The 136,423-nt window shown below is 45.7% G+C and overlaps 13 protein-coding genes and 1 non-coding gene across 20 annotated transcripts; 8 read left to right on the plus strand and 6 right to left on the minus strand.

The window, feature by feature from the left end:
• Positions 1-21,114: 21,114 nt before the first annotated feature.
• Positions 21,115-23,937, minus strand: LOC136751595 (GTPase IMAP family member 7). Its single transcript, XM_066707321.1, has 2 exons — positions 23,842-23,937; positions 21,115-23,347 (listed from the first exon to the last, which is right to left on the minus strand). The coding sequence occupies exons 1-2, from the start codon at positions 23,867-23,869 to the stop codon at positions 22,326-22,328; spliced, it is 1,050 nt and encodes a 349-aa protein (XP_066563418.1). The 5' UTR covers positions 23,870-23,937; the 3' UTR covers positions 21,115-22,325.
• A 16,258-nt stretch (positions 23,938-40,195) lies between these two features.
• On the plus strand, positions 40,196-46,095 carry LOC136751600 (GTPase IMAP family member 4). Of its 2 annotated transcripts, none has more exons than XR_010817038.1 (2): positions 40,196-40,287; positions 45,971-46,095. XR_010817038.1 is itself a non-coding variant. In XM_066707327.1 (2 exons), the coding sequence occupies exons 1-2, from the start codon at positions 40,263-40,265 to the stop codon at positions 44,767-44,769; spliced, it is 573 nt and encodes a 190-aa protein (XP_066563424.1). In that variant the 5' UTR covers positions 40,201-40,262; the 3' UTR covers positions 44,770-46,095. The 2 variants fall into 2 exon arrangements, 1 of the variants encoding a protein (XP_066563424.1); XM_066707327.1 differs by having other exon boundaries at positions 40,201-40,287; positions 44,222-46,095.
• A 5,411-nt stretch (positions 46,096-51,506) lies between these two features.
• On the plus strand, positions 51,507-53,885 carry LOC136751603 (NADH dehydrogenase [ubiquinone] 1 alpha subcomplex subunit 6). The gene is made up of 3 exons (XM_066707330.1): positions 51,507-51,680; positions 53,399-53,514; positions 53,641-53,885. The coding sequence occupies exons 1-3, from the start codon at positions 51,542-51,544 to the stop codon at positions 53,770-53,772; spliced, it is 387 nt and encodes a 128-aa protein (XP_066563427.1). The 5' UTR covers positions 51,507-51,541; the 3' UTR covers positions 53,773-53,885.
• A 247-nt stretch (positions 53,886-54,132) lies between these two features.
• smdt1a (single-pass membrane protein with aspartate-rich tail 1a) lies at positions 54,133-55,983 on the minus strand. The gene is made up of 3 exons (XM_066707331.1): positions 55,793-55,983; positions 54,938-55,078; positions 54,133-54,497 (listed from the first exon to the last, which is right to left on the minus strand). The coding sequence occupies exons 1-2, from the start codon at positions 55,955-55,957 to the stop codon at positions 54,941-54,943; spliced, it is 303 nt and encodes a 100-aa protein (XP_066563428.1). The 5' UTR covers positions 55,958-55,983; the 3' UTR covers positions 54,133-54,497; positions 54,938-54,940.
• Positions 55,984-58,745: 2,762 nt separating this feature from the next.
• naga (N-acetylgalactosaminidase, alpha) lies at positions 58,746-64,515 on the plus strand. 2 transcript variants are annotated; one of them, XM_066707328.1, is made up of 8 exons: positions 58,746-58,889; positions 60,550-60,707; positions 62,519-62,871; positions 62,960-63,054; positions 63,231-63,392; positions 63,466-63,663; positions 63,740-63,880; positions 63,977-64,515. In XM_066707328.1, the coding sequence occupies exons 2-8, from the start codon at positions 60,553-60,555 to the stop codon at positions 64,190-64,192; spliced, it is 1,320 nt and encodes a 439-aa protein (XP_066563425.1). In that variant the 5' UTR covers positions 58,746-58,889; positions 60,550-60,552; the 3' UTR covers positions 64,193-64,515. The 2 variants fall into 2 exon arrangements, with proteins under 2 accessions (XP_066563425.1, XP_066563426.1); XM_066707329.1 differs by having other exon boundaries at positions 58,746-58,876.
• A 197-nt stretch (positions 64,516-64,712) lies between these two features.
• Positions 64,713-77,149, minus strand: fam234b (family with sequence similarity 234 member B). Its single transcript, XM_066707332.1, has 13 exons — positions 76,945-77,149; positions 74,919-75,431; positions 71,666-71,782; positions 70,292-70,471; positions 70,040-70,155; positions 69,663-69,813; positions 69,361-69,502; positions 69,066-69,215; positions 68,879-68,960; positions 68,603-68,767; positions 68,295-68,403; positions 66,316-66,524; positions 64,713-66,141 (listed from the first exon to the last, which is right to left on the minus strand). Exons 1-13 carry the CDS (start codon positions 76,979-76,981, stop codon positions 66,139-66,141), a joined length of 1,974 nt encoding a protein of 657 aa, XP_066563429.1. The 5' UTR covers positions 76,982-77,149; the 3' UTR covers positions 64,713-66,138.
• A 2,315-nt stretch (positions 77,150-79,464) lies between these two features.
• On the plus strand, positions 79,465-86,497 carry LOC136751607 (putative RNA-binding protein Luc7-like 2). The gene is made up of 10 exons (XM_066707336.1): positions 79,465-80,015; positions 80,944-81,038; positions 82,596-82,694; positions 82,830-82,940; positions 83,046-83,189; positions 84,388-84,564; positions 84,682-84,866; positions 85,143-85,172; positions 85,298-85,456; positions 85,540-86,497. The coding sequence occupies exons 1-10, from the start codon at positions 79,955-79,957 to the stop codon at positions 85,781-85,783; spliced, it is 1,305 nt and encodes a 434-aa protein (XP_066563433.1). The 5' UTR covers positions 79,465-79,954; the 3' UTR covers positions 85,784-86,497.
• Positions 86,498-86,789: 292 nt separating this feature from the next.
• LOC136752025 (U12 minor spliceosomal RNA) lies at positions 86,790-86,943 on the minus strand. The gene has a single exon (XR_010817206.1). It is a non-coding gene; the product is annotated as a U12 minor spliceosomal RNA (small nuclear RNA).
• A 438-nt stretch (positions 86,944-87,381) lies between these two features.
• Positions 87,382-94,695, plus strand: poldip3 (polymerase (DNA-directed), delta interacting protein 3). 2 transcript variants are annotated; one of them, XM_066707335.1, is made up of 10 exons: positions 87,382-87,575; positions 89,553-89,725; positions 89,958-90,436; positions 90,698-90,763; positions 90,846-90,926; positions 91,149-91,376; positions 91,486-91,563; positions 91,653-91,782; positions 93,339-93,405; positions 93,710-94,695. In XM_066707335.1, the coding sequence occupies exons 1-10, from the start codon at positions 87,511-87,513 to the stop codon at positions 93,903-93,905; spliced, it is 1,563 nt and encodes a 520-aa protein (XP_066563432.1). In that variant the 5' UTR covers positions 87,382-87,510; the 3' UTR covers positions 93,906-94,695. The 2 variants fall into 2 exon arrangements, with proteins under 2 accessions (XP_066563432.1, XP_066563431.1); XM_066707334.1 differs by having other exon boundaries at positions 87,386-87,575; positions 90,695-90,763.
• Positions 94,696-95,103: 408 nt separating this feature from the next.
• rrp7a (ribosomal RNA processing 7 homolog A) lies at positions 95,104-102,186 on the plus strand. Its single transcript, XM_066707343.1, has 7 exons — positions 95,104-95,225; positions 99,726-99,868; positions 100,019-100,144; positions 100,236-100,359; positions 100,899-100,996; positions 101,187-101,382; positions 101,975-102,186. The coding sequence occupies exons 1-7, from the start codon at positions 95,162-95,164 to the stop codon at positions 102,058-102,060; spliced, it is 837 nt and encodes a 278-aa protein (XP_066563440.1). The 5' UTR covers positions 95,104-95,161; the 3' UTR covers positions 102,061-102,186.
• A 1,140-nt stretch (positions 102,187-103,326) lies between these two features.
• On the minus strand, positions 103,327-112,998 carry serhl (serine hydrolase like). Of its 4 annotated transcripts, XM_066707339.1 has the most exons (14): positions 112,679-112,701; positions 112,075-112,179; positions 111,680-111,781; positions 110,213-110,362; positions 109,994-110,107; positions 109,585-109,626; positions 109,101-109,120; positions 107,464-107,538; positions 106,902-107,014; positions 105,174-105,253; positions 104,966-105,000; positions 104,680-104,756; positions 103,858-103,954; positions 103,327-103,746 (listed from the first exon to the last, which is right to left on the minus strand). In XM_066707339.1, the coding sequence occupies exons 3-14, from the start codon at positions 111,729-111,731 to the stop codon at positions 103,621-103,623; spliced, it is 981 nt and encodes a 326-aa protein (XP_066563436.1). In that variant the 5' UTR covers positions 111,732-111,781; positions 112,075-112,179; positions 112,679-112,701; the 3' UTR covers positions 103,327-103,620. The 4 variants fall into 4 exon arrangements, with proteins under 4 accessions (XP_066563436.1, XP_066563437.1, XP_066563438.1 ...); XM_066707340.1 differs by lacking the exon at positions 112,075-112,179 and having other exon boundaries at positions 112,679-112,998; XM_066707341.1 differs by lacking the exons at positions 109,994-110,107; positions 110,213-110,362 and having other exon boundaries at positions 112,679-112,696.
• LOC136751895 (zona pellucida sperm-binding protein 4) lies at positions 112,983-116,004 on the plus strand. Its single transcript, XM_066707647.1, has 12 exons — positions 112,983-113,178; positions 113,561-113,685; positions 113,789-113,888; positions 113,959-114,096; positions 114,173-114,351; positions 114,422-114,519; positions 114,596-114,723; positions 114,801-114,981; positions 115,081-115,231; positions 115,371-115,446; positions 115,522-115,665; positions 115,773-116,004. The coding sequence occupies exons 1-12, from the start codon at positions 112,983-112,985 to the stop codon at positions 115,949-115,951; spliced, it is 1,695 nt and encodes a 564-aa protein (XP_066563744.1). The 3' UTR covers positions 115,952-116,004.
• Positions 116,005-118,783: 2,779 nt separating this feature from the next.
• Positions 118,784-120,757, plus strand: mb (myoglobin). The gene is made up of 4 exons (XM_066707337.1): positions 118,784-118,895; positions 119,015-119,124; positions 120,043-120,262; positions 120,479-120,757. The coding sequence occupies exons 2-4, from the start codon at positions 119,030-119,032 to the stop codon at positions 120,620-120,622; spliced, it is 459 nt and encodes a 152-aa protein (XP_066563434.1). The 5' UTR covers positions 118,784-118,895; positions 119,015-119,029; the 3' UTR covers positions 120,623-120,757.
• A 3,816-nt stretch (positions 120,758-124,573) lies between these two features.
• Positions 124,574-129,503, minus strand: pane1 (proliferation associated nuclear element). Its single transcript, XM_066707344.1, has 6 exons — positions 129,337-129,503; positions 127,124-127,203; positions 126,366-126,464; positions 126,172-126,251; positions 125,993-126,084; positions 124,574-124,986 (listed from the first exon to the last, which is right to left on the minus strand). The coding sequence occupies exons 1-6, from the start codon at positions 129,391-129,393 to the stop codon at positions 124,846-124,848; spliced, it is 549 nt and encodes a 182-aa protein (XP_066563441.1). The 5' UTR covers positions 129,394-129,503; the 3' UTR covers positions 124,574-124,845.
• Positions 129,504-136,423: the final 6,920 nt, after the last annotated feature.

Below are 136,423 nucleotides of genomic sequence, written 5' to 3' on the forward strand. Positions count from 1 at the left end.
GAGAGAGAGAGAGAGAGAGAGAGAGAGAGAGAGAGAGAGAGAGAGACCGTGTGCTGTTCTTTATAGTCTGTCAGATCAATAGGTGATTGGTTCTTGAGTTTTTGAGATTGGATTTCGGTTTCAGCCCCCATTGTCCTATTGGAAGGGGGCTTGATTTATGATTTATGTCAATCCATGCCATGTTTTGGAAATGCCGGTTGGCCCGGGTTCATAGCTCTGTGTCGGGATTTCGTCTCTCGTCCATTTCAAAGAGTTTTTATTACCTACAGGCCCCCTTCCCCAGACATCGCACAGCAGGGATTCCAAACTATTTGGCCTATTCTCGGTGCCATCCTCCCAAGACTGTCACTTTGATGTAAACCAGTTCCCAGCTGATGAGTTAAGGAAATCTGATAACTTTGGGGGAGAGGTCTTCTTTAGATCAGTGCTTCAGCTCAGAGCTAAAATGCTCTTATCAAAATACACGCATCATAATGCTACAATTGTCTCGACATTAACAAATACAGAAGTTTCATAACAGAACATAAATTATGGGGTGAGTCAGAGTCCAGTTCTCATCAGCTCGGCAACAGTCAACAGTCACAGTCCATTCAAGAGTCAAACAGTTCAAATGTGGTTCGTCAAGCAGTCAGTAGTATCACAGTCCATGAGTTCATTTCTCAAGTCCAACAGTCCATTTTATGAACAGTCCATGATTTATGACATAGGGGTAAACAGTCAATGTAGAAAACAGTCCTACATGGCATAAGATTGAGATGTAAGACTCTGGATCACCCTTTACCTTGTTCTGGCTTCATATATAGTTAAGTTCTAGCATTATGTAGTACAGGAGTTCAGGAATCTCCTGGACTTGCCTTAAGTAGGTCATAAAGGGTGTTGGCTATACGGGAAAAGACAAGAATATATTGCTTGTAGTAGCTCAATAGGCCTAGAATTTTCCTAAGCTCACCTACAGTACAGTATCTACTTACTTGTCTTTAGTTTAATGCAATGCTCTCTGAGGCATTTCAGCACTATTCTTACATCATTTACATAAGATTTGAAGGTCCTCCTGAAAACCAAGGTGTTGTCGAGGTATGGTATGCAGATTTAATCCCTGAGACCTTCCAAGAACTCTTCCATACAACCCTGAAAGGCTGCAGCGGCGTTCATCTATCCAAATGGGACCCCCACCCATTCATGTAGCCCCCAGAGGATCACAAAGGCAGTCATAATCTTGCTTCCCTGGTGATATGCTTTTCCCTCATCCAGTAGGGTGAACCAAGGCTGTCCATGGTGTCCTGAACTCTGGGGATGGGTTAACAATCTGGATGTGTCTTCCGTTTTAAGTCTCTGTAATCAATGCAAAGTCTGAGACTGCCGTCTTTTTTCCTGACGCACACTACGTGGGAAGAAAGTAGACTTCTCAACCCAGCTTTGTGTTATGAGATCCTGCAAATACTCCTCATCTCACAAAATAAGGGCTTGGGGACAGACATATATGTGTGTGAGACTGGCTCAGTATCTTTCAGTGCGATGCTCAATTGTAGGTTTTTAATGCAACCAATGTCATTATCTGACCTTGAAAATGAATGGCATGCTTCTCTGAGCATCTGCTGTACAATCCATCTGTCTTGTTTGCTCAGGTGACTAAGGTCAACAGGCGGATACTACACCTTCAGTGGTTCCAGCATTGAGCGCTATGTCAGTTTGTACGCTGTGAACGGCAACAGGAGATGCTGAGGAGGTGGGACTGCCTAAGATACTCCTGTAAATATAAATGGGTACAAATGTAAGTCACCCTGGATAAGAGCATCAGCTAAATGACAAAAAAAAAAAATACATATGCTAAAAAAATATGCTAGTGAAGCTCCAAAAGAGTTGTATTTAAGTCCCCCCGATTTATTTAGTAGAATAGCTATTTTTCCCTACGCGAGTGAAGCTCCAAAAGAGCTCTATTAAAGCCCTCCCGATTCTTTAGTAACATAGATACTTCTACTTAAGCGAGATCCGCGAGGCTGTCTCTTCAACAGGGCCAAAGCTGTTACCTCTTTCAAATGGACAAGGGTTATGTCAGTCTGGAGCTTTTTGAGCAAGTGGGGGTGGCGAGGAGCTGTCTACGTCTTTAGTAACCTTGGATCGATGAAGAATTAGTATATTTGGGGGCGGAGTTGACAGGGCACTGAAGGAATAGCCTATCACGTTAGAGTATGGTTAGAAGAATTTCAATATTTGGGGGAGGAGCTAACAGGGCACTGGTGACAGGTGGGGTCTGTTTTCAATTTAAGAAGCGGCTCTGTTGACATTGGAGGCGATGGGCCCCCCGAGCCCCGGATAAGGGAATGTGTTGAGAGACAGCGATCTGTAGAAGCACTGGGGCTGTGGACAGCTGGAGAGACACAAGATGGACTGAACTTTATAAAATCCTGAATATGAGCAAAATGAAAAGAAATGTAATACAGAAAATGTAAATTAAAACTTTCAGTAATCAGCATAATCTCAGTAAATACTACACCAACCCAAGACCAATATTTTCTTGCATTTCAGAATATATATCAAACGTATTATTTAAAGAACAGATACAATGTAAAGATTGAATAAATACAATTATGAAGTTTTAAAGGTGTGTGTGTGTGTGTGTGTGTGTGTGTGTGTGTGTGTGTGTGTGTATTCACAACACCCGGTGATGTAAACTAAATGTAACGTTACTAAGTAACTTAAGAAATTCTTAGAAGAACCATAGAATATATATATATATATATATATATATATATATATATATATATATATATATATATATATGTTATATAAGAAGCATAGAATATATATGTAGAAACTGTGAAATTTCAATAAAACTCAATAAAAGCAGCATTTGTAATAATACTAGTAACAAAACATCAAATTATTTAAAATAAATTTCTAATATAATCCATTCATGCAGTAAAGTAAATACACATTATGATTTAAGCAAAAACCTATGTGTGTATGTATATTTATATAATTTGCACATTACAATAGCTTGGGGGTGCAGTCTGAAGACCTTAATGGTCTTGGTTGTATTGACAGTAAGACATTTGAACAGTCTTCAGTACAACTAACTAGTAGCATTCATACAGAGATAAAGAATGAAAACACAATTTTCATAACGACAGTAAGTAAATGAAACTAAACCACACTTATTTAACTTAAGAAATACAGTATATAACCAACATTTAACTGAGCACAGCTCTCTTTGCTAGTTAGATAACTCTCCACGGTCAAACAGAAGCCTTACAGTAGTAACTTTCTTACAGAAATAAAGAATGCACTTTAGACATATTAAATATGTATCATTCATTAAGTATGTGTCCATTAAAACAGTACATTTATACTTTTTCTAGAAAAATAGTCTCCAGTCTCAGCATCTCAGGGAGTGAGACCGACCCAGCAGCACATAAACACAATACAGACAGAGGCCAGAGGGAGCAGCAACCTGAGAGATGACAGCGAGAGACAAGCGCAGGGAGACACAGTCACACTAGAGTCACACCGGATCATGCGTGAATTCAGCAGGTCTGTAGTGAGATAGGGTTAACACAAAACAATCAGGCACAGAAAAAGAGAGATGGGCTAGAAATAGAGAAAAACAATAAATAACAATAAATAAATAAATAAATAAATAAATAAATAAATAACCAACCATATGGTGAGTTATAAAGACTCAACCGACACAGTCGAATATTTGAACGTTTTATTAAGAATTTGCTTCACCAAAACAGTTTACACAGTCACTCCACTGATGCCCTGACAGGATCACAAGACAGTGGAGGGGCTTCACAAGCAGCAGAGGACACAGATCCTCCAGAGCAGACCAGACAGCACAATGTCACATTACAGCAGTACCAATGCAGTCCGTCTAGTTAGTTAGATAGTTGTATGAATTCTCAGCATTGACGCTGTTAAGGCTGTACAGAAACACATGAGAACTGTAAGGTCTTGATGTTTTTATTTTTCCTTACTAAGGTATTATCATTTCCAGACAGGATCAGTAAACTAAAGGAAAATAAAATTAAATGTTTGTGCTTTAAAAGATTAATTTCACTTTACATTTGTATTGATTTGTATTACAAATAACTTCAATAATAACTAAACTGACCACCCACCACCACCTGTTCGGGAAGAAAGGTTTCTGTGAGCGCTAAATACAAATTAAACTTTCCAAATAGTGACATTAAATATAAACCAAGTTGAAAGTGTAAAGATTGCATCTAAGAGGGTTTTTAAATTAAATGATTGAGATTTAACAGATTAGTAACTGTAAGAATAAGTAGCATCTTAATGTTTACCTTGAATTCAGGGCAACACAGTTAATGAACGGGCAGGGCTATTAAGCCTGGTTGAACATTATTCAAAATACAACACTAGTGATCCTCTGGAGCTTTACACAAATTGGGGGACAGGATTTCTCAGGCTTTAGGGAGATTGAACCACCGTCACACGTCCCACAGCACAGGACACTGACTTTCGTACCCCGTCATCTGTCTGCATTACCCTTGAAATGAAAAGTACAGCTTCAACCACATCAGTTTTTCTGGTCTCACGAGAAGAATGGTGCCATGTGTATCGCCTTTTAACAGTATTTTTATTGATTGTTGTTTTATTCAGCTCATGTATTTTAAATCACATGAACACAGTTTTTATACTGGTGGGCATATTTGGCTTTTGGGCCCGATGTAAAAGCTATTCATTCAAAAGGTTCACTTTAACAAAGATCAAGATTTTTTTTAATTGTTTTGGATTTATTCAACCAGAATCAAATGCATTATTATAAATCACAATGCTGAATACAAACAGGGAGCCTATGACAAATACTCAGGGGAATCTGCTTTAGATTAGTATGTAATTTCAAATAACTAGACCAAATTCCTCAAACACATCAGAAATAACTGTTTACAAAGACTTTCTGTCTTTATGACATTAGTCAACATTTTACTCATTTGTGAAAATAAAGAAAACTAAGTTGAGGCCCTAAAACAGAGACTAATAAATGCTTAGAAACAACAACACATTTGTGTCGTTCAAATAAGAAAACTGAATAGCAGGTGACCACAGCCCAGGTGGAAGGGATCTAACTGTGTCTGTGTTTCGTGTAATAGTCACGAAACATGATTGTGAAAACTCTGACTCATTACATAAGTTTGAATTACTATTTATTTATGTCCTTCAATGTCCTCTATGATCGACTCCTCGGGGCAGGAGGTGGAGGGCAGAGAGGCTGTTGAGACAGTGGTGCGGGACTTCTACAGGGAGTTGTACGATCAGAAGGTGGTGGATCAAAATCTGATCCATTACTTTCTGTCCCTGTTGGAGTCCCGCAACGAGGGGGACGAGGAGGTGGAGGAGGATCCAGAGATCACCACCACTGTACTCTCCTAGGTGATAAAGAGTCTTAACTCTGGAAGGACACCGGGTCCCGACGGGATCCCTGCTGAATACTATAAGATATTTTGGGAGGTGCTTAAAGAAGATCTGGCCCAGGTCTTGGGGTCGATGTACGGAGAGGGTAGACTGGCCCCTTTTATGAAGAGGAGTATCCTCTCTCTTTTTCATAAGAAGGGAGATCTGAAGGATCTGAGAAACTGGCGGCCGGTCAGCCTCCTGTGCACCGACTACAAGATACTGGCCAAAGCACTGACGCTCCGGCTGCAGCGGCCACTCCCTCATGTCGTGGGTCCCGACCAGGTTTGTGGTGCCCGGGGGAGATCGGCGGCTGATAACGCCATGCTGCTCAGGGATGTTGTGGCCTACTCAGACGAGAGAGGGCTTCCCCTGGCTAATCAGTTTGGACCAGGAGAAAGCCTTCGTGGGCCACAAATACCTGCAGCTCGTCATGGAGAGGATGGGTCTTGTTCTTGGCCTGAGGAAGTGCAGCCTAAGCAGCAGGGTCCTTGTGAACCGCCACCTGACCGAACCATTTTCTGTCAGGTTGGGTGTCCGACAGGGTTGTCCCCTGTCAGCCCTGCTGTACGTCCTTTGTTTGGAGCCGTTCATGCAGGTGATCTGCCGCGACGTCTGGGTGACAGGTTTCCATCTCCCGGGTTCCGGGGGAGAGCAACTGAAAGCCCTGGCGTATATGGACGACGTGGCGGTGGTCTGCACGAATGCACCGTCCGTGGCCAGGGTTGAGGAACTGCAGGGAGACCAGGGCCGCTGTCAATAAGGCCAAGAGCGAGGTCTACCTTTCCAGGACATGGCCTGTCGGCCAGGGCCCGCCGACCGTGTTCCCTGTGAAGCTGTTCATCAAGGTTCTGGGGATCATGATCGACGGGACCAACACGGGCGCCCAGAGCTGCGAGGAAGCCTTATCTAAGGTCCAAAGGAAGATCCACGGCTGGAGCACAAGGACCTTGACGATGGCTGGTAAGGTGCTGGTCGTAAAGGCCATCCTCTTCCCGATACTCCTCTACGTAGGAATGATCTTCCCCCCAGACAAGGTCATCGCAATACTAGTGACCAGAATTATATTTCGGTTTGTCTGGGGGAGCAAAATGGAGAGTCTGAAAAGAGTGCAGATGGTGAAGGGTAACCTGGACAGAGGCAGGGGGGGTTCCGGAAGTTGTGCGGCTTATAAAGGCGCAGGGGCTGGCATATGTGGTCAAGAACATCCAGGCTGCTGGCAAGAAAGTGAGTTTTATGAACCGCTTTTATTCCATTCGGCCTCTGCGCCATGGATAACACCAGGCCGCACTCATGGGATCCCCTGCCGTTCTACAGGGCGCTCCGAGCCTTTGCACTCGAAGCAGGCCTCCATAAAGTCTTGCTGGCCTCCTGGGATTATAAAACCATCTGTAGCCAGATGAGATCTACCCAGGAGACCAGCTGGATATAAGATTTCCCTCCCGAAACCTGCCGGTTTATCTGGGCTAACACTACGCATGTTTGGCTCACAAACATGCAGAAAGGTGTCTCCTGGATGGCTGTGAGTCGGTGTCTCCCCACCCGAGTGTTCCTTTCGACATCTGCCCCTACAAGGGTTGTCTGGGGAAGGAGATGGAGGCTCATATCTTTAGGGATTGCCCCTCCGCCTGCAGGGTCTGGCTCCTGTTTTCTCCGTTCCTCCGCAGGTTTGCCGTTCCTGTGCGGGTGATCACTGAGCAGATCCTCTATGGACCAGCCAGGGGAATTACATCATCAACCCTGAGGTGCTGGTGGTGTGTCGTCTGCACAGTGAAACAGGCCCTGTGGGAGGGACGGAACATCCGTCCCAATTGTTATCGCGCAGAGGGGCATAGTACTAGTGAGGGGTTATGTCAATCTGGAGGTCCATCAGAAGGGCAAGGAGGAAGCCTTTAAGAACTGGCACTTACAAGATCTGGGGGAGCTCAGGATCCCGTGATGGGACCCACCTCTGGGAACGGCCATCTCCCCCTGCTGGAGCTTGAGTTCAAGATCCTTTTAATGAATGATTGTTTTTAAAAATGATTTGAAAAAAACTAATTTTAATTGTTTTTAAAGAATTAGTTGATTTTAAATGCAGTTGTTTTGTTTGGGTTTTTTGGTTGTATTTTGTCAAATACATTGGCCTTTTGGTTTTTAATTTTAAATGCATCAGACCGTTTTGGTTTTGGTTTTGGTTTTTATTTTATCATTTTATTTGTTTTTTGTTTTGTCTGATGCATTTTCAGTTACTTTCAATGTATTTGATCTTTTTGTTGGTTTGCAGTTTGCTTTTATCACAAGTTTGTTTTATTGATTTATGCACATGTTTAGTTGAGATTATGTATTAATCACTTTAAGATTTTAAAAATTGTAAGTGATTTTAGAAATTGATTTAAAAAATTGTAATCATAAGTATTAAAATTTTGAATGTTTTTATTCTTTTGAAATGTAAAATACTAAATCAAATAAAACAGTACTATTTATTAATTTGTTATCTTTACAGTTTTCTTTCTGGATGAGCATCCTGAAAAGAACTGCACATTCATATCAGATCAGGGGTTTGATATGAGAGAGCTGTGAACACAGTGATAATAAGTAATCGATATAAGCAATATAAGCATAATAAGCATCAGTCACAGGCTAGGAGCCCCAGCCCAGGGTGGAGCCGCTTATCAAAACCCCTGCAGGGGCAGAGCAGGCGCCTCTAAGAGCTCCTCTGGTTGGTTGCACAGACCAAGGACCTAGGTAGTAGGGGTGCTTTTTTGTTTATTGTAATCATGACTATACACGTAATTTTATTTTATGGATGTTGAGTGTAACGATATTTTAAAAGACAAATTAAAACTATAAACAAGTTCTGAAAACGAATAACCCTGTACAATGCATTCCGATGCTTTCTGGATTTTAACCCAGCGCAACGTCCACGCAAAAACATTATTAAATACACCCTATTTCACAGGATAAAACCATTAACATGTTTATTAACTAAACAAAACGTGTCATTTGTATTTTATAACAGGGGATGAGGCTTCGGGGTTCCGCAGGTGCAATAAAGCCCGGAGCGTAGGCCCGGGGCGAGCCGGGGAGGGAAGAGGTTCGCGGGCCCTGGCGGCCTCCTCGGTTTTTGGAGAAGACATTTTGTTTGTCTTCTGTCCGTACACGTCCACACGCCGCCAACCGCCTTCACATCTCCGCCGGCCTTCACGACGGAAGCACAGTCTCTTTTTAACAGATTCCAGCTCCACGCATTTCTTCAAGGCCTCAAAACCCTTATTAATTTCACTTATGATCTCTTTCAACACCGGCCAATCTGTTCCATCAAAATCAATGATGGTAACCTGTGTTACTTCCTCCTCCATCTCTTGAAACACAGGCTCCCCTCCTCTATAACAGGTGATAGGTTGTGTAATCCGGGCCCTCTTGAACACAATTAGGTTGTCATCGGACATAGTTAGACTCATCACAGCTCTTCCAAACCTCTGGAGTAGCGTGCTGTCCCAGTCATGACTTTCAAATTTCATAGCCTTAGGCGGGATATCAGGGTCTCTTTTCCTGTATTTCAGCGCTTCTAGAGTCTTATCCATATAGCTGCTGTCTCTCCACTCAACCACATGCTGCCAATCCTCGTAAGGGTATTCAATTCTGGGTAAAAAAGGTGTAGACATATCATCATCATCTCCTAGTCCATAAAGCTCCACACCGATATATCCCTTGTCCCTTTTAAAGCGATAACCCCGTCTTGCACCACCAGTCAACTCCCAGATCCGTTCAAGCTTCAAATCGCAGAGCGAAGGACCCCTAGCCCGGGTTTTCTTCTCACAGGTTCTCTCGTAGACACCTTTGAACATGGTGAACAATCAGGATGGTTTGACTCGTTGAGAGAAAACCTGGCTAGGGGTCCTTCACTCTAAGCATTTATTAGGTCTCTGTTTTAGGGCCTCAACTTAGTTTTCTTTATTGTCACAAATTAGTGAAATGTTGTTTTTGTTTCTTTTATCTTACTTTGAAAATCTTTTTTAGCCGACTAATGTCAATAAAGACAGAAAGTCTTTGTAAACAGTTATTTCTGATGTGTTTGAGGTATTTGGTCTAGTTATTTGAAATTACATACTAATCTAAAGCAGATTCCCCTGAGTATTTGTTATCTTGATCTTTGTTAAAATGAACCTTTTGAAGATTAATGAGATTAATCTTTTAAAGCACAAACATTTCATTTTATTTTCCTTTAGTTTACTGATCCTGTCTGGAAATGATAATACCTTAGTAAGGAAAAATAAAAACATCAAGACCTTACAGTTCTCACGTGTTTCTGTACAGCCTTAACAGCGTCAATGCTGAGAATTCATACAACTATCTAACTAACTAGACGGACTGCATTGGCACGGCTGTAATGTGACATTGTGCTGTCCGGTCTGCTCTGGAGGATCTGTGTCAGGGGGTTCAGATCAGAGAGGGGCTGTGAATGTACGGGCCGCTTTCCTGAAGATAGCTGAAGATAGCACTTCAGCTTATTATGCTCCTCGCGTTCTTGATTGTTTTCCTCTTTGCTCCCTTTCCCGTAGCCCTCGTCTGTAACCCTACATCTTGACAGCACTTAGCTTTCACCATCCAGGATGTAGGAAGTCTCTTACTGTACTTGTGTAAATTGTAATTGGAATTTGTAAAATGTATTTTGAATTGCTGTATTTTAGCTAAGTTGAATTTGTAATGATTGATGCCTTGTACTTAACTGTATTTTTGCGCTTTGTTTGCATTCATGTTGTAAGTCGCCCTGGAAGTCGCCAAGAAATAATAATAATAATAATAATAATAATAATAATAATAATAATAATAATAATAATAATAATAATAATAAAGCATTTCCCAAATTTCAACATTTGTACCGAAATAGTCAAATCTATCACGTGTATTTCAGTACACTGTGCATGTTTCAACACAGTTGTACATTACTTAGATACAGACAATGAGTCTTATAAAGCAGTTTGCAAAACTAAACATTTGAAGTGAAATACATCTGGTGTCTTACATATCTGTACAATATCAACCCTGTTTCTGTTTACTGCACATGATTAACATGGACATTTTGAACTCTTTATTTGAAGGTTCAAAAAGGGTCTTTTGAAGAAATGGACAATCAGAAGTGTTTTTCATACTTGCATTTCCAGAGTCACTTATTTGCAAAAATGGTGTAAAACTATAAAAAGGAAGACTTAAAGTCAGACACCCAGATAAGAACTACATAGAATTTATACAGAATATCATTGAGAGATGTTACTGAATCACGTTACTCAGACAGGGTAGAAGTGCCTGACCGCTGGCTTTGTACAGGATTTCTGGTGATAAATTCTCAGTCATTAGGGGTCTGTTTTGTGTTGTTGATGGATCCGTGCCGCTCCTGCAAACCCCCACCGCGGTGCTGAGAGCAGGACGTGCTGCTTCGGTCTCACTCCCTGAGATGCTGAGCCTGGAGATTATTTAACTAAAAAGTATAGATCTACTGATTTAATAGACATATACTTAATTATGTATACATATGTAACATGTCTAAAGTTACTTTAGTATTTTTTAATTTTATTATCATAGGGTTCATTATTTATTTCTGTAAGAAAGTTACTACTATAAGGCTTTTGTTTGACCTTGGAGAGATATCTAATTAACAAAGACAGTTGTGCTCATTTAAATGTCAATTATATACTGTATTTCTTAAGTTAAATAGGTATGGTTTAATTTCATTTACTTACTGTCAGGGGGAAATTTATTAAAATTGTGTTTTCATTCTTTATCTCTGTAAGAATGTTACTAGTTAGTTGTACTGAAGGCTGTTCAAACTTCTTATTTTCACTACAACCAAGACCATTAAGGTCTTCAGACTGCACCCCCAAGCTAATATACATACACACATAGGTTTGTGCTTTGATCGTATTGAGTGTATTTACTTAATCTGGATTATATTAGATATTTATTTAAAGTAATTTGATGTTTTGTTACTAATATTATTACAAATGCTGCTTTTATTGAGTTTCATAGAAATTTCCCAGTTTCTACATATATATTCTATGCTTCTTATATAACATATATATATTCTATGGTTCTTCTATATTTAAATATTTCTTAAGTTATCTTAGTAACTTTACATTTCATTTACATCACATGGTGGTGTGAATATACACATATACATACACATATACATTTAAAACTTAATATTTGTATCTTTAACATTTTATACTTGGCCGGTTGAGATCTGGGTCTTTGGAAGTTCCTAATACAATCTGTTTGGGGAAAATGACTTGTTCCACTTAAATTACCCACAGCCCCACCTCTTCTACAGATCGGTATCTCTTGCCACATTCCGCTCTAAAGGGGCCCGGTCACATCACCTCAATTGTCATCTCAAGACCCAAGGTTACAAAAGGCGTAGACATCCCAAACTCTACCCTAGTATGTTATTTCTTCAGTCATTTCTCCGAGATCTGACAGAGAAATTAAATAAGAAATAGGTTGCTTCGGCTCCCGAAGTCGGTACAGAGGAAGATCCCCGCCTCCACATAACCGCACTGTTAGGGGGCAGACGGTGTTTTGCCCCCCTGTAGATCCGCCCCTGCAGAGGGGACAATATTAGACATAGATATCCTTAGAGAACATTTCACAAGGACAAAAATCTATGACACATAATAGGCGAGAAGCCATTCTAAATATGCCAAAACCACATAATGTTAGGGCTGTGCGGAAAGTTATGGAGCTCCTTAATTATTGTCGCATTTTCATCACTAATGTCACACAAGCCACAGGTCCGATACAGGCTCCCTTGGACCCCATAGACTGGGGACATGAACAGGAAATGGCCTATCGTGTAATAAAACAGGCTCTCAGCAATGCCCCCGCCCTCGGGTTACCAGATCATTGTAAACCATTTCACCTCTACTGTTCCCAGGCTGGAATCTATTATACAGCAGTTCTGACACAGGAACATGGGGATAGGCAACATCCCGTCGCCTATTACTCCACAAAACAACCTACAGTAGCAGCAGGCATGCATCGCTGTATGGCAGCAGTAGACTGCGCCTCTTGGGCAGTGCAGGCATGTGAGCCGATTGTAATGAACACACAGTTGATTCTGCACACAGGACACACGTTAGTTGAATTATTACACACCGGCAAATTGCGCTCAGTCTCAGATGGCGACAGCCAACTTGCCTGATGTGGAATTTTAGTTCAAATTCATTCAAATGTGTAACACAATGTAAATTCAGTACAAATTACTGTAAGAAAGATAGTAAAGAGTTAAAGTCAGAATAAAATGGAAACCGAACAGAGTCAACAGTAAACAGAGTCAGCTTTCCTTTCTTATTTATGTTTGCCAGGTTATCTGCTGTGTATGTGTGAGACCGGTAACTATTACATATAGGATATGGCCTAAAGGGAGAGATGCCCCAGAGCATACAATACACCATCGTAATTTACATGTTGCCATGTCCCATTGCCTCAGGCTGCATCAGCAATTGAGGAAGAGCATCACGCTCCAGGTGGACAGATGGGGTGGAATTACCTCCACATGCGGGTGGTCCCCAGGTCAAGACATGAGCCGGCTGTGGTCTCAGGGGATGGAGTAATACCAAATCCCTTATTGGTCAGTGAGCCATTACAGCGGTCACAAAGGCAGACCATGGGGTTGAAACCACAACGATACAGAGAATGAGTGGGAGAACAAAAACTTTGCCTGGTATTTGGGACTACCACCGATGTAGTTGGGGGGGTTGTCACGGGAGGTGCTTGTTGAGCTCATTTTTATTTTTTATTTTGTGGTTTTCACTAAATTGGTTTCATTATTATTGTGTAGTTGTTTACACTTATTTGCTTGTTTCAATCATTCATTGGTTATTATCCAGTTTACTTTTTCACTTATTGTTTAATTCTTCACATGTGTTTCTATTATATTTTGCATACCTGCCTGAACTAAACCAGTGTCCTTCCCTTCACCCAACCAGAGGCCCTTTCCAATCTGCTCTCACTCAGATACTAGGACTCCCAGGGTAAAAGTGTCACAGATGGTGTCAGGGGTTCTGTGTCTCTTTATATTTCACTTCTATTATTTTTTTATGTGTTTTCTTATTGATTGTTTTTTCTTTAATTATTCATATTTATTACTTGATTCTCACTGATTGGTTGATTGATTTCACTTCACGTTCACCTATATGTTGTTGATTGCACGGGACACTGAGTGCCAATGCAGCACACCTGTTTCACTGAACGGCACCCCACCCTTCAATTACAGCCACCTCACCTGTTTGCACTCGGCACAGACTTCCCACATATAAGCTGCCCTGGTGAGATAGAAAAGGGTCAGAGAGAAAGCAACCGAGCGGTAGAGCAGTAGCATCCACAGGTCCACAGGTCCACAGGTCCACAGGTCCACAGGTCCACAGGTCCACAGGTCCACAGGTCCACAGGTCCACAGGTCCACAGGTCCACAGGTCCACAGGTCCACAGGTCCACATTATGGATACGCCGGCTGTGAGGGTGCCAGCTGGGTGGAAGTTAAAAGTTTCTGTGTGTTCAAGAGGGCTCCAGCATTGAACTGCTGAGTGGCAAACTTTTGCTGCTGGCTCGACTTTACCTGGTGCTGCTATCAACCACTAACAATTCTGCAATGAGAACAGAAACCAATTACACTGAGGCTTGATCTGATTTAAGTCCATTCGGTAACTTACCTTGCAGGGCTGAAGAAGAGTGCATCTGCGCCTCTCAGCCCGGGATGGGAGCCTCTATAGGCCAGCACGGGATCTTCACTTTTCTATCCCTGGATTGTGAATCGAGACTATTTATTTTCTCTTTTTATCATTGTTGGCTAAACAGATCTGCTATTTTGTGCATGGATTTTAGGGCTTAATTTTTGGATTTTAGCATAGGATTTTAGTTTATTTTTATAGCTTTTAGTCTTTGGTATTAGTATTTTATTGCCCAGATTATTATTATTATTATTATTTATTTATTTTTTTTCTTGGCAGACGCCCTTATCCAGGGCGACTTACAACATAAGTGCGAAAATACAGAGAAGTACAACTGTGTTGAAACATGCACAGTGTACTGAAATACACGTGATAGATTTGACTATTTCGGTACAAATGTTGAAATTTGGGAAATGCATTATTATTATTATTATTATTAATATTATTATTATTATTATTATTTCTTGGCAGACGCCCTTATCCGAGGCGACTTACAACATGAATGCAAACAAAGCGCAAAAATACAGTTAAGTACAAGGCATCAATCATTACAAATTCAACTTAGCTAAAATACAGCAATTCAAAATACATTTTACAAATTCCAATTACAATTTACACAAGTACAGTAAGAGACTTCCTACATCCTGGACGGTAAAGCTAAGTGCTGTGAAGATGTAGGGTTACAGACGAGGGCTACGGGAAAGGGAGCAAGGAGGAATTAAAAATAGGAGGCAGAAATGGCAGACAAGCAGGAAGAGATGCGTGAGGGGATGAGAGGGTCAGAAGAGGGAAAAGACAGGAAGATCTGAGCATCATCAGCGTAGAAGTGGTAGCAGAAGCTGTGGGAAGCGATGAGGGGGCCCAGGGAGCGAGTGTAGAGAGAGAACAGGAGCGGGCCCAGGACGGAGCCTTGGGGAACATCTGTGAGGAGAGGTTGTGGGGTGGATGAGGAGCCTCGCCAGATAATTAAAGGCAATTTTAACTGTCTAATAGATTAGGGTTGAGCCCTTGGGAATAGCAGACTTTGTGACCTGCTAGACTCCCTTCCCCTTTGACTCTTCCTCCTGAATAATGAAGTAGCCTGTGTTGGGATGAGATGCTTGTGATGTCTGTGCTTATGTGTATTGTGTGCGTATGTACATAGGCCATGATAAATGTAGAAACTGACTAAAATACTGTTTTTAAACCTGTGTCTGTGTTGAGCGTCCCAAGATCTGAACCTCCTGTGGGGATGTGGTGGAGATAGGTTCCCAGGCCTCCATAGTATAACAGGGTTGGTATAGTCACAGTCTTCGGTCCTTGAGACCAGTCCTAGGCCTTGAGGCCAGCTTTAACCCCTTCACATAAATTCTTCAATTTTTCTTTCAGAATGACACTGACCGTATGTCAAGTAATATTGCAAGGCTACCCACAAGCTATGTTCTTTTTTTCACTTCCTCTGTGCTTTCAGAGTTATTTTCTATACTGTTTTGCACTCCACTGAGAGCACGTACACACACTGAAACCACAAATGGAGAGGTAACTGACTGCAGTATTGGCACAAAGTCAATTCAGTATCAGGGGAGATGCATGGGAAATGTAATATATAATGCATCACTTTAGGACTTTTTGAGTTAATTTTATGCAGAGTTGGTGTAAATAGTTACAGTTTAAGTGAGTGTGTTTGCTGCTGTGAGGGATATTAGTAAGATCAGTGGGATCAGGGTGAGTGGGTTAGAGCGCTCTGGGTGTTGGTCACAGCAACACCGCAAAATTGTCTGAAATTGTCAGTTCTCTTCCTTGAGTGTTGTGCTGATTCACAGGGGACACAGTTGGCTGATGGCAGGGGGTCTCTGGTAACAATAGCATACCAAATGTTTGGTGAGGAGAGCTTGCCTACCAGCCTTGTATTAATACCAGATCAAAAGCTATTGATAAAGATGAGTGAGGAGACGGCTTGTCTATCATGCTGTTTGGAGGGGTGAGTTAATCACCACCGAGAGAGATGCGGATGAGGAGAATCAGTTGCTACCCTGGAGTGTGTGAGAGGAGGTGAGGCTCCATTGTCACTTTGTATACTAAGTAATAGGCAGCTGTCATTGGATCTGGTGAGTGGGGGGTGGTCACTATGGAAGGTGGTGTTGGCCAGGGGTTCATCTCATAAGAGCTGACATGTTTATCACGTCTTTGTATCAGTTCTGTCTTGCTGTACCCAGTATACCTGTACACTGTGATCTATATTTCACATATTTACAGGAACTTCAGTTTTCTTATGTCTCCCTTTCACCTCACCACACTGTTTCTCTGAGTCACTGTGTACCATGAGAGCTCAGATGTTTTGCAATTACCACAATGTGTGTCTGTGGTGGGTTTTGTGAAGAAATTTGCTGATGTATAGGTCCAAGTTAGGGTTACAATATCCGAACTTTAAAGAGGACACTCTGAGGGGGGATGGGGGGATGGGTGGAGGTTTAAACAAAGTTTATGACCTTTTTAAAATGCACTTTATTCAAGTCTGAACAAAATGTTATGAGTGTAAAATGTGAACCCTGAAACCCTATGAAACATTATATACAGGGAAAATAAATAAAATTCGTAAAATAATAAAATTGCACTTTTTTTATGACAAAAAAATTGCAAAAATAAAAATACACTGTGCTAACAATCAATAACATGAAAACAAGCAATAAACAATTGTATTATTTCAAAACAATATTTGTATGTTTGTGCATAAATTAATGTATATAAAAAAGTATTAACTTTGCAGAAACAAAACACAATTATATGAAAATACATTTTAACACTATAACAAGATACAATAGTAGAAATATAAAACTATGATGAAACAGTCATAACACCTAAAGACTAGTGATTTGAGCAGGTTTGAGAATATGTCCACACTCTGGATTTCACTCGAGCTCTGCTGTCACCGCACTGCAGCTCCCCTCTACTCTCGAAGTCAAACTCAAAGTAAAACATCCAGTGCATCTTCTTTTACTTCACCTAAACCACCAGTTTCTTCAAAGAAGATTTCAAAAACATTGTCACAGGTGGACAAAGGAAAATAGGTCGGGACTTAGTAAGCCGTGGGCTTCTTCATTGGTGGCGTCAAGAACAGAACAAAACTTATCCACCTCCAGGAGGAGCTTTCAAACCCTGTGAATGGTTCTAACATAACAAAGTAAAATTACTAACTAAAACAAGAAAGACAAATGAAAATAAAACAAGCACAGGTCAGCTCATTACAGCTGTTGTGGGTCAGGAAGGACGTTCCATTCTACTGGACTCCAGGACTACTGTAATATGTTGTAGAGGTCGGAAATCACATTTCTTATTGCTTGACCCTCACTTATATTAAGGGCTGGCCTGATGTACAGGCGAACTAGGTGTCCGACTAGGGCCACAGAATATCAAAGGGCCCAAAAAATATGACATAATTCATATTTAAAAAAACGTGCACTAGTGTGGGAGGGGCAGGTGAGGAGCGGGTTACAGCAGTGCTGCTGATGCGAGAGTCGGAGGTGGAGAGAGAGAGAGAGATGGCATATTTTAAAAGAGTGCAGAAAAATGAACGTGGACAAGAAGGCATAAGGTAGAGGCATGTATCAGGCGTTATTCATAATTTCACCTCACTTGTGTCGAGTGATGCTTGTGTGTGACCTCAATGCATGCAACAAGCTAGCTATTATTGAACTCATTTTCAATCGGAATCAGTAGCTTTGAAATCAACATAACATACCATGTAAGCAAATAACAAGCCAAGCAAATGTTGAGCTGCTGCAATGTGACAATTGATGCATTACGTTTTTGCACAAGTTAAAAGAAAATATGTGACGCTGAAGCACAAAATAGTCAGAAACATGCCCATTTCCACAGCAAGCAGTTGTGCAATGGTCACATTTTAAAATTGCAAGATAACTGGTCCATTTATTGTGGGTTTCAAGTTAAAGTAAGTCGCTGATGGTCGTTTCATGGTTAATTGCAATGCATAACGCTTTTTTCCTATTATCATTATGCTCTGTATATTGTTGTGGGTCTGTTGTGAACTGTTCAGTGCTGTACATCGTGTTGTAATCCTAACTACATATATATATATATATATATATATATATATATACACACTCACCTAAAGGATTATTAGGAACACCTGTTCAATTTCTCATTAATGCAATTATCTAACCAACCAATCACATGGCAGTTGCTTCAATGCATTTAGGGGTGTGGTCCTGGTCAAGACAATCTCCTGAACTCCAAACTGAATGTCTGAATGGGAAAGAAAGGTGATTTAAGCAATTTTGAGCGTGGCATGGTTGTTGGTGCCAGACGGGCCGGTCTGAGTATTTCACAATCTGCTCAGTTACTGGGATTTTCACGCACAACCATTTCTAGGGTTTACAAAGAATGGTGTGAAAAGGGAAAAACATCCAGTATGCGGCAGTCCTGTGGGCGAAAATGCCTTGTTGATGCTAGAGGTCAGAGGAGAATGGGCCGACTGATTCAAGCTGATAGAAGAGCAACTTTGACTGAAATAACCACTCGTTACAACCGAGGTATGCAGCAAAGCATTTGTGAAGCCACAACACGTACAACCTTGAGGCGGATGGGCTACAAAAGCAGAAGACCCCACCGGGTACCACTCATCTCCACTACAAATAGGAAAAAGAGGCTACAATTTGCACAAGCTCACCAAAATTGGACAGTTGGACAGGAAAAATGTTGCCTGGTCTGATGAGTCTCGAGTCTCGAGTCAGAATTTGGCGTAAACAGAATGAGAACATGGATCCATCATGCCTTGTTACCACTGTGCAGGCTGGTGGTGGTGGTGTAATGGTGTGGGGGATGTTTTCTTGGCACACTTTAGGCCCCTTAGTGCCAATTGGGCATCGTTTAAATGCCACGGCCTACCTGAGCATTGTTTCGGACCATGTCCATCCCTTTATGACCACCATGTACCCATCCTCTGATGGCTACTTCCAGCAGGATAATGCACCATGTCACAAAGGTCGAATCATTTCAAATTGGTTTCTTGAACATGACAATGAGTTCACTGTACTAAACTGGCCCCCACAGTCACCAGATCTCAACCCAATAGAGCATCTTTGGGATGTGGTGGAACGGGAGCTTCGTGCCCTGGATGTGCATCCCACAAATCTCCATCAACTGCAAGATGCTATCCTATCAATATGGGCCAACATTTCTAAAGAATGCTTTCAGCACCTTGTTGAATCAATGCCACGTAGAATTAAGGCAGTTCTGAAGGCGAAAGGGGGTCAAACACAGTATTAGTATGGTGTTCCTAATAATCCTTTAGGTGAGTGTATATATATATATACATATTCTATTGTCATTCCAGGCCTGTCATTCCATATAAATCAGCTGCCATTCCATGTTATTCCACTTTTATGTTTTATATGAGGTTGTTTTAAAGAAAATGTATTCAGGATTTTAGGATTCCTGTGTGGGATTTGGAGATATAGACTGTCCTTCTGTCCCCTGTATTTTACAGTTTTTATATAAATCAGGAAAGTCAAATGTCACAATTTTTTAACATTGGGATTCCAAGACATAAAACTCGTTTCAGATGAAACTGTGTATACTATGTGAAAAGGTGCCCTCTAGGAGTATCCATAGCAATAGTTGAATTATGTGTAGAATTGGCTTCATTGTCAAGTTTTGCTACGAAGCTCTTCAGGTGTTTGCTCATAATAGGGGTGTAACGATTCCACACATTTTCGATTTGGTTCAAATTTCGATTTTATTTATTTGTTTATTTACTTGTCTCCAAATTAATAAACTTTCTTGACAAAAAATATTATTTGCACACTGCAAAGGAAATTAACAATAACAGTATTAACAGTAAATGAACAGTAAGGGCTTATGAAGCGCACTTTATTGAACTTCAACAGTTTTTCTGGAGTTTCATGACTGAATTCCAAGGAGCGTTAGAAACTCACTGAGCCGATCAGAGGACAGGCAGACACGATTCTTCAACTGTGTATCAAAAGGTGCACATAAACAAGAAAAAATAAAATTAAACAAGCTTTACACAATACATTGTATAACTCGGGATGCACAGATCTGAGCACACATATACAATTAGAAAACAATGAACCATGACACTGAAATATGACAGCCTACAGTATTATGCAACGTGGAAGCGCTTAGAAATGGCTCCGTGTCTAGTACAGCTGTACATCAATGCAGTGAACGCGCTTTTCAACGCTACAGCGCCTATAATAGAAAATAATAAGCATTCATGATCAAACAGGGCTGATCAAACACTGACCACAGAGCCGGCTTTGCACCGAGATCGAGACTCAATTCCACAGGACTGAGCCGGTCACAGGGCAGGCAGACGAGCTAATACAATAAATAATGACAATAATAGATCATGTTTCAGGACTCAACACTAACCCTTTCACAATGACAATTGTTGGATTACACAGCCCAGACTGTCGGCTATATTGTATTCAGTGTATCTATACCGCATGAACTGCAGGCTCCGCGGCTGGAGAGGAAAGCGTTTATAACGGATTGCATTTGAGGAGATCACAGCTGAAACGCCTTATCGGTATTTCATTCAATTTTTAGTGACACAGAGGAGCGGATTAGCGGAAGAAATGCACACACGCAGAACTATTTACTGTCTGCTCTCATTTTGTTTTTCTGATACTTGAATTAATGTTGGTTTGGCGAAGCCAAATAAATCAATCGCGACCGTCTTTCAATTCACCCTGCTGGCTGATACTGGCGCTTAGAGCGCTAGCTGTTACATTGGGTCGCTGCTGCTGGATTGGAGGACTGTGATGAAGGGGTTGACCAACCGTAACCATCACACACACATTGTGAATGTCTTGTTTCTTCATTTATTGGTCTGTTTGTCTGTCAGACACATTTTATTTTTTCGTGACAGCCTACAAAATGTTTACTCTGTAACGCACGTGTTTTTAAAAGTAGCGAAGTATAATAATTCACTCAAAACATACTTAAGCAAAAGTAATATTACCACATTTAAAAATACTCAAAAAAGTACAAGTACACAAAAAAGCTGCTCAATTAGCAACTCGTGTATTACTAAATCTATTGCAGTGTATGTTAAAGTGCAATACGTGTTCTGTGATTGACTATTCAAATGTTTGTGTCTCTCTTAGTTTTACCTACAAAAATTCTCTCCACCATAAAGATGGGCACCACTAAAATGTTTTGCAGTGAGGTGGGGGCACAACAATCAAATCTGGCCTATGGCCCCCAAAAGGGTCGCCCCTGCTTATATTGATACAGTACTGTTCAATGTTTGATGGTTGACTTGAATGTTGCCTTTTGGTTTCCTATTGTTTATGTAAAGACGTTATAATCAGGACTTTCACAGGACTTTAGGGATTGCCCCCCACCATGAACTGCAAATGGCACCTCTTCCCCCCCCCAGCAACAAATGTCTGGTGCCACCACAGTGCCCAGTTTCTGCTCTCGGTGGCAACTGAAATATTACCTATGGAATTTCAGTAATAAAAACGGCACCAAAAATGAACGACATACCTTGTTAAATGGTCATTAGTTGTTTTCAGAACAGGTCATGCAACAAGGATGGGGTTTTCAATAATTAAATACTATTTAAACGTCATTATCAATGAAACACAGATGAATGCCATGGTATGCAAAAGTAAAAATAAAGTTTAATTTAATTCACATTCATTATCAGTTTGGTGGATTCTGTAGAAATGTGCGAGAGAATCAAATAATATGAGTGTACCTTTGATAGAAATAACAGACAAACAATATAGCTGCAGATAAGTTACAAAATCAACTAAATGTAAAAATACCATTTAGCAAAACAGTAAAAGTCAAGAGACAATAACTGATTTGCTTTTAATGGAAGCTACTCAACATCCCCTCTAGTGATTGATAGAAAGTAATTCAAAATAAATGGAAGAACAAGGTTTCCTGCAAAGCATACAGATCAGAAAAAAATCAGCAGAAAAACACATCACTCATTTCCAAAATGAGTAGCATTGTGAGGACGGTGCTTCCTTATTCACAAATGCCTCTTCTTTGAGCTTGAGCTCTCAACAACAGACAATCTCTTCTAACCTGCATGGTTGTTACTGTAAGACTACTGTACTGAAAAACACAGCTAGCTATGTGAATGCTGCTTTCAAATCTAAATAAATAATAAAATCAGTAAGTTTTCATAGAGATCTGTGATTGTGCTTCCCTGTCTGCCTCTCACTGTACTTTGCATTTTTCTGCTGCTTCTTTAATTTTTTTACGATTGGCTACAGCAATTCCTACTGCTAACCCTCCCACAGCTCCTGCCACTGCTCCTACCACTATTCCTGCTGGTCCACCCAGCAATCCCACTGCTGTTCCTAATTCCACTCCTGCTGCTACTGATGCTCCTACACCTGCTACTCCTGCTCCTGTACCTAAGATGATAAAGAATTTACTTAAAAAACTATTATTTTTTTCTGCCTTTTCTCTGGCATTTTTCTCCTCTTTCTTGTGCAGCTCTTTCCTGTTTTTCTCCAGTTCTTCACCTTCATAAAGCAACTCCAGCGCTCTCTCCTGTTCCTCTATCTCCTTCTCTCTCTCCTTCAGGATCTTTTGCTGCTCTTCTCTGATCGCTGCCTCCATTGTTGGGTATAAGTCATTGGTGAACGGGCCTCCTCCATTTTTCTCTACCATCTCATCTATCTTCTCCAACAGATCTTTGACCTGAGAGCGATTTTCATTCTTCTTATTATTAAAAATGACACATCCACCTTTGCAATGACTGACAAAGTGAAAAAGGTCTTCACATTCCCTGAGAATACTCTTAAAATCTCTATTTCCTAGTTCGTCTCCATGTGTGAACAGCACTATTGTGTATTGGGAGGCTCTATCCCCAAAAGCTTTCTGGATCAGTTTTACTGCATCTCTCTCCTCCTGAGTGAATCTTCCTATCTGGATCACCACCAGGAACACATGGGGCCCCGGAGCGGTCAGGGAGATACAAGACAGGATCTCATGCATGATCTTCTTGTTAAGGAGAGATGGATTAAACAGGCCTGGAGTGTCGATCACAGCAACACATCGCCCATCTACCTCACCAGTGTGTTTCTCACACTTCTTAGTCACTGGGCAGAAGGTGCTCTCAGATCTGAAGGTCTCTCTCCCCAGTATGGTGTTTCCTGTTGCACTCTTCCCCACGCCAGTCTTCCCCACCAGCAGAATTCTGATCTCATCATTTTCTGCTGACGTGTCCTGTGCTGTTAAAGAACATGTAAACTGGTGTTACTGAGTTGCAGGTGTCAGAATTTAAACCAGCGTACTGACTGAGTACTATGTTGTAAAATAATATCTCAGTCCTGATCTCCACTGTTAGAGGAGCATGGTCACCACACACCTCAGTCTCCCCTCATTAAGAAAAAAAGACTTGTATACTGATAAAGTGCACACGCACATATATGTATGTTAGTGTGGCAATACTTTTGATTGTATGTAGGTGCAGTTTATTAAAACCACAGTATCCTCACTATATACACTTATTCATTAATTTTCCCAATATAATATGTTTAGAGTTTTTATAAAGAGGAGGAGAGCATATTATCCGGGCTTTACATTTTAATACTGGGATAATTATATTTTAATAAACTATACGTTTCCCTTTGGTCAGAGGTCCCGTTACTGATATGATTCCAAAATCAGGCATGAAATGTATATAAACTCCACTACTCTGGTTTAGACAAGAAAACACGCTTACCTGACAATAGTGAGATAGTGTCAGCCATCTCTGCAGTGTTGATCAGCTCAGTGTGCCTCTATGATCTGTTTGTGTCTCTTCCCACAGTGTGGGTGTCTTTTCCTGCTTTGTGTCTCTGTCTCTGTCTAACTCTGTGGCAGCTGCAGACACGCCCACTGACACACTCAGCCAATCAAGGCCTAGACCACATCAAAACTGCCCTAGATGCAAAACACAAATTACACACCTGTACCCTATCATTGTTTAATGTATTGTCTGAAGCTACTTTCTACTACTTATCAATGTTAATTCAGTCATCAGTTTTGAATTTAGTCGTAGTCTATGAGATAATTTTAGTCATGCACTTTTCATTAGTTTTAGTCTACTAGCAAATGACTAAAACCTTTTTTTTGCAAATGATAAAAAATAAATGTTTGTCATAGTCGTAGTCATGGATGATTGTAGTCAGCTTTTTGTCTTCATGAACTAAAATAAAAAAGTTAATGAACATTTTTGTTATCAATATCGTCAACAAAATGAACAATGCCACTTATAAATCAAAACTGAAATAGGATACAGGTTTGTACTTTATTATTAATATTTACTTCTTAGTAGTGTGACTTTCACAGGTAGGTTCAAACTTTGATTTAGGTGGAGGTCAACTAACTGTTAAACAAGTGCTTCCATACCTAATGCTAGGGTCACACTACATGATTTCAAATAATCAAATAATCTTGTCATCTTCCTGTTTCTTTTTTTTTTTTTTAAATCAACTCAGATCTCATTGGCTGCTGCCGGTGAGGTAGCATTATATGTCAGAAATGACATTGAGGCAGAAGAACTCAAATTAGATCCTAGTAATGAAACAGACTCTTTGTGGGTTAAACTTTTGAATAAAAGATCTGGAGGATTAGTGGTAGGAGTGTGTTACAGACCACCCAACTCAGGTTTTCAGAAAGATGCTGCATTGTACAGTGTAATCAGGACTGCATGTAGCAAGTACCAAGGACCAAGTCCATTGGCGGCGGCAGAGTATTTTTTTTGTCTAAACTACGGCGGGGCTAATCCATACAGTAGTGGGGCTCAAATCAACATCTGAATTTCAATGTGAATACATCCACAATAGAATAGCACCCTTCCCAGTAGCTAGAAATACCACGCATTAGGCTGCTATGGGTTAGATTGCATTGACTCCTTTTTTCACACGCAAAATTACATAGAGAGCAACAGACGTGGACGGTCATTACTACTGAGTTAGGCAATACAATTCATGCTATTTCAACTCGTTCACCTTTTCTGGCAAACCTGTCCGCTACAAACCCAATGCATTGTACATCACGTATCACACTCCTCTCATACACAGAGAGAAAGTAAGAGAGAGAGAGACACAGAGACACACAGAGAGAGACAGAGCTACAGTAGTTAACGGAGCACAACAGGTGGCCGCCCAGTCCACACAAAACGCGACAAAGTCAGCACAGTTTCCAAATCGATCCTATAACTTCAAAGGAGCACAATCCGCCAGTTGTTGTGGTTGGATCGATCCGTAATAATGTTAGTAATGTTACAATTTTCCAAATTACTTAGCTAGCTAGCGTTAGCTAGCATTAACTAATTTGGCTCAGACTACACTGTGTGCTGACGCCCGCAGTTTCATGCATCAGTGACGCAGTGACGCAGACGGAACTGGCTGCGCTCATTCTGCTCGGTGATATTCTTGGTTGTTCCATGGTGGGGATAAGGTTGGGCAACACGATTTTTGATGGGGCTGTAGCCCAGCAAGCCAGACCCTGCCGTGGCCCCTGACCAAGTCAAAAACAATGGTCTACAATTAGAAAAGCAAACCTTGAAGGTTAACTGGCTGCTGCTGGACGCGCCGTGACGTCCGTCCACTGAGGACACGAGTCCCTATCAGAGCGGAGTGTGTTTGACTGGAGACACAGGAGGACATCAAAGTGCCGGTGCGATCACGAAGAAATTACAGTTTTATTAGCATGGAGTGAAATCCACCTACAGAAACAATGAAATGTTTTACTGCTTACAGTTAATATCAGTGCATTAAACACTGTGATTTTACAGGACCGGTGCAGCGCTGACTAGTTAAAATAAACTGAAGGATAATAATGTATTAATTTTGTATGACAGCTGGCCGGGGTTCAGGCTGTGTGTCAATGTGTGCAGGACAATCCAGACAGTCAGTGTGAAGGGACACGATTCAGTCAACGTGTCCATTTACAATTAAATGAATGAATAAATTAATACAGCAGATCTGGGTTTCCTCTAAAACATTAAGGACTGGTTTAATAAATGCGTCAATAAAGGCCATGACTGAGACGCGCACTTTAGTTCAATTAAACCGGCTATATTGTATCTGGATGATTAATCGTGAAACGTGTGTATTGTGTTTCAGCTGTAACTTGCCTGGTTAAGGATCTGATAAGTACATTATAAATAATACGTAAAAAGTGTTGTTTGCAGTTACAAATCTGCAGAAAGAGGAATAAATTAAGGGAGTCACTGTGCGTTTAAAATACATATATACTGGCACCAATGATGACGATAATAATATCAATACATATTCGCTATTTAGTATTATTGTGGCGCATGGAAACGTATTCTTATGGGGACATGCTTGTGTGAATATAATGTTGTCTCTACACGTTCAGCTCTTCCTAATATCTCTAACAGAAACGTGCATTTATTACGCTGTTATAATGATGTAAAGCACAAATAATAAAACAGACACAAGTCCTCTCTCGTCAGGCTGTGTGGCTCTAGTGTTTCCTGTCTCTGTTTTTAACAGGAACACAAACTCATCAGAGGGACGGATCACAGCGGCTGGTTTTGCACAAACAGCTCGCTTAAGCCAGTGGAACCGAGGCATTAGACTGGAGCACATTGGATACATTTTGTAAGAGAATTTGGAATGCTTGTTTTTTCAGTCAATCTAAATAAATAGTTGAACTGAAAACTCATACAAGATTCAGTTGAAAATGGATGGTTATATTTTAAGAATATACTACTTGAGGGTCAGAGAAATTTGTACCAACGCTTAGCAAATTGAGGACCAAAAAACACTAGCCAAAATGGTTTAATAGAGGTATGCAAAAAAATATCAAGAGAAAGAACATGTTGTATAGCACATACAAAAGTGATAGAGACAAAACAAAATACAAATAATATGTTGATCAGGAAAGCCAAGAGGGAAATAAAAAGAAACATAGCTCTTGGAGCTAAAACTAATGCAAAGAGCTTGTTCAATATTACAACAGCAAGAGCTCAATAAAGACTGATCCTCATATTGGAAGCTGTAGGCATTCAGGGTAATGTAAGTAGATGGATTATGAACTGGTTGATGTACAGGAAACAGAGGGTGTCGATTAAAGGAGTCGCTTCTAACTTGAGTGAGGTTGTTAGTGGAGTTCCACAGGGATCAGTACTAGGGCCTGTGCTTTTTCTAATCTATATTAATGATCTGGACTCTGGGATAGTTAGCAAGCTTGTCAAATTTGCAGAATACTAAAATAGGTGGCTCAGCAGATACAATCTCAGCAGCACAGGCTATTCAAAGGGACTTGGATAATATTTAGTTGTGGGCGACACCTGGCAGATGAAATTCAATGAGGACAAGTGCAAGGTAATACATGCAGGTAACAAAAATGTCCACTATAATTACACTATGGGAGGAATAGAACTAGATGAAGTAACGCATGAGAAAGACCTAGGAGTCTATGTGGACTCCTCACTTTCTCCATCCAAACAATATGGGGAAGCAATAAAAAAGGCAAACAGGATGTAAGTACTCATGCGATGTGGTTGAAGCTGAAAATTTGGGAACATTTAAAAATAGAATTGGATAGTTCCTTGGATCACTTAGTTATTAATGGACACCAAACGAACACGATGGGTCATGGCCTCCTCTTGTTTGAAAACTTTCTTATGTTCTTAAGTCCTCCAAGCCCACCTCAGCCGCACCCTGGGTCTTGGCGTAAGCTTTCCCTGTCCTGGCTAGGGTGGGAGCAGTTGCCGGACGGTCCCAGGTCTCTCTCAGCTCTTCGGGGAGGTATTGGAGCAGCTGGAAACTGCGGTCTGATTGCGCCCACTGTCGGTGCCCAAAAAGATAGGGCAGGGGACCTCACCACTCCAGGCGGGCAAGGTGCGGTGACTGCAAGTTGCACAGTGGCGGGGGTGAGAGCAGCTCATCGATGAGTGCACACACGCGTGAACCAGTAAGTGTGCAATGGGGGTGCCGGTCAGTGTTTGCACACAACAACTGGGATGCTGCCATGACAAATGGAGTGCCTAGCAGGACTGGCCTCTGTAAGCACGTCTCGACTCGGCAATGCTAGTGGACACGGGGGCACTGCAACACCAAACCGAATGCAACCTTGCAACCTTACACCTGACTATTTCACTTTTCACCACTAGATGTCTTCATATTACCATCTGTCTCTCCCCTTTGCCTGGTTTTCTGTCCAGCACCTCATTATTGAATAATTGCCTTGCATTTCATGCTCAATTAACACACATCTGCCCCCAGTTACCTATCTCATTCTCTTTCTCTATATATTCTCCTTTGTTAGCTAACCTCTATGCCATGTCTTTCCAGTATTTCCTCACTGTATTTCCAAGGCTTGTGTTATTTAGAATACTAGTTATTGACCTTAGCTTTCCCTTCCTTGACCTTGCCTTCCGGATTACCCCTATTGTCTTGTATGCCCGATCGCCTGACCTCTTGCCTGTTTACCGACCCTGATTTACAGATCTCCTTGGAAACAGTTATTTCCAGCCCCAGACCTTTTGCCTGTTTTGTCATATAGTCTATCCTAGCTCTGCATCTCTGTCTGTCCCGACGTTACACCGAGGCAGGAGGTCATCATGGAAGCAGATGTCTTGTCCTGTTACAGCATACAAACTGTACGATCTTGTGGTTTTCTTAACAATGAGGTAACATCTTTAGCTTTGAGAGGAGAAACAGGAAATCCACAAATGGACAAACCTATGGGCGATACATTCGTGGGCCGTTTCCTTTATCATAGAAAAGTAGAAGCAGTGAGAGGAGTTAAGACAGGGTGTATCCTTAACAACTGTCTCGTTGGCCTTTTACTAATAAATCCAATTTGCTAAGTCTGCACACATTATATTTCAATTTCAACATTAATACAACACATTATATAATTATTACAAAACACTTTCTTCAACTTTATAATACAGGGTCTTCACCCCTTTATAAGGTTTCACTTTAACCAATCGCATTTTGGCAGCACAACACCATGAGAAGGGTCCGTGATACGAATGTAACTTAGAAGTAAGGGTCTTCCGAATTTGGCTAGGAGCCAATCAGAGGACAGGTACCCTGGACTTTGTACTTGTGATAGATAAAAAGGAAGAAGTTAGTTTTCTGTACCAAACCAGATACCATAGAATTTCCCATAGAAAAATACATTCCAACAAATAATATCTTACAGTCCCCACCTTGGGAGGGAAAAACATTCAATAGATGTTTGACCTTTCAGTAGATAATACAATATAATTAAAATACAAAAAAAAATTTAAAAAAATTACAAAATACGAATAAACATTTTTGCATGCGTTATATGTAATTGCGAGGTAATATATACGTTTGTGAGGTAGATTGAATAACCATGCTTATTATAAAACCGAAGTTACCAAAAGCTTATTACGTGAGACTAATGTCTCACAACGAATGGTGATAACATCACTATAATAAGTAAGTATCAGATGACATAATAAAACATACGTATAGTAACAATTAACACAGATACAGACAAGAAACTAGCACCTTCAAAAGCAAACTCCCCCCAAGAATTTTTTTGAGTTAGCTCCATATTTTCATCAGAAATCAAATGTTGTACCCTTTGTTGAACTTTTGTTGAACTAACTTCTCTAAAACCTCGTCATCAACAAGTTTCAGGATCTCTGCATACAGAGATCTCTGCTGGCAACGTGGGTATGAAATTTAAATCTTGCGGAACATAAGGCAAGGTCAGATCATCAATCTTAATTGCACTTCTGATTTGAACACAGAAAGTGGAGTTCGTTATGGGACATTCCAAATTGTTGTACAAATAATAAGAATGGTCTGTTGTAAAGCACTACGTGTGACTGCCTACTGGTCATGCTTGCAAATATACTCTTGTATCCACAGGTACAGCATGTAAGGTTGATAACTTGGTAATGTTATTAATTCTAAACTGTAATGATTCTCCAATTATGGTACATTTACAGTAGAGCAGTAGAGTAGAGCAATAGGTAATACAACATTCAGTATGATCAACAACATGCCATGAGGTTCTCATTTGACCTGCAAATGGAGGTTATTGTGGTTGAGTTACCACTTTTCCATGTGCATTAACACCTAAATCATACACATTATGCAGGGACCTCATCATATTTTCAGCTGTATATAGTGGCAGAATCAAAACAAAACCTAGAGTATTAGTGTCTATATGTGGTTTCAATTGGTAACACTAACAGTTTTCAACAGTTCTGGAAATTCAAGTGGCAGGGATCGACAAGTTTGTACATAATATATATCACAAACCAAATGTCTTCTAACCACAGATCCAGTAACACATATTACAGAGGTTAAATGAGGATAACATAAATGGCTACTACTATAATATGTAGGAGTGAGCATCTGTATAGCAGTTTCATAACAAATTTTAGGCTAGTAATTCCCATAATGTTTGTAAACTATTGCAGCATCAAAGCCCCCAGGAAACCAAAGAGGAACAACATCATGCTCTCCATTTTCTATCAGGAACACATGAAAGATCAAGGGTAGCAATGATTACTTAACAGTCTTTATGTGATTGACATGAAACCATTTAAGAGTATCTTTGCCTTTTTCCTGAATTTTGACTTTGTACACTGCTGGACTTAATTTGTCCACAATGAGGAATGGTCCATACCAATCGGCTTCTAAGGTATGTTGTGTTTATAATTTCGAACCATACATCTGTCACCAATCTGCAGTTTGAATTTTTTTGTTTTTTTCGAGTGGGCTGGTCTGACAGTCAGCACCCTGAAACACATCTTTGACTTCACTACTGACTGGACCCATAGACTGAGTGGGTGCAACTACATGGCTTCAGAATTTATTATTATTATTATTTTTGTCATTTAGCTGACGCTCTTTTCCAGGGTGACTTACATTTGTACCCATTTATACAGCTGGGCATTTTACTGGAGCATCTAAGTGAAGTATCTTGCTCAAGGGTACAACAGCACTGCACCACCCAGGATTTGAACCCATAACCTTCCAGTCATGAATCCAGAGCCCTAACCAATAGTATTGATCAGTCTATAATTGTAATGGTAGGTGTAATTTAACAGTGAGAGACAGAATAACAACAAAAAAATCCAGAAAAACGCATTTCAAAAAAGTTATAAATTGATTTGCATGTTAATGAGGGAAATAAGTATTTCTTTGGGTTGATTTTCAAACCTGCTTGTGAAAGGAGACTTAAGAGTTCATCAAAGAGCTGAAGATGTTCTTCCTATGTAGTTGTAGCGACCAGTAGATCATCGATGACAAGGCACTCAGGTCTGGAAAAACCTTTTATAGCCTCAGCCATCCGCTTGTGAAAAATGGATGGAGAATTATGCAAACCTTGCGGTAAGCGAGTCCATGTGTATTGTTGATTTTCAAAAGTGAAAGCAAATTTGTATTGGCAATTTTGAGCAAGTGGAACGCTCCAGAAACCATTGGAAATGTCCAGCACTGTGAAGACCTTACTGTCAGTTGGGACACGGGACAGTAGAGTGGCAGTGTCTCTTCCAATCGGTGCACAGATAGGTGTCACAGCGTTGAGTCGCCTGTAGTCCACAGTCAGTCTCCAGGATCCGTCCGGCTTCCGCACAGGCCAAATAGGAGAGTTCGTTGTAGAAGTACAATGTCTTATGACTCCTTGCTGTAACAGAGAACTAATAACAGTTGCAACAGATTCGTGACTTTCAATGGGGATCCCATATTGTTTTTGAAATTTGTGAGGAGGACCATTGATGTCTTCCTCCTGAGCCACATTACCACAATCATGCTTATGCCTGGCAAACACATCCGAGTATTTTGCTATTATTTGCCTCACTGCATAATTTGTATTGAATGGAAGCGGTAATTCACCTGGTGACTTAATAGTACATACTGCATGTGAATCACTAACAGTGTACACAACATTTCTGCCTCTGTTAAACCAAATCTGATTAATAGCGTAATCAAGTATTACACCTTCTCTTCTCAAGACATCCGAACCAATAATTGACTGACCCTCAGGTAAAGGCATTAATATAGGAGACCAAGTTGTTTGATAATCACCTATTTTCAAATTACATTTAGTACCCTTCATAGCAGTAGTCATGTCTCCCTTAAACCCAGATACATTAGGTGTAATACCTGTAGATAGAGGATGTGTGTGTAGATATTGAGCATGTAGGACAGATACAGAAGCACCAGTATCCAAGAGCTCCGTCAACAGCTGCTCTTAAGATGGCCTGTTCCATCTGTCCCGGTAGAGCTTTGTTTCTACCTTCAGGGAGGCCACGCACCCCCATGCTTGTTGATATCAGTGCACAGTTGTTGGACTTCCTGTCACAGTAGCAGTAGCTCATCCTGCGGATACAGGGGAGGAGTTGAGTACTGAGGAGGAGTCAGGGTTGCCTTCAACTCATCATAGATGGTCTGTTTGACTTGGGGTCAGTGTGAGTCTGATCACCAGCACGTTCGCATCTGCCCTTGTTGCGCCTGTAACCAGAGTTGTGTTTCTTTTCCAAATTTGGATTATGAGGGGGACAACACCCATAGTCAGGCTCTGTGTTTAAGAAAACATGACTTGGAATAATTTTTCATGGGATTCTTTTTCAGTTGTTCATTCTAGCAGTTTCACTGAGAAAGTTCCATTTGACCAGCAGGGAGACATGAAGGAAGAAAGTTTTCCTAATTTGATTTCACAAATATTGTTGTGGTAATTAATATAACTTGTTGTGAGTTTAACATGTGAGACATAAATAATATACAATGTGTGCAAAGTAAGACACATTTTCCTAAACTGTAAAGGAAGTGGGGGCTGAGTTATTTTCTCGTTTGCCAAGTCAATGTGAATGAAACTGCATGACCAACACCATAAACTAAATGAGCAGAGCAGAACACATTTCTGCAAAACAGCAGCCATTTATGGTTGCTTTCACACAAAATGCAAATGCCAAGTACATGTATGCAAATCAATGAACACAACTTTCTACACAAGACACAAAAAACTATTTAGTAGTTTCACAACACTGATGCGTTGGGGCAGGGGAATGTGATTTGATTTGATTTGGCTTATTCTCTTGACGGTCTTGAGCCGGGTCTGGACCGTCAAACTCCCAAAAGTGTGAGACAGCTCCCTGTGCCGCCTGCACATATTTTTAAGAGCAAAGTCTAGCTTCAGGTAGTTGAATCTCCCGGATGTCGGATGGGATGGGAATTTTGTAAGATTCAGATGACCAACGTCCGAGAGACTTAATCAGGTGATCTGGTATTCCTTTGTGTGCCACGGACAAACATGGATATTTGATTAAATGATTAACTGGTGTTGAGTTATTATGCGTCCGAATATGTGTCCATAGGTGTGACTCATGGAAGTAACGCAGTTGTGTGACAGAGTGAGAGTTCATGGGAATGAGGCGAGTTGGTTTAAAATAATTTCCTGATGGGTCCTGTTGTATTTGTTTAAAGGAAAAATTAATCTGTAGGGTGAGGAAGGAAGCCTGGAATATGGAGGTGGATGATGGGTTTTATATGCAACCGACCGCTGAAAGGGGAGAATCTCGGGAACAGAGAGGCTTGGAGGAACTGACTGGTATGATGGAGTAAAGCGCAATTGCTGTGGAGTGGATTGGTGATGAATCTCGTTTGTGAGATGTAGCAGGCGGGTTGAAGTATCTGTTTATGGAAAAAGTGTGAGGTGACCGGAGCGATCATTAATTGTGCTGATTGTGCTGATTGTGCTGGTTAAGGTTTTCGAGGTGGAACCCCAAAAGGCGAGATGGTCGAAGAAGACCACAGAACGCATTGGTGTAAGAAGGAGCATGAGGGGCTGCAGGGAGCAGTACGGAGAGTAAGTTAGAGAAGGTCGAGGGAGTGGCTCGGGGGAACCTGGGTCAGGCCGGCGAGCGTGGACCCAGCCAGCATGAGGTGGAAGCGATGGAGGGTAGAAGGTGGTGCGAGAGACTTTATCCGAAAATGCATCCAGGTGGCGAGGCCAAGCGACAAGGATTGTACCTGCGTGGAGGAAAAGACTTGAGGCAGGGGAAGACGGCGAGAATGCGGGAACCACAAAAACCTGAGCAGGCGAGCGATGGTCCAGTCCCTCGGAGCCAAGGAAGTAGACAGCGGCAATCCGAGGGCGAGAGAAAGAAGTCGGGACCGGAGTGGGATGGCCGGGAAGAACCAGGAAATAGGGCTCGTGGCACCGAAGGATCCAGAGGCAAAGACATATGGAGGAGAGAGGCAGAGGATTGGGGGCATGGCATGGCGAGAAGGCGAAGGAGGGATGCAGGTTCCAGGCGGAGAAAGGCAGTGAATCCATGGTGAAGAATCCACTGATGTAAGCAATCGTCCGGATGAAAGGCAGGAGAGCAGAGGATGCAACACAGTTAGTGTAGTGTCCCTTTACCTTTACCCATTTATCAAGTGCCAATTAACACAAATAAGTGCCCTGCCAAAGTAGGATTTACCAGGCAATGATGTAATCACGTTCTTAACTAAGAACTGGAAACATACACAAATACTATAGCCGCTGCATGCAGTCCCTCACAGCCCCTACCTACCTTGGACTCGTTTAACGCAGTAAATCAACAGGAATTAGTCTCCTTAATTACTAAAATGAAAACCTGCACACTAGACCCTATACCCACAAAACAATCTCTGCCATTAATTATTCACCTAATACACAATATTAAGTATTAAATGACTTGTTTCAGTCCTCCAACTTAAGGCACACCACTGTCGTTATTTTATCAGACTTAAGTGTGGCTTTTGACACCAAATCTTGATACAGCGCTTAGAAAACCGATGTTCTATCCTGGTTTAAATCATATCTCTCAAACAGACTCCAATATGTACAGATTAATGAGAACCACTCAGATGTAACTGAGGTTAAGTTCGGAGACCCACAGGGCTCAGTCCTCGGACCTGTAATTTTTTCATTGTAAATGCTCCCTTTAGGTGATATAATTCGACAACATAATATTAACTTTCAGAGTTACGCAGACGACACACAATTATATTTGTCGGTAAATCCTAATAATACCATAGACATAGAAACACTAATCTGCTGTCTGTCCGAAATTAAAACATGGATGACAAGTGATTTTCCTATGCTTAATTCTGATAAAACGGAAGTCTTAATTTTAGGGGACAAAAATCTAACTGTTCGTCATGCACTGACAAAACTGAGTAATGATAACTTTAATTTCTCCCCTAAGGAGATGGCACGAAACCTGGGTGTCATCTGTGATCATAATCTATCCTTCAAATCACATATCCAGAATGTGTCGAGATCCTCCTTCCTCCAGCTTAGAAACATTGCTAGACTAAGACAATTCCTCTCGTTACAGGACACTGAGAAATTGATCCATGCATTTGTTACATCTAGATTGGATTACTGTAATGCCATTCTGTCAGGCAGCACAAACAGAGCTATTTCTGCACTTCAGTCCAAAATGCTGCTGCAAGAATTCTAACTAAAACAGAAGAACATGAACACATCACTCCAGTATTGGCTTCTCTTCACTGACTGCCCATGCGCTTCAGGATAGACTTTAAAGTTCTCTTACTAGTATTTAAAGCACTTAAGGGACTGGCACCTCCCTACCTAAAAGATCTCCTTATCGAATACACTCCAGGTCAGCCATTGAGATCACAGGAAGCCGGTTACTCAGTGGTCCCTAAAATACACAAGAAAACCACAGGTGGCTGAGCATTTAGTAATAGGGCCCCAAAACTGTGAAATGATCTTCCAGCCAATATAAGAGATACCTCCTCTGTCTTAGCCTTTAAATCCTGTCTGAAAACTCATGTGTTTAGTCTCTGTTTTTCTAGCCCATAATGCTGCCGGTGTGCCATGGACATGCAATGCACAATTGTTTTGCATTGCATGACCAGGCAATATCTAAGCACAACTGTCCGACGAGGCACCTCGCCCCCCACTGGGGAAGTCTGACGAGGCACAACCCTCCTCAGAGGCACCCCACAGCCCTAGGTCTGATGAGCCATCGCCACTCAAAGGCTGCTGATGATCCACCCCTCCCTCCACAGCCCCGAGGGCCGGTGAGAGGCCCCCACCAGAGGAAAGACCACAGCCAGCAGCACCGATCAAGAACTTTCTGATCTCCTTGCTGCTGTAACAACTAAACTGCCTGAAGGGGACCCCCAGAGATTCATTTTCTCCTACATGCCATCCATATGAGTTTTTTGTTGTTCTCTCCGCCGTGCCTAAATGGTTTATTTTTTTAAATGTTCATTTATTTTATTTTAGATCATGTAAACTGCTTAAAGGTCTATATTTATTTTACTTTATTGTATTATTTATGTATTCTTTTATTTTGCTGTACATTTGTTGTATGTTTATCAGTCTGTAAAGTGCTCTGTGGTGACCCTGCAAAGGGCGCTATACAAATAAAAAGTGATTGATTGATTGATTGATTGATTGATTAACTAAGGCCCATATCACTAATGATGCAACGACACACACCTGCCCCAGAAACAGTCCAATTAGCTTTAATCCCCTAAAATGAGTGGACTATGTATAGAAAGGTCCGTGTACAACATTTTTCTTTTTTTTTTTAAATTTAAGCAGTTCAAGTCCAGTGAATAACCTGTAATTGTATATAGGTAAGCGGTAAACTGTCAGATTGAATAGATTTAATCAGGCTATGGAGACTATGTGCAACCAATATGGTTTCTTATTTGATTCATTTAATTTGGTTTGCTGTGTGTAATTACTGTTCACATCAGCTGTTTTTGCTTTATTTGTACTTGCTATTGGGCGGCAAGGTGGCGCGGTGGTTAGCTCTTCTGCCTCACAGCTCCAGGAGTCCCGTGTTCGGGTTAGAGTCCGTGTCCACGTGGGTTTCCTCTGGGCACTCCAGTTTCCTCCCACCATCCAAAGACATGCAGGTTAGGTTACTTGGCCTCTCTAAAAATTGCCCTGTAGGTATGTGTGTGTGACGGCCTGGGGTGTATTCCTGCCTTGCACCCTCTGCCTGCTGGGATCAGCTCTGCCTTCCCCGCGACCCTCACCAGGATAAGTGGTTTTGAAAATGGATGGATGTCACATCTGCGCCCCACACTTCCTCAGTCCGCTCCCACAGATCCTCAACCCCTGAATTCTAATTGCCTTCACCCTGCCTCGGCTCTTTCTCCAATTATTCAATTAACATTCCAAACACCACGTGCACTTGTTTCGCCTGTCCTCCTTCTCATTCACTCAACACTTCCACCACTGGTATCCTGTCTTCCTCTCCACTGCATTTAACCCCCCTGTGACTTCCAGTCTCTGCTCAGTCTTGTCTATTCTCCATAGCAATTTTTGGTGCTCCTTATATTCCCTTTTGCGTGTTTACTTGTGTCCCTGTTTTTACGAACCTTGCCTGCTTCATTGCCTCCTGGATTGCCTTCTCTGTGTTGTTTGCCTGATCATTGACCTCTGTCTGCCTTATCGACTACTACACTCAGATTTCCTTGGACGCTCCTGTTTGCCGGTCTCGACCCCTGCCTATGTCCTAGTCTCAACTGCATCCACACTTGGGTTCCTACTCCCGGTTAGTCTCCCCGTTACAGGATGGATGTATTTGATTCTCTAATTGGTTTTCTGTGCACAAGGAATAGATCTTAGAGGCAAACACAGCCACCTTCTGAACCCGATATCTTGATGCACTGGTCTGAATGCCTTGCTTGTCTCCATTTGTTGAAATCTGTGAGATAATAAACATTTAACTGGAGACGCTCCTCCTGGTGTCTTTGTGGCGTGGACCCCCTCCTCTCCTTCGATGGCTATTCACTTATTCTGGACCTGGCGGGTGAACAAAGGTGGTGGCAGCGAGGTGTTACTAACTGTATTACATTAGTAGCCACTAGAAGTAAGTCTGTTACAATATTTAATTATGTTGATCGCTCTAGTGCTGTCCCTTTTCCTGTGTCATTAATTTAAGCGAGGAGCAGTTTGTGTTAATGAGGGCGTAGATTCAAAGATTATTCAGACTCTATGATCGGTGACCCTGTTCTTACGTACAGGGCGGCTGCCTGCTGAGATTGTTCTCCTGTGAAACCATTTACTTTCATATTACAGAATCTGTGTGTTACTCTGTGAATGTTTACACTCTAAATGAAGCAGTGACATGTAATATGAGAAACACAAAAGGTGTGACTGGAGTCTGAGATAGAGATGCAGGTGTATTCTGCTTTCTTTTCAATTCTCTAATCTTCACTTAAACAGTTATTGCATTCCTCTGCAGGTTTAAATAAAAACCTGACTCTGAGAAAAAATCTCTCTGACATCTTTGGGATGATGGCATTTTACAAGAAACAAGCCTACAATTACCCAAGTCAATTGAAACTTGGCTGCACTAGTAATGATGTCTTTCTCATTCCTGAGAAGCACTTGCAGTTGCTATGGCCTCTCCCTGTCGTATTGCCTCTGATGGAGGCATTCAGGCTAAACAGTTAGCCCAGCTTCTCGACAATCACGTGGTTTGCGGGAATGAAAACTGCAGCCGTTTTCTATAAAGCATGTGACCAGGTGAGGCTGTAAAAAGGCCCATGTGAAAGGCTCAGGTGCTGCTCGGCTGTGGTCCCCAGGAGGCCGTGTTGCTGTCCCTCCCAATCCTGTAAACCATGCGACTGTGAAGAAGCTGTGTGTGTTCAATGGTGCTGACAGACCCAGAGTCAGTGACCCCTGAGGGCGCAGAGCCAGTGTGTTCAGTGTGACTGTGAGGAGGCTGTGTGCCCCTGCATGTGTCCAGAGCTGAGCTGTCACACAGGTGACACTGCAGTCAGGATTACTGGTCAGATCATATTGCTGTAATACTTCACCATATAAACTGATATTAACCCTCCTGATGCAGGATCTATAAACACAACAGCAGCAGAACAGAAATGCTTTGTAATCGGTGTTGCAAAACACAGAGTCAATACTAATAATATCCATACAAGTAGTCCTGAAGGATGAACTGCGTCTATGAGCTGCATAAACCCGATTCCCTGTTTTCACTTTGTGGTGTTGGTTTAAACTTTTATGCCACAGAAACAGTGAGAGGGACATGTGAAACTGATTCAATTCTCTGCCCTTGCCTGCGTGGGGAGTTGCGGGACACAGAGAGGTGCAGAGAGTTTGCCTCTCTCTACAGAATGTAAAAATCCTGCTCCTCTCATCAGTGTAAAGCAGTGCTCCTCAGCCTGGTCTGGGGCTCCTGCTTGTGTTCCAGACCAGCTGGAAATGACTTAATTGAAATCAGACTAATCGATTAGCTATATGTTAATGAGTGTACTGTATTATTGGTCTATGGCTGACTGAGTACAAAGCCTGGGTTACTGTGATGAGAACAGGGTACTCTGGTCTCTGGAACCAGTTCCCCATTTATAACACTGTTCCTGTGGGAGGACGGGTTCTGAGGTACAACGTTTCAACAGTGTCATGAGGCCCTGTAGTAATAATCATAATAATCACAGTATTTATCTGTCTCGCTCTGTCAGTATGTTTGCCTAGCTATCTCTGTCTCTCACTGCCTGTCTGTCTGTCTGTCTGTCTGTCTGTCCATGTATCTGTCTCTGTTTTCTCTCATTGTCTCTCATTCTTTAACTATGTATAACTGTCTGTCCATCTATCTGTCTCTCTGCCTGTTTTCACTAACTATTTATGTACTGTACATCGATCTATTTGTCTGTCTGTCTATCTGTCTGTCAGCTCTGGTGTGGCAGGGGACACGGGCACCAGGTGGCCCTGCAGTCTGGAAGGGGTTTCTGTCTCCAGGATGCGTTCTCATGGGGATGAGTTGCCATGGGGATGTATGGCTGCAGACAGGAACTGTCTCGGGGACAAATCGCCCCGCTCACAATCATTGTTTACACAGGGCAGGCCGACCACTGAGTACAGACTGGAGAGGGGAAACCGAAACCTTCAGGAAGAGAAAACGTGTCCCCCTTGAGTTCCAAGAAATTAGAAAACAAAAAGAGTTGTAACTCCTATTGAGTGTGATCAGCTGCCCTCTGTACAAATCCAGTGCTGTGATTGGGTGAGTGTGTCAGGGGTTGTGTCCAGGGCTGTCCCAGTGTGAGATATAAAGAGAGACGGGGCTTTAACTGAAACACTAACATTGTGGGAGACACTGACAGACAGCAGACACACTGCAACCTGGGCTGATCAACACTGCGCACTGCAGGGATGTCTAAACTACACTCAGTACTGGGTAAGCTGGCTTTCTACTATTTCATAAACATTTCTTCAGTAGTAAAAACAAGTTCTCACAGAAGAGTCCTCTTGGGGTCACATTTTTGTATTTCTTTCTTTACTTGTTACCCAGTACAGTTCTGTTGTGATTATTCAACAAAGTACAAATTCTCAGTTGTCTTCATAACTGTGTACTTAAGTAACTCGTTCTCCCAAATGTATCATGTCTCTGTTCAGAGTTGAGTGTTAGATCACATTTCCTCACAGACTTCAGTAAAAGCATATGTTTTGTACAGGATCTAACCTATTTGCAAAGAAATCTGATCGAACCTGAGTGATCTGTGCCCATCTGAATGAGACCCCCCAGAGCAGACTGCGCGTTAACCCCCCGGGCTCTGAATGACGGCAGGCGACACAGAAACTGTAAATCGGATGTGTTTGAGAATGAAACAATAGCCAAGACAATGAGCTTTCAAATGATGCACGCATTGTAGGAATACAGTGTCACTTCTATGCACAGGAGCTGCGTGTAACACTGCCAAATAATGCTTAAGAGGGTGCAGGAACACAGTATATAACTCTGAAATGTACATGATGTTTCAGTTTTTGGTAAACTAAACTTTTCTTTTTAACCCCTGGCAGTTTCAATTTCAATAAAAACTGGAAAAATGGGGGTGTTCTAAAACTTTTGACCGGTAGTGTATGTGGTGCCAGGATGTTTATAATTTGAGAGGTAGTTGCAATAAACTCTTAATGGTGGGATTGTGGTCAGAGGTTAACTGCATGCAGGAATAACGGGCAGGTGAGCAGAGATAGGAAGGAAGGGAGGATGAGGGCTAAAGTGAAATATAGGGGTGCCCTGGTCCCCGTGAGGCAGAAGCAGTTTTGTGGGGGACATGAGAACTGCGCTGGGTGCTTAAGAGACACAGGCTTATCTAATACAGCTTCCTGATAGTCATGTGATTTACAGGATTGGGAAGAACAGCAACGTGGCCTCCAGAGGACCACAGCTGAACAATGCCTGTGTTTACACCCACAGCCTCTCCTCCAGACTCACTTCCCTCCACTGAATGTATTTTTGTGACCTGAGTCCTGTAGCTACAATTACTGCTCAGGAGGCCATACTGCTAGTTTCAATCGTATCAAGTGCCATTAAAACTGAGACAGGGCTCCATTAACAGAGCAGGAGCAGATCAGTGGTGTTGACTGCATGACTGAGCATGTGCTCTGCCTGTAAACCAGCTGACTGAGGAAGCCGAGTTCATTGGGCCTGTACTGGGTTCTTCTCTGCTATGACAGATCCTGGCAGAGACCAGGGGGGCTCTATAAGAACAGCAGGTACAGAACCCAGTGTGAGCCGTCGCTGCTGCTGATAGAGAGAATGGCCGTCCCCAGTATCTGCTGGGGTAGACAGGGTACAGTGCTGTCAGCCTGCTGTGCCAGTGTGTTCAGCACAGAGCATCACTCACTTTATATTAGAGGAGGAGATCAGACTGCACGATGCATTATATTATTATTATTATTATTATTATTATTATTATTATTATTATTATTGTAATTATTATTACATTATTATTATTATTCACTCTTAACAGTCTTGGTTACACTGTTATTGTATTTCTACTCCTAACCTTAGCAAAATCATAGGATTGTAGTAATATGGTAATTCATTTGTCCGCGTTTTGACTTCAGGATTTTGCCATTCTTTTTCCTCTTGGGATGGACTGAACTTTTAACTTTGATAAGTGCCTAATTGGCACTGGGACAGCTGCACACAATGACCAGCTGCTGATAGGGACTTCACACAGCAGACCTCAACTTTAACACATGACACAGGCATGTTTGTTTAAAGGCCACAGTAATGCACAGGGGCTTCATTTGGGGGGTAATGCCCAAGGGGGAGGGGTTTCTGTGCACATCCATAGATCCGTAGAAACCTGACCGAAAATGTCACTCTGTCAAAGCTGCCATTGGCCCCTGTGCACGTCACACAAACAGATCCCTTCCACTTCCTGTTTGCATAAAAGGTGACGTTAGCGCTGGTTCGTCCTATTTTGCTGGGAGCCAGGACTCCCACGTGACTTTGCAACCCTTGGGCAGTGCTTCCTTTATCAGATAACTGGAGCTGCATTCGCAGTCTATCATTATCTTCAAGTCGGAAGCACTGGCCAAGGGGGAGGGGTTACTGTATAATAAAACCGTCGCAAGGGAGGAGGCCGCTAGCTGATAAGGGAGCCTTCCCCGAAGTGTACTGCTAGGGGGCCTCGTCAACACAACTCCTGACAGGAGCCACAGAGGCCCTGTTGGGCCATGCCTGGGCTGCCCAGGAGCGAGGACCATAGTCACGCTCTTACTGGAAACTGTCTACAATCAGCATATACAAAGTGGGGCTACAGATCAGGTCAACTCTTACACCCTGCACTTACAATAGCAAGGCCAGTTGATCTATTAGTGCAGCTAGGAGCGAGGCCATAATCTACTTGTTCAACATCTGGAACAGGGTAATCAACAACTTGTGCTGCCTCCGCGCAGTAACGTGGCAGTAGACCCCTGATCCTGCAGGAGTGGTGCCACAGATCCACTGTTATTCAGGATAATACCGCTGGCTAGTCAGACACTGGAGTAGCCACAGCTGAGCACAACAGTAAATACAATGTGGGCAGCAGGACATTCACGCCGCCTCTGCACAGCACAGGAGCAATCTCGCTCAACTGAACAGTACAGAGTGGCCAGCTCCGCTGTGCTGTCATAATAACTGTACACATCGCTTGGTGCAGGAACAGACCAGGCACACTCCGTGTAACACGGGAGTAGTTATTACATACTGGCGCAGCTAAATGCAGGACAACAGTAGGCTCTACCATGACAAAATCAACAGTATGTCTCTCAGGGTGCAGGATGCAATTCATGTCACATGACAGTGGTAGCGGTCCACTGCTATACCAGCTCACAGCTAGAGCAGGATCACAGACCTGCTGTCCAAATAACTTTACACACAGCGAGGCAGCGAGATTCAGCTTGTAAGAGCATTTGGAAATGCTTTGGTTTTTCAGTCAAACTAAATAAATAGTTGAACTGAAAACTCATAGTCAATTGGTTTCTCTTTTAAGATTCGTTTTAGAGGGAAGATGTGGTCAAGTCACAGATAATCATTTATTTTGACAAAAATAGGAAACTAATATCATTCAATTATATTACTGAAAATAAACGTGACACAAGCAAAATAACTGCATTTAAAAGAAACTGCTCATTATTGGCAACTTATGAAAAGTTAAACAAACTCATCCTTGTTATATATGTTACACATTCTTTCATTAAAATTGCTTATTTTGAATTATGCACACTATTCATTCCCGCATAAACCAAGCATTACAATTCAGCTATAGAATCTGCAATTAATCCGTTTCATATCAAAAAGCTTTTTCTGATAGATTCCTATACATTCACTGAAATAGACACACCATGTAGAAAGCCTATAAGACAATCATATCAGAAGGAAAGCTCCCAAGATGTTTGTTTAAAGGCCACAGTAATGCACAGGGGCTTCATTTGGAGGAGTAGATATAATCTGAGATTTGATGGTTGACTTTATACTGAACTCCTGTTGGAGAAGGAAATATAGCTTTCATTTGAGACCAATAGGGATGGATTTGTAATACTGAATCTTCATAAACAGCCATGGAAAAGATTACTTCTTATCCAATTCATATGAACTCCTTCAGCTGTGCAGCCTGCTGCAGTCCTGACTGCTCTCACTGCCAGAGCAAACGCAGAGAGAGACTGGAAATCTCCTGAGAGGGGAAACTGAAGACTCTGCTCCTGTAACGCAGTGAGGGTCAGAACTGAGCAGACAGTTAATAGCAGAGCACTGATCCACTGTGCTGTGACTGTTTCCATGCAACACCGGAGACAGACAACAACCGCATAGTAACACCAGTCTACCTGTTCTTCAGCAGGACAGGACTCTGAGCTGAGGATTCTGCTGGTGGGGAAGACTGGAGTGGGGAAGAGCGCAGCAGGAAACACCATCCTGGGGCGAGAGGCATTTAAATCTCAGCTCTGCTCCTCCTCAGTGACAACGCTCTGTGAGAAACAGTGTGGTGAGGTGGCTGGGAGACGTGTTGCTGTGATCAACACTCCAGGCCTGTATGACACAGAGCTCTCTAACAAGGAGATCATTCGAGAGATCCTGGCCTGCATCTCCCTGACCTCCCCGGGGCCCCACCCCCGGTACCACGTCTTCAACAACAGAGACACAAACAATCAGGCTCAGGTCTCAGAGCTGCTGGAGAAGATCAATCGCATAGTGCTGGTGAACCAGGGCTGCTTCACCAACGACCTCTACCCACAGGCTGAGAGAGCCATCAGAGAGGAGCAGCAGAGGATCCTGAGGGAGAGAGAGGGAGAGATAAGGAGCAAGGAGGAGGAACTGGGGAATAGATACCAGGGTGAAGAACTGCAGAGAAAGAAGAGGGAGCTCTGGAGAGAAGAGGAGAGATGAGCCAGAGAACAAGCAGAGAGAAATAATTCATTTATAAAATATTTCCTGCACAGCTTAGGAATAGGCGCAGCTGCAGGGGCAAGAGCAGCAACTACAGTGGCAGTAGGGGCCGCAGTAGTGGAGGCAGGGGCCGCAGTAGCAGGAGGAGCAGGGCTGGCAGCAGCAGCAATGGCAGGAGTAGAAACAGGGGCTGCAGTGGGAGCCGTACTTGGACCTGCAGGAATAGTAGCAGGAGCAGCAGCAGGAGCAGCAGCAGGAGCAGTAATATTATTGGCAGCAGCAAATAAAGACAGATTAAAATCTGCAGCAGAGAAATGCAGAGTACAGTGAGTGAGTGGAGCCCCAGCACTGAAATCTGACAGAAAGGGCTTTATGGAAAAAATATTATGTTCCATTACTTGTTACTGTGCTTAATAACAACAGCTGATTTACTTATTTGTGAAAATTACATGCATTAATGTCTTCTGAATATTTAAAAATGTTGAGTAATCTTATGTTTTCTTGTAGTTTCATTTTAACATGTTTTTTTTTTGTTAAAGAATTGAACGTGGCATTCAAAATACAATTTTTGTTGTATGTTATAAGTGTGTAATGAAGAAGACCAATCTGATGGCAACAGCAGCCTTTGACACAGTTGGACTGTGGAATCACATGGGAAGACTTGCAATAAGAAATTAGTTAATTGCTCCTATATCCACACCTTGACATTATAGCAGATCGTACAATCCTTTTTGATCATTACCAATACAGTTAAACTACAAATCCTGTTGAAATCTTCCGTGTTGTTTCACAGGGATGTACTACTGATACTGGCTGGTTTCTCTCATTGCTAAATTTGTTGCATTACTGTTGGACAGGGTTCTCCAACCACTCACTGAACAAGATGCTTATTTGGACATCTCTGACCCCTCACTCAAGATCAACACATCTGTCATTACACTGCATGTTGATGGTGTTCATACTTTACCTATAAAGTGTTGAAAGTATTATAATTCATTTTTTATTTTACATTCCTAAAAATATGACAAAACACCCTGAATCAGTCACCACATATTTTATGGTGTGCCCTCATGTTCGGTAACCACTGAAGAAAGAGTTAATTTGTGATTATGAATAATGAAGCTGCATTTTTACAGCAGAATCAATAAATACTTGAAGGAATCAGTAGGAGAAACAATAAGTGTCCCTGGCTTGTTTTCAGACAGATCATATACACAACTCATGAGGCTGGTGCTGCTGGGCCTCAGTGGAGTGGGGAAGAGCGCAGCAGGAAACACCATCCTGGGCAGAGAGGCATTTAGATCAGGGCTCAGCTCCCGTTCACTGACCCTGAGGAGTGAGAGCGGAGCAGCAGACGTGTGTGGGAGACGGGTCACTGTGGTGGACACCCCCGGCCTGTTCAACACTGAGCTCTCTGAGCAGCAGCTGAGAGCAGAGCTGGAGAGAGCAGTGAGTCTGTGTGGCCCTGGACCCCACGCCTTCCTGCTGGTCCTACAGCTGGGCCGACTGACACAGCAAGAGAGGAGCGCAGTGGAGACCCTGCAGGAGCTGCTCAGTGACAGAGTCAGTCAGTACACTGTGCTTCTCTTCACACACGGAGACGAACTGAGAAATACAAACATAGATCAGTTCATCAAACAGGATGAGAACCTGCAGCAACTTGTCAGGAAATGTGGGAACAGGTATCAGCTCGTCAACAACAGAGAGAAGAGCGACTGCACTCAGGTCAGGGGGCTGTTAGAGAAAGTGGAGGACATGTTTTCCAGAAACCGCATCAACCACTATGACTTACAGCGAGAGAGAGCAGCAGATAGAAGGAGAAGATGGAAAATATGTGCATCGGTGACACTGCTGGGGTTAGTGATAGGAGCGGCAATAGGTTTCTCAGTTGGAGAAGGAGCAAAGGGAGCAACACTGGGAGCACTGATAGGCACAGTGCCAGGGTTGCTCACAGTTTACTTCTTGTTTTTTTCACCAAGGTCAAAGAAAGGCTCATTATTTGGAATAAAGTTAAACTAACCATTGCAACATACAGAAATATGTGACTGCAAGTAGAAAAACTGTGTATATCTGATAATTGATCAGTCAGAATTCCAGGAGACAGCTGGTGATCATTCTTGTAAAAGAGAAAAAGAAAACACAGGTTTTACATTATATTTGAAATCTGTCGATTCCATGTGGGAAGCTTTTCCAATGATTCCAGCTAACTTAAAGTTAACATTTACCAGTAACAATCATAGCAGGGAGCCTTGGTTCAGTGAGGGAAGAGTCTGTCTGCGCTGTTTTCAGGTAATAGCTCATTATTACACAATCACAGGACTGAGGTGACATCTGGATTACAGCCAGTCGCCATTTAAATAGCATCTGATTACGAAACTATTGATCAATCAGCTACACTGTGAGACGATACCCATCAAAACAAATCTCCTGTCGCTGGCCCACTTGCTGGACTAATACACAAGTATTGGAGCATTAAATAGTCAATATTTATGAATTGAAGACATGGGCATAATCTAAATCAATTTGCATTCATGAGAGTGATAACCTAGGACAGATATATCTTCACTGCCAGTTTGTATGAGAGGTTTTGTAAATGTTCATTGTGTGTAAGTGTTAATGAATTACCATGTCATGCTCAAAGAGAGAACCCATATTCTGCATGTAGCTGTATTTTAATTCAAATCTAAAGTGATAGTAAATTGGATAGTAGGGCCTTTGTCTATAACAGTGGTGGCCAAACCCGTTCCTGGTGAGCCACTATATATTCTCCATGAATCATCCATCAGTGAGTACTTTACACACATGCTAACCTTGACTAAATCAGTCCAATAACTGAAATAATGAAGTAGATATTGGGTTTGGATAAAACCAATGGTCCAGGGTTGTGCGGAGCAGGATTATACCTAAACATGGATGCAACACACTCTTATAAGAATTAGTGGGATTGCAGAGTGGAATGGGAATATTTTTGAGCATTTTTAATGAGACTGATTTAACGTTTGTTTAACATTAAGTGTAATAATAATTATAAGCCTTCTGACATAATAACCTAGTGTATTTTCTTCATAAGATCTGTAGGAGTTTATCAGCTGTATGCTACTAAGGTGTGTGATTAATTTCATATTTTCCATTCTGTATCAAGTTATGTATTATTAATAAAGTCTGTCCTTTTCATATTTTGAACATTATTATTATTTTTATTTCTTGGCAGACGCCCTTATCCAAGGTGACTTAAAACATAAGTGCAAACAAAGTGCAAAAATACAGAGAAGTACAAGGCATCAATCATTACAAATTCAACTTAGCTAAAACATAGCAATTCAAGATAATACATTTTACAAATTCCAATTTACAATTTACACAAGTACAGTAAGAGACTTCCTACATCCTGGACGGTAAAGCTAACTGCTGTCAAGATGTAGGGTTACAGACAAGGCCAAGGGAAAGGGACAAGGAGGAAAACAATCAAGAATGCGAGGAGCATAATAAAACTGTGAAGTGCTATCTAGCAGGGATAGAGGACTATCACGCCAACATGTGTTGGTTTCCAAGTTAGTTCAATAAACTAATCTCTACTGCATACAATATTTCCACAATTTGTTAGTGGAAAATGTGTCCACCTCCCAACGTTGCAATACTAAGCACTTCATCTTCGTTTTACCATTACAATCCTGTGCCATATACATGTACATTGTTGCTTTCTTGTATTCTGAAGTCAATGTTTTTAATCATTATTGTATTGACAGTATTATATCTAGTCTATTAGAGAAAACTGAGGTCATGCTGTCAGAGATGGAGAAAACAATCTACAACATAGATCAACAAAGAGAACACAACAAGAAAAGAAAACTGATCCATAAGACAGAACGAGAGTAAGTGCAACAGCAGGGGGGTAGTAGGGGCAGTGGTGTGGGTTGGAGTAATGGGAGCAGGAATAGCAGTAGCAGCAGCAACAATTAATACAAAAGTAGGAGTATTGCAAAGTATACGATATTTCCAAAATGCTCAGCAACCAGACCCCAACCTTCCAAGAGAATCTGATGAGCAGTTTGTGTAGAAGTGCTTAACTGAGGAAACGTGGAGAACCAGAGTGGGTTTCTGTGGCAAAGGTGGACCCTGAGGGGGAAATGGAGAGCAATTCTGAACCAAACCCACACACAATATTATAATTATTATAATTATTATTATTATTTATTGATTGGCAAATGCCCTTATCTAAGACGACTTACATAAGAGCAATACAAAGTGCAATAATACAGTGCAGTTCAGAGCATAATACATTTTACAAATTCCAATTGACACAAGTGTATAGGAAATATACAGTAAACAATACAAGTCCTAGATCCTAGACAGTAAAAGCTAGTTTTTTCCCCTGGTATATCCGAGCCATGCTGGAACCAAGACGAGCTGAGCTGAGCTGGCCTGACACGGCTCGGGTGTGTATTCACTGCAATACCTGAGCGGGTAAATGACATCAGACGATGTCGAGAGTTGGTAACAATGAAGGAGGTTGAGAGTGTGGTTGTACACGTAAAGCTGACAGTCTCCACTTAATTTGTATAATTTCAAAATCAATGTGCTGGAGTGCAGTGACAAAACAACAAAACATGTCACTGTCCACATACTTATGGACTGCACTGTGTATATACAGTTAGGTCCATAAATATTTGGACAGTGGTAGAAGGTTGTCATCATTTTGACTCTGTACGCTACCACAATGAATCTGAAAGGAATCACAAGATGTGCTTTAAGTGTAGACTTTCATTTTTAATTTGAGGGTAGTTACATCCAAATTGGGTGAATGGTGTAGGAATTACACCCATTTTTATATGTGGTCCCCCCAATTGTAGGGGCTCAAAAGAAAATGGACAAACTAAAATAATCATGAATTAAATTGTGAGTTTCAATACTTCAATAAAGTCTTGGATTGCTGTCGCAGTATGCTTTGGGTCATTGTCCATCTACCCTGTGAAGCGCCGTCCAATGAGTTTTGAAGCATTTGTCTGAATCTAAGCAGATAATATAGCCCTAAACACTGCTTTTGTCAGCAGTCACATCATCAATAAATACAAGGGAACCAGTTCCCATTGCAGCCATACATGCCCATGCCATAACATGCTTCACAGATGAGTTGGTATGCTTCGGATCATGAGCAGTTCCTTCCCTTCTCCATACTCTTCTCTTCCCATCATTCTGGTACAAGTTGATCTTTGTCTCATCTGTCCATAGGATGTTGTTCCAGAACTGTACAGGGTTCTTTAGATGTTTTTTGGCAAACTCTAATCTGGTCTTCCTGATTCCTGTTTCCATCTTGTGGTAAATCCTCTGTATTTACTCTGGTGAAGTCTTCTCTTGATTGTTGACTTTGACACATATTCATCTACCTCCTGGAGGGTGTTCTTGATCTGGCCAACTGTTGTGAAGGGGTTTTTCTTCACCAGGGAAAGAATTCTTCTGTCATCCACCACACTTGTTTTCCATGGTCTTCCGGGCCTTTTGTTGTCCCTTAGCTCACCAGTACATTCTTTCTTTTTAAGAATGTACCAAATAGCTGATTTAGCCACACCTAATGTTTTTGCTCTATCTCTGATTGGTTTGTTTTGATTTCTAAGGCAAAACTCTTTATGGACCTAATTGTGTGTGCATGCATACATGTATACTGTACATGCATAAATATTATTAAATGTATATATTTTTTAAATAATCCTAACCTGTCAAAGGCTCTCTGGACTGTCATTCTGCCAGGGTACCCTGTCAGGTAGTGAGACCAGGTCTGCAAACCACAGTCTGCCACCTGGAAGCAGCCAGAAGGACTGTTGCTCTCATTTCTGATCTTCTCCGGCACAGCTGGGAGAAGGTGGAGCGTGGTGAACTTATAGAGGAGAATGTGCAGCCAACTGTAGGCTAGAGCGTCCATCCCCAGCGGCCCGGAGCATACTGGGAAAGAGAACCATAGTGGCCAATGCATGGACTGTGGCGTGGGTCTGCCTCCACACCCTGTAGACTCCACACCAATTGTAGACGGTGCCCCAACCCTGGTGGTAAGTGTCCGTCTTCATCACCTCTTGGTTACCATCAGATCAAGAAGGTTGTCTTAACCAACATGGCAATAAAGGGGCTATGATGTCAAAACAGCTTAATTACTCAAGTTAATTTCCTTTGTATGATCAATAATAATAATACAGACAAATAATTATTCTAACTGACATACTATCATGAAAATACCTGCAATTATAGTAACAATTGTAGCTTACTTACCTTTACATACTATTGCTGATGCACACTACTGCTAAATTCTACCAGTACTACTTATATTCCAGACAATCACTGATATTAACCTGCATACAATACATAAACAACACATATCCAGTCAAATATATAATGCAAAAAGCACAGTCACATGCACACAAAGTATGTTCAGATACTTTACATTGTAGTTCATACCCCTGGTGTGTGTGTGTGTGTGTGTGTGTGTGTGTGTTTGTCTCACTCCTATCCATTCCACTGTATATTGAAATACCAATTTGTTCACACGTTAGAGAGATTGAGGTCCAAACCGGCCTGTGAGTCGGTGGATGGTTAGAATGTGTGTCAATCACAGATTAGAGGCGGGAGGAGGGAGGTGTTTTTTACTGAGCGACATCCCAATAAACCAATCATGAACTGAATCCGCATGCCTGGACAGAGCCTCAACCAATCAGCGTGCAGAACTTCCACTGACGCAAAGGCGTTAAGCGTCACACAAACAGGCTTCCACAGCGTCGGAGCGAAGATGGCGACCTCGGCGGCTACACGGGCGGCCAGCGGTGCAGGCCGGGTCGTCAAACCCATTTTTAGTCGGGATTTGGACGAGGCGAAGCGGCGAGTCAGGGAGCTGTACCGGGCTTGGTACCGAGAAGCCCCTAATGCCGGTACTGTAGACATGGTGTAGTTTATAAAGCGACAGTTGTATCTGTGCGCAGTCTTATGCACTGTCAAGGTCGCGTTGCGTATTACACAGATAGTGTGTTGGGTTTTGTCCTGTTATTGACACAGATAGTGTGTTGGGTTTTGTCATGTTGGGTATTGACACAGACAGTGTGTTGGGTTTTGTCATGTTGGGTATTGACACAGATAGTGTGTTGGGTTTTGTGGGGAGCTGTGTTGAGCAGCGCTGTGCTGTATGTTCACTGTGCTTTCTGTACCGCGGTGTCTCGCCCGTTTCATATATACCCTGAGACGCCAAGGTTGGAATGTCCTTACCGGGATGCCGTAGCGGTACAGAACCTGCACACTAATATCAACTGACGTGCTGATTCCCAATGCTGTGCAGACATAATGTCCAGTCAGTCAGTGTTAATGTGCTGTAGTGTCCAGTCAGTCAGTGTTAATGTGCTGTAGTGTCCAGTCAGTCAGTGTTAATGTGCTGCAGTGTCCAGTCAGTCAGTCAGTGTTAATGTGCTGTAGTGTCCAGTCAGTCAGTGTTAATGTGCTGCAGTGTCCAGTCAGTCAGTCAGTGTTAATGTGCTGTAGTGTCCAGTCAGTCAGTGTTAATGTGCTGTAGTGTCCAGTCAGTCAGTGTTAATGTGCTGTAGTGTCCAGTCAGTCAGTCAGTGTTAATGTACTGTAGTGTCCAGTCAGTGTTAATGTGCTGTAGTGTCCAGTCAGTCAGTGTTAATGTGCTGTAGTGTCCAGTCAGTCAGTCAGTGTTAATGTACTGTAGTGTCCATTCAGTCAGTCAGTGTTAATGTGCTGTAGTGTCCAGTCAGTCAGTCAGTGTTAATGGACTGTAGTGTCCAGTCAGTCAGTCAGTGTTAATGTGCTGTAGTGTCCAGTCAGTCAGTCAGTGTTAATGGGCTGTAGTGTCCAGTCAGTCAGTCAGTGTTAATGGACTGTAGTGTCCAGTCAGTCAGTCAGTGTTAATGGACTGTAGTGTCCAGTCAGTCAGTCAGTGTTAATGGACTGTAGTGTCCAGTCAGTCAGTCAGTCAGTGTTAATGTGCTGTAGTGTCCAGCCAGTCAGTCAGTGTTAATGGACTGTAGTGTCCAGTCAGTCAGTGTTAATGTGCTGTAGTGTCCAGTCAGTCAGTGTTAATGTGCTGTAGTGTCCAGTCAGTCAGTCAGTGTTAATGGGCTGTAGTGTCCAGTCAGTCAGTCAGTGTTAATGTGCTGTAGTGTCCAGTCAGTCAGTCAGTGTTAATGGACTGTAGTGTCCAGTCAGTCAGTCAGTGTTAATGTGCTGTAGTGTCCAGTCAGTCAGTCAGTGTTAATGTGCTGTAGTGTCCAGTCAGTCAGTGTTAATGTGCTGTAGTGTCCAGTCAGTCAGTCAGTGTTAATGTGCTGTAGTGTCCAGTCAGTCAGTGTTAATGTGCTGTAGTGTCCAGTCAGTCAGTGTTAATGTGTTGTAGTGTCCAGTCAGTCAGTGTTAATGTGCTGTAGTGTCCAGTCAGTCAGTGTTAATGTGCTGTAGTGTCCATGTGCTGTAGTGTCCAGTCAGTCAGTCAGTGTTAATGTGCTGTAGTGTCCAGTCAGTCAGTGTTAATGTGTTGTAGTGTCCAGTCAGTCAGTGTTAAGGGACTGTAGTGCACAGTATATGTGTCTGTACGTGTTTGTCAGTCAACACACATTCAACAGTTGTCTCCCCCCACCAGTGACAATGTACCAGCTGGACATCTCAGCAAAACAGTGCCGGGAGAAGGTCAGGGAGATGTTTGACAGGAACCGACACGTCAGTGACCCCAGAGTCATCGACATGCTGGTCATCAAGGTACTGCTGTCACTGTAGCGGTTGCTGCAGCTGAGACGCACTGTTGTACTGGAGCTGCTGCTCAGACTATAAGTGTTGTCAAATTTTTCTCTCGACCCAACTGTCTGCCCTCTCTCTCCCTTGCAGGGGAAGATGGAGCTGCAGGAGACGATTAACGTGTGGAAGCAGAAGACCCACGTGCTGCGCTACTTCCACGAGACAGAGACGCCGCGGCCCAAAGACTTTCTCTCCAAGTTCTACTCTGGTCACGACCCCTAAGCCCCTCCCCCACCACAGACTGTAAATAAATACATCCCTGACACTCAACTCTCGCCATCTTGTCAGGTCCTTAGCGACTGCACTGCTGTACCTCCAATAAAATGTCAAGAGTCCTTGGTTTTTGGGGGAATGCTTTTGTGAAAGAGTGAATGAGTGGACGTGACTGGGAGAGAGATCCGCTGTGGTTTCTAATAGTGAATAATTCATTCAATAAATATGGAATTAAAATAGCGTGACTGGGGCTGGATTATAACACTGCAGTTGTACATGGAATAGAGTAGCGGAATGGAATAAAACAGTTCTGATCTGGCCTAGGTGTGCGTGTGGTGTTATTAAACACAACAAAACCAAACAAAAACATCCTTTTTTTTTCTTTTTATTTTTTAAAGACAATCCAGTGATTCCAAAAACAAACCAAAATAGCTACATTTGCCTTCCGTGCTCATCATTAAGGTTGACTGCACTTTATTTTCATTGGGGTGTCGGTATGTACATGCAAATTGGAGTCAAGCCATGCTGTCCTTTACATGGAGGGCGGAGAGAGAGAGATTGACACAGGAAAAAAGGAGGAGAGGAAGTATGTTGAAGAAAGGTTCAGTTCTTTACCCCCCCCCACCCCATCACTTCCTCTTCTTCCACTCCATTTTTTTTCTGGTCTTTGTGTTTGGCTGGCTGTAGTGTCTGTCCGTCTGTTCCTCACTGTCCTCCCTCTTAGGATGTCCTGGCTGCAGAGAGAGGAATAAACAGGGTGAGAGAGGTAGAAGGAGAGTATCATGGGGAGAGAGACAGGCGCTTTTACACAGCCATTTCTTATCCCAATCAAATGCATCGGTACATTTGATCAGGATCGGTGGTGTCGCTTCTACACTGCCATGTGATCAACTGTCAGCCACCGCACTTGCGCACTAGCTTTAAGTCCAACCTTAATTATATGCATATATTACATTAGTCCTTTAGAACACTGAGCTATAGTCACAAATTATTCTAAAAAGTAAAACCAAGGTAAAAAAATGGCAGCGTAAACACGCCTAGAGACAGCAGAGCCTGTGTCTGTCTGTGAGCATGTCTGGCCCAGTGTCTCCACTTGCGTCTCTGCCTCTCAGTGTCCCAGTATGTCCGTCTGACTCCCTGTGTCTCAGTGTCTCTGTGCCCTTCTGTCCCTCACCGCTCAGTCGTCGTCGTCATCGTCCTCAGGGACAAAGATGTCGTGCTCCTCCAGCAGGGCGGCGAAGTGCTTGCTGATCAGAGTCCCGACGTACAGGAAGGGCAGCACCACCACCACGGTGCGCAGCAGCCCGAACGACGTCTGAGAGAGAGACAGACAGTTAGTGTGTGTGCCTTAACACAGGAATGAGAGAGCTGTATCCCCATACAGGACGGGATGAGGACCAGCACCAGTATAGACAGCAGCCCTCATTACTGGCCGCCTGCCCTGAGAGAGAGCAGTGCCCAGCCCAGCGTCTGCACAGAGGGGTCCCAGCTATAAAAGAGCAGCCTGGAGGGGCCTTGAAACTGACACCGCTAACAAGGGTACATGAACCTGCCATTTTCCAGTTCTATATATAAAGGAGTTTCAGTTTTGAGTCAGTATGTATTTTCGCTCGAAGGTTGCGGGATGAACATGTTTGCACTCGCTGTGAATTAATCGTATATGTATTGTTACTGCAGTGTTGTTAAATCCAGCTTCTTTGAAAGTCATTTCCGGATACCTCGCCCCTTCCAGCGCTACTGCCACACACGCCTCACGGATTGGCTACCGTGTGGATCAATCAAGCGGTCCCTGCGTCCCCATTGGACCGCTGTCATCACTGCCTCCGTCAATCAGGATTCCAAGCCCACCCTCTCCTCCACGCTGTATGTGTCAAACATCCCCAACCCATGAAGCCCATTGGCTGAAAACACCCGTCACGGAAGCAATGCGCACTGTGATTGGACAGCCCACAGCTCTCCCCGCCCTCCCTCTCCCCAAGCGTCAAAATGTCAAATAACCACCCCGGCCGCTGAATATCACCAGACTTACTTTCACCGGTTTGGGTAAAATGGCGCCCGAGGCCGTGGTGACCGCGGTCCGGCTCACAGTCAGCGGGACAGTCGCAGCGCTGCGGTTCTGCCTGCAAAAGCCACCATTTCTCTGGGCGAGAAGCCGAGCGGAGCCCAGCGCACAGCGAGCCGCAGCCGACGCCATCTTAGCGAGCGAGTGCTGCTGACGTCATAAATGGGACGGGATAGAGCGGGCAGTCAATTGGGCGATCGAGAAACTGACACCCCTTGGACGGCCATGTTGGCTCTACTCTTCCTATAAAACAGCAGGGTATAGCACTCCTGCAGGTTGAGCCACAATGGAGGCAGCTTCCGATTTCCGTTGCATCCCCCCCCCCCCCGTGTAGTGGTTACACACCTGCAGCTTGAGTGGGAGGCGGGGAGACTCCTTAGTAACGAAACACACAATACATGTCCACAGTCAACACCCTTAAATGACACAATGTAATCATTAGTATAGCTTACAGTAGTAATAGTAAGCAACTGACACGAAATTAGTCACTCAAACCACATCTGAAACGCCATGGACCTCGAATTCGTCTTCTTCTTCTTTATTATTATTATTAGCAGACGCCCTTATCCAGGGAGATTTACTTCTTCCTCTTCATTCCATTGACAAAGATTTCACAAGACAGATAATGTAGTAATTATAATAACATTAATAGTGTTTTTTAGGTTAGTAGTAGTATATGTACCTTTTACTTTAATTTCAAAATTAGTATTATTTGGGTCACATAATATGTAAGTAGACATTAGTTATTTGTGCTACACTGCAGTACAGTATAAGACACTACACTGTATCATACAACACTACAGTATATTACGCTGTACTGCACAGTCAGTGTATCAGTCGGTGTGTCAGTGAGTCAGTCAGTGTGTCAGTCAGTCAGTTGGATATAACAGTGTTGAAGAGAACAAAAATGTGTTGTTGGGGACATTTCTGATCATTCACTTTGTTTTGATGCAGTTTAATGTCAATGTAAAGTGTTGGTTACTATGGAATCATAGGCAAAGGTTGAGACTCCAAAGTGCTTGTAAATCCTCACGGCTGATTGGCTATCAAGGGTTTTCTGAACATTTCACCCTTATATCCAAGGCATTTCAAATCATTCTGTTATAAATTAATATGTGTGAATGAGATAAGGTAAGAAAGCACATGCTTTACAACATGTTGTACTATGGTAGACCAGGGATGCGAGGCTAAGAATTGTACAAATATTTAAAATTTAAACTATGCTTCGTCTTCTGACTTACTCATCGGTGTTTGTTGTGTATGGGTGTCTCTATTCTTTATTCTGTCCAATAGCGCTCCCTTAACATAGCTGCATTTGACTGCAAAGTAATGCCCCTGGTCTAGATCCCTGTGTAAATGGACATTCAAAAGCATAGGCGACACGTAATGGTTGAAAGTGAGTGAGGGGAACAATTTAAGGTTGTGGTGGTATGCGGTGTTTATGGTTGGTAGTAGAAAAAAAGAGTTTTAATAACCCCAAATCTCTTGGGTATAGATTATTAGATAAATGACTTTAGATTAAATACAGTAGATGGCGCTTATAATCAAACCCTCAGTACAGTACAACCAACGGCCTTAATATAAAGTAAAGAAACTGCACATCCTACAGAAATGTAAACAGGTCCACTTACATGTGATGTTACCTGTTGTACTATTAACTCACATAATAACAAATTGAAAAGCCCATCAACGGAACCCATTTGTTCTTTCTATTCATAACGAAAATACAAAATAAACAATTATGCACAGCTACTACTGAACAGGCACGAGTTAAAAACACTTCCAGCAATACTGTACTCTACATACAGTGCAACAACTTCATGTAAACCTACTACAGATATGTGAACTGGATGTCCAGAAGATAATCAATGCCTTCGCTGTCAACCATAACAGCAGACTGATTGTCCTGTATTGAATGGATGTCCTTCATTCATAGGCCTATGTGTCACTGCACACATCATTTTTTATTTTGGGTTTTAGAAATGGTGGCCAGCTGGCTTTTATTGGCATAGATTGATATGAATAGCCTATAGATTAGGCCAAATGCACGTATTTCCATATGCAGTGTTTGTTGTGATCAGTAGGCCTATGAGATGTTGACCAAATGCAAATCTCTGTTGATAGGCCTCCTGTAGTCCAGTGCTACACTAGGTTAACTAAATGCAATGCTTCATTTTTGTACTGTAAGTATAGTAAATTGAACCTTCAACTTGACTGCATGTTTACACAGATTTGATGCAGATCGCCAAGCACCTACATTCAGTGACAAAACACCCCATTGCACCATCTGTGAGAAATGTCTGGAGCCGTCCCTGTGGTAGACCACTGTACACTTTGCTGTCCCTAATAATAATCATCATCATCATAAAAGTCTATTCTGGCTGCATATTTATATACAGAACACATGTCTAGTAGTACAGGGCTTATAGTGACATTCCCTGAGTCTATTACAGGAGCTGCAGCGCCCATCCGCCAGGGGGCGCCAGAGTCGGACTGGATGCGAGGAGCTGCAGTTCTGCACAGTGTCCACCAGGGGAGGCGGAGGGACGGAAAGAGACGTACAATCTGTCAAGCTTTTTCACTTTTTGCTTGGACTGTATTTTCTACTGCAATTATCCTGTTCCTTGTGCTGCGTCTGTAAGCGCTTTGGCTAACGTGTCATGCGAATAAAGGTCCTTTTGAATATGAATTTGAGTGCAAATATATGTGCAATTATGAGTTATACAATTAATACTTACTGATTTACAACTTTTTTATTCTTTCAGCTTCTCCACCCATTCATGATAATAATAATAAAACTAATAATGTGCGGTTTTAATTATAACGACTGCTTTATTTATATAGTCTTACATCCAGGACGATATTGACTGAGCTGTAATTTAAGCTGTCTGTGTGTCAGGTGATTACAGGAGACTCACATGACTAGTTTAACTCCGGTCATGTGACAGCCGGACGCACAGCACTGCGGCGGGACACAGAGAGAGGCAGGCGGAGAGGGACAGCGGGACAGCGGGACAGAGGGACACACGGACACGCACGCCGGAGACAGCAGTGAGTGTCCCGGGTGAGTCCCTGTGCAGCGGCTGCAGTGTCGCTTCTCCATGGCCGCGCCGGGAGAAGAGAGGAATCGCGGTTTCACGTCATGTGTTTGACGTGTCCATTCACACACACATACACTGTTACACACACATACACTGTTACACACACATACACTGTTACACACACACACACACACACTGTTACATACACACATACACTGTTACACACACACACACTGTTACATACACACATACACTGTTACACACACATACACACACACTGTTACACACACACACACACTGTTACACACACACACACACACACACACACTGTTACACACACATACACTGTTACACACACATACACACTGTCACACAAACACACACACACACACACACTGTTACACACACACAGATACACACACACACACACACACACTGTTACACACACACACACACACACTGTTACACACACATACACTGTTACACACACATACACACTGTCACACAAACACACACACACACACACACTGTTACACACACACAGATACACACACACACACACACACACTGTTACACACACACACACACACACTGTTACATACACACATACACTGTTACACACACACACACTGTTACATACACACATACACTGTTACACACACATACACACACACTGTTACACACACACACACACACACACTGTTACACACACATACACTGTTACACACACACACACACACACTGTTACACACACATACACTGTTACACACACATACACACTGTCACACAAACACACACACACACACACACTGTTACACACACACAGATACACACACACACACACACACACTGTTACACACACACACACACACACTGTTACACACACATACACTGTTACACACACATACACACTGTCACACAAACACACACACACACACACACTGTTACACACACACAGATACACACACACACACACACACACTGTTACACACACACACACACACACTGTTACATACACACATACACTGTTACATACACACATACACTGTTACACACACATACACACACACTGTTACACACACACACACACACACACTGTTACACACACATACACACTGTCACACAAACACACACACACACACACTGTTACACACACACACACACACACACTGTTACACACACATACACTGTTACACACACATACACACTGTCACACAAACACACACACACACACAGATACACACACACACACACACACACAGATACACACACACACACACACTGTTACACATACACTGTTACACACACACACACTGTTACACACACACTGTTACACACACACACACACACACACTGTTACACACACACACACACACACACTGTTACACACACACACACTGTTACACACACACACACTGTTACACACACACACACACACACACTGTTACACACACACTGTTACACACACACACGACATGAAACCCCAGAGCCACCGCTGCACTAACCCGGCGCGGAGCGGAGCTGTAAACACGGGCAAAGTGCAACAGGCACACAGAGCAGCGCAGCGCAGGGCAATAGAGTACAGTGTGCACTGTGACAGTACCGGTCTGTATCACCCACCGGCCCCTCTCTGTCTGTCTCTGTCTCTCTGTCTGTCTCTGTCTCTCTGTCTGTCTCTCTCAGGCGATGGAGTCCCGTGTTATGGGTTTGGTGCTGGTCTTGTGCGCAGGCGCGTCTGCGCTGGACAACGGGCTGATGAGGACGCCGCCCATGGGCTGGCTGGCGTGGGAGCGGTACCGCTGCGACATCGACTGCGACTCCGACCCGAAGAACTGCATCAGGTACCGAGTACTCGGTGTCAATGGGTGTCTGTCCGCCTGTATGTCGCTCAGTGTGTCTGTCACTCAGTATGTCAGTGTGTCTGTCTGTCACTCAGTATGTCTGTCTGTCGCTCAGTGTGTCTGTCACTCAGTATGTCAGTGTGTCTGTCTGTCACTCAGTATGTCTGTCTGTCGCTCAGTGTGTCTGTCACTCAGTATGTCAGTGTGTCTGTCTGTCACTCAGTATGTCTGTCTGTCGCTCAGTGTGTCTGTCACTCAGTATGTCAGTGTGTCTGTCTGTCACTCAGTATGTCTGTCTGTCGCTCAGTGTGTCTGTCACTCAGTATGTCAGTGTGTCTGTCTGTCACTCAGTATGTCTGTCTGTCGCTCAGTGCGTCTGTCACTCAGTATGTCAGTGTGTCTGTCTGTCACTCAGTATGTCTGTCTGTCGCTCAGTGTGTCTGTCACTCAGTATGTCAGTGTGTCTGTCTGTCACTCAGTATGTCTGTCTGTCGCTCAGTGTGTCTGTCACTCAGTATGTCAGTGTGTCTGTCTGTCACTCAGTATGTCTGTCTGTTGCTCAGTGCGTCTGTCACTCAGTATGTCAGTGTGTCTGTCTGTCACTCAGTATGTCTGTCTGTCGCTCAGTGTGTCTGTCACTCAGTATGTCAGTGTGTCTGTCTGTCACTCAGTATGTCTGTCTGTCGCTCAGTGCGTCTGTCACTCAGTATGTCAGTGTGTCTGTCTGTCACTCAGTATGTCTGTCTGTCGCTCAGTGTCTGTCACTCAGTATGTCAGTGTGTCTGTCTGTCACTCAGTATGTCTGTCTGTCGCTCAGTGTGTCTGTCACTCAGTATGTCAGTGTGTCTGTCTGTCACTCAGTATGTCTGTCTGTCGCTCAGTGTGTCTGTCACTCAGTATGTCAGTGTGTCTGTCTGTCACTCAGTATGTCTGTCTGTTGCTCAGTGCGTCTGTCACTCAGTATGTCAGTGTGTCTGTCTGTCACTCAGTATGTCTGTCTGTCGCTCAGTGTGTCTGTCACTCAGTATGTCAGTGTGTCTGTCTGTCACTCAGTATGTCTGTCTGTCGCTCAGTGTGTCTGTCACTCAGTATGTCAGTGTGTCTGTCTGTCACTCAGTATGTCTGTCTGTTGCTCAGTGCGTCTGTCACTCAGTATGTCAGTGTGTCTGTCTGTCACTCAGTATGTCTGTCTGTCGCTCAGTGTGTCTGTCACTCAGTATGTCAGTGTGTCTGTCTGTCACTCAGTATGTCTGTCTGTCGCTCAGTGTGTCTGTCACTCAGTATGTCAGTGTGTCTGTCTGTCACTCAGTATGTCTGTCTGTCGCTCAGTGTGTCTGTCACTCAGTATGTCAGTGTGTCTGTCTGTCACTCAGTATGTCTGTCTGTCGCTCAGTGTGTCTGTCACTCAGTATGTCAGTGTGTCTGTCTGTCACTCAGTATGTCTGTCTGTTGCTCAGTGCGTCTGTCACTCAGTATGTCAGTGTGTCTGTCTGTCACTCAGTATGTCTGTCTGTCGCTCAGTGTGTCTGTCACTCAGTATGTCAGTGTGTCTGTCTGTCACTCAGTATGTCTGTCTGTCGCTCAGTGTGTCTGTCACTCAGTATGTCAGTGTGTCTGTCTGTCACTCAGTATGTCTGTCTGTCGCTCAGTGTGTCTGTCACTCAGTATGTCAGTGTGTCTGTCTGTCACTCAGTATGTCTGTCTGTCGCTCAGTGCGTCTGTCGCTCAGTGTGTCAGTGTGTCTGTGTGTCAATCAAGTCTCTCTCAGTGTAGAGTGGTTCCCACCCAGCAGTAACTCCCCTCTCCCCCAGCGAGCGGCTCTTCATGGCCATGGCGGACCGGTTGGCGGAGGACGGCTGGCGAGAGCTGGGCTACGTCTATGTCAACGTGGACGACTGCTGGTCCTCAATGGACCGGGACGCGGACGGGCGGCTGCAGCCGGACCCCCGGCGCTTCCCGGCAGGCATGGCGGCGCTGGCGCAGTACGTCCACCAGAGGGGGCTGAAGCTGGGCATCTATGCCGACCTGGGCACCCACACGTGCGGCGGGTACCCGGGCACCACGCTGGACCGCGTGCAGACGGACGCGCAGACCTTCGCGCAGTGGGGGGTGGACATGCTGAAGCTGGATGGCTGCTACTCCAACAGCACCGAGCAGGAGCAGGGTGAGGTTTTTAACAAGGCCAGTGTTTAAAACTGCAGGCTCTGGACCCTGTGTTGTGTGATTGACAGCTCTCTCCTGCTCTCTGATAGGCTACCCACTCATGTCCAAGGCCCTCAACGAAACGGGCCGCCCCATTGGCTACTCCTGCAGCTGGCCCGCCTACCAGGGAGGGCTGCCCCCCAAGGTGAGGTGTCTCATTGGGTGTCGCCACTGCCTGTCACCATCTCGGCATCTGTCTCTTTCCCCCAATTCTATGCAATACAAATTGAGATTAATAGAATCTGGCTTGGCAGGACTGAGTGACTTCAGTGAGGCCACAGCCCTGACAGATACTCTCTCTCTCTCTCTCTCCCCCTCCAGGTGAACTACACTCAGCTGGGTGAGATCTGTAACCTGTGGCGTAACTATGATGACATTGAGGACTCCTGGAGCAGCGTGTTGTCCATCATCGACTGGTTCTCGGACAATCAGGATGTCCTGCAGCCCGCGGCCGGCCCTGGGCGCTGGAACGACCCGGACATGGTCTGTCTCGCTCTGTCTGTGTGTGTCTGTGTGTGTCTGTCTGTACGGCACTGACTCTCCCTCTCCCCCTCAGCTGGTGCTCGGTGACTTCGGCCTCAGTGTGGACCAGTCCCGCTCTCAGATGGCTCTGTGGGCCATCATGGCCGCGCCCCTCTTCATGTCCAACGACCTCCGGACTCTGAGCCCCGAGGCCCGAGCCATCCTGCAGAACAAGGCCATCATAGCCGTCAATCAGGACCCGCTGGGCACGCAGGGGCGGAGGATCGTGAAGGTGACCATAATGACAACACCACCTTTAGTCGTGCTCAGCGTGTGTCTGTTTTAACCTCTCTCTTTCCCCCTCTCAGGAGAAGAGTGGAGTGGAGGTGTTCTGGCGGCCGCTGTCGCAGGGGGCCAGTGCTCTCGTCTTCTTCAGCCGCCGGACAGACATGCCGTACCGCTATAAAACAACGCTGGGCCAACTGAACTACACCGCTGGACACTACCAGGTGTGACTGACTGACGCACTGACTGCACTGTTTTACTGTTTACTAAGATCTCTATAGTGAATGCATTAACCCTCTCTCTCTCTCTCTCTCTCTCAGGCCTATGATCTCTTCTCTAGTCAGTCAGTCCCCTCTCTCTCAGAGTCCGTGCCCTTCACCGTGTCCATCAACCCCAGCGGAGTGGTCATGTGGTACATCTACCCTGCCAAGCTCCTGGGTGAGGAGCAGGACCTGGGGGGGGTGTACCCAAACTTCAGGCGCAAATACAGACTCCGCCCCCAAAACCACCCCCAGCCTCCACCCTTCCTCCTTTAACTGTGTTTTATTGTTTCTGTTTTTTTTAATAGCCAGGGTAACTAATCAATCGTCCGAGCTGCCAATTGTGGCCTTGATCAGGCCTGGCCAATCGATCAGTCTGGCTTTCAATTTCAAATCAGGGAATTTTGTTTGTTTTCCGGGGAGAATGTTTACACCTTAAGGGCTGATTTGTAACCATAAGGATATAAATTGTTTTTATTATTATTTTATATTAAATTGTGATGTTAAAACACCTCTTTTGAAACGGGTTCTCTGCCTGAGGGTGTGGTTTACTGGGTATTCATTATTAAATTGATTGTTTTGAACCACATCAGAACTTATTTTGTTGTTGTTGTGAGTGTGTGTTTGTGTCCTCTTAATGGAGACGAGGGAGAGGGAGAGTGAGAGTTGGGGGAGAAATACGGAGCAAGAGACACGGCAGTAACACACACTCAGGAAGATGGAGAGAGAGACACACAGAGACCGATACACTTCATAGCAATAACACAACCAGGACAAGCACCAGTCAGACTCGTGCTGCATCAGACGGGACAGAGTTTATTCTGGGTGAAGAGAAGAGTGACACTCCCTCAATATTTACACAACAGGCATTACATACAGATTCACACACACACACTCTCCCTTCCCTTCCCTACCAGCCCCCCATCCACATACCATCTCCCTTACCCAATTAATTGTGCTAATTAGTAATTTCTTAATTGGGAGTTCCACTTTGAAAAGGTCAGGGAAGAGATTCCAGGAAACCAGGATTATTATTCTTTTAGGAGTTGGAAAACATTTAATAAACATGAATACACAATTGGTTAATTGTCACTTTCAGTTAAGGAATACAATTGAATCCTTGAAAGCAGGAGATTTGAGATTCAGACCTTCATTAATCCCGGGTTAATTACTGAATGCTAGAGATTTAAAAGCAATCTAAAGTCTAACACTGAGTTGCTCTTATATAAACACACAACCATTGACCGTACACCCATAAACAGGCAATAAATACGACACAGCAGGCAGGGTCTCCAGCCCTGCTGAGCTACAGTACAGTAGCAGCCTATTACTGTATTTCATATTTCTATTTACACAAAAAAAGTCCCCTCCCACAGTACAGAGAGATCAATAAATACTGTACAGCAGCACCAATATTTACACCACAGATCAATACTTTTCCCAGTTCCCTTTTCAAGGAGGCAAGTCAAATAAGTTAGTAAGAATATGAAGATAATTAATAATCACAATAATAATAATAATAATAATAATAATGAGATAAACAATGTTCATCTGTTGTCATCTTCATAATTGAAACACTGTGTAGGTACATTGACACAGTCCAGTCCACTCGTACCCAGCAGAGCATGAAGCGCACTATGCCCAGAGACCGCCGTCCCCACGCAGGTTTACACGCCGGACACTATGCTCCCTTGTATAGAGGGGAGTGGTGTTCAGTGTGTTCAATGTGTGTGTAACACGTGCAGTGTGCAAAGGGAATTGTATTGCGTCTGCTGAGTGTACTTTATCTGTGTATTGTAGTGTGGTGTGTGCATTTACTGTGCGTGTGGTGTGTGCGTTTACTGTGTGTGTGGTGTGTGCGTTTACTGTGCGTTTTACCTGGTGTACCGTATCGTATCAACTGTGTGAGTAAAGTGTGCAGCATGTACTGTGTGTGTGGCATGTGTGTAGCGTGTGCGCAGTGTACATTTACACAGTCTCCTGACTTTTCCCACCTGGATGATGAATCTGGGGGACAGTTAGAAATTCTTAATGACCTTAATTGACAAAACAAACAAGACGGAGCTCCCAGGCCCTCAGCGCACACAGCCCTGCTGCTGCCATGGAATCGCCAGTCCTGAGGTGGCCCCGCCTCCTCCACTCATTTTCATACATACACAAACACCCTCCAGCCAATCAGATCCTGCTGTTTGTATAGCGATGGACCAATCAGCAGCGGCCATTCACTGAAGGTGGAAAAAAAAGTGTCAATCTTTCTTTTTCCTTTTAGTCTCCTTCTCTCCCCCCCCTCTTGCCTCATTAATTTCTCCCCTCTCCCTCCCTGCGTCTCTGCTGTCTCTCTCTCACCTCTCCCTCTCTCCACCCCACCTGCCCCTCTCCCTCTCTCCCTCCCTCTGTACCTGATTCTGTACGAAGCTCAGTCCCTTGTAGAACTTGTTGACCTCGAAGGACCCGGGCTGTGGGGGCCCCAGCCACACCGGCGTCCCTCCCGCCACAGCCCCCCTCAGGCCCAGCCCGCTCACTACCTGAGCAGCAGGAGTCAGGCCTGGAACAGGCCGAGACGCCACCATCATGTAGAAGGCATCTTCCCTCTGGCCCACATAGCTGACTGAGGGACAGACAGACACAGTGAGTGAGAGAGAGAGACAGTCAGACAGAAGGACACAGTGAGAGAGAGAGAGAGGGACAGAAGGACACAGTGAGAGAGAGAGAGGGACAGTCAGACAGAAGGACACAGTGAGAGAGAGAGAGGGACAGAAGGACACAGTGGGAGGGAGAGACAGTAGATAGATGGACACTGAGAAAGAGAGAGGGACAGAAGGACACAGTGAGAGAGAGACAGTCTCATGCATGCTGCATGCTGAACTCTATAAAAACATACTGCAGGTGCACAGGAACACACCAAACCACGCATGCAGGGCAGAATTAGGCCGCTTCCCAACCCTCATTAATATAAAGAAAAGAGCACTGCAATTCTGGTGCACCTGAAGAAAAGTGAGTCAGACTCACTGCAGTACAAGGTCCTCCAAACCCAAGAGTTCAGCCCTGAAAAGAGGCCCCTGAGTCAGCTGGCCCTGAAGCTCACGGCACTGACCCCCGCTAAGACTGTGAACAGAGACCAGCTTCAGGTCAGCACTGCTTACCTGCCCCCAATTAGAGTCAACCAAATCATCAAGATAACCAAAACCTCTTATCTGGAACATTGGAACAATGAAACCAAATCCCAAAGTAAACTGGATTGCTATCGGGCCCTAAACAGAGAAAACACCCTGGCAGAGTATCTCTTCACTGTCAGAGATACGAAGCAGAGACGGATCCTGACCCAGTACAGGCTCAGTGACCACAGCCTGCCCATAGAGACGGGCCGACACAGGCAGAGCTGGCTGCCCAGAGAGGAGACAGGAGAGGTCGAGACAGAGATGCACTTCCTCCTCCACTGCAATAAATATGCCAAATTAAGGGACACATTCTTTAATAAATTCATAAATATTACAAAATCATTCTCTGAATTGATAAATGAAAAAAAAATAGCTATCCTCCTGGGGGAGGGACACACAGCCCCCCTGGCCGCCCAATATGTAGCCGCCTGCCACAGCCTGAGGGGCTCACTGTGAAAACATACATGAGCACCAGCTGTAACCTGATAACTATAAATAAAGTAAATGTACATGTCTATTAAGATTTTATTTATAAATTATAATGTTACTGTTTCATTTTTTTTTTTACCTTTTATTATTTTTCAATGTATGTATATAATATCAACTGCTTTGGCAACACTACGAAACTGTTTGTCATGCCAATAAAGCACCCTTGAATTGAATTGAATTGACAGTCAGACAGAAGGACACAGTGGGAGGGAGAGAGGGACAGAAGGACACAGTGGGAGGGAGAGACAGTAGATAGAAGGACACAGTGAGAGAGAGAGAGAGAGAGAGAGGGACAGAAGGACACAGTGAGAGAGAGGGACAGGACACAGTGAGAGAGACATTAGACAGAAGGACACAGTGGGAGGGAGAGACAGTAGATAGATGGACACTGAGAGAGAGAGAGGGACAGAAGGACACAGTGAGAGAGAGATAGTCAGACAGAAGGACACAGTGAGAGAGAGAGAGAGAGAGAGAGAGAGAGAGACAGAGAGAGAGGGAGGGACAGAAGGACACAGTGAGAGGGACAGAAGGACACAGTGAGAGAGAGAGAGGGACAGAAGGACACAGTGAGAGAGAGGGACAGGACACAGTGAGAGAGAGACAGTAGATAGAAAGACACAGTGAAAGAGAGAGAGGGACAGAAGGACACAGTGAGAGAGAGAGAGAGGGACAGAAGGACACAGTGAGAGAGAGAGAGGGACACACAGAAACACTTGCTCACACACACAGACCTGCCAAAGTGAGAGGAGTGTCCGTGGTCTCAGTGAGCTGCAGGAGGATTGTGGGATAGGTTGGGTGCAGCAGGTACAGCCTGTGGGAGACCGGGGCGCCTGGGGACACCTGGGTAATTAATAGACACTAAACAGTAAGTCGGCGTGTCGGTGTGTCAGTCAGTCAGTTGGCATGTCAGTCAGTTGGCCAGCGTGTTGGTGTGTCAGTTGGCATGTCAGTCAGTGTGTCGGAGTGTCAGTCATTCAGTCGTTGTGTTAGTCAGTCAGCTGGCGTGTCGGTGTGTCAGTCGGCCGGCGTATCAACTCACGGTTGCCTTGCTGACGTTGCTTGTGGGCCGCAGCTCCCCGGCCCAGAAGAGGAACGCGGATTGGCCAGTGGAGGTCCTGACAGCCACGCCCTCCAACTCCGGGAGAGAGCAGCTGAACTCCGCCTCCCACAGGCTCCGCCCCGTAGAGCCGTCAATCACCTGCACCTGTTAGCAGACGATTCTGTTACCGTGGAGGGTATTGTGAACTCAATTAGCTAATTAGTTAATTGAGGAAGAGGGAGGGCTGCCAGCGTTAACCCTTTCCCTGCCTCTCACCTTCCTGACCCGGGGGAAGGGCGACGACTGGACCAGGAGGTCAAGGGTCATGTCCCCATTGAAGTGGCCTGGGACGGGACGACTGGACAGAGACAGAGAAGGGGACATTGAGACAGCGTAACATTTACATTTAAATCGGAGCTCCTACTGAAATGCAAAGCTCCCTCTCGCTCCCCCTCTCTCTCACCTGTGTAAAGGGAGGGTTCTGATGCTCCAGACCGTGTGGGCATCGCCCCCACCCAGCACAGAGAGCCCCCCACCGCACACCAGCGCCCAGTCACTGCAGTTTACTGAGCCCACCACCAGGGGGAGCAGGAAATCCACCTGCACACTGCCACTGAGAGAGAGAGAGAGAGAGAGAGAGGGAGATGGTTAAAACATATACATCACTGACGCACTGGTGGACAGCACAGTGTGTCACAAGGTTATAGTGTATGTCAATAGAGTGTGTCAGTGTGTCACAGCACAGTGCATCAGTATACCTGGAAATGTGAATGAGAGTGGAAGAATTGGCGGTCCTCAGTCGCTCCCAGCTGGGGTCCTTCTGACGCAGGGAGCGGGGCAAGGGCGGCCTCCCACTTGCCTGAATGTAAATATCTTTCAGAGAGGCGGCCTCCACAGTACCTGAACAGAAAAAATAAACAAAACTAAATTACATCATCATGTTAGATCAAAATATAAAGCATTTGATCAGAAAGACAGAAAACGAGATATGTACAAAAAGAAATAGAGGGAGATACAGAGAGAGAGAGAGAGAGAGACAGAGGGAGGTGACATCTCTCACCCAGGCCAAACAGGATGTAGTGGGCGCCAACTTTGGTCAAATGCAGCTCTGGGCCAATCAGTTTCCCTTGTGCTGTCAGGTTAAAGGTCACGGGGCGACCAATGCGAGAGCCGGAAGCTCCAGAGAGGAGGAGGAGAGAGAGGTCAGAAACCTGAGAAGGAAAGACAAAGAGATAAAGAGACGGAGAGAGAGACACACACACACACACACAAAAAAGATCAAGGACCAACAGAGAGAGAGAGACAGAGAGAGACAGGCCGAGAGAGACACACTTATAATAGTGAATATGTATAGTATAACATAAGGACCCCAAACAATCGACCGTGCACACACTTAATTGGGTAATTGGCGATGGAGTTGATTGTTTAATGAGGTACCTGGTCGGCAGGTAGAGTAGCGATGAGGAGGTCGGACACGGCATCGCCGGTCAGGTCCGGCAGAGCAATGGCTGGGGAGACCACCTCCCCTGGGGAGACGGACCACAGCACTGACCCTGCGAGAGAGGGACAGGAATAGCAGTCGGTCCACAAACACAAGACTACCATGATGACTGACTAACACACTAATTGACACACTGACTGACTGACTGACTGACACACTGACTGAAACTGTGATGGTCGGGTCAGTACCAGTGCTGTAGTTGAGGGCAGAGACTCGGGTCGAGCCGATGGACAGACACATGGGCAGCCGAACCGGGCCACCTGGCACCGCACCCCCCAGCCCACACTGGACCCACAGGACTGGTTCTGGAACCATGGCCGTCCACACTGTCACCCCCCCCACTGAGGAGAGCGCCACCACACTGAACACTGAAAGAGAGAGAGAGAGGGAGTATTAAGATAGTACATATACAGTGAGGGAAAAAAGTTTTTGATCCCCTGCTGATTTTGTACGTTTGCCCACTGACAAAGAAATGATCAGTCTATAATTTTAATGGTAGGTGTATTTTAACAGTGATACAGGATACAGGATACAAAAATCCAGAAAAACGCATTTCAAAAAAGTTATAAATTGATTTGCATGTTAATGAGGGAAATAAGTATTTGACCCCTTCGACTTAGTACTTGGTGGCAAAACCCTTGTTGGCAATCACAGAGGTCAGATGTTTCTTGTAGTTGGCCACCAGGTTTGCACACATCTCAGGAGGGATTTTGTCCCACTCCTCTTTGCAGATCCTCTCCAAGTCATTAAGGTTTCAAGGCCGACGTTTGGCAACTCGAACCTTCAGCTCCCTCCACAGATTTTCTATGGGATTAAGGTCTGGAGACTGGCTAGGCCACTCCAGGACCTTAATGTGCTTCTTCTTGAGCCACTCCTTTGTTGCCTTGGCTGTGTGTTTTGGGTCTTTGTCATGCTGGAATACCATCCACGACCCATTTTCAATGCCCTGGCTGAGGGAAGGAGGTTCTCACCCAAGATTTGACGGTACATGGCCCCGTCCATCGTCCCTTTGATGCGGTGCAGTTGTCCTGTCCCCTTAGCAGAAAAACACCCCAAAGCATAATGTTTCCACCTCCATGTTTGACGGTGGGGATGGTGTTCTTGGGGTCATTCCTCCTCCTCCAAACACAGCGAGTTGAGTTGATGCCAAAGAGCTCGATTTTGGTCTCATCTGACGACAACACTTTCACCCAGTTCTCCTCTGAATCATTCAGATGTTCATTGGCAAACTTCAGACGGGCCTGTACATGTGCTTTCTTGAGCAGGGGGACCTTGCGGGCGCTGCAGGATTTCAGTCCTTCACAGCGTAGTAACTGGACACTACAGCACATTAACACTGACTGACTGGACACTACAGCACATTAACACTGACTGACTGGACACTACAGCACATTAACACTGACTGACTGGACACTACAGCACATTAACACTGACTGACTGACTGGACACTACAGCACATTAACACTGACTGACTGGACACTACAGCACATTAACACTGACTGACTGGACACTACAGCACATTAACACTGACTGACTGGACAGTTCCTTATGCCTCCTGTTACCTTTGCCACTTCCTTGGGATCCGGTGCTGTGATTGGCTGGCTGGGTGACGCCCACAATCATATCAGCAATAGTATCATTGTCCACATCCCACAATGCCAGAGGGTGAGACGCCACAGCTGTAGAGACAATCACAATATTTATTATTAGTTATTACTATGAGGTCAGTGTTAATGTGCTGTAGTGTCCAGTCAGTCAGTGTTAATGTGCTGTAGTGTCCAGTCAGTCAGTCAGTGTTAATGTGCTGTAGTGTCCAGTCAGTCCGTCAGTGTTAATGTGCTGTAGTGTCCAGTCAGTGTTAATGTGCTGTAGTGTCCAGTCAGTCAGTCAGTGTTAATGGGCTGTAGTGTCCAGTCAGTCAGTCAGCGTTAATGTGCTGTAGTGGCCAGTCAGTCAGTCAGTGTTAATGGGCTGTAGTGTCCAGTCAGTCAGTGTTAATGTGCTGTAGTGTCCAGTCAGTCAGTCAGCGTTAATGTGCTGTAGTGGCCAGTCAGTCAGTCAGTGTTAATGGGCTGTAGTGTCCAGTCAGTCAGTGTTAATGTGCTGTAGTGTCCAGTCAGTCAGTGTTAATGTGCTGTAGTGTCCAGTCAGTCAGTCAGTGTTAATGTGCTGTAGTGTCCAGTCAGTCAGTGTTAATGTGCTGTAGTGTCCAGTCAGTCAGTCAGTGTTAATGGACTGTAGTGTCCAGTCAGTCAGTGTTAATGTGCTGTAGTGTCCAGTCAGTCAGTCAGTCAGTGTTAATGGACTGTAGTGGCCAGTCAGTCAGTCAGTGTTAATGGGCTGTAGTGTCCAGTCAGTCAGTGTTAATGTGCTGTAGTGTCCAGTCAGTCAGTGTTAATGTGCTGTAGTGTCCAGTCAGTCAGTCAGTGTTAATGTGCTGTAGTGTCCAGTCAGTCAGTGTTAATGTGCTGTAGTGTCCAGTCAGTCAGTCAGTGTTAATGTGCTGTAGTGTCCAGTCAGTCCGTCAGTGTTAATGTGCTGTAGTGTCCAGTCAGTGTTAATGTGCTGTAGTGTCCAGTCAGTCAGTCAGTGTTAATGGGCTGTAGTGTCCAGTCAGTCAGTCAGCGTTAATGTGCTGTAGTGGCCAGTCAGTCAGTCAGTGTTAATGGGCTGTAGTGTCCAGTCAGTCAGTGTTAATGTGCTGTAGTGTCCAGTCAGTCAGTCAGCGTTAATGTGCTGTAGTGGCCAGTCAGTCAGTCAGTGTTAATGGGCTGTAGTGTCCAGTCAGTCAGTGTTAATGTGCTGTAGTGTCCAGTCAGTCAGTGTTAATGTGCTGTAGTGTCCAGTCAGTCAGTCAGTGTTAATGTGCTGTAGTGTCCAGTCAGTCAGTGTTAATGTGCTGTAGTGTCCAGTCAGTCAGTCAGTGTTAATGGACTGTAGTGTCCAGTCAGTCAGTGTTAATGTGCTGTAGTGTCCAGTCAGTCAGTCAGTCAGTGTTAATGGACTGTAGTGGCCAGTCAGTCAGTCAGTGTTAATGGGCTGTAATGTCCAGTCAGTCAGTGTTAATGTGCTGTAGTGTCCAGTCAGTCAGTGTTAATGTGCTGTAGTGTCCAGTCAGTCAGTCAGTGTTAATGTGCTGTAGTGTCCAGTCAGTCAGTGTTAATGTGCTGTAGTGTCCAGTCAGTCAGTCAGTGTTAATGTGCTGTAGTGTCCAGTCAGTCAGTCAGTGTTAATGTGCTGTAGTGTCCAGTCAGTCAGTCAGTGTTAATGGACTGTAGTGTCCAGTCAGTCAAAGTTAATGTGCTGTAGTGTCCAGTCAGTCAGTCAGTGTTAATGTGCTGTAGTGTCCAGTCAGTCAGTCAGTGTTAATGTGCTGTAGTGTCCAGTCAGTCAGTGTTAATGTGCTGTAGTGTCCAGTCAGTCAGTCAGTGTTAATGTGCTGTAGTGTCCAGTCAGTCCGTCAGTGTTAATGTGCTGTAGTGTCCAGTCAGTGTTAATGTGCTGTAGTGTCCAGTCAGTCAGTCAGTGTTAATGGGCTGTAGTGTCCAGTCAGTCAGTCAGCGTTAATGTGCTGTAGTGGCCAGTCAGTCAGTCAGTGTTAATGGGCTGTAGTGTCCAGTCAGTCAGTGTTAATGTGCTGTAGTGTCCAGTCAGTCAGTGTTAATGTGCTGTAGTGTCCAGTCAGTCAGTCAGTGTTAATGTGCTGTAGTGTCCAGTCAGTCAGTGTTAATGTGCTGTAGTGTCCAGTCAGTCAGTCAGTGTTAATGGACTGTAGTGTCCAGTCAGTCAGTGTTAATGTGCTGTAGTGTCCAGTCAGTCAGTCAGTGTTAATGGACTGTAGTGTCCAGTCAGTCAGTGTTAATGTGCTGTAGTGTCCAGTCAGTCAGTCAGTGTTAATGTGCTGTAGTGTCCAGTCAGTCAGTCAGTGTTAATGTGCTGTAGTGTCCAGTCAGTCAGTCAGTGTTAATGGACTGTAGTGTCCAGTCAGTCAAAGTTAATGTGCTGTAGTGTCCAGTCAGTCAGTCAGTGTTAATGGACTGTAGTGTCCAGTCAGTCAGTCAGTGTTAATGTGCTGTAGTGTCCAGTCAGTCAGTCAGTCAGTGTTAATGGACTGTAGTGTCCAGTCAGTCAGTGTTAATGTGCTGTAGTGTCCAGTCAGTCAGTCAGTGTTAATGTGCTGTAGTGTCCAGTCAGTCAGTGTTAATGTGCTGTAGTGTCCAGTCAGTCAGTCAGTGTTAATGTGCTGTAGTGTCCAGTCAGTCAGTGTTAATGTGCTGTAGTGTCCAGTCAGTCAGTCAGTGTTAATGTGCTGTAGTGTCCAGTCAGTCAGTGTTAATGTGCTGTAGTGTCCAGTCAGTCAGTCAGTGTTAATGTACTGTAGTGTCCAGTCAGTCAGTCAGTGTTAATGTGCTGTAGTGTCCAGTCAGTCAGTGTTAATGTGCTGTAGTGTCCAGTCAGTCAGTGTTAATGTACTGTAGTGTCCAGTCAGTCAGTGTTAATGTGCTGTAGTGTCCAGTCAGTCAGTCAGTCAGTGTTAATTTGCTGTAGTGTCCAGTTAGTCAGTGTTATTGTGCTGTAGTGTCCAGTCAGTCAGTCAGTGTTAATGTGCTGTAGTGTCCAGTTAGTCAGTGTTAATGTACTGTAGTGTCCAGTCAGTCAGTCAGTGTTAATGTACTGTAGTGTCCAGTCAGTCAGTCAGTGTTAATGTGCTGTAGTGTCCAGTCAGTCAGTGTTAATGTGCTGTAGTGTCCAGTCAGTCAGTCAGTGTTAATGTGCTGTAGTGTCCAGTCAGTCAGTGTTAAGGGACATGCTCACCAGCTGACAGCCCCAGCTCCCTCTGCCACCGGCTCTGCCTGTCCTTTGCGCCCTGCTGGCAGGGAGTGAGGAAGGCGCACAGCAGGACCACGACTACAGCACAGAGCAGTGGCCCTAGGAACAGCCCCGTCCGCACTGCCCCGGCGCCGGATCGTCTCTTGCTCTCCGGATCAGCACCAGGACCACCGTCCAGGACCGCGTTGGCTCCATCCAGCTCCCTCTGGGCCCAGTACTGCCGTTGAGTCGGGTCATTGACCTGGTACAGCCTGGGGTCCCTCTGTTTCTGCTGCAGGCCTCTCCACTCCTCCTCCTCTTCCTCCTCTTCCTCCTCCCTCGTTCGCACACGCCCCACCCTCCCACCCGCTCCCGCGTCTCCGCCCCCCGCCCCTCCGAGCCCACCTCTGCTGTCGCCAGGGCCGTTTCTAGGGTAGTTCAGAACCAGGTCGTCCTCCTCGCTCTCGCTGTCCGCCTGGGTCAGGGGGTCGTACTCCCCCAGGTCGGGGCCCTTCTTACCTGGGGGGGGAGAGAGCGGTGACAGAAAGAGAGAGAGAGCGGGGTTAATGCAGTAATAATGGTAGATCAGGTGACTGACTGGACACTGCAATGCATTAACACTGACAGAGAGAGAGAGGGACAAGAAGAGGGTGATGCCTAGAACTATAGTTCAGCACAGTATAGTATATTATAGTAAGGAATAGTTTATTAATTATAGTACAGTATATTGTAGTACAGTTTCATACAGCACAGTGCAGTAGAGTACAGGATAGTACAGCACAGTGCAGTAAAGTACACTACAGTACAGCACAGTGCAGTAGAGTACAGGATAGTACAGCACAGTGCAGTAAAGTACACTACAGTACAGCACAGTGCAGTAAAGTACAGTATAGTACAGTACAGTATAGTACAGAACAGTGCAGTAAAGTACAGTATAGTACAGAACAGTGCAGTAAAGTACAGTATAGTACAGCACAGTGCAGTACAGTGCAGTAAAGTACAGTACAGTACAGCACAGTGCAGTAAAGTACAGTACAGCACAGTGCAGTAAAGTACAGTACAGCACAGTGCAGTACAGCACAGTACAGTACAGTACAGCACAGTGCAGTAAAGTACAGCACAGTGCAGTAAAGTACAGTATAGTACAGCACAGTGCAGTAAAGTACAGTACAGCACAGTGCAGTAAAGTACAGTACAGCACAGTACAGTACAGCACAGTACAGCACAGTGCAGTAAAGTACAGTATAGTACAGCACAGTGCAGTACAGTACAGCACAGTGCAGTAAAGTACAGTACAGCACAGTACGGTACAGCACAGTACAGCACAGTTCAGTAAAGTACAGTACAGCACAGTGCAGTAAAGTACAGCACAGTGCAGTAAAGTACAGTATAGTACAGCACAGTGCAGTAAAGTACAGTACAGCACAGTGCAGTAAAGTACAGTACAGCACAGTGCAGTAAAGTACAGTACAGTACAGTACAGCACAGTGCAGTAAAGTACAGTACAGTACAGTACAGCACAGTGCAGTAAAGTACAGTACAGTACAGCACAGTGCAGTACAGCAGCGTCCCTCGCTCACGCCTTCAGCTCAGCACTGCGCAATTAACAGACACGTTTACACCCTGACTGGAAAAACCGGTCAAATTCCGCTATAACCGGCCAGCGATGCAAAGAAACAGCGCTGCGGGCAACATGCACACAGACCCGTTAAAACAAAATGGACAATTACACAGCGCCGAGGTCCGCACTGCGTAGCCAATGAATGGACGCAGCGTTTATTCAGTGACCGTTACAGTATCATGCGCCAGCAAATTAAAAATACAATAATAATAAAAAAACATAAAATACAATAATACTAATAAAATACAATAATAATAACAATAATATTGATGATGTTGCACTCAACGCCGTCACAATAACGCTGACTGCAGAGCGGCCCCCTCGTCAGGAAACGACCGCAAGCTGTGCGTGTGGAAGCAGCGGTTATTTGCGCGGATCTGCGGTGGATGCTGCGCGCACTGACGGCCTTACCGGGCAGTTTGAGGGCTCGGGATATCGCTGCTGCCATCGCACCGCCGTCCTGCGTGTGACACGGAGCCGGGCTGCCGCCGCGCCGCCTGCCGGGATGTGTAGTCGTGCGCTGTACGCGTGTCGGGGCCGCTCTGCTCCTGCACTGCGAGCACCAGCGCCACCGTCGCCTCCTGTTGTTTCTGCCCCGGAATCGGACCAGGGCCTGTCCTTGGTACTTACCTGCCTGATTGTTTTGCCCAGTTAAAACCAATGTAAAGTGTATTGTTTTTCTTTTCTTTTTTTTGTTCAATGTATGAATTTTGTGACAGTCGTGAGTCGTCCTGGATTAATGTGACACATGGTAAGAAATAATGAAAAATAATAAAACTTCCTTAGCACACATCCCATTCTGCCCAGGAGCAATTGCACTGCTCACTGCACTCCCTGTACCACTGACTCTACTGCACTTCACTGATCTGTACCATACTGTACTATACTGCACTGTACTGTATTACACTGCTTACTGCACTGTACAGTACCGAACTGTACTATACTGTACTGCACAGTTCACTTCACTGCACTGTAATATACTGCTCTGCACTGTATTGTAGTATATTAAACTGCTCACTGCACTGTACTGTTCAATTCACTGCACCATACTGAACTGTAGTATACTACTCTGCACTGTACTGTACTGCACTGTTCAATTCACTGAACTGTAGCATATTGCTCTGCACTGCACTGTACTATATTACACTGCTTACTGCACTGTGCCACTGACTGTACTGTATTGCACTGTACTACACCTCTCACTGTACTATACTGCACTGCTCACTGTATTGTGCACTGTACTGCACCCCTCACTGACTTTACAACACTGTAATGCTCAGCTCGCCGTACTGCACTGTGCTCTACTGCTCACTGTACTGCTCACTGTGTTAAACTGTACTGCATATGTCATATACACTCACCTAAAGGATTATTAGGAACACCTGTTCAATTTCTCATTAATGCAATTATCTAACCAACCAATCACATGGCAGTTGCTTCAATGCATTTAGGGGTGTGGTCCTGGTCAAGACAATCTCCTGAACTCCAAACTGAATGTCTGAATGGGAAAGAAAGGTGGTTTAAGCAATTTTGAGCGTGGCATGGTTGTTGGTGCCAGACGGGCCGGTCTGAGTATTTCACAATCTGCTCAGTTACTGGGATTTTCACGCACAACCATTTCTAGGGTTTACAAAGAATGGTGTGAAAAGGGAAAAACATCCAGTATGCGGCAGTCCTGTGGGCGAAAATGCCTTGTTGATGCTAGAGGTCAGAGGAGAATGGGCCGACTGATTCAAGCTGATAGAAGAGCAACTTTGACTGAAATAACCACTCGTTACAACCGAGGTATGCAGCAAAGCATTTGTGAAGCCACAAGACGTACAACCTTGAGGCGGTTGGGCTACAACAGCAGAAGACCCCACCGGGTACCACTCATCTCCACTACAAATAGGAAAAAGAGGCTACAATTTGCACAAGCTCACCAAAACTGGACAGTTGAAGACTGGAAAAATGTTGCCTGGTCTGATGAGTCTCGATTTCTGTTGAGACATTCAGATGGTAGAGTCAGAATTTGGCGTAAACAGAATGAGAACATGGATCCATCATGCCTTGTTACCACTGTGCAGGCTGGTGGTGGTGGTGTAATGGTGTGGGGGATGTTTTCTTGGCACACTTTAGGCCCCTTAGTGCCAATTGGGCATCGTTTAAATGCCACGGCCTACCTGAGCATTGTTTCTGACCATGTCCATCCCTTTATGACCACCATGTACCCATCCTCTGATGGCTACTTCCAGCAGGATAATGCACCATGTCACAAAGGTCGAATCATTTCAAATTGGTTTCTTGAACATGACAATGAGTTCACTGTACTAAACTGGCCCCCACAGTCACCAGATCTCAACCCAATAGAGCATCTTTGGGATGTGGTGGAACGGGAGCTTCGTGCCCTGGATGTGCATCCCACAAATCTCCATCAACTGCAAGATGCTATCCTATCAATATGGGCCAACATTTCTAAAGAATGCTTTCAGCACCTTGTTGAATCAATGCCACGTAGAATTAAGGCAGTTCTGAAGGCGAAAGGGGGTCAAACACAGTATTAGTATGGTGTTCATAATAATCCTTTAGGTGAGTGTATAGCACTGCATAACATGGGCTGTATTAGAATACACTGTTGTGAATAGTGTGTTGCAGCTGGATGTACTACTGTACTATTGTATATAACATTGTATTTGTAACGTCTGCGTCTGCAAGTGAACCGTGGAAAGCAGAACTAATAAGGAGACAACGAAAACAACAATAACTTTAATGATAATGATTATGCTAATGGAAGATTATACTGCAAATACACCCCGCCTCGCCCCTGCACATCTCCCAACCAAGCCAGGGCCCACCACCTGCTCCTCCAACGTCCTAACGCCGTGACGTGCTGACGTCAGGACGGACGGACGGCTGCCGTCGCAGTCGGGGTGACGTCACTGAGAGCCGGCCAGCGCGCGGAGCGGGGTACTTCCGGCTGCAGCTGCCTCGAGAGCGAGTGCGCGAGATCCGGCCGAGCGCTGGCTCTCTGGGAAGAGAAGCAGAAACACAGAAACAGAGAGAGAGAAACAGACGACAAACACACAGAGACACAGACCCATAGAGAGATCAACTGTCATGACAACCTTTCAGACAAACAGATAGCGACGCGGATCGTCCTGAATCCGGAGGCAGATCGCTCGACCGCACGCAGGCCACTCGCTCCCGCTGTTTCTCTCCTCCTCTCCCGTCTGCAAACGCACTTCGGCCGCGACCGGGGGCTGGAGAGAGGGGGGCCGCCGGGACAAAAGTGCGCGACAGAGAGAATAAGAGACTTTACTTTCGGCCTTTCCACACACCAGCTCGCCACTGAAGGAACGGAAGCGGATATTTTTTGTTTCGTTTTTTAGATCTATATCTGTACTTTATTTTAGCACACAGGGGCGCGGGGTCGCACGGCACGATGTCGGCTCAAGCCCAGATGCGGGCGATGCTGGATCAGCTCATGGGGACGGCGAGGGACGGTGAGTGGCTCATAACCCAACACGCGTGAATGATACGGCGCCGCGGTGCTGCCGTCCGAGAGCGAACATCCGGGTCTGAGGAGCCAGTGAGCCGCCTATAGACCGCACAGCGCTCTGGGTTGCGCTTCATTGTGAATTATATTTATTGTAAAAGACTCGAAAGTATAACTGCATTTCATGTCGAAAGTGAGAGAGTTCGCTGAAGGGGGATCCGGGGCGGGATCTGAAAGCGCTCACCCCACCCTTTTGCCTTCGCTCCGCCAATCAGCGCGTCGCATTGTTTGACCGGCGGGGCCAGCGTCCAATGAGAGCTCGAGTTAAGTTGAGTGCGGCCTGACATGGGCAGGAAGAGGGGGAAGGGGGCGGTGGGGCGCAGGAGCGGGAGGGACGAGTTTCCGGTCTCGGGATGGACAGGCGTGTCGGCCAATCGGGGAGCACTGAGGCTCGGCGGAGGCCAATTGGAAGGCGAGAGAGGGGCGGGTGTTGTGTATTCGATACTTTTGTTTCATTAAACCGGAAGAGAATAGTTTTTTTTTTTTTTTTTTGGGGGGGGACGAGGGTAAATTAAAGTTTCGAAAAGCATCAAATCCACATAAACCGAACCAATTCCATACCATAATATTCCATTCCATTGTTAAATGTTAATTGTTGTGTAAATTGTGCTGTGTACCACATTGTGCAGCCCCCACTACACCCTGAATTGAACCAGCCTATTTCCCCCTCTATACCCGTGTCCCTCCCTCCCTCTATACCTGTGTCTGTCTTTCTCTCCCTCTATACCAGTGTGTCTCTGTCTGGTTCTCTCCCTCTATACCCATGTCTGTTTCACTCTCCCTGCTCATTGGCTCAATCCATCCTTTTTAATGATGGTGGAGAGGGGCAGGGGCAGGGATGGGCGGTGTTATTGATTGATCTGATTCCTTGGCAGGGGACTCCATGCGCCAGCGGATCAAGTTCACGGACGAGCGCGTGTGTAAGAGCCATCTGCTGGACTGCTGCCCCCACGACATCCTGGCAGGAACGGTCAGTACTGACCCGCTGTGCTCATGGACACGCTGTACACCAGTGCTGCTCAAACCCAGTCCCCCAGATCCACTGAACAACAGGGCTTAAGATGTAACCTTCAATCACCACTTTCTAAACACCTGGGACAATTGTGATCTGTTTAACGGGTGATTTAGAGAGATGATATTAAGAAAAGGAACTACACTGTTCAGCCCTCAGTGACCGGAGTTCCTGTAAATTAACTCATTATTGGCTTCATTGATCAATAACTTCCATGTGTTCCCAATCATTTGATATTATCAGCTTAGGGTGACAAAACTCTGTATAGAGTCTGTCCAGGACTGTGCTGGGGCACCACTGGTTTACACCGAACGTTTAATGCTGTACACTCAACACGGTCTGAGTACTGAACACTGTGTGGGTGAGTGTGTGAATGTGTGTTATTGACTTGTGTTGTAGAGGAGTGGTTTTCAAAGTACAGGTCGCAGAAGATAAGGCCGCTTGCAAATTAAAACGTTTTTTTGTTAGTTTTATAATAAGATTTCACAATTTAAAAGTTGAGCCAGTTACTTGTATCAAGCAAGACGTATTTGTTTGGAGTTTCCTCTTACACACGTTTTGAATGTAGTTAATCGCACCTAACGTAACGTCAACTGCATTCTGAATCAGTTTGTTGCTGTTTAAAACTAAAGTTTAAAATGGATTTTTTAGTTATCAGAGAAAGTTCTTAATTTGAAGTTACAAGGAGGCAGTGATTTATTCTGACACTGGGAACACATACAAGCATGCCAGAAGTCATTAGAACTGTGTCAAGCACGGCTGAAAAGTAATCGTCCCAACACTGTTACAACACACTGAGGAGAACAGCATCAGTAAAGAAAAGTGAATGATTTTAAGTGTTATTGAGTGGTATCTCGCTGCTCTGTCTGACTGTTTTAGTCACTACTCCTGCAGAGGGGTTTGCAAACTTGGAAGAAAGTGTTGGATGAAAATCTTTTTGCTTTTAAAAATCCTGACTCCATAATTGAGCTAAACTTGATGCCTGAGAAAGAAAACAAGCTGGGGCAACTTACCTGTGATGGCACACTGAAAACACGCCACAATTCATTACATTTGCCATTGTTTTGGATCAGTATTTTCCAAGAATATCCACTGCTGAGTAAGATTAGTGTTCTGTTGTTGCTGCCATTCATAACAACCTACATGTGCGAACTGGGATTTTCAACTTTGATAAAGTTAAAAACAAGCAACAAACCAACTCCACAGTGTACCTGATCCTTTCACAGGGACTGAAGTGAGATAGTGAACAACAGGCAGGTCCACGCGTCACATTAAGTGACTTATCTGTTGGTCATTTTTGTATTATACTTTATTTTAAATGGTTTTACAAGTAACGTCAAAGTCTAATTGTAATTATTACTTAGTCAAGTGGTTAAAGCTAGTATGTATCTATTGCTCAGGCTTTAGTGTGATGTTATCAAAACTCTGTTCAGAAGATTGTTTTGGGTCACGGGGAAACGTTTTCCTTCACTTAGTGTGTGAAGGTGTGTTATTGACAGTGTTGTGTTGTTGTAGAGGATGGACCTGGGCGAATGTGTGAAGGTCCATGACCTCGCTTTGAGGGCTGACTACGAGATTGCCGCCAAGAACCAGGAGTTCTTCTTCGAGCTGGACGTAAGTGACCCCTTCTCCCTCAATGCAGTGTCAAGGTCCTGCAGGCTGTTCACCTGTCTGTCTCTCCCCCTCAGTGCAGTGTCGGTGTCTTGCAGGCTGTTCACCTGTCTGTCTGTCTGTCCATCCCTCCCTCAGGCCACAGAGCACCTGCAGTCGTTCATTGCAGACTGTGACCGCCGCACAGAGCTGGCCAAGAAGCGTCTGGCCGAGACCCAGGAGGAGATCAGTGCTGAGGTCGCCGCCAAGGTATCGACCCCCAACCCCCAGCCGGCCCCTGTGCTCTCTCTCTCCCTCTCCCTTTCCCTCTGTGCCCGTGTATCAATAGTGAATGAACTGTCTCCCCCCACACAGGCGGAGCGTGTCCACGAGCTGAACGAGGAGATCGGGAAGCTGCTGGCGCGGGCGGAGCAGCTGGGGGGTGAGGGCAGCGTGGACGAGGCCCAGCTGGTGCTGGAGAAGGTGGAGAAGACCAGGGAGATGAAGAGGGAGGCAGAGGTGAGGCGTGGGGGGCTATTGAGGTGTTTTAGTGATTGTAACTGTATTGCAGGAGCTGTACTGTAACTATACAGTATGAAGTGTTGTTACCACAGATCTAGATTCACTAGACTGGACCTTCCTGTTCCAGCGCTCTGAGGACCCGTATGCAAACTGGCGGCCATATTGCGCAGGGGCAGGAGAACAGTGCCTGTAATGCAACAGAGCTGTTTATTGTTTAAACTTCTAATTCAAACTGAAATATTACAACTACAAATATGACATAAATATATTGGTTTACAAACATAAAAACATAAAAGTACGCTGTCATTGAAATGACTAATATCCGACTAAGTGTAGATCACATTCCAACTGCAGGAAGTGAGAAATATGCATGATATCGTCATCAGGCCTGTTCTTATTGCACACTGTCACACACCTCTGTTCAACATCATACCCACGACTGAAGAGGCTATTTCTAACAGTACAAAGTGCGCTTACCAAAAACAGAATACGCTGCATGGGCACGTTTGAGGTTTTATTTACAGGAACACAATGAAAATTTATCAGATTTCACAGAGAACAGTAACAGGGAATTGAACAATTGATAGTTACTTTGCAGAGCGCTTTATCCAAGGCACTGTACATGGCTTTAAACACATTTTAATACACTTGTGTTAAAAGGATCATCCTGAAACCTAAGAATATCAATGTTTCACATCAAATACTAAACTTGTTTCTTTAAACTGCCTTCCGCGTATCTCCAGTGCTTGAGACACGTGTGTATCTAACCCTGATGTAACTTACTGTATTATCTGACCCAGTTTGTCGTCTCCTGGCTCAGTCTCAGGCTGCTGGAGTCCCTGACAATACTGTGTGCATTTGAGCTGAGTTACAGCCCACTGTCCTACTGTGTGTGCGAGACCACTGAGCGCTGCCCTGGATAACGCTGTCGACTGCGCATTCCACAATCACTGAACCGCTGGAACCGATCTTCAGTTTCCAACACATTTACTGAGCTCTAGTTATAGGGTCAAACATTAATAAAGTTAGTCTTAGGGGGCATAACTGTCAGAAAAGATGAGACTTCGTACACAGCTTCCTTAGCATAGCACCCTACACCACACTGTACCTAGGCAAGATGGCGTCTCTCTACACGCCCGAATGACGTGACCCCCTATCTGTGCTTCTCACCCGGCTCTGTGTCCCTGTGTTTCAGGACCTGTACCGGAACTCCATGCCCGCCTCCAGCTTCCAGCAGCAGAAGCTGCGCGTGTGCGAGGTGTGCTCCGCCTACCTGGGGCTGCATGACAACGACCGCCGCCTGGCCGACCACTTCGGTGGGAAGCTGCACCTGGGCTTCATCGAGATCAGAGAGAAGCTGGAGGCCATGAAGGTAGAGCGTCGGTCACTGTCCTGCCATGTCCCGGCGGTGGGTTTGTGTCCTGTCCTGTGTCCCATCAGCGCAGCACACATCACCCCCCTCTCTGTCTCTCTCTCTCTCCCTCTCCAGAAAGCGGTGGCGGACAAGCGAATGCAGCGCAGTCAGGACCGCACGCGGCGCTGGGAGGAGCGTGAGCGCGAGGAGAGGGAGCGCGAAGAGGAGCGGGAGAAGGAGCGCGAGAAGGAGAGGGAGCGAGAGCGGGAGAAGGAGAGGGAGCGAGAGCGGGAGAGAGAGAGGGAGCGAGAGAGGAGGAGGTGAGGCACCGGCCACAGTGTGTTGTTGACAATATATTTTTAATGGACGAATCTCCACACAACCCACCGGTCAGTGCAGCCGGTACCGTTTGCTCCGTTTGTTGATTTACAGAGGAAATTTGGTTCCTCTCAGTTGTCTGTAGTTCTGTTTCTCGTGATTCTGCGATCACTGATCTTGCGTGGCAGCGTCTCGGGTCCTGGGCCCGCCGTGCCGCAGTTCTAGATCCCTGTGCCGTCGAGCTGACAATTGACGTGTTGGTAATTGATCTGTTTCAGGACGAGATCGCGCAGTGGAGAGCGACGGAGGTACGGCATTAAACTCTCTCCCCCGTCTGTCTCTCCCCCTCTGTCAGTGTTTAGGTTCTGTAGCGTCCAATCCAAGAGTGCACGTATATCATGTGAACTCCCTCTCTCTCTCCTCCTCCTCTCAGGGAGGGCAGCTCACACCGCTCTCGGCACAAGATGTCCTCCGGCTCGCGGGAGAGACGGCACCGGCACTCGGACCGTCCGACGGACCGACACGCAGACAGACACCCCGACCGGCCGCGCTCCCGCTCCCACAGCCACTCGCACCACAGCAAGAAGAGGAGGTATGGACTGACGCACGTACTGACGCATGGACTGACGGACTGACTCCTTCCTGGATTGACTTGTGGATTGATTTCCCTTCCAGGAGGTCAGGAGAGCGCGAACGCCCGTCCCGCCCCACCGAGCCAGAGCCCCGGGACAGAGAGACGGACAAGGTGTCCCCGTCCCCCGAGAGACAGACGGACCCCGAGCGGGAGCGGGAGAGGGAGAGAGAGCAGGAGCGGGGCAGGGAGAGGGAGCGGCCCAGGGAGCGGGAGAGGCCACGCTCGCCCTCGCTGGACAGAGAGGGAGGCTCCAGCTCGGACGAGAGGGAGTCTGGAGAAATCTAGAGGCAGAGAGGGGTTGAGGGAGGGAGGAATACTTTGGGAGGGAGGGAGGGAGGGAGGGAAGGGATCAGGGTTTTTTTTGTGTAGAGCGAGAGTGAAGGAGGGAGGGAGGGAGGGTGGCAACAAATACACTGACTGTTCAGCTTCTGTCTGGGTGGGAGAACTTGGTGTTCCCATGATTTTGTGACTCATGAGAGATGAATAAAATAAAGAGGGATGAAGATGGAGGGAGAGGGGGGATGCTGAGGGAGTGGTTTGGTGTGTGAAGGTCTTTAATTAAAAAGCTTTATTGGCATGACTAAGTGACATCAGTGTGGCCTTGATCTTTCTCTCTCCTCGCTCTTGATCTGTCCGGGTCGGATGCTTTTCCATTTGATTTTTAATTTTGTGTTTAATTTGGTTTGTTTTTCAGTTTATTTTTATTGCATTGGTTTGGCAGAATGTTTTTGTCTGAGGTAGTCTGAGTGTGGAGGGGGCTGCTGAGACGGTGACTAGTAGAGTAACTGAAACACACACACACAGCGCGAGAGCTAGACGCACACGCAGAGACCAATACAGACAGACGGACACACACTGACAAACTGACAGACGCACTCACCCATAGATGGAGACTGAAACACACGGTGGCCCTCTGGAAACTGTAATGCATTTGGGAGCTGTAATTTAATGTACAATAACAAGAAAGAGACAAATAAAACATTAGTTTCATTGTACAAATGTCGATGTCCTTGTGTGGTCTGTTGATAAGTGAGCGGATACATAGTGCCTCATTGTTTTAAAGTGTACCGGGCGGGGGAGAACAGAGTCCCTCTCCGCGGCGGCGGCGGCCCCCTGCTGGTCACACGGGCTCCACAGCGCAGGCGCCCGGCCATGTGAAACAGGAGCGTCAGTGCGCATGTCACTGTCCACGACCTCTCCCGGGAATAAACGGGTGTCTGCGCGCACACGGCGGACTCGTGCAGCTGCGGGGCGCTGCGGGGCGCTTGTCTCTCTTCGCGCACAGGTTTGCGGGGCAGATCTCTCGCCGCGAGCATCCCGCAAAAGTAGGCGGGTCACCGCGCGGCTCCGACCTGTGCCCGTTCAAAAATTGCTCTCGCGTGTCGTGGCGAGGACGCGGGCGTCACCCCGGGTCGTTATTTTCCTTACTCATTAGTTTAAGGCATGCCGAGCAGCGCCGGGCTCACGCGTCCTGTCCCGCAGCGTCTGCCTTGGGCTCAGGGTGGGCAGCGGAACAGCGCCCGCTCGCCATGCGGGTTCCCTCTCCATCCTCGACAGGCTGCTACAGCCGTGCCGGGCACTTTCTGGAGGCGCGGGTTTCCACATTGCAGCGGTTTTAACGCTTGAAAACTCGGGTTCCACAGCGGTATGCAAATAGTCGGTGTCGCAAAGGCAGCTGGGAGGATTTGTAGTGGCTATTCCGCTGAGAGGCTCGGGGGAAATGTAGTTTTTTGTTCGCAACATAAACACAACCAGCGTTTCTAATGAATTGCTTCGCTCAGTTGCATTATTATAATAGTATTTCTTAAATACAGTCTTTCCTTTTTCCTTATTTCCTCCCACTCTCTTCTTTCTTTCTCCCCATATGTTTCTCTCTATCGATAAACTCAGCGCCCTCTCGTCCCTTGTGTGTCCCTCGGCGGCCACTGTCCCGCTCTGACCCGCTTCCTTCCCAGCCCCCCTTGCGCCGTCTCAGCGCCGCCTCCGCTCGCTTTCGTTCTCTCAGAATCAAGATGGCGGACCTTTCACTGGACGATGTGATACGGCTACGCGGTTTTAACTCCAAAGCGAATACGAGGTGAGTGTCTGAGACCAGGCGAGCGCAGGCCGTGCGGGGGCGGAAGGGAGAGACCGAGCCAACGTGTTTCTTAGAGGAAAAGGGCGACAACTTTGTTTATTTAAAATGAGAGAAAAATAAATATACCGTCGCTTCGTTACAAACTCTCACTGGCTGATCCCGCCCTCCCCCCTGCTCACAGGCTCCCTCGACCCGGGCCGAGCCTTCTGATTGGCTCCCTGCACCGGCCCTGAGCTCCTATTGGCTCACCCTTACCGTCAGTCACGCTTGGCTTCCGGAGTGCGTCTCCGTGGCGCTGTGTTGGGCGATATTGTGATTTAGAGGGAATGTAGTACCGTTTTAAAATATGGGCGCAGTGAATGAACTCAACTTTAAAAGTGTCATGAGAGTTTAAACGTTGTCATGGTGGTCATGGTGGCTTTTGTTTGCCACATTTCTTTGTGCGTGTTTTGTTTGCATTAGCTGAAACATTTTACTGTGACTTATGTAGCAATTATAATATTGTACAACGCCCATTCTCATTAGAGTAGTGTAGCGGAGAGTTTGTGTTGAATGTGTAGTGGTGTTTCAGACACGCATTGCCTATCTCTCTCTGTAGTGACCAGTCTGTACAGTCGTGCATATATATATATTGGCACCTTTGGCTATATTGGCACCAATTGTCCCTAAAAATAAGTTGAAATTGACCAAGATATGTGGTCTACACAAGTCTTTACTTCACTGTCAATATTACAGAACCTTTGTTTTTGATTCAGAACTTAATATATCAATTTAAATCAGGAAATAAACAGAAAAGGCATTGACTGAATTAATCACACCCTAGTTGTCCCAGATTTGAAGGGTGCATTCTCACAATGGGCATAATAATAATTTTCACAAGTTTTCAATGGGATTTACATCTGGACTCATTGCTGGCCACTTCAGAACAGTTTTGTCCTGAACCACTCCTGTGTGCTTTTTATGTGTTTGGGGTCATTGTCGTGCTGGAAGACCCATGCTTCGACCCAGAACTCTGACACTTGGTTCGACATTGCAGTCCAAAATGCCTTGGTATTTTCCACATTTCATGATGCCATGCACACAGTCAATGCACCCAGTGTCAAGGGCAGCAAAGAAACACCAAAACATCACTGCACCTCCTCCATGTTTGACTGTAGGGAAGGTGTTTCTTTGAATGCTTAATTTTGGTCTCTTTAAACATAGAGACTGTGTGCTTTGCCAAAAAGTTCCAATTTGGTCTCATCTGTCCCTCCCAGAAGGATTTTGGCATGCTCAAATGTTTGTTGGCAATCATGCTTTCTTATGTGGTGGGGTCCTCCTGGGTCTCCTACCATATAACGGATGGTATGGATGGTGTGAGTTGTAACTGTTGTACCTTGTGTCTGAATGTCAGCTTGAATCTGTGTGGTGGTTGATTGATGTGCTTTCTCCAACACTCGAACTATCCTTCGCTGCAATCTTCCATGGTTTCTCTTGTTGCCATATCCACGGAGGCTGACTACAGTGGAATGGGCCTTAAACATTATGTATGGTGGAAACAGGAACATCTAGGTCTCTGGAGAGAGACTTGTAGCCTTGAGATTGTCCATGCTTGGCTATAGTTATGTTTCTGACATTCAGACAATTTGGTTTTCTTTTTCTCCATGCACATTGTGGTACACACACTATTCAGACTTGGTTGAATGAGTGATCTTTATATTGCAGGCACCTGCAACTCACCACAGAGGAGTTCAGTTTCAAAGTGAAGGAGAATCCCCTGCTTGAAATCTAATTATTTATAACTACTTCTAGAAGGTGCCAATAATATTGTCTGGGAAATGTTTTTTGTTCAACTGCAAAGCAGAGACACATTTTAATTTCAACAGTTTTCTTGAAGAAATTATGCATTATTTGAAAAAAAACTGCATGGGTGCCAATATTTTATCCATGACTATATCTATTAAAATGTATAATATTTTTTCTCTCTCTCTCTCTCAGGCCCGTGGGAAGAGGGGGTGGAGGTGGTGGGGGACTACGCTCACGGATCGGTGCCCCCCCCTCGGCCCCTGTGGCCCCCGTGCTGTTCCGGGGGGGAGTGGGGGCATTCGACGCTAGACAGAAAATTGGAGTATCGGACGCCAGGCAGAGACTCGGGGGGGGTGGAGGAGGAGGTGAGTAGAGGAGGGTGTCTATAGTGGTAGAGACTGTGCTGCTACACAGTGTCCTGTGGTGTGTGTGTGTGTGTTGGGCTGTAGTGTCAGAAATGGTATTGTATACGGTGCTGTACTGTTTTACACAGGATTGTGCTGTATGTAGTGTTTTATATGCTACTGTGCTGTATTGTACGGTAGTGCATTGTTATGGATTCATGGCTCATGATTTGTCCGTTCTCCTCTCCTCCAGTATTCCCAGTGAAAGACGCTCGGGAGAAACTCACCCAGAAAGACGCCAGATTCCGCATCCGAGGGGGAAGTGGTGCGGCCCCGGGGGCAGGGGCTCCGGCGGTGGTGGTCCCTGTATCGGACGCCAGGCAGGCTATCAACTCACGCAAGCAGCAGCAGCAAGTACACAATAACAATAACCACCACCACTCTGTACAACTACACAACACTGCCCCCCAGCTGCAGCCCCACAGCCCCCAGTCTGCCCAGTTCAACCCCCATCCACTCCTCGCTGGGCTGTCCCACTCCGTGCCTCTGTTCCTGCCTGTTGCCCAGCGAGGCTTACTGTCCAGAGTGGGCCAGGGGGCCCCTGATCAAGGGGGCGGGCCCCGCAAGCTGATGGACGCGCGGGATAGGCTGAGTCTGAAGAGGAGCATTGCGGGGGGCACGACCACCCCGGGGGCTGCCACGCCCTCCATGAAGATCACCAAGACGATACAGGTGAGAGAATTCTATCAAGTGATTCTGAATAATAATAATAGCAGCTGTGAATGCAGTGATCCGAGAGGCGTTGTTTTTGATGAAGTACAGTAGTCTTGACAATTGAGCTCTTTTTCAATTCCGTTTAAAATAACAGCTTCACTGGCCTGACTGTATGACATCAGTGTTGCCAAGGCAAGGCTCTCGCACTCAGTGCACTGTCCTGTCCATTCAGTGGCTACTCAAATCTCTCTCTCCTCCCCCTTCCCCCCCCCGCAGCAGAGGCCGGTGGGTCTGAGCAGCGGTGTGCGGATCAATGTGATGAACAGAGCGCCGGCGGGGCAGACGGTGAGAGAGGGACTGTGCTGTGGGTTGGGTTGGGTTGGGTTGGGTTGGGTGAGTTCACTGTCTGACCCTCTCCTTCTCTCAGGGTGATGAAGACGATGGTATGTCTCTGATCCCCAGCAAGCAGATGAAGATCACCACCACCAATGACTTCGCCCAGCCTCGGGTCAGTCACACACAACCTGCATTACATGTCAAATGCAGCACATACAGACAGCACGCTCAACACACACAGCATTTATAACACGCAGCACATGACTAATACAACACGACACTACCCAGAGACAGACAACCCTGTATAGCATTTCACTGTGGAACTGTATTAATCTCTCTCTCCTTCCTTCCATCCCTCTCTCACTCTTTCCATCTCCACCCCCCCACCCCACAGGCTCATACGGTCAGTGGCTCCTGTTTCTCTCTGGGCGGCCCCCCCTTCACCAAAGTGGTTCAGAATGATGCCTACACGGCGCCGCCCCCCCCTGCCCCAGCCCAGGCGCCCCCCCCTGCCCCTGCTGCGCCCCCACAGCGCCCCCCCGCCCTGCAGCCCGTCTCTCGGACCCTCATCAACAATGCCCCCCCCACGCCGGCTGTGACCGCCCCCCCCGCGGCACCCCAGGTACTTAGAGGGAGACAGAGAGAGAAGGGAAGACTGTTCGTCTCTGTCCGAGAGTGTATGTATTAATCCCCTCCTTTTCTATCTCTCTCTCCTTCCCTCTCTCTCTCAGCCTGTCTTCAGTCCATTGGAAGGGACCAAGCTGACTGTGAACAACCTGCACCCCAGAGTCACTGAGGAGGACATTGTGGTAATGGCACTGACTACTTGACAGCACTGACCCCACACTGGCACTGTGCCGTGTCAGTCAGTCAATTTTGGTGTTTGTCTTCCTCTCAGGAGCTGTTCTGTGTGTGCGGGGCTCTGAAGCGGGCGCGGCTCCTGAGGTCAGGGGTCGCCGAGGTCGTGTTCGTTAGGAAGGATGACGCTGTCGCCGCTTACAGGAAGTACAACAACCGCTGTCTGGATGGTACGTCAGGGGTCAGGGGTCAGGGGTCAACTATAACTGCTGTTTGAACAGAGACATTCAGGGGTCCGGGGGTTAGGGATCATGGCCAAGTGCTGTTTCTCGTTTGTGTTATGAATCCCACTCTGTCTCTCTGGGCAAGCCACGCCCACACAGGACTCGAGGCGCTGGCATTGCTCAGTGGTCTCTGTCATGAGAAGTGTTCAATCAAGAATGAGCAGCCCCAGAGGTTTTATAACTTGAATGTTATTTCTACAATCAGACTGAAGTGAGAGTAACATTCAATAATCAACCATTTACATTTTTGTAAACCTGAATCCATATGGTGACACTATTGACTGTAAACACTTTAAAGGGGAAGTAAAATTAGAAGTGGAGGTGCACTGCAGTAGCTCCTGTAGGCTAAATTCATATCCCGAACAAGACCGACTTGTTAATGTAGTATGCAAAAAGGCCAGCCCTCATGCCAAATCACTTTTGACACTGAGCAAATAGAGCTTAGCTCACACTAGTGCACCTGTATTGTACTGAGGCCACAGTTATCAGTTTGCATTGCATACTGTATGTCAGGTAGCTAGTTAACACAGAGGTTATAAAGAACAGTTAGACTGCTTTAACTGTTTCTTAAAGCAAGTGCCATTAATAGAAACAACAACTAATGTCAATATACAAAAGTGTTTGCAAACAACCAACAAAGATGACCGATGTTAACACATGAATACAAGGACTGATCTCACATTGATAAAGAACATCATGCTTTTATTTTTATTAGCTGAACATTAAAACATGACCGTTCACACAAAAGTGTGCATCTGTGTGTGTGTGTGTGTGTGTGTGTGTGTGTGTGTGTGTGTCTTCCCTTTACAGTGTTTACAGTGAAGTGTCATCATATGTATTCAGTTTAAGACCAGGTCAATATGCCTTTCAAAGCACAACTTATTAAAATATAATGTTTAATTTATCCCTTGCTAAAAATTAGTATATTAAAAGTATACTTGGGTAAAAATAGTATACTAATAGTATGACTATGCTTTTTGTTCTATTTTGACCCAGTATACTGTAGAACACTACTTTTTCACAGGGGATGTTACAGTTTTTGTCCTAACTAGCCTTGCCTAAAGATAACTTCCTTGCTTTTTGAAAAAATGAATGAATGGAGAGTAAAATTCAAAACCATCGTAATTCCACTAACCTGTCTGACTGTAAAAATAACTTGTAAAGCCTGTGTGACTGTATATATATAATGCTGCTATATAAGCAGCTGAATCTCCCGATTTAAGGACCTCAAAACTACTCGCTAACACCACCGAAACTTATTGCCAAGTATTTCCTGGAAAGTGATTGGCTGCATACAATATGATTGACAGACTAGATGACCAATACCAATGCCTTGACTCTGGTAGGGTCAGGGGTCAAGGGTCATGTTTGGCAGGAAGTGTCAGGTGGGCTTGGGTTGGGATCAAGGGGTTGGCATCTCATACAGGAATATGGGGAGTGCCACAGGAGGCCAGGTCAAAGACAGATGATAGATTTTGACTAACATTTGTGTCTGCCTGCAGGTCAGCCCATGAAGTGTAATCTCCACATCCAGGGAAACGTCATCACCTCTGACCAGCCCATCCTGCTGTGAGTCTCACTGATGCTGTGACACACTGACACTGACACACTGAGGAATCTCTTTCACACACTGACATACTGATGATCCTCTCTCTCTCTCTTACACTGACATACTGATGGACCTCTCTCTCTCTCTATCACATTGACGCTGTGACACAATGACACTGACACACTGATGGACCTCTCTCTCGCGCACACACTGACTCTGTGACACAATGACACTGACACACTGGACCTCTCTCTCTCACACACACACTGACTCTGTGACACAATGACACTGACACACTGATGGACCTCTCTCTCGCTCTCTCAGGCGGCTCAGTGACAGCCCAGGTTCCAGGCAGGACTCCGGCCCCTCCGCCCTGCGTCGCTCAGCGCCCCGCCCCACCCCCTCACAGCCGCCCCCTGAGGTGGACCCCCAGACGGTCCTCAGAGCGCTGTTCAAATCTCCCCCCGGGCCCCCTGCTGACCCTGCCGCCCCCCCAACCGCCTTTCGCATCAAGATATAGGGCAGGGACACTAACACACACACACACACACACACACACACACACACACACACACACACACACACACACACACACACTGATACACACTGAATTATACACACACATTCTCTGACAGTCTCCCAGTTAGTCCCAGTATTACGCTGAGTGTCCACAGACCAGACTAAGAGATGGCACTGGACTAGTCTGCAGTGGACTGGACTCCTGCACAGGGCTGTTATGGACTGGGTTGTGTTGGTCATGGACAGTGACCTTTCTGTTCACAAACACTGGTCTGATGCACTACAGGACCTGTGAGAGGGAGGGACTGCAAGGAAGAAAGAAAGAGAGCGATGAGTGAATGTGGGACAGGGGAGAGCGGGGGACACAGAGAGAGGCGGGGTGTTATATCTTGTGATTCTGTAGTTCTGCATGTCGTGAGCCTCAGCTGTCCTGTATTCCCAGAGACCTGCACAGTTAATACAGACAGTGTGTGTGAGTGAGTGTGTGCGTATTTTTATACATTTTATAGTACAGTTAACACCATGTCGGTCTCTTCCTCTCTCTCTGGTGTTAATGTACAGGACTAGTGTCCCGTCTGTCAGAGAGCCTGACCCTCTCCTTCGCTCCCTCTCTCTGCAACAAGAAAACTAAATAAAAACAGAAGCTCAACTCATCTCCCTCCTCCCCATCCCTCTCCCTCTCTTTCTCTCTCTCTCTCTGTTGGTTGCGTTTTGTGTCGTTGTTCCAGTCTCCCGCAGAGACGTAGGGACTCTGTATCTGAAATAATAAATGTTTCTGGTTTATATAGAAATCCTCTGTGTTGTTTGGGTAATCATTGAAGGTGTCCATCTGTCTCTCTCGTTTGTCAAGACTCAAGATGTGTGTTTCAGTAGCCAGGCTATACCCAGAGCAATAATAAACCACATTCACAGACAGCAGCTCCTCTCTCGCTACATCTCTCCCTGCCCTTTCTATCCCTCGATCGGTTTTCTCTTCTGCCATTTCCTGCACATAAATAGTTTATTTTCAGTTTAGTATCAAATCTTATAGTAATTGTCTCCTCTAGTTTTTTACTATATTTTTTACTATAAATTAGATCGGATATGGTGGTTATAAATGTATTTTCGAATTACATTATGATTCCTCGTCGCTCTGAGCTCTGCTGAGACCTTTTGAACGAGAAGGAACAGGAGAGCGAAGACTAGTTCCCATGCTGCCTAGCGCGTCCGCAGGCCTTCCACTTCCTGTTCCGGTTTGAAGAGAAACACGACGCAAAGATGGCGCCGTCTACACAGAAGCATGCGAAACAAGCGCCGCTGCAGCTTCCCGGCGGGTTTACAGGTAACGAAACGACAGGAATGGCAGCGAGAGTCTGAGAGCCGGACCGGGCCGAGTGTACAGAGAATGGGAGTCGAGAAATTAACACGCGTTAAACGAAAACAAATTCACCCCCTCTCACTGCTAACGCCATCAGTACATGTGCTGTAGTGTCCAGTCAGTCAGTGTTAATGTGCTGTAGTGTCCAGTCAGTCAGTGTTAATGTGCTGTAGTGTCCAGTCAGTCAGTGTTAATGTGCTGTAGTGTCCAGTCAGTCAGTCAGTGTTAATGTGCTGTAGTGTCCAGTCAGTCAGTCAGTGTTAATGTGCTGTAGTGTCCAGTCAGTCAGTGTTAATGGACTGTAGTGTCCAGTCAGTCAATGTTAATGGACTGTATTGTCCAGTCAGTCAGTCAGTGTTATTGTGCTGTAGTGTCCAGTCAGTCAGTCAGTGTTAATGTGCTGTAGTGTCCAGTCAGTCAGTGTTAATGTGCTGTAGTGTCCAGTCAGTCAATGTTAATGGACTGTATTGTCCAGTCAGTCAGTCAGTGTTATTGTGCTGTAGTGTCCAGTCAGTCAGTGTTAATGTGCTGTAGTGTCCAGTCAGTCAATGTTAATGGACTGTAGTGTCCAGTCAGTCAGTCAGTATTAATGTACTGTAGTGTCCAGTCAGTCAGTCAGTGTTAATGTGCTGTAGTGTCCAGTCAGTCAGTCAGTGTTAATGTGCTGTAGTGTCCAGTCAGTCAGTGTTAATGGACTGTAGTGTCCAGTCAGTCAATGTTAATGGACTGTATTGTCCAGTCAGTCAGTCAGTGTTATTGTGCTGTAGTGTCCAGTCAGTCAGTGTTAATGTGCTGTAGTGTCCAGTCAGTCAGTGTTAATGGACTGTAGTGTCCAGTCAGTCAATGTTAATGTGCTGTAGTGTCCAGTCAGTCAGTCAGTGTTATTGTGCTGTAGTGTCCAGTCAGTCAGTGTTAATGTGCTGTAGTGTCCAGTCAGTCAGTGTTAATGGACTGTAGTGTCCAGTCAGTCAATGTTAATGTGCTGTAGTGTCCAGTCAGTCAGTCAGTGTTAATGTGCTGTAGTGTCCAGTCAGTCAGTGTTAATGTGCTGTAGTGTCCAGTCAGTCAGTCAGTGTTAATGTGCTGTAGTGTCCAGTCAGTCAGTGTTAATGTGCTGTAGTGTCCAGTCAGTCAGTCAGTGTTAATGTGCTGTAGTGTCCAGTCAGTCAGTCAGTGTTAATGTGCTGTAGTGTCCAGTCAGTCAGTGTTAATGTGCTGTAGTGTCCAGTCAGTCAATGTTAATGGACTGTAGTGTCCAGTCAGTCAGTCAGTATTAATGTACTGTAGTGTCCAGTCAGTCAGTCAGTGTTAATGTGCTGTAGTGTCCAGTCAGTCAGTCAGTGTTAATGTGCTGTAGTGTCCAGTCAGTCAGTGTTAATGGACTGTAGTGTCCAGTCAGTCAATGTTAATGGACTGTATTGTCCAGTCAGTCAGTCAGTGTTATTGTGCTGTAGTGTCCAGTCAGTCAGTGTTAATGTGCTGTAGTGTCCAGTCAGTCAGTGTTAATGGACTGTAGTGTCCAGTCAGTCAATGTTAATGTGCTGTAGTGTCCAGTCAGTCAGTCAGTGTTATTGTGCTGTAGTGTCCAGTCAGTCAGTCAGTGTTAATGTGCTGTAGTGTCCAGTCAGTCAGTGTTAATGTGCTGTAGTGTCCAGTCAGTCAGTCAGTGTTAATGTGCTGTAGTGTCCAGTCAGTCAGTGTTAATGTGCTGTAGTGTCCAGTCAGTCAGTCAGTGTTAATGTGCTGTAGTGTCCAGTCAGTCAGTCAGTCAGTGTTAATGGACTGTAGTGTCCAGTCAGTCAGTGTTAATGTGCTGTAGTGTCCAGTCAGTCAGTCAGTGTTAATGTGCTGTAGTGTCCAGTCAGTCAGTGTTAATGTACTGTAGTGTCCAGTCAGTCAGTCAGTGTTAATGTGCTGTAGTGTCCAGTCAGTCAGTCAGTGTTAATGTGCTGTAGTGTCCAGTCAGTCAGTCAGTGTTAATGGACTGCATTGTCCAGTCAGTGTTAATGTACTGTAGTGTCCAGTCAGTCAGTGTTAATGTGCTGTAGTGTCCAGTCAGTCAGTCAGTCAGTGTTAATGTGCTGTAGTGTCCAGTCAGTCAGTCAGTGTTAATGTGCTGTAGTGTCCAGTCAGTCAGTGTTAATGTACTGTAGTGTCCAGTCAGTCAGTCAGTGTTCGTGTGCTGTAGTGTCCAGTCAGTCAGTCAGTGTTAATGTGCTGTAGTGTCCAGTCAGTCAGTCAGTGTTAATGGACTGCATTGTCCAGTCAGTGTTAATGTACTGTAGTGTCCAGTCAGTCAGTGTTAATGTGCTGTAGTGTCCAGTCAGTCAGTGTTAATGGACTGTAGTGTCCAGTCAGTCAGTCAGTGTTAATGTGCTGTAGTGTCCAGTCAGTCAGTCAGTGTTAATGTACTGTAGTGTCCAGTCAGTCAGTCAGTGTTAATGTGCTGTAGTGTCCAGTCAGTCAGTCAGTGTTAATGGACTGTAGTGTCCAGTCAGTCAGTGTTAATGTGCTGTAGTGTCCAGTCAGTCAGTCAGTGTTAATGGACTGTAGTGTCCAGTCAGTCAGTGTTAATGGGCTGTAGTGTCCAGTCAGTCAGTCAGTGTTAATGGGCTGTAGTGTCCAGTCAGTCAGTCAGTGTTAATGTGCTGTAGTGTCCAGTCAGTCAGTCAGTGTTAATGGAATGTAGTATGCATTTAATTTAATTTCATCATTATTATAAACCCAGAGGAAAATTTGTTTGCAGGCAAGTCTAAAATCAACAACACAGTAATAATAATAAACAAACAAACATACAATACAACAAATACGTGCAATATGCCAAATACAATCAAGTACAATAAATTACTGTCGTGCTTTACACATCACTTACTGTATTTGCATCAAAGCACAGTTTAAAATCAATAACAGTGCCCAGGTACTTATAGCTCTCAACATCCTCCACCACCTGTCTTTGGTTTTTGTTACATTTAATTGCAAGAAATCAGCATCACACCACTGTATAACAATGTCTTGCAACCAGTGTGGCAGCTGCATCCTCTACCCCCTCCTCGCCCTGTGAGCAAACTGTACTGGGTCCGAGAGATTCTGGGTTTTTGACAGTAGCTGCTCCTTCACCAGTTTCTCCAAGCGTTTCATGACTCGGGAAGTGAGGGCTACTGGCCTGCAGTCATTGAGGATTCTTTGTTGTGTTGTGTGGCCTGTTTCCATAGCATAGGCACCTTCTGCTGACCGAGGGATCTGTGGAAAATGTCACACAATATTGGTCCTAGTTGCTCAGAACAGGACCCGAGCAGAAAGCCACCATCTTGTCTGGCCCTGGAGATGTTTTTTACTTCACTATGCTTGAAAGTCTTAATCACACTGTCCTCATCAAGAAAGGTTATGGCCAGAGGCTGCAATTTGAGCCTTTAAAACTTCAGTTTAATTTGTAAAATTGAAAACATTAAACCTGAGATATAATTAATTCAAAACATCCCTGGAGGCTCAGGGCTGAGGCATCAGACCAGGTTTTGACCCTCTTCATCAGTGTGCCCTCTCTTTGCAGTAGAGTGTGGTAGAATGGGATTAAGAGTACAGAGGTGTGGTCAGCTGACCCCTGGGGTGGGTTGGCGATGGACTTGTAGGCATTTTTGATAGATCAATAACAAAACCAAGATCTCATCGTGGGACAGGTGACATATTGATGGCAATTACACAAGGTTTTCTTCAGGGTGCAGTTATTGAAGTCCCTGAGGAATATATTTGGGGAGTCGGGGGAAATACTTTGTAGCTGACGTACCTCCCAACCAATTGCCTCTGTTGCGTTTGCCTCATTTGCCCTGGGATGGATGTATAACTTCCACCGTACAATACCAGATGTGTGTCTACACCAGCGCTCGCTGATGCAGAGATGCACAACCTCTTTGCCAGTCGTCCCAGCATGGCAATCCAGACGCCCTGAAGCCCTCGACGCTTAACTCTGTCTGTCAGCCAAGTCTCTGTGAGAGCCATGATGCAAGCGCCTCTGTAGGCCTGCAGTTCGTCCGTCTTATTCCAAAGGGATTGAACATTTGCCAGAATCATAGTGGGCAGAGGGACACAAGAGAGGCATACCTTCCTCAGCCCGTGTTTCCGGGTTTTTCTTAATTTAGCATCCGTACAATCATTCTGTCAACAGTTGGATTGTTCAACGGGGTTAAATCCACACAGTGTCTCTAGCCGTTTGATTGGTGCTGTTGGAGGAGAAATTCCCTGCTGTACTGGATTCTCAACATTTTTGTCTGGCAAAAAATAGTTGGTGAATCCATTGCTCAGTCACTTAAGTGTCTAATTCCCGTACACTGCCAATATCAGAAGATTGTTGTATAAGAACGCCAACAAAAAAGAAACTTACGAAAAACAACGCTGGACAAATACACAGTTCACCCCTGCTGTAAATCGCCGCCCTAGTGTCCAGTCTCTCTCTCTCTCTCCCTTTCCCAGTGGTCCCAGTGCAGTTCTCCCAGTCCAGCACAGCGCAGCACTACCTGTATGTGAAGGAGCACCGGGTAAGGGCGGAAGGCAGCAGCAGCCGCCCGTTGGACCGCACGCTGTTCGTGCTCAACGTGCCACCCTACTGCTCGGAGGTGAGAGAGAGGGAGAGGGAGAGGGAGAGGGAGAGGGAGAGGGAGGGGGAGGGGGGGAGGGAGAGAGAGTGAGGGAGAGTGTGTGTGTTGGGGGTGGGGGGTTAATGCTGACACTGTCTGTATTAACCCCCACCCCCCGTCTCTCTGCAGCAGTGTGTGTCTGCGCTGTTCTCAGACTGTGGGGCTGTGGAGTCAGTTGAGCTGAGGGAGCGGCCCGGCCCACAGGAGCACACAGAACCAGAGCTGAGCCAGTACTTCAGAACACCCAGGAGAGAGGTACGGACTCACGGACTGACACACTGACTGACTGACTGACACACTGACTGACTGACACACTGACTGCACTTCTCTCTCCTCTCTCTCTCAGGGCTTCAGTGTGGCCTATGTCGTGTTTAAGAAGGCTTCCTCTGTCGCTGCCGCCAAGAAGCTGAGTCCTGCCACGCCATTGGTCCTCTCCACTGAGCAGCAGCCAATCAGGACGGGGATTCAGAGTGAGTGTGTGTCAGTCTGTCGGTCACTGTGTTACACTGGTGTCTGTCGGTGCGGCTCTGCGCCCGGGGTTGTGTAATAGATTATGTGGTTGCTGCAGTGTCAGACACTTGAAGCCGTGCGTTTCCTCCCTTTCGATACGAGAGGTTTGAGTGTCAGTCTGTGTCCACACACCTCCAGCTCGACGCCTATTGATTCGGCTCGGTTTCCAGTGGGGGCAGGAAAGCACTTCTTACACAAGCAGTTGTGTCCGGCACGGGTCTGAGTGTCTTTGTTTTCCTTTTCTCAACGATAGCCAAATATTGTCTTTACCTCCCCTTGGCCTCGAGTGTTGCAGGGCACGAGCTCAGACTGGCCTCCACTAAACTGCCCTCTAGTAGCGTCTGGGTTTCTGTGCGGGGCAGCTCACCGCAGAGGGGGATACGCGTGTCCAGCACTGCAGTAATGAGGAGTTGTGGTGGCTCAGGCCCGTCTGCAGTGTGACACAGCGAGAGTGTCTCTGTGCTGGAGACTTATCCTGTCACCCTCCCTCCCTCTCTAGAGTGGGCTGACCAGTACAGCGCCGCCCTGGTGGACACACGGCAGCTGCAGGCTGCAGTGGACGCCTACATGCTGGAGCACGACCGGAGGAAAGAGGAGGTGAGGGCGGGCGGGAAACTGTACTGTAGTACACTGTACTGTATGCATAACATAGTGCTACACTGTACTGTACTGCACTATACTGTATCATACTGCACTGTATTTCTCTGTGCTGTATATCATTCCACTGTACTGTGTAGCGCTGACCTACTGTGCTGGCACTTCATCGTGTGTGTGATTTGGCTCGCAGGCGGCGCAGCGCGAGGCGGAGGCTGAAGGGGCGGACGGCGAGGGTTGGGTCAAGGTGTCCCGGCGCGGCCACACTGCCTCCCGCCCCCACAGCGAGCCGGCCAATCACAGAGCGCTGGAGCGGGAGAAGAGGAAGAGAGCGAGGAAGGAGCTCATGAACTTCTACACCTGGCAGCACAGAGAGACGCAGAGGGAGCGTGAGTCTAATTAACCAATTAACTCTTAACTAATTACTGTTAATCTGCAATATCCAGTCAGTCACTGTTAAAGGTGGGGTATAGTCTTTTTTTACATGAAAGGGTGTACCTGTACTTTCTAAGTATGTCCTGAAAGTTTCACTCACATCCATTGCTTATGAGATGGGAGAAAAGCACATTTGTTGTTTGACTGTTTTAAAGACATTCGAGACATTCACTGGTCAGTCAGTCAGCAACCAGATTCATTTTAGCAAAGGTGTAGGATAACGAACATCTTAGTTTTTCAATTGAGCAGCTCATTTTAAATCCCGGTGTCTCAAAATGTCCCGGGATTGTGGGGTCAGGATGCAACCATATATTATTCATCCATTTACCATGGTATCTCTGCTGTGGGTGGGTTATTATTCTTGTTTGGTGACGGGTTTTCCTTAGTGCTAGTGCAGAAAAACAACTTGAGAGATGCTGAGATTATCCTGCTGTGACGTCACGCATAAATCAGCTGCAGCTTAACAATTAAAACCTACACACACAAACTGCAGCAAGTTGTTTTGACCTGCCAGCAGTACTATAAGAGTGAAACTCTCTCCCTCAGACATTGCCGAGCTGCGTAGGAAGTTTGAGGAGGACAAGCAGCGCATCGCCGTATTGAGAGCCCAGAGGAAATTCAGACCCTACTGACACCCTCCCCTCTGTTTCCACTACACCTCCTCTCCCTCGCTCCAGGACAGTTCACACCTCCACTTGTTTATCAGTTTATTTTGTATTTTTTCTTTTACAACAAAATAAAAACTCAACAGAAACACATCAGTTTATCTGTGTCGACACTGTGTGTAGTATAGTGTGTGTGTGGTAAGTCTGAAACGGGGTAAATTCCACCCTGGTAATATTCCATGGTTTGGGACGTGTCAATTCTGCCTAGATGTCCTTGAATGTTGAGAGATTCACAGAGCATGGACACAGTTGGCTGATGCAGGGGGTCTCTGGTATCAATAGCGTAACAAAGGGTTGGTGAGGAGACGCTCTTGTCTACCAGTCTTGTACGAATAGCAGATCAGAAACTATTGATAAAGATGAGTGGGGAGGATGAGTTAATCCCCTCTGAGAGGGACGGGTGAGGGAGTGTGGGAGAGCAGGGGGACATCGTCACTCTGCTAATGAGCAGCTGCCATTGGCTGCTCTGGTGGGGGTGGTCACTCTGGAAGGGGGAGTTGGATACGGGTTCGACTCATAAAAGCGGACTGTGCATCCAGTCTGTGCATCAGTTGTGCCTGTGCCGTACCCAGCGTGCCTGCATACTGTGCTCTGTTTTATTATCTGCATTAATAAATGTAAATGAATGTTACTACCATAGTACCAGGTATTTCAGTTCGATTCTCGCACCGCTATACAGGCAGGCACACTTCAGATTTACTGCAGGATTCAGCTTTATTGCTCAAACAGTGAAACTACACCAATACAAAATAAAATATTCACTTTAAAAGCAGCATTTGAAATACACTTTAAGTAAAATTAATATTTAAAAAGGATGTGTAATTTTTTTGATAAGGGTTACAGACATGTCTCTGTTATGTTGTGTTGGCACAGTGTTATATTTATCAAAAAATGCAGGTATTGGCAATACATTATTTTTCTCCAGTGAGGCAGGTGAACTGTTTACCGGTACAGCCCTGTGTGTGTGTGTGCATCACATCTGAGATTAAGGCGCTTAAGTGCGTTGCATATGCAGCTGAAAAGGAGGCCTAAACTAAATGCGTGCAGAGAATGAAACAAATCTGCTATAACAAACCACTTGCGAATGACATTAGGTAGCTCTGCTTACAGGTGTGTGTGATGTATTCATATCTCAATTATTAATATTGACCCAATCGCTTCTATATTGTGTTTGAAAGTATCTTGGGTTCTGCAAGTCTACAGTGCTGTTATACACTCCACCCCAAAGCCAAGCACACTGAACAGGACATCCCTTTAATTATCAATATTGACATCTATAAAATACACACACATACAGTATATATGTTATATAATGTACGTCAGAAGTGTGCGTCTCTTCTGCAGTTCGATATGTCCCTCATGTACGTCCTTCCGTCTCTATTTGAACTGTATCAGACTTCAGTCATACTTAGAAGACAAAAAAACAATAGATGGTTTCCAGCTACACGCTTTATTTCCAGTGAGCTGTTCGTAGTTGCAGCCAGGCCAGCCCAAGCCTCACGTGCGACGGGGGAAGTGTGCCTTGCACTACAGTTTGGCCGAGGGGGGGGTGACTGGCGTTCCGGAGTTCAGGAAGGCTGTGATGAGCGGAGCCACGGTCTCGGGGCTGTTCAGGTGGACGTGATGATCCCCGGGCACCTCCACCACACTCACCTGAGAGAAGAGAGAGAGAGAGAGGCTGGCACAGAGAGACTTCCCAGCGTGCATCGGCAACAGGGAGCGGAATCACCGTTCCTGGGTTGAAAGGACAGAAGCGCGTCTCACCTCGCTCAGCTTGTCCCCGTAGCCCTTGATCAGCTGCTGCAGCATCTCCGCCTGTTGGGGGCGCTGTCTGTAAAGCCTCAAGATGCCCTCCTCCGCCCTGAGAGAGCAGGACAGCGAGAGCAGCTCGATCAGAGGAGTGTCTCACCTGTGCAGGTGTACAGTGTCTGCTTGGTGTGCTATTTGTACAATGTTTTTTAAAATGCACTTGTTTTTGTTTTGGTAGTGGAGGTTTTGTTTTTGTCAAATGCATTGACCGTTTTGATATAATTTTATAAATGCATCAGATTGTTTTGGTTTGGTTTGTTTTATGATTTATCTGGTGCATTTTCCGTTGATTATCAATGCATTTGATTGTTCTGTTCAAATTTGTTGGTTTGGCAGTTTGCCATATTATCACAAATTTATTGGTTTGATTGACTTAATGCACATGTTTATTTTGAGTTTATTTGGTAGTTGTTTTTTTAAATCACATTTGGATTCTTAACAAATTTTAATCATAGGTATTACAATTTTGAATGTTTTTATTATTTGAAAATGTAAAATACTCAACCTAATAAAACAGTATCTGTACTGTATTGTCACACATATAGAATTATACTTTGTCAAATATCTGTACAGAAACACGTCTGATGTCAAATGCATGCAAGTCGTGTGTAAACTGTGTGTAACAGCATCGTCCTGTGCGGTGCAGTGCAGTGGGTTAGTGTGGTACAGCGACACAGCACTGCATGGCTGTTCTATACAGTGTAACAGGACAGCAGGACAGTACAGGAGTCTGGCAGTAGTAACAGTATAGTAAGGCAGTAGTAAAGCAGTTCTTACATCACTAGCAGCACCCTGGCCTGGATCCTGGCCTGCATGTCTAGACTTTGTTCCAGTGTGATCCTGACGATGTTGGTCTAGAACACACACACACACACACAGAGTCAGTTTAACACAGCAGGGACGCTCACCCAGTCTCTCCTCTAACTGGAGACTCGTGTCACTTGAATACAATTACAATTCACTAATGAACAGGCAGACACACGCACACAATACAGTAACAGCACAGTGCAGCTCAGTCATTTAGTACAGACAGACAGACAGACAGACAGACACTGAGACTCACCAGGTTGATTCTGTAGTCTCTGTTGAACACCACACCTGTATTAGAGAGGCAGGGTTATACAGACGGAGCACCTGGACGCTGAGAGACAGACAGGCACACACTCACAGAGACGCAGTGCTTGTTTTTTGTCTTTTGGGCAACATTTTGCTTTGTCAGCCCAACAGGGGAGACTGAAATCTGACTCAGAGAGGCAGAGACACATCTTTACCTCCCTCCACTGCCGTGCTCCCTCTCTCCAGCAAGACGGCCACAGACTCCTCCGAGAGAGACGGGTTAGCAGCCTGGAGCCTGGAGAGAGAGAGGAGGTTAATACAGACACTATGACTGGGCACTACAGCACACCAATACCCCACTCACACTGAAACAAGTGCCGGCAAGGTCTGTGTGAACGGGTTATTGCCGGCATTTCGACACAAGCAATTTTCCACCTCGGGTCCTCGTCTAAATGCCAGCATGAACTGTGTGAATGGAGCAGGAAAATTAATGCCAGAAAATAACACGTCGCATCACATCCTTGTGTGGTCAGGTGACGTAACCAATCAGAATAGGGGTGCAATTTTGTGACCACAACACAACAAGGTTACACCACCTTTGACCAAGAACTTGTGACTATAACAAGTCACAAGCTTGTAACCGTAACAGTCGTTAGAAATAGCAGAGGTTGAAAATAATGCAGTCGAGTGTTACTGATGAACCAACAGGTTGGCGTATGTGATGCTAAATATTGTAACACATGTCAGAAGTTACATACCAATAAATCATGCAACATATAATATCTCTCTATACAGGCAAACGTGCTAGACTGCATTACAGTGACACTGATGGTAGTTTGTTTCGAGTTATTTATTCTGATTTTAAGGCAGTAATGTCAAACTTCAAAAAATAAAATGTTGTTTTGAGCAATCAGTCATTTGCAGATCTGCACACCCAGACTTTTTGGAGATACAGATACACACACAATGTAATGTCATGCTTTTTAAATTAATTTAATTTTAGTTGATTTCACTTTGCTGCAGTATGTGTCAAGACACACACTCTTGTCACGCGACCAGAACCGAGAGCCGAGTCTCATACTGGGTTTACTGGTTCAGATGATCTGTGAGTGCTGGGTCCAGTGACCGCACTGCAAAATCACACAACCATAGTCTGATGACCTGGTCACAGCGCGAAACACACCTAGACTGACGTATCGTTTGCCTTTCTCTCCTGACTAGTTCTTGCTAGTGAGTCCAAACCGAACCGGCGCCCTGGTCAGAACCAATAACCCACATTAAACACAATGCAGGAAACTGGTGTGGTGGAAGAAAGTTTTGGAGTGGGGAGTTCTGATCAGAATTGATTACGTGCATGGGAGGAACAGCGCAACACAGAACTCAAAGGACTTTAGGCCAGCATGACATGTTTTATTTTTTTTTTAAGACAGAATAAAGCTTTTATACCCCTTCTGGGACATACCCCCAGGGGGCCTTAACATATTATAATCAGTGTCTGAATGGTCATGTCTAATAACTAGCAGTGATTTCATTGTCATTCTGAACTAAGCCTTCCCATCTCATCAATATTATAATCAATACTCATGAATAATAATCATTATCCTCTGAATTGCCAGTTCCATTGGAAGGTAATTTGCAGATTATATGTTGCAAGAAAGGAATTTGAGCTGCTGATCACCAAGTTAGAAGTAACAGCAACCAAGGACAAAGGCAGGATAGGATGTTAATATTTTTCCCCCACACTGGCAAAACAGGGAAATGATCAAACTTTTACAGACACGTCCAGATTATCGGTCCGTGTCTCCTCCCCCGAATCCAAAGTCTCTGTAGCTTTCGATGCGATTGAAAAACTCGGGGATCTGCAGAAATCTTTCATCACTGAGACAGAGAGAGAGGAGAGAGGGGGGGAAGAGAGAGGAGAGAGAGGAGGGACGGAGACTGACCGTTTGAGCGCGCTGTCATAACTGTACACCTTCTCTCTCCTCCCTCGCTCCCTCTCTGCCTCAAACTGCACCAGCTCCTCTACCCCTTTCCTCACAATGCCTGCCATCTCTTCCTACGTAGAGAGAGAGAGAGAGAGAGAGACAGGCAGAGACAGGCGCACTACAGTCCCTCACACTGGCACACAGACGGGATGTGCGTTTGCCTGTGAGCTTTGCAGACTGGGCTGTGAGCACACGCTACACTGAGCTCAGCCCGTCTTCACTGTGCTTCTGCATTCGGACTTAAAAACACAATTTCCTGAACTTTATTGAGAAGCTTGTTAAGAGCGCGGCCGGGCTGCATCTCCTCTGTGGCTCGGACCTCACTGGGTACAGGCGGAGAGGAGGAGAGAGAGAGAGAAGGATAGAGGGAGGGGAATCAGAGGGAGGTGCGGAGGTGTACTCAGTGTCACCAGGCCCATGGGCAGGGAGAGAGAGAGAGAGAGGGGAAAAGAGAGAGAAAGAGGGATGAGGGAGAGAGAGGGAGAAAGAGGGAGAAAGAGGGATGAGGAGGTGGTCTCACCTGGGCTGTGGGCAGGAAGCCGAGAGAGTCCAGAATGACCAATGAGTCAACCAGCTCAGGGAACACTGCGCTGAACTACACAACAAAACAACACAATTACACTTCGCTGAACTACACAACAACACAATTACACACTGCGTTGAACTACACAACACAACAACACAATTACACACTGCGCTGAACTACACAACAAAACAACACAATTACACTGCGCTGAACTACTCAACAAAATAATTACACACTGCGCTGAACTACTCAACAAAACAACACAATTACACTGCGCTGAACTACACAACAACACAATTACACACTGTGCTGAACTACACAACAAAACAACACAATTACACTGCGCTGAACTACTCAACAAAATAATTACACACTGCGCTGAACTACTCAACAAAACAACACAATTACACTGCGCTGAACTACTCAACAAAATAATTACACACTGCGCTGAACTACACAACAAAACAACACAATTACACTTCGCTGAACTACACAACAACACAATTACACACTGCGTTGAACTACACAACAAAACAACACAATTACACACTGCGCTGAACTACACAACAACACATTTACACTGTACACAACAACACAATTACACTTTGCTGAACTACACAACAACACAATTACACACTGTGCTGAACTACACAACAAAACAACACAATTACACTGCGCTGAACTACTCAACAAAAAAATTACACACTGCGCTGAACTACTCAACAAAACAACACAATTACACTGCGCTGAACTACACAACAACACAATTACACTGCGCTGAACTACACAACACAATTACACTGCGCTGAACTACTCAACAACACAATTACACTGCGCTGAACTACACAACAAAACAACACAATTACACTTCGCTGAACTACACAACAACACAATTACACACTGCGCTGAACTACACAACAACACAATTACACTGTGCTGAACTACACAACAAAACAACACAATTACACTTCGCTGAACTACACAACAACACAATTACACACTGCGCTGAACTACTCAACAAAACAATTACACACTGCGCTGAACTACACAAAACAATTACACACTGCGCTGAACTACTCAACAAACTAATTACACACTGCGCTGAACTACTCAACAAAACAACAATTACACACTGTGCTGAACTACACAACACAATTACACTGTGCTGAACTACACAACAAAACAACACAATGACACTGCGCTGAACTACACAACAACACAATGACACTGCGCTGAACTACACAACAAAACACAATGACACACTGCGCTGAACTATACAACAAAACAACAATTACACACTGTGCTGAACTACACAACACAATTACACTGTGCTGAACTACACAACAACACAATGACACTGCGCTGAACTGCACAACAAAACACAATGACACTGCGCTGAACTACACAACAAAACACAATGACACACTGCGCTGAACTACACAACAAAACAACAATTACACACTGTGCTGAACTACACAACAAAACAACAATTACACACTGTGCTGAACTACACAACAACACAATTACACTGCGCTGAACTACAATTACACACTGCACTGAACAACACCGTCACAAACTTCACACCACATGCTGAACACAACACAAACTACACAATCACACACTGTACTCACCAGTCCACCTACATTGCCACCTGAAACAAGACACACAGAGACAGTGAGACATTGAGACAGAGGGGCACAGAAAGGAGCAAGACACAGTAAGACAGAGTGAGACAGAGAGGAGTGAGACACAGAAAGAGAGTGAGAAGGAGTGAGATAGGGAGAAGGACTGAAAAGCAGTGAGACAGAGAAGGAGTGGGACACAGACAAAAAGAGTGAGACAGAGACAGGGATAAGTAGTGAGACAGAAAAAGAGTGAGAGACAGAGAGACAAAAAAAGTGAGAGAGACAGACAGAGACAGAGGAGTGAGAGACAAAAAAGAGTGAGACAGTGAGGAGTGAGACACAGAGAGAGAGTGAGAAGGAGTGAGAAAGAGATGGAGAAGGAGGAGATAAAGGGAGGGGGAGACAGAGAGAGAGGGATGAGCGGGGGGATAAAGTGACACACAGACAGACACACAAAGAGACAATCAGACAGAAACACACACAGACTGACCCATGCTGTGCCCAATTATGGAGAAGCGTTTCCACTGCAGAGCTGAAAATGCAGATAATAATAATTTGATATTAAAAACACTATTGAACATCTACTACTCCACTACTACTACTAAGAGCAGCTTATGAATTACATTTTGCACTTTTACAAGTTATCTTGTTTTTTTCTTGTTGCATATAGAAAGTGAAATGCTACTACTAATAGAACTACAGCTACTAATACCACAGCTACAACTGAAACTGAGACTCACAACCCTTTAACTCAATATCAATCACACGTCTGGATTGGACACACACATCTTACAGAGGTCTTGACCTATAAATAGCCATGCTTGTCATATGTGACTTATAATAACAATAATACTAATCCTAATAACAGCAACAAGAGGTAGAGGAAGAGGGGCTCTGACCCCGTGTGACCCAGCACAGGTCAGCAAGGTACGTTGTGAAGCTGTAGAACTCCCCAGGGGGCCGGTGGGAGGAGCGGCCATGACCTGGGAAGTCAACACACACCACACGCCACTCTGAGAGAGAGAGAGAGAGAGAGAGAGAGAGAGAGGTGATGTTAATATGCAACCCCGTACAGAGGACAGTATAGTGCAGAACAGTGCAGTCCAGCCCAGTCTCACCTGCAGGCAGCAGGGGGGCCAGCCGGTTGAAGGACCCTGCGTTGTCGGCCCAGCCGTGCAGGCACAACACCGGCCGCCCCTCTTGAGGACCCCAGGCCCGCGCCGCCACCTCCCCCCATGGCACCGGGAACCGCAACTCGGCACACTGCACTGTAGGGTCAGCAAACAGGACAGTGCAGTACAATATAGTGTTACACAGTGCAGTGTAATACAGCACAGCACAGTGCAATACAGCACAGTATACTACAACACAGTATATTTCAGTATAATACAGCACAGTATACTAATACAAAGCATAGCACAGTGTAACACAGCACAGTATACTACAACACAGTATAGTACAGCACAGTATATTTCAGTGTAATACAGCACAGTATACTAATACACAGTATAGTGCAGAGTAACACAGCACAGTATACTAATACACAGTATAGTGCAGAGTAATACAGCAATACTAATACACAGTTTAGTGCAGAGTAACACAGCACAGTATACTAATGCACAGTATAGTGCAGAGTAATACAGCACAGTATACTAATACACAGTATAGTGCAGAGTAACACAGCACAGTATACTAATACACAGTATAGTGCAGAGTAACACAGCACAGTATACTAATACACAGTATAGTGCAGAGTAACACAGCACAGTATACTAATACACAGTATAGTGCAGAGTAATACAGCACAGTATACTAATACACAGTATAGTGCAGAGTAACACAGCACAGTATACTAATACACAGTATAGTGCAGAGTAACACAGCACAGTATACTAATACACAGTATAGTGCAGAGTAACACAGCACAGTATACTAATACACAGTATAGTGCAGAGTAATACAGCACAGTATACTAATACACAGTATAGTGCAGAGTAACACAGCACAGTATACTAATACACAGTATAGTGCAGAGTAACACAGCACAGTATACTAATACACAGTATATTTCAGTGTAATACAGCACAGTATACTAATACACAGTATAGTGCAGAGTAACACAGCACAGTATACTAATACACAGTATAGTGCAGAGTAATACAGCAATACTAATACACAGTTTAGTGCAGAGTAACACAGCACAGTATACTAATGCACAGTATAGTGCAGAGTAATACAGCACAGTATACTAATACACAGTATAGTGCAGAGTAATACAGCACAGTATACTAATACACAGTTTAGTGCAGAGTAACACAGCACAGTATACTAATACACAGTATAGTGCAGAGTAATACAGCACAGTATACTAATACACAGTATAGTGCAGAGTAATACAGCACAGTATACTAATACAGTTTAGTGCAGAGTAATACAGCACAGTATACTAATACACAGTATAGTGCAGAGTAATACAGCACAGTATACTAATACACAGTTTAGTGCAGAGTAACACAGCACAGTATACTAATACACAGTATAGTGCAGAGTAATACAGCACAGTACGTGAGCGCCGGGTGTCTAACCTGTCTGCTTCATGGTGGCTGAGGTGGACAGACGTCTGACCGCCTGTAGCATTATTTACTGTGTCACTGCCCCGGGACACGGACACACACAGACACACACTGCTGCACAGAGAGAGAGAGAGAGACTGGCGGGTTACACAACGACAGACAAGGGGGCACACTGACGTTTACTACACTGTACAGATCATTTATGTCGTGACTGCAGTAAACTAAAACTACAGCATCTTCAAAACACAACAGTGTTTTACACCCGAGAAAGCAACACTACTATAGCGCAAATACAGTTTGCAACGGTGTGAAAAAGAACGATTGTATCACGATTATTGCGAGTACTATTCTGATTTAGAACTTGAAAAACTTCTGACAGAAACCTTTGTACGATTGGAATGCATTACCTCAACAAATAAAACCGCATCCGGGTACAGAGAAGGCTGGCCAATCATAATCTGTCCATCAGAGGACCGCCCCATTAGCACCAATCACAGCAGCTCTTGTCCTCACTGTCCAATCGGAGCAGGGAAGAGGCTGTGATTGACAGCACAGCTGAAGTGAAGCAGGTAATCGCAATGCGCACTAGACTCTGACGCTATTGGATGATTGGCAGCTCGACCAGCGTGTTAGAAGCGCGGAGACGCGAGGAGGCGGGGATACGTTTCCCACAATGCCTTGTAATACCGAATCCAGTATCAATTAGTGTCATTAATTGGAAGATAATTAAAAATGATTCACAACATGTTACAACAAAGTATTGCAATTACATTCAAAGTATTACTACTAGTACTACTAATAATAATTATCATAACACCTAAAATGCTCTATTAATATCGGCTTCTGTACTAAAGTAATGTTTCAGTTTAATGCATAATTAGGCTACGTACATAGAATAATAATAATAAAAACCTGTACAATACATATCCAATACAAATCTTAATCAAGTAAAATACATATACTTGATACTACCACCACCAACAGTAACAACAGTCATAATAATAATAATACCGATCGCAGCATCAATCACGTCTCCTGCTAATGCGGTGGTCCCTGTGGTCGGCGCGTCACTGGCTGGGCGGGGCTGGGCGGGGCGGCGCTGGGACCCGGCCGGCGGGAAGGCGATAAAGGCCGGCAGGAGGGCGAGGCCCGGCGCCGCACAGACGGAGAGCAGCGGAAACCCTGGCCTGACTGCGCAGCTGCATTCGCGATTGTGGATTTCCAATAACCGATCAAAGTCAAAACGATACTGTCATTGTGCGCACAGAGCGCTGAATCTAGACTGGCAGTGCAGTCTTGTGTGTTTGGCTCTGTCATGCGGCTGCGCGCTCCCGCGGCGGCGCTCGTGCTGCAGTGCCTCGTGCGCGCCGGCCTCTGCGCGCGCTTCCTCAAGAGGCGCGCGCCGCTGCCCCCCGCGCGCCCCGCCGACGTCATCCCGCGCGTCATCTGCACGGAGCGCGAGATCCGGGCGCTGTTCCGGCCCGGGGTGCGAGACGGGCTGCGCGTCATGGGTCAGTTGAGTCCTCTGAGCTGCGCGCTGCGGGCAGGAGTACTGGTGTAGTATCGGCAGTGGGAAGGGTACTGTAGTTCTATAGTAGCAGAATTAAAGTGGCAGGAGTGAGTAATTTTGTTGTAGATCGACTGCACTTCTGGTGGTGGTGGTGGTGGAGTAGTAGTAGTGTGGTAGCAGCAGGAGTATCAGCAGTGGGAAGTGTACTGTAGTTCTTTAGTTGCAACAACTGCAGTAATTATATAGCAGATCCAGAGTAGTGTTGTAGTAGAACAGCTCCACTTACTGTGCAGGGGTGGTGGTAGCAGGATTGACAGTATTGTCCTAGTCTTTCTGAACCCGTCTTCAAGTGATTGGAATAATTGGTGAACTCCCCCTGTCAGATGAGTCCGGGGCGAGTGTCCCTGTGCGGGACGTCCCGGCGCACTGCGGGGTGAGCGAGCACAGGGACCGGGGCGGACAGCTGGCCTTCTCCAGCGCGGTCGACGGATGCTTCGTCAACAAGGAGGTCCGTCTCTCGCTCTCCATTGGTGTAGTGTTAGCGGTGACCGATCACGTTGACTTGAAGTCGTAACTGGTCAGTGTCTGCATCAACCCCCTCTCTCCCCCAGGCTGGGTCCCTGGCTCTGGCTCTGGGGGTGCGGCTGCACTCGGGGGAGCGCTGGTACCAGGTCAACATCACCTGCCCCGACACATTGACCCAGCCGCAGGGTGAGTGCGTCTCTGGGTGCATCTGTGCTGAACCAAGTGTGTAAATGTCCTCATGAGGTTGTGTGTTCAGGGAGGGGCAAAGACTGCAGCACCCAGAAGAGCCTGCGTGTGCCCTGTGGACCCCCAGGGGCCCCCCCTGCCGCCTGCCTGAAACTGGGCTGCTGCTACAGCCCCCCCCCAGAGCGGCAGTGCTACTACAGACTGGACGGTGAGAGGGGGGGGGTGTTAATGGCCTGTAGTGTCCATTCTGTCAATCAGTGTTAATCCTTCTCTCTCGCGATCAGACTGTTCTCAGGATGGCCAGTTCATCTTTGCGGTCAGACGGACGGATGCCGACCCCCCCCTCGACCTCTCCAGGGTCCGGGTCAGGGGTCAGAGCAGGTCGGAGTGCCTGCCTGTGATCATGACGAGCGAGGCGGCAGTGTTTAAGTTCGGGGTGATGCAGTGCGGAGCGCAGAGAGAGGTGCAGAGAGGCAGGCGGTGCGGGGAGGTGTTGTGCATCAGTGTCACAGTGTTGGTCTCTCCATGTCCAGGTGTACGGTCAGGTGTTCAGGTATGACGTGGAGTTGGAGGCGGAGCCAGCGGTCAGTGAGCTGGAGTTCGGCCCCGTGTCCAGAGACACTCCCTTCAGGTCAGCCTGCCCCCTGGCCTGGATGCCTCCCAATGACTGAATGCGTCGGTGTTAATGCCTCTCTCCTGTCTCTCAGGGTGCGTGTGGAGTGCCAGTACAGTGGGGCGGCTCTGGTGCGCACCGGCCTGCGGGCCCTGGACCCGCCCCTGCCCCCCCCTGCCTCGGGCCTGGGCTCCCTGAGAGTGGAGATGAGGATCGCCACGGGTACGAGCCGCAGAGCGGGGGAGAAGAACATCTCTGGGCTCTGTGTTGGTCTGCTCATCTCTCTCTCCTTTCCCCAGACTCCTCCTTCACCTCATTCTACCCTCCCGAGCGCCTGCCCCTGTCGCTGCCCCTGCAGGAGCCCCTGTACGTGGAGGTCCGGGTCCGAGACCCCCCAGACCCCGGCGTGACCCTGCGCATCCGGGACTGCTTCGCCTACCCCGCCTCCCGGCACTCGCTGTGGGTGCTGCTGTACAACGGGTGAGCTGCTGTTCCTGTCACAGCCACTGTCCTAACATGGCTTTCTTGAGTTGAGTGAGGGTGCGCGGGGGACATGTAGTAACCTTTCTCTGTCCCCAGATGCCCCAACACTCTGGACAGCGAGTTCCCCAGCTCTGTGCTGGAGGGGCCGGGGGCGGCTGGGGGGGACGGGGCGGTCCAGTACCGGCGCTTTGACATCAAGACCTTTACCTTCATCGACCCCGAGACCGGAGAGCCCAGCCAGGAGGAGGTGCGTGTGCGCGGCAGGGAGGGGTGCAGGGGTGCGCTCATCTCGTTTGTATGGCATTATGATGTAAGTCGCCCTGGATAAGGGTGTCTGCCAAGAAATAAAAATAACTCCTTTGCTTGCTTTCTCCCCTCCCCCCCAGGTGTATTTCTACTGCTGGGTGGAAGTGTGCGCTGCGGACTCGGAGAGGTGTCAGTCACAGTGCGTTCACAACACCAGTGAGTACACGCTACACACTGGACACCGTCCCGAATCGGTCTGTGGAATCCAGTTCTACATGACTCTCCTCTCAGCCGCAGGTCAGTCGGACAGTGAGCGGCTGCGCAGACAGCTGGGTTCTGACCCGGAGGCTCGGCTGGTGTCGGTGGGTCCGGTCCGGCTGGGGAACGGCACTGCACACCGCACCCCCCCTCCGGACAGCCTGAGAACAGGGGCAGGTGTGTCCTCTGTGTCCTCTGTGTCCTCTGTGTCCTCTGTGTCCTCTGTGTCCTCTGTGTCCTCTGTGTCCTCTGTGTCCTCTGTGTCATTAAACCTCTTCCCCCAGTGCTCGAGATGCTGTCGGTCTACTCCATCTCGGCCATCGGCTCTGCCTCCCTCTTCCTCCTCCTCTCTGCCCTGGCGATGGGGCTGCTGCGGCGCCGGGCCATCCGCCGATCTGGCGTCGCCAGGGAGAGTGGGGCCGTCGCCACAGACACCGCCTCTGAGACCGTGGCCACCTCCTAGCTGGACCGATGCGCAGGAGTGTAAATAAAGCTTGAAGTTTGTTTCAGTTTTAATCTGGGCTCTGTGGTTTTTGCAGTGTGTTGTGGCTGTAATAGTGGCGTTTAATTCTCTGGGATCTGCCTGTACAGCTACAGGTTGAGCTAGAGCTGCTCTGACACCCCGTACATCATCCCAGAATGCATCACTTGCCCTGTGCAGCTGCTGGAGTCATTTCTGGACATCATTTCAACCACTCGTTCGCTAATGGCAGGAACAGTGATGCAGTCCCCTCCCCTTCAGCTTTTCTCCACAAACTAGTATTAGTTAATTTTCCTCAATGTCTGTAGTCAGTGTTGATATTTTTAGAGTATGAAATGGGGTTTCAGGGAATCAAGCTGTATTTATAGCCACTCTGGGAAATGAGGGCTCAACTGCCAATGGCTGTCCAGTACCAGTGCGTTTAAGTGTGTTGGTGCCTGTGCTGTACGGTGTGGAAACCCAGCTCAGACTCCCTCTGCAGCTCTGTAACACACCCTTCACCCACAGGGGTGCAGTGTCCATTCAAGTTTGCTTCATTGGCAAGACCTGCACGAGTGGTATCATGTTGTCAAAGCAGTTTTTACACATGACTTACAATAAAACAAACTGACTAACAAGACTCATATATAGATATTAATTATAGTAAATATATATACATCTACCCACATGGTGTAGTGCTGTGTCCCCTCATGTTGTGACTGGTTTCTACATATTTTGCAACCAGTAGGGCTATCTGTCAGTCTCTCAGGAGTATCTGCAGCTTCTCTCTCTGTCAGCTGGGGGTATTGGGGGAGAGAATTGGTGATTTATTGTGTAAAAGTCTCCTTTATTGGTGTGTACATATTGCAGAGCAGGAGACTGTGCATCTGTGTTGGCCTGTTTCTCTGGCCAGGCTGTGGTCACTGAGACGGTATTTGGTCAGGATCTGTCTCTGCTTCGTGTCTCTGACGGTGAAGAGACTCTGCCAGGGTGGACCCTGTTTAGGGCCCGATAGTAACCCAGTTCACTGTGGGATTTAGTTTCTGTGTCCCAATGTTCCAGACGGGTGGTTTTAGTTTGTTCAGTGATTAGTTTGACTGATGGGTAGCTGGTGAGCAGTGCTGGTTTGAGGCTGGGTGGTGTTATTGGGGTTAGGAGCAGTTAGCCTCAGGGCCAGCTGACTAAGGGGGCTCTTTCTTGGGCTCTCGGGGCCTTGTATTGCAGTGACTCTGGGGGACTTGTCTGGAGATGCATCCAGAATTTCAGTGCTCTCTTCTGGATGGGGATGAGCAGTGGATGGCGGCCCAGTTCGGCCCTGCATGCAAGATTGGGGCCGTTTCTCTGCACCTGAAGGATGTTTTTGCAAAACTCTGCATGCAGGGTTTCATTTAGTGTAGTCCTGCTCACTGAGTGGAGCCCATATCTCACTGCTATACAGCGCAATGGACTGAATGACACTGTCCATGATCTTGGTCCAGATTCTAATGGGGATGTTTATTTGATACAGTTTTCTTTAAATGGCATAGAAAGCTCTGCTGGGTTCCCTCTCAGTGCCCTCACTGCCAGGACAAAGCTCCCCGATGCACTGATCTTTAGTCCGAGGTAATTGCATCTTGGACTGAAGATCAGTGCATCAGGGAGCTTTGTCCTGGCAGTGAAGGCACTGAGGGAAACCCAGCAGAGCTTCCTATGCCATCAAAAGAAAACTATATATTTTTTAAGTTCACTGCCAGGGCCCAGATCTGGCAGTACTGCTCTAGCAGTGCCAGCTGCTGCCGGAGCCCCTGTTCTGTGGGTGACAGGAGAACCAGGTAATCTGCGTAGAGCAGGGATTTGATCTCATCAAAGAGGGTGAGTCCAGCAGCTGCAGACTGCTCCAACAGTGGCCAACTCATCCCTATAGATGTTGAACAGTGTTAGGCTCAGACTGCAGCCGTCTTTGTTTTCTGTATGCATAGATTTTATTACATCATAAACTTTACCCCCTACACCACTTTGAAGTAATCTATAATGTAGTGCTTATATAATATAGATGAGACCATGTCTCCCTGCCAATTCCCCAGGCAAAGGGGAATAGCAGGCTATCACCACTAGAGGGAGAGCTGTGGTCAGTCTCTGTTGCACACCGTGAATGAAAAAGACCAAAGAATGAGCCACAGACAGACAGACAGAGACAGACAGAGAAATTGATAGGCAAAGAGGAGGAGAGAATAAGAGACGGATACAGAGAAAGAATGAAAGAGACTGACAGAGGCAGAGGATAAGACCAAGTGCAGCTGAGACAGACGACAGGGAGAGAATGAGATGCTGACAGATGGACAGCTGGACAGATGCAGTGTGATTGTGTTCCTGGCTCTCCTTGTCACTGACCTACACTGACCTTCCCTCTCACTGCACTACACACATTCCCACAATGCACTGGGGTCACATTCCAACACCCTGCATGCCGACTGCTATGTGTGTGTGTGTGTGAGGGCTTTAATGTCTCAGTGTAGTTCGGGGAGCAAAAGTTCTTCCAACATTGTGCATGTGGATTCTGGAAACACCAGCCAAACACAGACTGAGACAGAGAGAAAGTAAGTCATGGAAAGACTTTTAGAGAGCAAGAGAGAGAGAGAGAGGGAGGGAGGGGTGTTGTCAGAGGCAAAGGGGACAAGGGAGGGTGGGAAGAATGGAGGCGGGGCCAGTGGGACGTGTGGATTTGAGATATTTTGGACAAGGATATTGTGATTGACTGACTGACAGACAGATGTATGGAGCTGCCTACGTGACAGACTGAGCGGAGGGAGGGACGGAGGAGAGGAAGGTCAGAGGAGACGTGGGCAGGTTATAAAGGCCAGAGACGCTGCAGGAGAGCGACACATCCATTGTCCTTGAGGAACAAGAGTGCCAAACAACCACACAGAGAGAGAGACTCAACGCCAGGAAGACTTTTAAACAACTACAGGTAACTGTCAGTCAATCAATTGTCAGTCAGTCTGTCAGTGTGTCAGTCAGTCAGTGTGTGTTTGTCAGTGTGTCTGTCAGTGTCAGTGTCAGAGTGTCAGCGTGTGGTTCTGTCCACAGTGACCCGGTGCAGTGATGTCTCTGAGCTCAGGCGAGTGGGATCTGGTTCTGAAGGCCTTTGGCTGTGTGAAAGCTGACGCGGCGGGGAACGGGGGTGAGGTCCTGAGACGGTGAGGCAGTGAGCTGGGCTCAACGCACTGAACCTAAACTATATAAAACCACATGTACTGTATTATACTGCACTGTACTATACTGCATTATACTGCACTCTACTATACTATACTGTACTGTACTGTACTATACTATACTACATTATACTGCACTATACTATACTGTACTGTACTATACTACATTATACTGCACTGTACTATACTGCATTATACTGCACTGTACTATACTATATTATACTGCACTGTACTATACTGTACTATACTATACTACATTATACTGCACTATACTATACTGTACTGTACTATACTACATTATACTGCACTATACTATACTGTACTGTACTATACTACATTATACTGCACTGTACTATACTGCATTATACTGCACTGTACTATACTATATTATACTGCACTGTACTATACTGTACTATACTATACTACATTATACTGCACTATACTATACTGTACTGTACTATACTACATTATACTGCACTATACTATACTGTACTGTACTATACTACATTATACTGCACTATACTATACTGTACTGTACTACGTTATACTGCACTGTACTATACTGCATTATACTGCACTGTACTATACTATATTATACTGCACTGTACTATACTATATTATACTATACTACATTATACTGCACTGTACTATACTGCATTATACTGCACTGTACTATTGTATATTGTACTCTCCTTCTCTCCCTCCATCTCTCAGTGAAGTGTCAGTGTGCAGTGACTGTGTATGAACTCTCCCCCTCCTCTCTCTCTCAATTCAATTCAAATCCAAAAAGCTGTATTGGCATGACTAATTGACACCAGTGATATCAGGGCATTGTCACACATGTCCAGAGCTCAGGACCAGGGCGATGGGAACTCACTCTCCCTCTCTCTCTCTCTCTCTCAGTCTGTTCAAGGCTCACCCCGCCACCATCCAGCTGTTCCCCAAGTTCCGCTCGCTGTCGGAGGCAGAGATACAGGAGAGCGCGGCGGTGTCCAATCACGGCGCCACGGTGATCAACAAGTTGGGCGACCTGCTGAGTCGCCGTGGCGAGTATGGGGCGGAGCTGAAGCCCATGGCGCAGAGCCACGCCCACACCCACAAGATCCCCCTGGAGAACTTCACTGTGAGCTTTCCCTCCCGCTGACCTCTGTGACTGTGTGTGTGTGTGTTTCTCCAGCTGATCAATCAGGTGTATGTATTCACTTTGTGTGTGTGTGTGTCTGTAAGTCTGTATCTATCAATGAACTTGTATATCTTTCTCTCTACACTGTTATAGAACTGTAATGTACAGTGTTATCCACTCAGCTCTCTCTCTCTCTCTCTCTCTCTCTCTCTCCAGCTCATCAGCGAGGTGATCGTGCAGCTGATGAAGGAGAAGGTCGCAGGGTTCGGGGGCGACTCTGAGGCGGCCATGAGGAAGGCCCTGGCTGCCCTGGTAACAGACCTGCAGGGGCTATACAAGGAGCTCGGCTTCAAGGGATAAGACTCGCCCTGTATGAGCTCCCCTCCCCTTGTCCCCCTCAGAGTCCAGGCCAGGCGTTGTGGGTTTGATGTGCTGTAGCTTCAGTAGTGTATGTAGGAATGAATGGAACAATAAAATATACTATACTCCACACAACCAACATGGTCTCTTAATTCACTCACTCCCCCCCTTCCTTCCTTCCCTCCATTTCTCTTGTTCTCTGCCTCTCGCTCCTGTGCCCGTTGTCAATCCATCCAGCTCTCCGCATCCGTCTGTCTGTCCAATTCTCCCTTGCTCTCCCACTCTCTGCCCCCTCACATTCTGCCACAAACAATACTTCACTCTCGGTGAGTATTCGTGCTATGATCAGGTCACCAGGCTGTTCATTGGTATAGAACATCTGACACATGTGTGACAATAGTTAGCATTAGGGTTGCAAAGAGTCAGAAACTTTCCAGGGGAAGTTAAGCCTGGGAATTTTGCCACAATGTCATCAGAAAATGTTAGCTTATAATAGTTTTTCTTTTTGCAGGGGATACACATAATAAGGCAATTCTAGGTCTTGTGGCATGTTTGGGTTAAAATATCCTCATTAAATGTCACTCCAGTAGAGCTGCACCCCTCTGCTGCACAGCGCACTCCTGCATCACATGCGCAGCTGCTTCTCAGACTCCTGCACTAATGCAGTGCTATTGAGCCACATGACTGCACTGTCTGAGAGAAGGACTGCAGGCTTTCAGGGAAGTTTTGATGATATTACTGGGGTGGATATATTTTATATGACATGTTATAGTTCAGTAAACTATCAAATAGTACTTGCTTAACTCAATAATAACTGGCGTGTTCATGGTATTTTGAAATTGGTGATTTAGGGTATCCTATAACAAAGTGTCCTGGGGCTCTCAGGACCAGGGTTGGAGACCACTGGCCTAGAATAACACAAACATTCAAACTTAAAACTAAACCACAACCCATTAACAGGGAAATGCACACCTTTAGCCATATGAGCTTTCCACCTACAAAGGCATGCTCAAATCCAGAACCTGCTGCTATAGCTTGGAAGCCTTAAACGTTGATTGCAGCTTCTAGTTATTATTATTATTATCATCAGCAGCAGCAGTCATTCCAGGAAAAACATTGGTCACTGTTCCCACAGAAAGTTTACACTTATGAATATTCCCAAAATTGTGCAGCCCTAGTTAGCATTACATACGTCATCAATAACACTCAGAATTGCTGCGACTATATTATGTTCAACCTCCGCCATTTCTAACAACCCGGTCCGTTTCTTGTTAGTCACAACTTCTTGGTCAGAGGTGTCTTAACATGGCTGTGTTGTGCTCAAAGCGTGAACATCCGCCGCTATTCTGACTGGTTACGTCAGTGTGAATGGGGCTTTACTCTCCCTCTCCCTTCCCCCCTTCATATCTGTCTCTCTGTCTGTCTGTCTGTCTGTCTTGGCCTCTCTCTCTGTCTCCGTGTCTCTAAGCTTCTCTCTCCCTCTGTCTCAGTCTCAGTGCCTCTAGCTATCTCTTCCCCTCTCTCCCTCTGTCCATGTCTCTCAGTGTGTCTGTCTGGCCCGGTGTCACCGCTGTCTTGTGTTTCAGACTGTGGACAGAAGCCCACTCAGTGGCCAAGAGCTGCAAATAAAGCCAAGCCCCCCCCAAACAAACACTACGAAAATAAACCTCTTCAGACCCCACTTCATAACCTGGCTGAGCACTCTGTGTGTCACAGAGACAAAGAGAGAGTGCGTGTGTGCGTGTGTGTGAGTGAGTGTGTGACAGAGAGCATGCGAGTGTGTGTCAGAGTGTGAGTGCACTGGCGGAGGGAGGGAGCAGTGATCATATGAACTCAATGTACAGTGTGTACAGTATATACACGTGCTGCTGTGTGTGTACACAGACTAGATCTCTCTCAGTGGAATTGCAGTACTAGACAGCTGATCCCCCTTCCTCTTCATCCCTTCCCTTCCTCTCTCATGTTTATCAGTCAGTGTGTCAGAATTAACCATATCTCTCTCTCTCAGCGCAGTACGTGCAGCCAGGCAGGGCAGTGTGCGGCTGGCACTCGGTCACGAGCAGAGGAGGTCATCCTGATATCACTGCAGCTATTTAGAGAGAGAGGTCATTAACTGCTGCTATTTACAGAGTGAAAAATAAAGAGACAGAGGAATGTGATGAGGAAAACCTCCCAGACAGCTGAGTGCCTGTGTGTGTAAAAGCAGGTCAAGACCCGGGTGTCAGAGTGACCTTCGACCCCTGTGAATATTATTTTTTATTTTTTGGCAGACGCCCTTATCCAGGGCGACGTACAACATAAGTGCAAAACAAAATGCAAGAATACAGTTCAGTACAAGGCATCAAACATTACAAATTCAAATTTACAAAGTAAAAATACATTTTACAACTTCCAATTTATACAGGTTGAGGCACAATATTGTACCTTAACAGCAACACAAAGGGTTTTCCCCACAGAAGGGAATAAGGTGTTGCACACAACCTGGTGCCTAATTCACTGCAGCCCTGCAGTCACCTGACTGCACCCACTGGCCAATCAGTTGAGACCTGGGTGCTAGCCAGCCAATCACGATTACCTAACCAATCAAAAAGAGTTAGGGGGCCCTTTATATTTATCATAAGCCCACCCACTCCTCAGCAAAGACCAGTTGCTTACTAGCCAATCAGCGGTGACCTGCCAGCAGGGGCGTGTCTAGGCGGGGGTGAACAAATGGACAAAACACCGTCACCCCCACCCCCGCTAATGTGAATGAAACACTGTCAGCAACCCCCCTCCTCCCACTGGCATTGATGAAATAAGGATGGCCCCCCATTATTATTATTATTTTTATTTTTATTTATTGGCAGACGCCCTTATCCAGGGCGACTTACAACATAAGTTTAATACAAAGTGCAAGAATACAGTTAAGTACTGTGCCCCCTCCTCGGCCTGCCAGTCCACCCAACACTGAGGGGCGCTACAGCAAATCAGAAATACAAGTACAGCGACATGGCAAGTACACTGCAGCATACACAGAGGCTGCAAGAACGGCTCTACCCAGGTAGCAGCAGGGCAGCAGGTAACTGTAGTCTGCTGCGTCCCTCAGCAAAGCCACAGGCACGAGCCGCATCCTTCAGCAGCACTGCACTGAACTCACAACCGACCATGTCACGCTGTTGTGCAACCGCTCTCTGAAAAAACTGTCTGCAGTCATATTACAGCAAACAACATACACAGCAAACATCTTCATTTATCCAAAGAAATAAGGATAGGCTACACACAGTAGAAAATCATAGTAAATAAACAGACACAAATAGCGGTATTGTAATAAAGCCTGTGCTGAGTGAAAGCGCGGATTCAGCACTGTGGTCACCAATGAGCTCGCGCTCCTGTCGCCTCAGAGACGACGCAGCTATTTTCCACCAGCGCCGCTTCTCTTCTCTCCCAGGTTTGTTTTCCATAATTTTAACATTTAACCTAACATTTACATATATCATTGAACTCTGATTTAGATTAAAACTACAGTGTAACAGCTCATATGCTAGTTTCTATGCATAGCACATCTTATTGGAAATGTGTGAGATTTGAGCATCAAGACGTGAGTGTGAGGGACACTGGAGAGCTCCTCTAGTGATCAGTTGACTCATTGGCTCAGAGGCTGGAGACCCTGAGATGCAGCCGGTCAGGCCTGAGGCTGTGACCCCCCAGTGGCTCCACAGGGACACCTGTAGTGCACATAGACGAACTGCACCCCAGCTGTCACAGCTGCTGTCTTCATGGCGCCCCCTGCTGCCAGCAGGGCAGTACAGACTGGAACTGCAGTTCAGATGGGTGTTGAATATAATAGGATGCAGGTACACTCTGCATACACACGCACTCGGCACGCATCACAGTGCATGAGAAAGCCCTCACACTGGTGATCTACAATGAAGGGTTTAAATGTTCTAAATCGGCACAAGAAATTACATAGAGTCACACACTAATATTATATTTATTGCAAAAAACATGAAATATACTATTTACAGCAGCATTAAATACAGCACAGAATACAGCACTAACTTCACTGCGCCCTTCTACATCAGCCACGCAGTGTGTCAGTGCAACAGTCAAGCAGTCAGTGGTGTGGTGCAAGGCAGAGTGTGTGTCAGTCAGTCAGTGTGTCAGTGTGCTGGTGGGCACAGTGCAGTGTGTCAGTCGGTCAGTCAGTCAGTGTGTCAGTGAGCCGGTGGGTACAGTGCAGTGTGTCAGTCGGTCAGTGTGTTGCTGGGCACAGTGCAGTGTGTCAGGGTGCTGAGGTACAGGGCCGTGGCTCCAGGTACGAGACCAGCGCTGACCTTCAGCAGAGAGAGGAGTCTCTGGGCCGCTGTGCTCACACCAGCAGCACTCTGAGAGAGACAGAGAGACACGAGTATAAAAGTTAAAACACACGGCTCTCACAGATTTAAAACATCTTCAAAATAAGTGTATATGTATAATCAATGCAATGACCTGTAGACTGTAATTTTCCAACATCACCATCCTGATACATTTCAGACCAATCCCTCTGTGCCAACCTGACGAGCAGCGCCATCACTACACAACAGCTCCACATGCGGCTGCGGTTGGGGGTTTGTAAACCATTGCAGGTCAGTCATCCGCAGTTTGGAGTCACGAAGCGCATGAAAGTCACGGAGCGCACGCACCGGCAACAGCAATAAAAGCTCATGAACTGCCCTGCTCAGTGAACCACCCGTGGTCCCTGGAGAGAGTCTGAAGCCCCTCACCATAACCTACCGTGTCTGTCAATAAAGCTGAACGCTTCGCGGAGTTACAAGATTGCCTTGATTGTTACTGCAGAGAGCGCATGCCTGCACAGAGACCTGGCAGCGCTGTGGACCCCCCAGTGAGGCATGAATTCCTCTCCATCACTTATTAACCGCGAGGCTCTACACAGCGGGCCACTCGTGTGTCTCAACTGTAACAGCGTGCCATTTCAATCATTTTTAAATCGCAATATTGTGTGAACTGCCTGAGGCTGGGCCAGGGCACCCCCCAACACAGCACAGCACCAATCGCAAACACCCAACAGAAACCCCGCAGGCAGAGTCCTGCGCAAAACCACAGCGGCCGGTATTACCAACAATACCAACATATAATCCGGCTTGAATGACGATCGCTTCAGAGCTGCAACGCTTCACTGTTCATTTGAAAATCAGTTCTTACATGGTAGGCTGCAAAAGCCCCAAAAAACATCCCGTCATTTAATAACAATACTAGATACTAAAACAAACCTAGAATAGCCTACAATGATACAAATAAGATGGTCATGTATTGTTTCTGACAATTGTGATCATTGCTTTGGCAATCCTTTCACTGGTCATCCCAAGGGGTGCATTTGAGAGACACACTGACCTGGCTCTCCATGAACAGCAGGGGGCAGCAGTGAGCCGCAGCCAGCTTCCTCAGACTGGCCAATCGCTCAGGAGGGACCGAACCACAGCGGGCTGAGAAAGAGAGAGAGAGAGATGATTCAAACAGCTTCTGACACACTCACTGACATACTCACTGACACACTCACTGACTTGCCTTACCTTCAGTTGCCAGGAAGCACAGTTTGCCCAGACAGTAGCCCTGGTCCACGTGTCTCAGAGAGGACTCCACAGAGGACAGACTGGGAGAGGAACACAGGGAGAGACATTTGACTCTGAGTCATACAGATGGCAGTGCCCACAGACCAGAATGCCTCTTTCTCTCTCACAACGAGGTGCGGTCTCTAGTTTCGTACCTGCTCTCTCTCCTCAGGTTGACTATGAACACCAGCAGGTCGATTCGGGGCCGAGAGCCCTCCCCCTGGACTGGGAGAGGGAGAGAGCGAGCCATCCTCCTGAGAGAGGGAGGGAGGGAGTTACTACAGACACAGACTGCCTGACACACTGACTGACTGCCTGACTAAAGCTCCCTGATGCACTGATGGCCAGGCCCAGGTGTGTGCAGTGTGTGCAGTGTCCCAGGTGTGAGCAGTGTGTGTAGTGCTCCAGGTGTGTGCAGTGTGTGTAGTGCTCCAGGTGTGTGCAGTGTGTGCAGTGTCCCAGGTGTGAGCAGAGTGTGTAGTGCTCCAGGTGTGAGCAGTGTGTGTAGAGCTCCAGGCCCAGGTGTGTGTAGTGTCCCAGGTGTGAGCAGTGTGTGTAGTGCTCCAGGTGTGTGCAGTGTGTGCAGTGTCCCAGGTGTGAGCAGTGTGTGTAGAGCTCCAGGCCCAGGTGTGTGCAGTGCTCCAGGTGTGTGCAGTGTGTGCAGTGTCCCAGGTGTGAGCAGAGTGTGTAGTGCTCCAGGTGTGAGCAGTGTGTGTAGAGCTCCAGGCCCAGGTGTGTGTAGTGTCCCAGGTGTGAGTAGTGTATGTAGAGCTCCAGGCCCAGGTGTGTGGTGTGTGTAGTGCTCCAGGTGTGTGCAGTGTGTGTAGTGCTCCAGGTGTGTGCAGTGTGTGCAGTGTCCCAGGTGTGAGCAGAGTGTGTAGTGCTCCAGGTGTGTGCAGGTTGAAACTCTCACACGTTGGTGTTGAAGTCTTTGTCCTGCAGTAGAATGGCTTCAGCCAGCCGGCCCTGCAGCTCCATCTCCGCCTCCACCAGCTGCACAACACAACACCACAGCAAAATGACACAGCACCACACACAGCAACACAACACGACAGCATGACACAGCACCACACACAGCAACACAACAACACGACAACATGACACAGCACCACACACAGCAACACGACAGCATGACACAGCACCACACACACCACCACAACACGACAACATGACACAGCACCACACACAGCAACACGACAACATGACACAGCACCACACACAGCACCACAACACGACAACATGACACAGCACCACACACAGCAACACGACAACATGACACAGCACCACACACAGCAACACGACAACATGACACAGCACCACACACACCACCACAACACGACAAGATGACACAGCACCACACACAGCAACACGACAACATGACACAGCACCACACACAGCAACACGACAACATGACACAGCACCACACACAGCAACACGACAACATGACACAGCACCACACACAGCACCACAACACGACAACATGACACAGCACCACACACAGCAACACGACAACATGACACAGCACCACACACAGCAACACGACAACATGACACAGCACCACACACAGCACCACAACACGACAACATGACACAGCACCACACACAGCAACACGACAACATGACACAGCACCACACACAGCAACACGACAACATGACACAGCACCACACACAGCAACACGACAGCATGACACAGCACCACACACAGCAACACAACACGACAGCATGACACAGCACCACACACAGCAACACGACAACATGACACAGCACCACACACAGCAACACGACAACATGACACAGCACCACACACACCACCACAACACGACAACATGACACAGCACCACACACACCACCACAACACGACAACATGACACAGCACCACACACAGCAACACGACAACATGACACAGCACCACACACACCACCACAACACGACAACATGACACAGCACCACACACACCACCACAACACGACAACATGACACAGCACCACACACAGCAACACGACAACATGACACAGCACCACACACAGCAACACGACAACATGACACAGCACCACACACACCACCACAACACGACAACATGACACAGCACCACACACAGCAACACGACAACATGACACAGCACCACACACAGCACCACAACACGACAACATGACACAGCACCACACACACCACCACAACACGACAGCATGACACAGCACCACACACACCACCACAACACGACAACATGACACAGCACCACACACAGCAACACGACAACATGACACAGCACCACACACAGCACCACAACACGACAACATGACACAGCACCACACACACCACCACAACACGACAACATGACACAGCACCACACACAGCACCACAACACGACAACATGACACAGCACCACACACAGCACCACAACACGACAACATGACACAGCACCACACACAGCAACACGACAGCATGACACAGCACCACACACAGCAACACAACACGACAGCATGACACAGCACCACACACAGCAACACGACAACATGACACAGCACCACACACAGCAACACGACAACATGACACAGCACCACACACACCACCACAACACGACAACATGACACAGCACCACACACAGCACCACAACACGACAACATGACACAGCACCACACACAGCACCACAACACGACAACATGACACAGCACCACACACAGCAACACGACAACATGACACAGCACCACACACAGCAACACGACAACATGACACAGCACCACACACAGCAACACGACAACATGACACAGCACCACACACACCACCACAACACGACAACATGACACAGCACCACACACAGCAACACGACAACATGACACAGCACCACACACAGCAACACGACAACATGACACAGCACCACACACACCACCACAACACGACAGTCCAGCAACAACAGTGCACAACAAAAAAGTAAAATAAATAATAATGGCATCAATAACAATAACAACCACATTCACTAAAACACCCATCACTGCTAGTACTAATAAAGATCATTGTATACATCGAAACGACATGTAATTATCATTGTTAATAATAACAGACTCGACAAAAAATGAAACGTCGGACGGACGGACTCTGCTGTGCAGATCGACAGACACAACAGTCTCACCAGTATGTTGGCGGTGTTGAGCTCCGGCAGTTTACTGTACGGCCTCAGAAGCGACATTGTGAGGCAGCTGTTTCTGAGAGGCCCGTGTGGCCCACGCTGCTATGCGGGATGAGTCGCGCCGCACTGAGGCTGTTTCGCGGGCAGCTGTGCGTGTCAATAACCCCCCAGCGCTGACGTCACCGCCTGTCCCCGCACACAACCGGCGCGCCAACATTCAAAGCAGCGTCGCGACGTAGGGGGAGGGGCTTCGCGGAGAGCGGCGTAACTGCCATCGATATCCACAGCAATAGAGCGGTCGGAGCGCGAACGGATGTGGTCCTGGCGGCCATGTTTCCAAGGTGTCTCAAGTAGCCCAAACACACACCCACACGTTCGACACCGAGCGAGAAACACAGACACATAGACACACAAACACACCAGTGGTGCGGACGTTCAGAAAGCAGTTACACATTGTGGGCCAAAGATCAGTCAAATGTAGGGTGGTGTAGTGTGGTATAAACACAGTAAAGTGTGCTGTGGTATAAACACAGTAAAGTGTGCTGTGGTATAAACACAGTAAAGTGTGCTGTGATGTACTGTGGTATAAACACTTTTGTTGTATAATATAGTGCAGTGTAATACACTGTAGTGTAGTATTATATAATGCAATGTATTGTCATGCACTGTAGTGTGGTGCAGTGTAGTACTGCTACACACACTCTTGACCACTCATAGTAACCCATATGCTACCATTCACAATTATACACATTCAATTATGTTTCAATGTACTCTCACATGCAGATAAATTAAATTGCAGATATTATTATTATTAATGAGGGAAAGAATTATTAGGAGAAAGAGAAAGGGAGGGGGGAGAGGGAGAGATGTGTCACCCAACGATGCAGAATGAATGAGTGCACAAGGGAATACAATCAGCTGACAACATGTGCCCACATCTGGAGAGAACAGTTATATAAATCTCTCTCTCTCTCTCTCTCATCTCTATGAATAGATTAAATGGCATTAATGTCATGTCATCCAATAATTCAATTAATACATAATTCAATATGATAATAATCATTAATAATAAACATGAATAATAGATCAATAGTAGTAATTAAAACAAAACATAAAGCAATGAGTATGATACAATAAAATAAAATATATAATACTAAATAAATAATACTAATACAAAAATAAAAAAGATGAATCCAGAAGAAGCAGAAAGGTAGAGATCAATAGAACATTCATCATTCCCATTAAACTCCCACACCTATGAAAAGTACTTTCTCACTACCCCCCCCCCTCAGCAGCCCTCCCATTTTACACTGAAGTGCTAATTGTATATAAACTATGGGCTGCCTCCTCCCCAGCACGAGTGGCAGGGCCAGTCCACACTGTCCACTCACTGTCCCTAGGCTGTCCACACACTGTCCCTCAGGCTGTCCACATACTGTCCACTCATTGTCCTTTAGGCTGTCCACACTGTCCACACACTGTCCCTCAGGTTGTCCACATATTGTTCACACACTGTCCCTCAGACTGTCTCCATGTTGTCCGCACACTGTCCACACACTGTCCACTCACTGTCCTTCAGGTTGTCCACACTGTCCACACACTCCCTCAGGTTGTCCACATATTGTCCACACACTGTCTCTCAGGCTGTGGCAAGCAGACACATATGTGGCTGCTATACTAGTCTTCTGTTCCTCTCCCAGAAGGATGGGGACCTTTTCTCTGATATGGTTCAGAAATTGGGGGTGTAATTGTTTTGTTCTGTCCACGTATTTCAAGCAGGACATTTGGCCGAATTGTGTAGAAAGTGTTTTTTCTTCTATCATGTGGGTTTTATCGGGTGTTTGATGAGCACTTTTTAATTTCATTTTTGAGAATGTTTAAATAAAGAGATAAAAAGTCTCTCTCTCTCTCTCATATATATATATATATATATATATATATATATATATATATATATATATATATATACACTCACCTAAAGGATTATTAGGAACACCATACTAATACTGTGTTTGACCCCCTTTCGCCTTCAGAACTGCCTTAATTCTACATGGCATTGATTCAACAAGGTGCTGAAAGCATTCTTTAGAAATGTTGGCCCATATTGATAGGATAGCATCTTGCAGTTGATGGAGATTTGTGGGATGCACATCCAGGGCACGAAGCTCCCGTTCCACCACATCCCAAAGATGCTCTATTGGGTTGAGATCTGGTGACTGTGGGGGACAGTTTAGTACAGTGAACTCATTGTCATGTTCAAGAAACCAATTTGAAATGATTCGACCTTTGTGACATGGTGCATTATCCTGCTGGAAGTAGCCATCAGAGGATGGGTACATGGTGGTCATAAAGGGATGGACATGGTCAGAAACAATGCTCAGGTAGGCCGTGGCATTTAAACGATGCCCAATTGGCACTAAGGGGCCTAAAGTGTGCCAAGAAAACATCCCCCACACCATTACACCACCACCACCAGCCTGCACAGTGGTAACAAGGCATGATGGATCCATGTTCTCATTCCGTTTACGCCAAATTCTGACTCTACCATCTGAATGTCTCAACAGAAATCGAGACTCATCAGACCAGGCAACATTTTTCCAGTCTTCAACTGTCCAATTTTGGTGAGCTTGTGCAAATTGTAGCCTCTTTTTCCTATTTGTAGTGGAGATGAGTGATACCCGGTGGGGTCTTCTGCTGTTGTAGCCCATCCGCCCCAAGGTTGTACGTGTTGTGGCTTCACAAATGCTTTGCTGCATACCTCGGTTGTAACGAGTGGTTATTTCAGTCAAAGTTGCTCTTCTATCAGCTTGAATCAGTCGGCCCATTCTCCCCTGACCTCTAGCATCAACAAGGCATTTTCGCCCACAGGACTGCCGCATACTGGATGTTTTTCCCTTTTCACACCATTCTTTGTAAACCCTAGAAATGGTTGTGCGTGAAAATCCCAGTAACTGAGCAGATTGTGAAATACTCAGACCGACCCGTCTGGCACCAACAACCATGCCACGCTCAAAATTGCTTAAATCACCTTTCTTTCCCATTCAGACATTCAGTTTGGAGTTCAGGAGATTGTCTTGACCAGGACCACACCCCTAAATGCATTGAAGCAACTGCCATGTGATTGGTTGATTAGATAATTGCATTAATGAGAAATTGAACAGGTGTTCCTAATAATCCTTTAGGTGAGTGTATATCTTCGGCGCAGTGTGCCTGTATTACCCCCCCTCTCAGTCCGAGCCTCAGCATCACTGGTCTCATCGTTTCGTTCCCATGGCAACTGCATCTCATTACCCCCCCACCCCTCCACAGACACGCGCCACATGACGTCAGCGGCCGGCCGGAGCTGCATCTGCGACGAGGAGACAGCGCTAGATTCAGTGACCGATTCAAAATAATCATAATCATAATGCAAATGATAATCATAAAGTCGTCTTTCATTTTTGAATAAATGCTATTAACAAAGCACAACGTCTATCGGGAATATTGTTCTTCTTGTAATTATTATTAGAGCTTCTGCGCTATGACTGTTTCCTAATGATCTGTGCATGTGAGAGAGTCTGTGAAGCGGAGACGTGCACAGATCCAGCGGACAGACAGACAGACAGACACAGGGATGCCGGCGCCTCGTCATCACTAGGGTTCGTCAGTGTCGGACACAATGTGTTTATCATATCGGCAACATTGGTTCTATGGACCGTTCTGTATGAATAACCCGGTTGTCTGTGTGTGTGTGTGTGTCTGCTGTGTTATAGTCTATCTATCAATGCACATGTGCATCTGTCTGTCTGTCTGTCTGTCTGTCTGTCAAAGCTCACTCTTTCAGTCTGTACACTGTAATAGAACTGTTTTGCTCACTCAGTTCTCTCTCTCTCTCTCAGACTGGCCTGTCCCTTGTGTCTCTCCGTGCTGTGAGGGGTACAGAGGACTGGACTCTGCTGACTGCAGTAACCTTCTCTGGCTACAAGGAGCCCCTGTTTCTGAAGCCCTCAGACCCATCCCTCTATAGGTAACACAGTCAGTGTGTCAATCAGTGTGTCAGTCATTCACTCACTCACTCAGTCAGTGTGTCAGTCACTCAGTCAGTCAGTCTTTCAGTCAGTCAGTGTGTCAGTCAGTCTGTGGCTCAGTCATTCAGTCAGTGTGTTAGTCACTCAGTCAGTGTATCAGTGTGTCGTTAGTTGGTATTAACTAACTTTCTCTCTCCCTCCAGCTATGTCCCATTTCCTGGAGTGGTTTGTGCCAGTGTACCTGCTGGTGTCAGTGCTGGTGCTGCTGGGCTTTGGTGCCTGCATCTACTACTGTGAGCCAGGGCTGCAGGAGGCGCACAAGTGGAGTACGCAGCGCCGCCTGGTGGGCCGGGGGAGGAACTGCAAGACACTACTGGCTCAAGATAACCTGGGCTACAGAGAGCCCGAGGTGTGAGAGTCAGACTGAGACAGGGGAAGAGGGATAGAGGTGGAGAGAGGGAGAAAGGGTGTAGTACAGAAAAGCAGTATTCACTGACTGACTGACAGACTTACACAATGACTAACTGACTGACAGACACACTGACTGACTAACTGATACACTGACTGACTGACTGACACACTGACTGATATACTGACTGATTGACACACTGACTGATATACTGACTGATTGACACACTGACTGACTGATTGACACACTGACTGACTGACTGACACACATACACACTGACTGACTGACTGATACACTGACTGACTGGACACGTCCGCATATTAATACTGCCCTGAGACGGAGAGAGATAGATAGTGGAAGGGAGAGACAAAGAAAGGTGGAAAGAGAAAGAGAATGAGAGATAGATAGATAGATAGAACACAATAATAATAATAATAATAATAATAATAATAATAATAATAATAATAATAATAATGTAAATAAAAACTTGTGCCAAAAAGAGACAGACAGAGGGAGACAGAGAGAGAGAGACAGCAACAGAGAAAGGCTGGAGCACAGGAGATAGTATTCAGACAGTATTCCCCATCTCTCTCTCTCTTGGAAACTTGAGTATGGACTAAGCCATTTAAAACACAACAATAACAACGATAATAATAACGATAATAATAATAATGCCAAATATTTACCTGTCTGTCATATGAAGATGTCAGGATGGATTCATTAAGCAATTACAGAACCAATTAAAGAATTAGCTGCCATAGCAACCAGGAGCCCCACTGTTCTTGGTGTGCGAGTGTTTTTCAGACCAAACAAACCAATTGCCAAACTCTCCATTTCAAACTATTGTGTGTGTTTTCTTACTGCGTCGTGTACGCACAGCTCTGTATGTCAGTGTGTTGAGAGTGAGTGCATCGGCCCTCATCAGCACAAAGTGTATAAGGAGCAGGCATTGCGGTGTTCTGGCCAATTAATAAAACATGATATTAAAATAAATACATCTCAGTTTCTTTATTGAATTGAATTGCATTCATTCCTTTATTTGTGTATGTTTGTATGTACAGCACTGCACTGATCTGCACTGTATTGTATTGTAGTGTATGGTACTGTATAGTACTGCTACTACACAGATGTTTATTTTTCCTTTTTTTAGTTCAAAACACACCAGTCCCCTCCTCTCTCCCTTTCTCTGACCCCCCAGTACCTACTGTTGTTTTCAAGAGAACAATCTCTTCCCTGAGAACAGAGAGAGGGAGAGAGAGAGTGGGTGAAGGGAACAGTGGAGCCTTTAAACAAGAGGAATGGAGAGAATGTGTTTTTGTCTTTCGCTCTCCCCACTCAGCTTCCGCTCTCCCCTCTTCCTCCATGTCCTCCTCCTCTCTCTTCTGCTTCTCCTTCATTCAAGTCACAACAACACACTACTGCGAGACAGACAGACAGACAGACAGACACAGGGAGGCAGACACACAGACTGTGACGCACTGACATCTGTGAGATTTCAACCCTGGTAAGTCCCATCCTAATACTGTTTTATAGAGTAGTGTACTGTAATGCAGTATAGTGTGCTGTAAGTGTATCATAGTGTAGTGTACTGTGCTGTAGTGTAGTGGTGTAGTGTACTGCGCTGTGCTATAGTGTAGTGTACTCTTGTGTAGTGTAGTTTAGTGCAGTATAGTGTAGTGTAGCATAGTTTACTGTGCTGTAATGTATTGTAATGCAGTATAGTGTGCTGTAAGTGTAGCATAGTGTATTGTACTGTGCTGTGGTGTAGTGTAAGTGCACTGTGCTGTAGTGTAGTGTAGTGTAAGTGTACTGTGCTGTAGTGTAGTGTAGTGTACTGTGCTGTAGTGTAGTGTAAGTGCACTGTGCTCTAGTGTAAGTGTACTGTGCTGTAGTGTAAGTGTACTGTGCTGTAGTGTAAGTGCACTGTGCTGTAGTGTAGTGTAGTGTAAGTGTACTGTGCTGTAGTGCACTGTTCTGTAGTGTAGTGTAATTGTACTGTGCTGTGTTGTAGTGTAGGGTAATGTAGATTTGCACTGTATTGTAAGTGTACTGTACTGTGCTGTAGTGTGGTGTTGTGTAGTTTTGTAGTGTAGTGTAAGTGTACTCTGCTGTAGTGTAGTGTGGTGTTGTGTAGTTTTGCACTGTAGTGTAAGTGTACTGTGCTGTAGTTTAGTGTAGTGTAAGTGTACTGTGCTGTAGAGTAAATGTATTGTGCTGTAGTGTAGTGTACTGTGCTGTGCTGTCCGGTATTGTAGTGTAAGTGTACTGTGCTGTAGTGTAGTGTACTGTGCTGTGCTGTGCTGTAGTGTAGTGTAGTGTAGTGTAGTGAGGTTTAGTGTGCTGTATTGTCCTGTATCCTAGTGTGTTGTCTTTTGTGTTGCTGCCCATCAGTCCAGTCATCTGTGCTCAGAATGGAGATCCGCTGCCCCTCACACACTGTGCCACCGCAGCGCCCCCGGGCTCAGCCCCTCCACTCCACCCTGCCCTGCCCCACGGCTCCTCACCCGCCTCCTGCCTTCAGCCCCTCCATCGTCAGGAAGAGAATTGTCCTCGTCTCCTCCTTCAGCGGCCAGGGGCAGGTGGTCTCAGAGCCGCACCAGGGAAGAGCAGGCATGGACGGGCAGGCCTGCGACTCTAGCCCCAGGCTTTTGGGCCTCAGGCCAGGAAGGGGATG

This window comes from Amia ocellicauda, chromosome 6 (genome assembly GCF_036373705.1).
Source record: "Amia ocellicauda isolate fAmiCal2 chromosome 6, fAmiCal2.hap1, whole genome shotgun sequence".
In the NCBI taxonomy this organism is placed as follows: domain Eukaryota; kingdom Metazoa; phylum Chordata; class Actinopteri; order Amiiformes; family Amiidae; genus Amia; species Amia ocellicauda.

Excerpts from the sequence above, each read along its gene's own strand:
- LOC136751595 (XM_066707321.1), bottom strand. The coding sequence starts at position 23,869 with ATGGCTGACACTATCTCACTATTGTCAG. Across the intron at positions 23,348-23,841 it reads CACTATCTCACTATTGTCAG|CACAGGACACGTCAGCAGAA; the intron begins GTAAGCGTGTTT and ends GTTCTTTAACAG.
- LOC136751600 (XM_066707327.1), top strand. The coding sequence starts at position 40,263 with ATGTCTAAACTACACTCAGTACTGG. Across the intron at positions 40,288-44,221 it reads TAAACTACACTCAGTACTGG|CAGGACAGGACTCTGAGCTG; the intron begins GTAAGCTGGCTT and ends CCTGTTCTTCAG.
- LOC136751603 (XM_066707330.1), top strand. The coding sequence starts at position 51,542 with ATGGCGACCTCGGCGGCTACACGGGCGGCCAGCGGTGCAGGCCGGGTC. Across the intron at positions 51,681-53,398 it reads CCGAGAAGCCCCTAATGCCG|TGACAATGTACCAGCTGGAC; the intron begins GTACTGTAGACA and ends TCCCCCCACCAG. Across the intron at positions 53,515-53,640 it reads TCGACATGCTGGTCATCAAG|GGGAAGATGGAGCTGCAGGA; the intron begins GTACTGCTGTCA and ends TCTCCCTTGCAG.
- smdt1a (XM_066707331.1), bottom strand. The coding sequence starts at position 55,957 with ATGGCGTCGGCTGCGGCTCGCTGTGCGCTGGGCTCCGCTCGGCTTCTC. Across the intron at positions 55,079-55,792 it reads TTTTACCCAAACCGGTGAAA|ACGTCGTTCGGGCTGCTGCG; the intron begins GTAAGTCTGGTG and ends TCTCTCTCTCAG.
- naga (XM_066707328.1), top strand. The coding sequence starts at position 60,553 with ATGGAGTCCCGTGTTATGGGTTTGGTGCTGGTCTTGTGCGCAGGCGCG. Across the intron at positions 63,664-63,739 it reads AGGGGCGGAGGATCGTGAAG|GAGAAGAGTGGAGTGGAGGT; the intron begins GTGACCATAATG and ends TCCCCCTCTCAG. Across the intron at positions 63,881-63,976 it reads ACACCGCTGGACACTACCAG|GCCTATGATCTCTTCTCTAG; the intron begins GTGTGACTGACT and ends TCTCTCTCTCAG.
- fam234b (XM_066707332.1), bottom strand. The coding sequence starts at position 76,981 with ATGGCAGCAGCGATATCCCGAGCCCTCAAACTGCCCG. Across the intron at positions 71,783-74,918 it reads GGAGCTGGGGCTGTCAGCTG|CTGTGGCGTCTCACCCTCTG; the intron begins GTGAGCATGTCC and ends TTGTCTCTACAG. Across the intron at positions 70,156-70,291 it reads TGCCCTCAACTACAGCACTG|GGTCAGTGCTGTGGTCCGTC; the intron begins GTACTGACCCGA and ends CCTCTCTCGCAG.
- LOC136751607 (XM_066707336.1), top strand. The coding sequence starts at position 79,955 with ATGTCGGCTCAAGCCCAGATGCGGGCGATGCTGGATCAGCTCATGGGG. Across the intron at positions 82,941-83,045 it reads GTGCTGAGGTCGCCGCCAAG|GCGGAGCGTGTCCACGAGCT; the intron begins GTATCGACCCCC and ends CCCCCCACACAG. Across the intron at positions 85,457-85,539 it reads CACCACAGCAAGAAGAGGAG|GAGGTCAGGAGAGCGCGAAC; the intron begins GTATGGACTGAC and ends TTTCCCTTCCAG.
- poldip3 (XM_066707334.1), top strand. The coding sequence starts at position 87,511 with ATGGCGGACCTTTCACTGGACGATGTGATACGGCTACGCGGTTTTAAC. Across the intron at positions 91,377-91,485 it reads CCCCCCCCGCGGCACCCCAG|CCTGTCTTCAGTCCATTGGA; the intron begins GTACTTAGAGGG and ends TCTCTCTCTCAG. Across the intron at positions 93,406-93,709 it reads TCTGACCAGCCCATCCTGCT|GCGGCTCAGTGACAGCCCAG; the intron begins GTGAGTCTCACT and ends TCGCTCTCTCAG.
- rrp7a (XM_066707343.1), top strand. The coding sequence starts at position 95,162 with ATGGCGCCGTCTACACAGAAGCATGCGAAACAAGCGCCGCTGCAGCTT. Across the intron at positions 100,145-100,235 it reads TCAGAACACCCAGGAGAGAG|GGCTTCAGTGTGGCCTATGT; the intron begins GTACGGACTCAC and ends TCTCTCTCTCAG. Across the intron at positions 101,383-101,974 it reads CAGAGAGACGCAGAGGGAGC|ACATTGCCGAGCTGCGTAGG; the intron begins GTGAGTCTAATT and ends TCTCTCCCTCAG.
- serhl (XM_066707340.1), bottom strand. The coding sequence starts at position 111,731 with ATGCTACAGGCGGTCAGACGTCTGTCCACCTCAGCCACCATGAAGCAG. Across the intron at positions 109,627-109,993 it reads CCTGTGCTGGGTCACACGGG|CTCTGCAGTGGAAACGCTTC; the intron begins GTCAGAGCCCCT and ends CTGCATTTTCAG. Across the intron at positions 103,747-103,857 it reads ACGGGGACAAGCTGAGCGAG|GTGAGTGTGGTGGAGGTGCC; the intron begins GTGAGACGCGCT and ends CTCTTCTCTCAG.
- LOC136751895 (XM_066707647.1), top strand. The coding sequence starts at position 112,983 with ATGCGGCTGCGCGCTCCCGCGGCGGCGCTCGTGCTGCAGTGCCTCGTG. Across the intron at positions 113,889-113,958 it reads CACATTGACCCAGCCGCAGG|GGAGGGGCAAAGACTGCAGC; the intron begins GTGAGTGCGTCT and ends TTGTGTGTTCAG. Across the intron at positions 114,724-114,800 it reads GGAGATGAGGATCGCCACGG|ACTCCTCCTTCACCTCATTC; the intron begins GTACGAGCCGCA and ends TCCTTTCCCCAG.
- mb (XM_066707337.1), top strand. The coding sequence starts at position 119,030 with ATGTCTCTGAGCTCAGGCGAGTGGGATCTGGTTCTGAAGGCCTTTGGC. Across the intron at positions 119,125-120,042 it reads GGGGGTGAGGTCCTGAGACG|TCTGTTCAAGGCTCACCCCG; the intron begins GTGAGGCAGTGA and ends TCTCTCTCTCAG. Across the intron at positions 120,263-120,478 it reads TCCCCCTGGAGAACTTCACT|CTCATCAGCGAGGTGATCGT; the intron begins GTGAGCTTTCCC and ends CTCTCTCTCCAG.
- pane1 (XM_066707344.1), bottom strand. The coding sequence starts at position 129,393 with ATGTCGCTTCTGAGGCCGTACAGTAAACTGCCGGAGCTCAACACCGCC. Across the intron at positions 127,204-129,336 it reads TCAACACCGCCAACATACTG|CTGGTGGAGGCGGAGATGGA; the intron begins GTGAGACTGTTG and ends TGTGTTGTGCAG. Across the intron at positions 126,465-127,123 it reads AAAGACTTCAACACCAACGT|GAGGATGGCTCGCTCTCTCC; the intron begins GTGAGAGTTTCA and ends TCCCTCTCTCAG.